The 144179-nt window shown below is 45.7% G+C and overlaps 2 protein-coding genes across 3 annotated transcripts; one reads left to right on the top strand and one right to left on the bottom strand.

Annotated features, from left to right (window-relative positions):
- Positions 1–26460: 26460 nt before the first annotated feature.
- Positions 26461–72970, top strand: Vangl1 (VANGL planar cell polarity protein 1). Of its 2 annotated transcripts, XM_051198841.1 has the most exons (9): positions 26461–26624; positions 34515–34699; positions 42056–42194; positions 47116–47723; positions 65590–65723; positions 66722–66760; positions 67054–67186; positions 68389–68623; positions 72655–72970. In XM_051198841.1, exons 2-9 carry the CDS (start codon positions 34629–34631, stop codon positions 72913–72915), a joined length of 1620 nt encoding a protein of 539 aa, XP_051054798.1. In that variant the 5' UTR covers positions 26461–26624; positions 34515–34628; the 3' UTR covers positions 72916–72970. The 2 variants fall into 2 exon arrangements, with proteins under 2 accessions (XP_051054798.1, XP_051054799.1); XM_051198842.1 differs by lacking the exon at positions 66722–66760 and having other exon boundaries at positions 26462–26624.
- An 11484-nt stretch (positions 72971–84454) lies between these two features.
- Positions 84455–142550, bottom strand: Casq2 (calsequestrin 2). Its single transcript, XM_051198735.1, has 11 exons — positions 142257–142550; positions 122022–122106; positions 119413–119513; positions 115242–115353; positions 110302–110375; positions 105492–105622; positions 104220–104265; positions 97798–97852; positions 88486–88586; positions 86571–86645; positions 84455–85725 (listed from the first exon to the last, which is right to left on the bottom strand). Exons 1-11 carry the CDS (start codon positions 142530–142532, stop codon positions 85501–85503), a joined length of 1281 nt encoding a protein of 426 aa, XP_051054692.1. The 5' UTR covers positions 142533–142550; the 3' UTR covers positions 84455–85500.
- Positions 142551–144179: the final 1629 nt, after the last annotated feature.

The raw sequence follows: 144179 nt of genomic DNA, 5'->3' as shown, positions 1-144179 counted from the left end.
ATATAGATATCTCTAATGGGATAATTGCAGCGATCATCAGATTTTCAGCTACCATCAAGCCAACTGTCTTATTTGGTGTTCTATTGCTATGAAGAGACACGGTAATCACAGCAACTCTTAAAAAGGAAAGCATTTCATTTGAACTTTCTTATGGTTTCAGAGGGTTAGTTCATTATTATCATGGCGGGGAGCATGGCAGCATGCAGGCAGACATGGTTCTGGGGAAGTTCCTGAGAGTTCCAAAATCAGATCCACAGGCAACAGGCAGAGAGAGACTCTGGGCTTGGAATGGGCTTTTGAAACCTCAAAGCCCCACCCCCAACCCATGATATACTTCCTCCAACAAGGCCAAACCTCCTAATCCTTTCAAATAGTACCACTTCCTGGTAACCAAGAATTCAAATCTATGAGCCTATGGAAGCCATTCTCATCCAAACTGTCACACCAACCATCACAGATGCAGACTTGCAGACAACACACAAAAGGACAACATAGAATACTATCATTAACTTAGCATGTATTCTTACATCATAAAAGATCAGTTGGGTCACCAAGATAGCATAGACTCAATGTTCCTGATGCCTACACACACTATAATAGAGATCTCAAAAAAAAAAAAAATCATTCATATTCAAATGCAAGCCACCAGCTTCCAAAGTACCTTTCTTCTGTACCAAAACAACGGGCAGCACCTTGATGACTGCCCAAGAGTCTGACGTGGACAAGGAACCAATGATGATGAAGTAGCCAAGGGGAATCGAAATAGCTTTTACACCTGAGGCAAAGAAATGAAAATTAAACCAAAATAAAAACATGCAACTCCTCAACCAGGCTCTACCAAAAATCAACAGAGTATTCTGCCCAACCATATTTGAACTTCCCAGTCACATGACGCTCCCCCAGGCACTTTGATCCACATCCCTGCTGCCTTAGTTGCTACATACTCTAAAAGAAATTAGGAAGCAGGACTAGGGAGATGGCTCAGTGGTTTAAAGCACTTGCTTCCTTACCAAAGGTTAAGTCTCAGCACCTGCAGCAAGCAGCTCGTGGCCGATACTAACTCCCACTCTAGAGGGTCTGACCCTCTTCTGGCCTTCTTGGGCCAGAATGATACTCACAGTCACATAAGTTTAAAAAAAAAATCTTTTAAAAAAAAATGTAAAAATCAGGCAACAGGAAAATATTCAGTTTGACCAGAACTAATCAGAGAAAAAAAAAAAATCTCAAAGTCTCTCCCTTACTGTAACTGTGTTACACTTGTATGGAAATTGTGACACAAGAGCTACAAGGTATGGCCATGTTGAGGTGTCTGTGAAATCAGCTGTCAGAACTGAGTAAAATCTCTTTCTGAGAGACAAGTTCCTCCTCTGACACCTACACGCTAGCTCTCCCCTCTCCAGCTGGGGTTTTCTGGGGCAACATTAATTCTTTAAAGAGGATGTTTAAGGGTCCCTGTTATACTGTCTCCACCCCACTGCTCTCTGCTGCTTGCTTTGCTCTGGTCATGTTACCAGTTCAAATGCACCACCCTACTAAATGCAGGCAAAGAAAATGTCACCACACAAGAAAAGCGTTTTAATAGGCCCCATGTGGCAATGTTGGAGGCCACAGCACAGGGAAAGAATCAGCCAGCTACTCAGTGATGTAAACAGCCAGCTTATACATCCAGAGGAGTTGCATTTGCACCAATCACTGCTAACTTCACAAAGGTTTGAGTTTGTTCCAATTACTGTAAACCTTTTATGCAAATGAGGGTTTGTGTTTACACCAATCACAGCATCATCTTCCTTGCAGGGTTGTCAACAGTCCCTTTGCTAAGCTATCAGGGGAACTGCTCTCATTCTGACCTAGACAGGCATTATTCTAGGAGATCTATAGTTCACCAAGACTTGTGGTAGCAAGACACCTAGGACAAACTGTTTGGAATAATGCTGTCTAGAGTGTACCTTAAAGAGCCACAGCAAAGAGCTGTGGTCCTTGTTCAGTTTCTTCCAGCTGTGTATGGAGTGTTCAAAACTGCTTGGGTAGTAGTCTCCCTAGATGTTTGATTGACTATCCTGCTCAAGGCAGCCAGGACAGCAGAAGAGTCCTACAGCTGTTAATGAGGGAGTTGAGTTGCACCATCCCTCAAAGTCTCTGTTTATTTGCAGGGAAATGAACATCAGAAGAAATGCTTGCAGTCAGAAGTTATGATAGCTTATTATTATCATGGACAGTGATTTTAGCAGTGCTTTAACACCTGGCTAGTGCCCAAGGAAGAGTCTGGCCCTTTATCTTTCTCACTCCCATCTTATTTCAGCAATCATAGCTTTTCACAGTAATTAGGAACAATCATCCCTAACAATATTGCAACTCCTTTCTTTGTCTGTAGCTCTGCTGTTGTAGCAAATATAGCCTCATAGTCCATAGAGCCCTTGGAGCAGCCCCCGGGGGAGGGATTGGGGGATTGGGGGTGGGAGGGGTAGGAAGTGGGGGTGGGGAGCGGGGGCATGCATATAGCAGCCTTCCCTCTCTATTTTCTCATCAACTAGCCAGATAAGAAAGCATCAGTTTCCCTACATTGCATGTTAAGCATTTCTACCATTTTCTAAATGTGTCATCCTTGGCTGTCTTTGTATCTGACTTGATAGTAAGGGGTCACCCCATGCAGGGGACAGGAGCAGTGCCATTCTACTCTGTTGGCTCCCTTGTCAAATGATCCTCCTTCCTCCCTGATCCCTGCTCTCTCTTTGTAGCCCAAGAAGGATCCTTACTCTCTTTTAGAATGTGTTCAAATTTTTCATCTACTGCTTTCAATTTTAAAACTTCAGCAAAAAACTCAAGACAATCAGGAATATCCAATTCAAAAAAAAAAGTTTTATATGTCTTATCTCACTGAAGTCCTGTAAATGCAATAGCCAAAAAAAAAAAAAAAAAAGGCATGTCTCGTTTGATTTCGTATTGGTAGAAATTATTGAGTGATAACGGCAACTATCTAGAGCAGTTCTTTCTGTAAGAGCTAATGAGGATGTGGTTGTATTCTTTTTTTGTAATGAGGAAAGAATGTTTGTGTACATGGAAAATTTATATTGTGATTCATTTTTAAAAATCTAATATTATGTGTTAATTTTAAAAAGTACTCTTCCATAAACCTTTAAGTTCAAACTACAAATGATCTTATTCTAATTATAAATCTAGCAATTGAAAGGAATTGTAAAGGGTTTAAATTTTATTTTTAGAAACTTAATGTATATGCATATGAGAATGGTGTAAGGGTCAGTGCATGTGAGTGCAGGTGCCTGTGAGGCCAGAAGAGGGCGTTGGATCCCCTAGATCCGTAGTTACAGGTAAATTGTAAGCTGCACAATGTGGGTGCTGAAACCAAACCTGGGTCCTCTGCAGGAGCAAAGCACGATCTTAACTGCTGAGCGATCTTTCTAGTCCTTGAAAAAAAATAAATGAATAAGAAATCATTCTACTGGTTTTTGATCAATATTCAGCTAATTTAAGCCTACTAGATGAATCCCTTTCAGCATTTATCCACTTGCTTTTTAATTAACCACTTTTCTTGAAACATATGAAACTACAATCACAAATTTAACATGTCAGACTCTTGCAGCAATTGAAACCCCTGTTGTGTCAGGTTAACAAGTAAAATCAGTCTCAAAATTATGTGATTTTGTAAATTAATAGAGCAGCTTTTTAGTATGGGAAAGCAAAGTCCCTTACTCTTCTCAAACATCATGAAAAGGGGAAAACAAACAAAGCCTATGCCAGGTGGCAGTGGTGGTTTACTGATTTCAAGGCTTGTAACGGAGCCCACATAACAGCCCACAGGGAAGAATTATGCATCTTTTGTCATAGCTTCTACACTTATTTGGATACCTGTCCAGAGTGATGCATTACTCTCCCAATCAGGGGAGGAAATTACCATCTTGGCAGAATGAGGCTGTCCAAGACCTAGGCTGGGCATGCGCCAACTCTCAAAGCAGTTGTTCCCAGATGTGTCTTTATCCTCTCTACAGGATACACATGTGTCTGGCCTGTTGTCCACTTTTCCTAGGTTCTCTGTTGACATAGACAGAGGTGATGGTCCTGTGTTCATACACACAAATGAGGCCTCCTTAGCTTATTTTATGGTTGTGAAACAATTGTTCTATACTCAAAGGGTACCATAGATAAATTCATGTATCTTCAGCAAACAGTGCTTCTAATCAGGTAGCCATAGTTATAACACTTGCACACACACGTATACCACACACACACACACACACACACACACACACACACACACACACACACCGTGTACCTTAGCAGCAAAGTATGCACTTTTTCTAGGTGGAGTCACCCATACTGTTTGCTCCACTTCTTAGTTCTCCCATGTTCTGCTTGACATTTGGGGGCTTGTGTACATGGACCCAATATTTGCTCAGCACAGGAAGCCTGTCACAGGTTCAGTTAGCAATTGACCTACTGCTACCTTACTGAGCTGCCTACACTGGGATTCAGTCTTGTCTGCCAAACAACTCCCCCAACACTGAAACTCTGTCCTAACCCTCAGCCTCCTTGACTAAGACTTTCTCTGCCATCCCAGCATTTCTTCAGGTGTGGCTCATGATTGTTCAAGCAAAGTCGCCTGAAATACTTGCTCCAAGGCACAATCCCAGACCACATCCAAGATCCAGTGAACCTCAAAGTATAGACGTAGCTAGAAATCTACACAGGCTTCTTTTAATCTTTTGGTTTTTTTATGTGTGTGTGTACATATGTGTGTGTGTGTGTGTGTGTGTGTATGTTCATGGGAGTAATGCACACATGTATATGCCTGCATGTAGAAGCCAGATATGTATCTTCCCCAATCACTCTCCACCTTACTTTTTAAGAGAGTTTCTCACTGAGCCTGAAGTTCACTGGTTCAGCTCAGCTAGTTGGCCAGCAAGTCCAGGTGTCTTCCTGTCTCTGCCTCCTAGTTCTGGGATTACTGGGATGCTAAGCATGCACTGTGCTGGATTTTCTTTTTCTTTTCTTTTCTTTTTTTTTTTTTTTTTTGTTTTGTTTTTTTTGTTTTGTTTTGTTTTTTGTTTTTAATTTGAGTGCTGGGGATCAAACTCAGAGGTCATGCTAGTGCAACAAGCACCTTACCTACTGAGCCACCTCCTAGTCCCTGCAATGTACTTGTAAAAAGATAGCTATTGTGCATTCGATGACTCTTATATCTAAGCCTTTCTTTGAGTCCACAGAGGTGATATCCCTTCCATTGTGAGTAGTTTACAGAGGGGACTCTATTGTAGACATTGCCTCTACACCTGCACAACTTCCAGGGGGCCCTGATTATGTAAAAGTCTTACCCATTTTCCTGTGCTAGTGACTGGACTTATATTCTTATTTAATTTAATATCCTTTGCTTTTATTTAATTATAATGTGCTCCGCAAGTATACCCTTTGGACAGTTCTAAATGCCAATGGCAATGTTTAATTCCTCTTTGCTTGCTTCAAGTTTCTACCTGATTAGACCACTGAATGTTCCAGGGTTCTCTGGACAAACAGAACCAACAGAATATACATAGAAGTGCATGGGGAGGAGTATTGTGCTCTGGACTGGATCCTGGGACTATGAAGGCAATGTAGTCCCACAGTGTGTCACCTGCAAGCTAGAGAATCAGAGGAGCTGGTGTGGTTCTGAACTCAAATGCCTGGGAACTGGGACAGAAGGTTAGGGAGTGGGGAGGGCAGGTGTGGCAAAGGATTGGGGATATGTCTTCGAGTCCAAAGCCCCAAGAATCAAGAAATCTAATGTCTCAGGGAGGAGATGTATGTCCCAAAGAAGAGAGTCATGTCATTCATCTTTCCCTCAGTTAGATAGTGGCACTCATGTGGGTGATAGTGGTCTTTGCTCAGTCTGCTGATTCAAATGCTGACCCCTCCTGGAAACTCCCTATCTGGACATTCCACAGTCCTGACAAGCTGACACATAAAAGTAATCACCATGGGCTCTCTGTCACAGGCTCTGGAGTTCCTGACCCAAGAAAGACTCCGTTCAGTCAGACGGAAGCCTGTGCTGAGTTCTCTAGCTGGTATGTGATGGACTTCCATGTAGGGATACTGTTGCCTTAAGAAACGCTTCAAGCATGCCTCGTGACTCACACCTTTAACCCCAGCAGAGAGAGAGGCAGGCGGATCTCTGTGATTTTGAGGCCAGCCTGGTCTATAAAGCAAGTTCCAGGACAGCCAAGGCTACACAGAGAAGCCCTGTCTCAAAAAACAAACAAACAAAAAAGAAAGGAAGGAAGGAAGGAAAGAAGGAAGGAAGGAAAGAAAGAAGAAAGAAAAAAGAGAAAAGAAAAAAGAAAAAGGAAGAAATAGTTGAAGTTGGATCTTCGGGAGTTGAGCTCCACAGATACTGGCCAATCCCCTGCAGAAACCGCCTAGGAAGCCCATCCACTGTCCCTCCTGCTCTGAAGAGCATGCCCCACCCACTTCCACTTTTGTCCTCACCTACCACTCTGCACTCTCAGGATCTTCCTCTGCTTCCCCAGGAGGACACCTGGTTGACACTAGGTGGATGTCCTGCCTGTTCTTTGGAATCTCTTAATCTTCATGGGCCCCCTTTTAGTTAGGCAACTAGAACATGTCATACCACATTGTCTTATGTAACTCCCCATGGAAAATGAAACACAGAGCATAGGTATCACCAGGAAGGGGTGGAGCCTATTCACAGTCCCACTGTTCTTTTCCAGAGCCTTCTATGCACCTCACCAAATGTATCCGAAATTATTCTCTATTTCACCTGCCCATTTCTAATTCCAGGCCCCCACTTCTGCCTGCATGTCAGATCCCCTATATTTTTCTGTCTGCTTGGCCTTTCTCTTAGACATCAAGCCTAACATCTCAGGCTAATTGATCTCACTCAGGTAAAATGGTCTCTTCGCACCTCATAGCCATCATTTCCTGACATTACAAATGCATCCCGATGAGCTCCCTGGAGTTACACCTGCCCCTCTCTGCAGTTCAACTCTAGGTGTCAACCAGGCCAAAGGTAGTAACAGGCCTATCCCCACTTACACATGCCTATGGCTCCCATCTCAAGGCCAAAGCTGCTACCCTCACCTTACCTAAGACTCATACTGTCTGCAGAGCTTCTCCTGACCCTCAACTCCATCCCTTCATCTCCTTCCACTCCTCATTCCCCACTCTGCCCCTCACCCCCACTCTTCTGCTTACCCAGCATGCTACCAAGTCAAGAACTCCCTTCTTATTCTTCCCTCTTCTGCAGCTTCCCCTAGGACCTCTGATGCTTGCTCCCTTGCTTACTTCAGACCCCAACTGAAACATCATCTCATAAGAGAGGCACACACACACACACACACACACACACACACACACACACACACACACACAATGCGACATTTAGATTAGAAGCTCTTCCCTGATACCCTCTCCTCTCCCTTTGCCACACTATTCTCCAAAGCACTTCAGTTCCTCTGTGCATTTATTTATTTCCTGCTCTAGCATATGAAGTCTATGACAGTGAAAATTTTGGTTTTTTGAAGAACCCCCAGCAAAGTAGCACTTCATAGCCTCTCATTCAATATTTGGAGACTACATAGACAAATTGGTGATTCTGTGGTAGAGATTGCAGGAAGTATTCTATCTTCATTATTTGACTCATCTCCTCAATAGACCTGATGACTAAGTATCATGTTTTCACTTTTCCTGATGAAGAAACGAATGTCCAGGAGGGCTAAAAAATAAAACCAAAAACACCATGGTACTCTTTGCTGATAATTGATGGAGTCAGGATTTTTTTTTTCTGTTTTCTTAACAGATTTAAATCCTACACTGTTAGTGGGAAGGGAATCAAATATGTTACTCTTTTTGGAAAGGTTTTCATTTTAGGAACTAGGGATTTAGCTAAATTGGTAGTGTGCTTTGTTGGGACAAGCCTACCTGTTCAATCATGCCTGAAAGGTGTGAGGATTGAGAAAAGAGAGACAAGAGACAGAAAAAAAAGTCAGGAGGGCACTCAGTGAAGACTGCAGATGCCCTAGGTTTATTACTCATTGCCCTTATATACCCCAATTAAAAGGGGAAGGCAAAAGACTTTCTTACCATGACACAAGGAACAAACAAATGTAATTTCCTCCTTAATGCTCAAAACATCTACTAACTATGCCCTAAGTCAAACACCCTATTATTTGGTCTTGAGGGTCAAGACATCCAGCAGCCACACTTCAGGCTCAATATCCTGTTGTTTAGACTTGAAGAGTAAGAATAGGTTTGAACTCTCTGACCTTAAGTCAAGATGGAATGGAGTCAATAACAATGGGCCCTGACAGTGCTTGCTGGTCATGCTTGAAGCCTGGGTTCTATCCCCAACACTGCATACATTAAGCATAATAGCACATGCCTGTAATCGTAAGTTTAAGTCCATGCCTAGCTCAACAGAAATCTTGGGGCCAGCCTGGCCTCCATGATACCCTGTCTCAAAAATTTGCTTTTTAAAAATGATATAGTGCACAGATATAGTAATATTCAATCCTTAACAGTAGAAATTTCATACACCTCCCACAAACCAAACCTGCAAGCCATTCCATATATGTGCCTCGCCCTCCCTTGGCTCAGCCTGCAGCATGGGTCCCCCTATGATGCTCCCTTCCTATAGTTAGCTTAGAACAGTATTCCTCCCTGGTACCACGCCACAGGTAACATGGGCAATACGAAAAGGATGGGATATGTCCTTGGAGCAGCGGGGATCAAATTCTTCTCAGTCAATTACTCAGTGGGTGACTAGACAAGACATGGTACTGCTCCACGCCTGGTCTTGCCTGGCCCTGGTCATAGGGCAGCTGTGGTGGCCAAGAGAGGATGGCTGAGCAAATGTTATGCAATGTGGTATCCGAGTGTATAGGATGAGTTCTAATAGGTCTTAGTACTAAAAACTCAAAGATAGATATTAGGGTTAATGCTGAAGATCAGAGAGGCAAAGTGGCCAGACTTTACCAATGCTCAGACTGAATGGGAGAGCCTGTCCTCAGACTGAATCCTCAGACTGACTTCCTCCTACACTGCACTGCTCCTCAGACTGCATCTCTCTCTTGTCTCCTTCTGCCTTATATTCCTCCCTCCCCTCAGCCATATCACTCCTGTCTCTACCTCTTTAGTGTTGGGATTAAAGGCATGTGATCCCACACACTGGGCACTGGGATGGCCTTTGTGTGAGCGCTGTTTCTCTTTTAGACAGATTCAATCTCCTGCAGCCCATGATGGCCTGGAACTAACAGAGATCCATCTGCCTCTGTCTCCTGAGTGCTGGATTTAAAGGTGTGTACCACCACCACCTGGCCTCTATGGTTAACTAATGTGGCTAGCTTTGCACTCTGATCTTCAGGTAAGCATTATTTGTTAGATCATAAACAAAATATCAGCACACCAGTGTGTTCTGGCATTAGTAGTGATATCTGTGGAGCTGATCTAACACCTTCAGAAGATCTCAATCCCTCCATGTCTGCCTCCCTTCCCCCATGAGTACCCTCTAAACTATCGCCTACCTTTGCTGGGCACCCAATCCATGCCACAGCCCATCCTTCACACCACACCCACGATACACAAAGTTGCTAATTTTTGGATGGACACACACACATGTGCTTTCTCCCAAGGCTCAGCTTCAGTGGGGCAGAGCTCTATAAGATGGCAGTCATGTGGAAAGCAACTGTTCTGAAACACCACCACCACCACCAAGATGGTTGCAGAAGGGCCCTGCGTGCTGGAGGAATCCCTAGTTGAATTGGCTTGTGCACTGTGGGTCTTGCATGTGGAACGGGATTGGAAGTGATGGCCATGCATAGAGCAGACAGTGGACAGCCAACAGCCGAGAGTGAGTGTCAGCCTCAATTCTGATGCGAAGTGGAGCTGCAGCATGCTTTTCTCACAGTTTTCTTCCTCAGTGTATGAAAGAGTCCAAATCTGGGATGCTCCAGAAAGTGGCCGAAGGCAGCCCTGATACTCCCAGAGACGGAAGCACTCAAGCACGCTCCCCACTCTCCAGCTACCCCTATACAACCATTTCTGTCTTCCCCCTCCCTAGTGGCCCAGCAGCACCAGGCAGGGGTCCTGATGACTGACCGGGGAGCCTCGGTTTTATCATCTGTCCACAGAGGAGCATAACCTCTGAGAACTTAGTTCCTCACATGTGAAATGGGAAATTCAGCCGCCCAGGGGGAGGGAGGCTGGAAAGAATGCTGTTCCCACTCTAACAGTGAGGAAAAGTCAGATAAAATTTTATGGAGCCTCTGAAAAAAGGCTGAGGCCACAAAGCTTGCAAATAAACCAAATTCCAGAGAGGAACCAGGCCTCAGAGGCAGGGCTGGGCACACATGCAGCCTCTCTTCCCACAGAGTAGGGGAGAAAGGCAAGGCCACCAAACAAGCAAGGGAGGAGCATTAGTAACTCCCTAGAGTGCAGGGGCCCGGGGCAGGGATTTGAGGAAGCTGCTCATAGCTTTGGCTCAGGCTGGATATCAAGCCCCTCCTCTCCAGCCCTAAATTAACCAGCTAGTTGGGTCATAGCCCAAAGGTTCCCCAATCTCCAAACAGTGGACCAAGAGTTCAGACTGGCACAGGAGGGGAGAAGGTGATGGATGTTGACCCATGATGGGTAGAAAGCCAGAGTCCCTTCCTGCTATGGAACAAGCTGTAAGCCACTATAGGAGACAAGTGGATCACCTATGTCCTCACTCCTTGCAGAAGATGAGGAAGAAAGCCCCCTCTTCCTTTTGGAAGGTAGAAAGTGCACCCTTAGGGTCACCATCATGGGAACTAAATGGAAGCAAAACTTGTTTCCCTTTGGCTCCAGACTCTCTCCCTGATGTAGAGAAGAGACTGTGGCTGGGAAAAGGTCACTAACTTGAGGGTAGTGACAGGCACAAAGCACAGATCAGCTACCACCATGAGAGAAAGGCAAGAAACTCATAAAGCCTCTCCCCACCCATGCTTCCTGTAAGATGGGGGCCACTCTGGGACACTAGAGGCTACTCCCTGACTACTGCAGCCCTAGCACTGAGCAGCAACACTCCACTGATGGGAGAGGCAAGAGAGGAACACCCTGTGGTGTAAGGATTGAGTGGGGATCAAGAACCCCAAGAAAAACTCAATGGCGCCCCAGTGGTAGCCCACGACTAGAACATGAAGCCTAAAGCAGGCCAGCTCCTGACTAGACAGCCCCCACCTCATAGCTATTGGCTTGACAGGAAAATAGATGGTTCCACTTCCAAGTATGCATTTCCAAGCCCCGATGCCCTGTGATTCCCCATGTCTCTTCAGCTCTTAGGTTAAGACATATCAAGAGTAAGACATTCTAAGAGGAAGACAAGCTGTCTGGGGGAAGCTGGGCTTTGTCCTTATTCCTCCCTCTGGAGATAGGATGCTCCATAGCATTGAAGCTCTGGCCCACATTCCAGACTAGAAAATCCAGTGGAATGCTGGGAGATGGCCACCCTGGACTCCTCAGCTGTGATGCAAAGCAGGGTGCAAGTAGATGAGGCTCCCTCTGCTCTGAGTAGATTTTCTGAGCCTTGGAGGGCTGGCCATGGATCTGAGGTTTCTATTGGTTCTTGGGATTTATCTGTGAATGCCTCATTGTATGGGTGCTGTGCCTCTCCACACTTATATGCTGATGAGCCAGTGACAAACTCCACACAGACTTAAGAAGCTTGATAAAGTATAAATGCTGTTTATCCCAGTCTCTGATATTTGATTAAAAATGAACAAAAAAAATTTGTAAGGATAAACAACCTATTATAGAAAGCATGACCAGTCTTGTTCAGATATTTGAATAGAGAGAAACTTTACTGTAACTGCACAACCTGTTAAAGCCTGAAAGTAAAATATAAAGTCATGAAGGACTGAGTGAGATTTAAAATATTAAATACTAATATTTTATCAATATTATAACCATGATACTAAATATTAAAACCATGATATCAAATATGAACTTTTTCTCCAGTAGGGCTCTGAGAAAACACAGCTGAGAAAAAATATCAAACACACTGACTTTGAGTCAATAGACAGGATTCAAACTAAAATACAAAGAGAAAAATTAGTGTAAGATCAAAGTATTCAAAGCTATGGAACAATATCAAATGGTCTAAGATACATGTAACTATGGCAACTAGAGACAAGGGTCAAAATGGAATAAATATTGAAAGCATTTTTGTGAAATCTTTTTTAAATTATTAAAGACATGAAGCTATGGTCAATGGCTCTAAGGGTCATTGAGAACCCAAATAGAACAAATACTAAAAAAAAAAAAAAAGAAAGAAAGAAAGAAAAAAAGAAAAGAAAAAACAAAACAAAACCTAGATACATGATTGCAAATTGCTAATACCAAAGTAAAAGAAGATATCTTTGAAGCTAGCAGAGAAGAGTGGAGGACAAAGATCAACAACACAACAGTCTTACCAGACACATTACAAGTTGGAAGAAACAGAAAGGTAACTAGGAGTGGGAAGGACTATCTATCTAAATTTCTGTACTCAGGGGAAAAAATGTATCTAAGAAATAGAGGCAAAGTAATCAGTGATTCACATAAATAAAATTGAGGCAAATTAATCTGAGGCAGAACTGTTTTATAAGAAATATTAAAATTTAAATTCCTTTGGGTTAAAAAGAGTGATACCAAATTGGAATCTGAATGCAACCAAGGAAGACATATACACAATAGACAGTGAGGTAATATAAAACAACCCATTCTACTTATCCTGGATTGCAACATGAGATAGTTGATTAGATGGTAACAAACAGAGTGTCTGTACATTTTATAATCTGTAATAAAAAAATTAAGGTGAAATGTCAGAAAAAAAGAGAATGTGCATGTTATTGTAAACGTCTATACCATGTATGACTGGTACAATACACATACAAGATGGACATGTATATTGTCAACCTAGGGTCAACCACTGAAGAAAATTCAGAAGAATAATTAGAGAACCGTTACAAGAAGTTTTTTCTGCCAGCCTGGTCCCACAGGTGTGTCAGCTCCAAATAACGCACAGAGATGCTGTATTAGATAAAGCTGTTGGCCTGTTACTAGTGTTTCTATTGGCTATCTCTATCTTAAATATTTCTAATTATCTAAGTGTTTCCCTGTGGTCATATCTTACTAGAGAGAGGGCCCAGACCTCTTCTCTCATGTGCCTACATCTTGACTCTCCTCTACTACATCTCCCAGAATTCTCCTTGTCTCCTAGTCCCACCTATCTTGCTTTCCTATTTGCCAACAGTGCTTTATTCATTAACCAATAAGAGAAACATATTTACAGAATGACATCTCCCATCAGAGAACAATTACAAGTAAAACTAATCACAAATAAATAATACAAGTAGAGGCAGGAAAAAAGAACAATACTAGTAGAAAGTAACAACTATGTGGAAGACATGAAGCCAACCACAAAATAAATTAAATATGATTTATAATATATAATTAATTTTAAAATAATTAAATATAAATGGTATAGGATTTCTGCTTTAACCAAGGTGAATTAACAGTGAGCAGTTTTATGCTGTTTCCTGAGCCAACAAGTTGTACAAAATATGCAAGATGATGTCTTTCATGATATTGAATAGTAGGCAACTGAGGACCATGTTCACTGAAAGACAGGAAGAAAATATGGTAAGATTTAGGACTGCCCAGACTCACTGCATCAGAAGAGCAAGCTTGGGAAAGCCATGAAAGACCCAAGCCATGAAAGACCATCTGCTGCAGAGATGGTGCTAAGAACCAGGAGAACTAGGATGGAAAATCTCCTAAGCCATGCATAGATGGAACCCATGGTTCTGTTTCCACCCACTCATTATATGACATTATATGAAAAGCCCCCAGAGGCTCCTGTGTTGAATGCCTCTTTCCCAGCCAGTGACAGTTTTGAGAGGTTGTGGAACTTTCAGGAGTTGGGATCTGCCCATCAGACGTAGGTCACTGGGAATGGACCTTAGAAAGGTGTAGCAGAGCCCTCTGTCCTGGCATGGTTAGGGCTTCCTGCCTGCTCTGATGTGAACAGCTGTCCTCTGCCACACTGGCCACTGCCAGGATGTTTTTTGTTCAAGTGCATAGGACCAAGAAAGCATAAACTGTAGCTTCTGAAACAGCAAGCCCCTTAAGTTGTTTCTGTCTGATATTGTGTCACTGTAACACAAAAGTTAACTAATACACACACTTGAAAACAACAAGTCCTTAGATTGTTTCCAAGTATTTTAGTGGTAGAGACACACTTAAATTTTTGTGTAGCATTTTAAACTGGGTTATTTTTTAGATTTATTTATTTTATGTGTATGGGTGTTCTGCCTGCATATATGTATATAATCCTGTGTATGACTAATGCTCACAGAGGTGACAATGGCATCAGATATCTGGAACTGAAGTTATGAATGGTTGTGAGCCACCATGTGGATGCCAGGAATCAAAGCTCGTCCTCTGGAAGGGCAACAACTGCTCTTAACCACTGAGCCATCTTGCAATTCTGCTGAACAATATTTATAGAAATACAAAATATGTCCAGCACACAAGATAAACATCTCAAAGTTTAACATTCATTAGTAATAAAAATAAACTACCAACTAAGTCAAAAATCAGACAAAGAGAACCCAAGTGAAAAGAATACATTAATTGTTTGAAAATGGCATAGAATAGGTATGAATATTAAATCTAGCTGACAAGAACATTAATAGGCATATTTTAACTACAATCCACATTTATAAAACTTTGAGGAGAAACATGTGTGATGCAGAAGAGATCCAAATAAAATTCAAGGATGCAAGCAAGGATGTGGACTCAATAGGACTGGGAACATATCAGATGTTACACGAGAAATGGTTAATGAGCTTAATTTCTCAGACTTTGAAATTAGCTTTTGTCAAATGGTCTGAAGATTTTTTTTGTTACACCTTAGCTTTTTGTTTGTATGTTTGGTTTTATTTGTTTGTTTGTAGACAGAATCTCATGTAGCCCAAGCCGGCCTCAAATTTACTGCATAGCTACAGAGCCAAGAATGAATATGATTTCTGATCCCCCGGCTCCCATCTTCTGGGTGATGAGAGCACAGGCATGTGCCACCATACCCTGCTCTATGCAGTGCTTGACGCCAATCCTAGCGCTTCTCCAATGTTAGACAAGCATCTACCAACTGAGTCCCGGCTCCTCCTCTTAAATTTGGCAAGACATTTTTACTGGTTGAGATGGACATAGAATTGTAACTTATAGAAGTAACTGTAAAACTGTGGCACAAATACAATGTAAAGGAAGAATGGTTTAGTTTTGCTTAGAACTTCAGAGATCTGAAGTTCTATTAGTCAATAGCTCTTGTCTCTGTTGATTCTGGACCTGTAATGCTACAGAAGATGATGGTGATAGGAGCCAGCAGAGGAAGAGGGGGAAGGAAGAAGAGAACAAGGAAGGGGCCAGGAAATAACATAATCTTCAAACCAACTTCCTCCAGCTAGCCCTCAGCACCTCTCAAAATAGTGCTACCAGCTAGGGAGTGCTCAACACTTGGGAGATATTTTGTGTTCAAACCACAAGGATATATTTTTTTTTCCTAAGCTGGAATGACAGCTCAGCAGGTTTTGGTGCATTTACAGAGGACATGAGTTTAAATTCTGGCACACCCAGTGGCTCAAACCTCCTGTAACTCCAGCTCCAGGGGGTTAGATGCTCTTTTGTGGCTTTTGAAGGTACCTGTGAAAATGTGGCATAGACTCACATAGACACAGACAGACATATACATTTTTAAAAAACCCTTTTTTAAAACATGAAGATTTCTGAAGGAAAATTTTGCTACATGGGATCAACAATAAATCAGAAGGTACAACACTGCAGAAGGTTTGTGACTAAGGACCAAGCAACAGACATTATCAAATGAAACACGAAGGAGAAAAGTTAAAAAGCTAAAAGTAAACAGAAGTTCATCTCTAGAAGTTCAGTTTCTGCATCCTTACGATTCCCATGGCTTTACTCGCCGTGCCCAGCCATTCCTATGGTGCTGGGAACATACACGGATGCACCTGAACGACCACTTCACATGTCTACAGATTCCATCATCTGAGTCTGTGCAGGCAGGTTTCCAGGGATGCTTCCCTTCTCCTTAGCTCCTTTTCCACTTCTTCAAAGGTTGGGCTATTTCTCCCAGTATTCTATCCCTTGTACTTTTGCTTTGTTGGATGCTGGGAATTTGTACAATGTTCCATACATACTTTGTTCTGTGATAAGAAGTACTGGGAACAGTATGACACATTTGAACCTTTGAAAGCCTTGTCTGCACAAGCAGAGAAGCATTTAATCCAGAGCTTTTATTATTGTTGCATTTTGTTTGTTTCTTGTTTTTGTTTTTGTCCCACCATCAAGATGAGACTTTCTGTTCTGATTACCCTACCAAACCCTATGGATGCTGAGGGTTTTCAGCCTATCTACTCAAACCTACTTACCCCCCCCCCCACCATGAGTTTTCAGCATTGCTCCCTCTCAGTCATTTGGAGAGTGTTTTCCTCTTACACTGAACTTGTTGGGTTGGGCTGAATACCAGAGGGAACCCTGGAGACTCCTAGGCTCTCCTCCTCAAGGCTATCACCTGAAGTTCTGCTATTCAGATTCCAGTCTCCTTGTCCTCCTTGAGTCCTGGTCCTGCCTCCTAGATGTAAGGAGAGCTGCAGATGCTTGCCCCCTTCCTGTATATAGAGCGCCTGAGCACTCTATAGGCAGAAAGCTGCGAAATGGTAAGGATTGCTTGTTTGCTTCCTGTCTCTCCTAGGCCATTGTCTGCTGTTGTCTCATGCCCAGTTGATTTCTTAGTTCCTGTTGTTTAGCAATGTTTGTGTCCTGGGAATGTGGCTAAGAGGCTTTGTTGTGGTTCCTGTAGGAGGAGGATCAGATGGGACAGGACAGGATCAGCTAGTCTGAATAATTTCTGCAGACTCCGGGATAAAGGTTATCTCTCCTGTCTGGCACCAGGCCCCGAGGTGCTCAGAGTAGACCACAGAGGTCCAGAGTGAAAGAGGCTAATAAAGGAGGCAGAGGGCCAGAGATGTCAAGACATCAGAAATACAGAAATTACAGAGGTGTGACTAGGGCCTGGAGAGATGGCTCAGCAGTTAAGAGCACTTGCTGCTCTTGCAGATGACCTCGGTTTGGTTCCCAGCATCCAAACGACTAACTGCAATGCTCCTCTGGCATCTGTGGTCAATAGGCATGCATGTAGAGCACAAACATTCATTCAGACAAAACCATACACATAAAATAGAGAGAGAGAGAGAGAGAGAGAGGAGAGAGGGGGGGAGAGAGAGAGGGAGGGAGGACTAATACTGTCCGATTGTCCAGATGTGTGTGTTGTCCTACTGTGTCCAGATTCAGCCCACCTCACTTGTACTTCTCCCACACACCATCTGTGACTCAGGCTCAGGGGAGAGAGAATGAGTCTGCTGGGTGCCAGGAAGTCAAGGCCTTCCTTCCCTGCCTGAAGCTTTTACACAGCAGGAGCCTGAGCTGGGCTAATAGTTCCAGAAGCTTGGCCTCACCCTTGGAAAATAATGCCACCTGGTGTTAATCTAAATAATTAGCTTAGCACCATATGTGGTATGTTATTCAAGTTTTTTCTCATAAATAGTTAATGGGCCACTGATGCTATCACAGATTACAAATTAGCATAAAAGAAGAAAGTTCCTAGTTCCACAAAGGATCAAGAGTCTAGCTCAACTCTGCCCATGATTGGTCCATGAGCATAACCTTCTGTACTTTGGAGGCAACTGGGGTCATTTTGGGAACACCCAGCATTCCCAAAGTCATATGCACAGGCTGGTGTCTTTATTGGACCCTCTGCTGTGGGCTTGATTCATATTCTTTGCCCTGATAACAAGCAAGCTCAGGGTTTGCCTGTAGGCCTGGAAGGATCCTGCTTCTGAGAACACATATCTACTCAGCTGGCATCATGTTTCCTCCCTGGGTCTGAGAGCCTATTGGTCTACCTGCCTGGACTTGCAGAGAATCATGGAGGCATCCAAAGGGCTGGCTCTTCTGGGGAGGCAGTATATTTATTTGGTCCATAGATCTTGACTGCATAGGCACCCTGGGACCCAGTGACTTCACCTGAAGTATACACTTGTCCACACCCTGTCAACTTGATGAGATTTAGGATAACCGTGGAACGAGGGTGTTCTCTCTCTACTTCCTGGCTATGCCTGAAATGTGACCAGCTCCTTCGGACTCCTTCCACCATGATTTCCATGATGGACTGCACCTTGGATCTTAACTTGTTTTTAGCTTGTGTTTTGCCACAGCAACGAGAGAAGTGACTAAAGCCACAGGGCAGGGATGTAGCTCAATGGGAGAGCATTTATCCCTCCTTCCACCCACAGTATGGAAGAAAGAACTCTTCAGATGTAAAAGAGACCATATAGCACACTGTGATTTGGGTCCCCAGAAGGGCCTCTAGGTCTAATTCACATTGCTCGCTAAAGATGGGGAGAGGGATTTATTTCTCTGTGATTTCCATCCCAACAGCCATCAGACTCTCAGAAGGAGGTGATCAGACATGCCTCCTCCTGTGGCCTGGCTCCATTCTCAGCCTCCCTGGTTCTATCAGCTCAGAGCTTTGCCTCCTACTACATCTCCCCACTGTCACTGGACCCAAGCCATCTCTCCATTGTTTGCACTGTGCAGGTCTAGGCCCATGCTCTTCATCACATATTTCCTGGAACTATCCCTTCTTTTCTAAACTCTAGCTTCTCTGAATTTACTTCTCCCTGGCTGATAGGAAGGTTTCAGAGCTTCCCATGACGCAACATCACAACAGTGACAGCGGCTTCACCTCTGCGCACTCCCATCTTATCTCTCTGCTTCACACGGCCGGTGGTATTTCTTCACTCACCTCTTTACTGGATGGAAAGTTACATAGACTGTCCCTAAAATGCATTATCACTACATTATGCCTTTGCTTTTTAAAACTTTATTAATTTTACCTGTACCAGTGTTTTGCCTGCACGCCATTAGCATTCCTGGTGCATGTGGAGGTCAGAAGAAGGTGGGAAACTGGAGTCACTGACGGTTGTGAGCCACTCTGTGGGTGCTGGGAACTGAATTCTGGTCCTCTTCAAGGATATCAAGTGCTCTTAATTGCTGAGCCATCCCTTCCAACCCCTCTTCATGACTTTTAAACCCACTGCTGTATGAATTAAAAATGAAGACCTGAGGGTTGGAACAATGGTTCAATGGGTAAGATCTCTCTCTCTCTCTCTTGTTGCTATTGCAGAAGACCAGAGTTCCTTCCCAGCACCCACACTAGGCAGATCATAGCAGCCTATAACTCCAATTTCCAGAGATCAGGTGCACACACACACACACACACACACACACACACACACACACACACGCACACACGCACAAACACTTAAGCAGAGAGAGAGCTCTGTGGTCAGCCAAGCCTGGCCCAGCTCTTAGCAGCTAAGTCATCTCAGGCAAGTTATTTGGCCTTTATGTATCTTTTCTCTGTAGAATGTTATTAGTAAATTTTTCTGTAGTCCCACAATAGTTTCTCCACTGAAACAGTAAGACAGATCAAGCTGAATTGAAAAAGTAAATGAACAGGTTTATTTGAGCAAAGCAATTCCTGGATGAGTTCTCCAGTCCCAGATATCCAGGCTGGAGAAGTGATGTGTCCAAACTAAAGCAGGGAGGTTATACAGCCTATAGGAGAGGGGTGATTACGTGTCTACCACAAGCTGGGTTTGTGCTCAAGTGTGGTCAAAAACTGAACTCTGTAGGCAGAGACTTGTGCTGCTGGCAATTTCAGGGGAGGAGCTTCCACAGCTGCCAAGAATGCAGAACTGGATTTTTTGGCACCTTTTCTTGTTGGAGACTCTCTGAGAGGGCAAGGTTTGGAGAGAGAGAGAGGTGAGCTTCTCAGACCATGCAGGAGTGAGCTGGGGGTTCCAACTGCACAGTTATCATAGGGTGATAATGACCATGATCATAAGCAACATGGGAAGAAAAGGGTTAATTTTGATTACACTCCCATATCACAGTCTATCATCAAAGAAACTAAGGGCAGGAACTCAAGGACCTGTAGGAAGAAACTGAGCAGAGGCCATGGAGAACACTGCTCCTGGGCTTGCTCCTATGGCTTTCTCAAACTGCATTATTATAGCAACAGGAACACCAGCCCAAGGGTGGCATAGCCCAGGGTGGGATGGGCCCTCCAACATCAATTATCAATCAAGAAAGTGAACTGCAGGCTTCTCCACAGGCTAATGGGAGGGGGGTGTTTTTCTTCAACTGAGATTCCCTTTCTGAAATGACTCCAGCTTGTGCCAAGTTGATATAAAACTAGCCGGTACGAATGTGGATGATAGCACCAGTGTCATGGTTAGGATGAGGAATAAACAGAGCCTGTAAAACACTTAGCACAACACCTGACATGTATCAAATGCGCTGTAAATGTGAACTGTCATCCGTGGCTCCTGTGCATTCCACAGGGATCCATGCACTTTGCATGCCTGGATCTGAACTTACCCGTTCCTAATGCACCTGTGGTGACCCCATTCTCTCATGTCCATTTGTCACGGTGGTGAGCTCCTTATTTTCTTACAAGTCATTCTCTCTGCTTCACATGCCCCTCCCACCAAGTCACCCTCCTCTCTGCATCTGCATCCTGCTTGGCAGTTTCCCCCTTTACCACCTAAGTTCACAACCTCTACACCCACCACATACTGTCCCCTGAGCCTTGGTCTCTGTGTTCTCCCTCTCCCATGAATCTCAGAGTCCTCAGAGTCACTTTGTCCCCCAGCCCAGACTGCAGACTGTACCTGCAGCGAGCCATTCCGCTTCAACATTCAGCTTCTCCATTTCCTGTCCAGTTCCACCGCAGCCAGTGTGCCAGGCCCTCACCATCCAGGCCTGTGTGTGGTTCTACAGTAGCACCCCAGCGAACCCCACTGCCCCTGCTGGCCAGTAGCTTGCACTGCACATGGTTGTGAAAGGCACCTTCCCAGATATGTGAGGTCATGCATCACTGCCTTTGCCTGTACCCCCTTCCTTGTTATGTCCCACGCATTTATCCTCCCAGAACTGGGTTCTCGGCCATGCTGCCTCTGTAGGATGAGCTAGGCCCTCAATCTCTGGGCTTCCATGGCATTCACATCCTGCCCCCAGCCCACTCACAGTACTATCACGTCCCATTGTGTTAGTTTACAGGAACCTTTGCCAGTTGTGCCCGATCTCCTCCGGGGGAGGGGGGTGTGTCCTGCACATGCCCCATCTCTTATCTTTCCTGCATTGCTCTCCACCTAACTTATGTTGCTAAGGAGAACATGTTTGTGTCGCTTGTCTGTCCCTCTTCCCCCACTGGAATATAAACTCCATGAGTGCATAAGCTTTTGTCTGTCTTAATGTGTCCTCATAACCTAAATTAGTGACTTGATCGTGATTAATGCTTAATAAATATTTGTTGGATAAATTATTGAATCACTGATTGATATGATACTACCTAGACTTAGATCCCTAGTAACTAACATACACTAAGAATGCACACTTCTCTGGTTACCATGAAGTTATGGTCCTGATAAACCTATTAAGTTGAAAATATCCTAGAAGCATTTAATATTGCTAGCCTATGAAACATCATAGCTTGGCCAGGCTTACCTTAAATCTGAATCTATATCCCTTTGCTGTAGGAGTAAAAAGGCATCAACTATAAGATCTGTTTTATAATTCACAGTCTTGTGTAACTTATTGGGCACATACTTTGAGAAAGCAATGTGCTACATTTGTGTTTTTAAGCCCCCAGGTCACATGGTTGACCTCGACCAGTGGCTCCTTGTGGCTGCCTATTTTTGGTCAGAGTAAAGACCAATACTCTGAATTCAAAGTTGGATTTCTTTTGGACAGGTATTGCTTTTGTAGCACTGTGAAGTGGAAGTGTGTGTGTGTATTCTATGTTTGTATGTGTGTATGTGTGTACATGTGAGCACACATCTGTGAACATGAGTGTGTGGAAACCAGTGGTAGGTGCCTGCTATATTCCTTCATGGTTTTCAACTTTATTTTTTGATGCAAGGTCTCCCACTAAACCTAGAGTTCATTTACCAGGGAAGATTAACTGCCCAGATCTCCAGGGATCCTCCTGTCTCTGCCCCCACCCACCCACACACTAAGATTATAGGTATAGGCTGCTGCTTTTTATGTAGGTATCAGGGACCTGAACTCATGTCCCCATGCATGGCAAGCACTTTACAGACCACCTAACCATCTCCCCAGACTGAAGACTCCCAAGAGGAACCATTGTAATTCGGAAACTTGCATTTATTCTTGGATTAATGAAGGTTTTATCATATAGCTAGCTTGCTTTTAAATGCTCAAATTCTAGTATGCATGCAATGTTCCCTACTTTCTGGTCCTCCCACTGCCTTTTGAATTCCTTATATCTCTGTATACTTCCTTAGCTTCATCCTGTGTACTCCCTGCCTTGACTGTATTCCAGGTGCTGCCCCCCGACACCCATGCCCAGTCAGACAGACACATGCTGGCTGTTTACTCGGCACTTGTGAGAGGCTTTCCTTCTTCCAGCCATCACCCTCCACCTGTGACTATTCTTTTGTCCCTCAAGGTGAAGACAAACTGATCCTCCCTCAGGACCTTCTCAGGTCATCCAGGCTCATCACCAGCATGATCGACAACAACCAAAAAAGATGTCAAACATATGTAGATCTTATATTTTTGCATTAAATGGCTCTTTAAATGATCAGCTCCTTTTACAAGTTTAAATATTTATGGATGTCAATCTTCTGGTCTTTACTTTGCAGCTTCCCTATCCCCCTCTGTGTGCTAGCTATAGTTCCACAGGGTGCTCTTGTGCCAGGAGGAATGCCTAGAGAAGTGAGCTTTGGGCCTCCACACTCCTCAGGGAGAGCCCTTTCTCACTCTTGGGGTCTCTTTGAGGTCTCCAATTGTGGGTAAGAGTGTCCTATGTAAGCCTGTCCTCTTTTAAACTGGGATGTATGGGGCTGGAGAGATGGTGCAGAGGTTAGCAGCATCTGTTCTTGCAAAGGGCCAGGCTTTGATTTGCAGCACACACAAACCGGGATGCTCATGAGCTGCTTCTCATTTAACTACTGTTTTTGTTCTGCTTTGCTTGTTAGCTTCCAAGTTTTGGAGCTGAGATAGTTGACATCTGTAGAAGCATTTTTCCTTCAGTACATTTAACATGCAATCATCATCTCCTGCCGCTGCTAACTAACCAATATGGATTTTTCAGTCAATTGTTCCCTGCTTACCCTATTAACTTCTCAAGAGTAAGAATTCATGATAGTCACACGCTGCTATTTATAGGAAAGCAAGAATTTGGTCTGGAGAGATAGCTGCCCAGCTAAGAGCATACACATACTACTTTCACAGGGGACCAGAGTTAATTTCCCAGCACCCATGTAGGGTGGATCACCACCACCCGTAACTCCAGCTCCAAGGAATCTAACACCCTCTTCTGGAACCCTATGACACCTGCATTCACAGGTGGACATTCCCCCACCCCAGCTGTCACACACACACACACACACACACACACACACACACACACACACTCACACCTGTAATTAAAAGGAATTTCAAAAGTAATAATAAAATTAAACGCAAACTATGTGGGAAGGTCTGTGATGGGGTGGGGAAGGGCTGGCTGTGGTGGCACACACACCTGTAATCCCAGAACCCAGGAGGTGAGGAAAACAAGATCAGGCATTTAAGGGCATCCTGAGCTGACCCTGTCTCCAAAAAACCAACAAATAAAAGAAGCCCGAGTGCTTGAGAAGTGGTAACAGAGAAGAGACTACATGCTGGTTAGAACTAGATAAGGTTTTCTATAGCCAGGGATTTGAGTTGGTGTTAGGTAAGTTTCCTCTGGCATTGAAACATCCCATCCTTTAGGAAATCCCCGTAAGCAGGAAGGTTCATAATTCAAAATAGTTTCAGGAAGTCCCTGAAATCGATCAGATTCACTAGGTCCCTCCCTGTCAGAGTAAGCAATAGAGTTGAGAGTCCTCCTCAGAGGAAGAATGCCAGCTGCAAAGAAGAGACTGAGACCAGACCTGTAGCCTGGAAGAAGAAGAAGTCAGCTGAGCAGCCTGGATGAGGTTTAGATTGGGGCCCCTGGAAAGGACGCTCTCCAGCCTGGTGAGCTGTCTGCAGGCTGTGCAGTGTGATCCAAATGTCCCACCTTTGTGACCTGCCACTCATGCTGGGGTGGGCTTCAGTGATGCAGCTGTCTTCCAGTCATTTCTGCTTCAGTAAGTATCCTCCATCCATACTCCTGTAAGCAACCCCAATACAACCCATTGGCTCAGCAAGCTGGACTTCATGGTATCCATGCTTTGGTCTGTTCCCTGTTTGGGCTGAGTAGACATGTGTTGCATCTCCCTAAAAAAAAGTTTTGTCACTTTACAGGTGGGTTTTGGTTGACAGGTCACAGCAGGTAACAGCACTACAAGCCTTGGGAAGGCAAACATAAGAGAAGAAGAAGGAAATGCAGGTGCTGCATGTATGGAATGTAGTTAGGCTGAAGTTCTGAGAACAACCAATACATAGTGTCTCTCTTCCCCTGTTCAGTTTGGAATAAACAGATTAGCAAGACAAAAGAGTCACAGATGGTGCCCACAGTGTCACCTTCATTATTGATGAAGGTAAAACTGGAGGAGACACCTTCAGATGAAAGGCCAGTGGCACTGAATAGCTCTGCCACAAGTGGCTTGGCTTGCTCGAGGGTTATAGTTGGTCCTGTGAACTGCCACTCAGTGTCTGAGCATCTTCAGACGAGCTTTTCAACTCTGAAACTCAAGGTTGCTGGGCAAAAACAAATGGCACAAGGTGGATTAATTACTTACAATCATTTATTTTGGACTATCCTTCTCACCCCCCACCACAAAGCCTCCTATCATAAGGTTATTCGACCTAATCACCTAAAGTGAACTGGAATTACACTCCATGAAAATTCATCGTGGCTCTTCATACTACAGAGGGCTCCTCTGGAACCTCACACCTGACCTGGGATGCTTTGTCCTGCTTTAATATGGAAGGTTCTAAATGTTAAGATGAATGATATTCAATTTCCAGAGTTCTCTACCTATCTGAGCAGCTATCATGTTGGACAGACAGACAGCTTTACCTGGAATCAGGTTGCTGGGGTCTTGAGCTAGTATCTGGAGTCATTTAGAGGCTGGGGTTCTGGTAAGTGAGACTGGGGACAGTGGAGTCTGGTGTCAATGAGTGGGGAAAATCAGCTGCCTTGACCATCTGGGTGTACTTGGAAGGAGGTGGCATGTATGGTAGGGGAAATGGGGTACAGAGGTATAGGAAAAAGTGGACAGTGAGGAGTAAGGGCTTCTTGAGGCTACAGGTTCCTGAAGAAGGCTGAGGAAGCCTGAATTCCCCAAGCCAAATCACTCCTAGCATTCCTGCAGACAAACTGCAAACTCAGCACTTCCTGCTGTGCATGCCCTCTCACTAGTATTTCGTCATGGCAGCAGTAGATCTGTCATTCTGAGCACGGATTCCATTAAAACTAAGAAAGAAGGGTGCAAATATTCATAAAAACAGTTACCCAACTGCTCAGCACTTTCTAGAATTCTCACTACAACCCTCCAAGGTCAACATTAGCATCCTTACCACTGTCCACACAACACAAGGAGGCTCAGCAAGGGAAGTGGTCTTAATAGCTGGGAACTTTTGGCTCCCTGCCTTTAGAGATGCCAGTTTCCAGTAGACCAGGAGAGTAGAGGCATGCCCGCTCTGGTAGGGGATGGGCAGAGAGGAGCTGTTATAGGGGTGTGGGCGTTTGTGGTTATTGGTTGGGTCATCTCTTGGACTACATTGGAGTTTAAGTGTGTCATGTGAGCTGCAATATGTATGAGTTGGGGGGAGGGGGAGATATTGGTTCTCGGATTGCGTGAATATGTGGATTGAAGCCTTGATGATGGCAAACAACGAGAGGGCTTGACTTTATGCACAATTGTAAGAGAGAGAGAGAGAGAGAGAGAGAGAGAGAGAGAGAGAGAGAGAGAGAGAGAGAGGGAGAGGGAGAGGGAGAGGGAGAGGGAGAGAGAGAGAGAGAGAGAGAGAGAGAGAGAGAGAGAGAGAGAGAGAGAGAGAGACTTGGAGGTATGTTGGATTGTTTGGTGGGCAGACATTAACCCCTGGGTCATGCAATTTTGTGTGTTGAGTGTGTGTGTGTGTGGGGGGGAGAGAACCTTGGAGGTATGTTGGGGTGTTTGGTGGGGAGACAGTAACCCCGGGTCATGCAATTTTGTGTGTGTGAGAGAGAGAGGGAGAGAGAGAGTGAATGAGTGTGTGAGTGTGTGTGTGAGACCTGGGAGACCCGCCCCGCCCTCTGCTGCAGGTGGGCCGGCCTGGCTGTGGGGGCCGCAGCGCTTGCAGCTCTTGGCTGGCCGCCTCTCCAGGCTAGCAGGGCTGGGCTGGGGCTGCGGGGCGGCGCCGGGACAGGAAGCGGAAAGCAGCAGAGAGCGGCGACCGCGGCGGGGCTGTGCCTCCACTGCAGCCCAGCGCAGGCCGCGGAGCCGGGGCGCTGCACCCAAGAGCGCGAGCGTGGAGCGCGGCGGACCGGCGCCTGGGTGAGTCCCGGGAGAGGTGGGCGCGGCGCGGCGGCCGGGGAATGAGTTGGGCGGGAGGTCAGGCCCAACTGCGCTTGTCCCTGCTCCCCGGCACTCCGATCGAGGTTCGTGGCCTCGAGCCGGGAGCCCCCGGGCCCCTTCGGGTCGCGCTTCCTGGCACCCGGGTCGTTCCATCCCTACCCTGGGCTCTCTCCGTCCCATCCAACTGCTCCGAGTTCTGGGGCTGCCTGAGCTACCTTGGAAGCCCCTTTGCCTTGGCTGGCTTTTGGAGTGCGCCCCTGGGTGCGTGTGCCGAGGCGACGATCGGGAATGACGGCTTGTCCGAGGCAGAGGGCGGCAATTTGTGCCGCATTGGGACAGGACGCGATCGGGGTCCACGTCAGGACCCGGGGTCACCTGGCTGGGCTTTGGGCACCGGTACGGAGCTGGCTTGTGTTTTATATTTCGTTTACAAAACCGCAGCCGGGGAGGCCTGGGGGGGCGCGGCCCGCTGCGCATCGCGGAGCGCAACAGGCAGGTAGGAGTTTACTTTCAAAAGCGCCGGGGCGGAGCAGAGGAGTGCAGCCAGTCCCAGCCGGAGGAGGAGTCCCTGTCCCGGGGAACCTCGCCGCGCCCGGGCAGCACCGGTAGGAGCTCATTTCATCCCGCAGCCATTGATCTGCCCCCAAGCAACGCGCCCAGAGAAGTGTGAAGCTTTATAAAAATTTAAAAGCGTCGGTGTTGGAAGCAGGAGTGGGGTGGAGCCGCAGCCTGGCGGCTCGATGATGAGCAGGGGAAACTTGGAGCCTTGGAGCCGGGCAATCTCAGTTTTCACTTCTCCAGACCCGGTGTGATGCCCATACCGGGAAGGTGAGCTCCTTCTGAAGCTCATGGGGAGGTGCCAGGGCTATTTATCTTGATGATTATATGGCTGGAGCGTGCGTTTTGTTAAAAGCCCTTTGAGAGGACTATGGTCAGGATGCATGCGGTCTTACAGGCTAATTCCAAAAGCTAGTAATCTGTGAAGATATGTTTATACATTTTTCAGGGTTTGCTGAAAAATATTATAAGTTGTGTCACCAATCAACAATGCTAATTAGCCTTCTCCTTCCAGTGGGTGTGTTGATTACACAGCTCCTAGGCTCTGTAACTGAGATGGCAGAAACTGTCTGAACCCAGGGAGGCATAATTAGCCATTTTATGTAACCACTAATTAGAGTTTTTAGAATTGAATTAAATCAGTGTGATATAGTAGGGGCTTTGATGTGTGGGAAGAAACTGTTTTATTCTACATTTCAAAGAAATATCCAGGAGCATTTAGCATTTCCAAAGGTTGGCGACTCCCAGAATGATTGGCCAAAACACCCAGTGTGAAATCTTCAGGGTTGCAGTGCTGACTGTGTGACTTGGTGGCTATTTAATTTGTAAGTAAAGTGGGAGAACTGTGAGTGTCATATTTTTAAGACTGCTTGCCAAGTCTCGTTTTTTATTGTCTTATTTATTGAGCAACAGGAAGGAACCATACAGGAAATTGAAGTTTCCTTACCAAGCAACAATTCCATGACACCCTCTGTTGAAGAATTAATGTGTTGAATGTAGCAAATACTCTCTTGTTTGTCCCCCTGACCCTGCTTTGCCTCTGCTGTAGTTTGGGTTGGATGGGCCCTGATCACACTGATTGATAATCAGAGATCTTACCTGGGATGGAGGCTGTTTGAGATTAATTTCCATACTCCTCAAAGTTCCCCTACTCCCTTCTACTGAGCCTATGAGTAGGAGTTGAACTGCAGGATTCTTTGTGAGGTTAAATGTGGTTTGGAACAATTCGCTGTTGTTGTCTTCTCTAAGTAAACAAACAATTCTGGTAATTTGTACATAGCTTTCAGTTTTCCTTGGCTCTCTGAAACCAATCTCCTGAAGTTCAAGCTCCTACTGGGGCACGTGCATGGGGGTGGGGGGGGAGATCTTATTTCCTTAACTACACTAACATTCTGTAACATTCTATTTTTCCCCCTTAAAGGCTTGTTCTGAGGACTGAGATATTTCATACAAGTGACTTCAGTCTTAACACACAGTAAGCACTTGATGTCAGAGTGGAACTGCCATCATTTCTGTGGAGTGAAGTGACTGTGCCCAGAGTCCCTGCTGCACACAGGCATGATTGTTCTGAGGCTTTCCTTAAGGAGGGCAAGATTCAGTGCCTATGGCTAGACTGTTTCTGATAGCTGTCTAGGTCCTCCTGGAGTCAGAAGAAAAGCTGCCCACAACCTCTGCTGCTCAGTCCTACCCATCCCCCACCCCCAAGCCCAATCCCACTTAGAGCCCTGGACCTGGCAGCATGGAATACATGGTGGGCATCAGATCTGTCTCTGGAGCTTCAAAATCTACTAGGGGACAAGTGTTTGCTTGAAAAGATACAGTAACTATTCACAGCTCTTCAGCTATCTGTATCCAGCCGTCAGGAATGTTCCAGAGGTAATTAATGGCTCAATCAATGGCAGTTACTCTGGGGATGTGAGTTGAACTCTGGCAGCCAGGTAACTTGAGGCTGGCATTTCTTTCCTGGTGAACAGTGACCGATAGCCATACATTTTGAAGAGTTCTGTTGCTGGAAGAGGGTCATTGATTTGTCACAGGTGCCATGCAGAACCTCATGTCACAGACTTGGATATTGTTTTATGATTTACAGGTGCAAGTTTAGCAAACTGTCTTATAGGCTTTGTCACACCCCTGTGCACCATCCTTCTGAACCTGAGAGTCTCCAAGTGAACCCACACAGGCTACTCTCTGGACCCCTGTGCAGCAGCTTTCTACATTCACAAGCAGAGCCCCTTTAATTAATCATTCTGGGTAGAGCTGTTGATGTTTTTATAACTTCCTTTTCATAAACGTTGGCTTATATTTACCATGCTCATTATCGTAACCTATTATTTGCCTTATATGATTTTCCCCCCCCCGAGCATTGTCTTTCTTTCAAGTTGGAGTCTTGTATTTTATAGGAGTAAATATGACTTTAGGGGAGATTCTCCTTGAGGTCAGTGACTTTCACCTTATTTTAGTTCAGGGTGGTAGGGGAAGGTCATTACACACTGTAAGATGCTGCTGTCTCCGCAACGTTCCCCAGGCCCATTGGTTTGGAGTATGTACGCTGGCCCAAACTGGAGCAGGATGCTCTTGGATAGTAGCTGAAAACCGCGGTGCTGGTCAAGGAATAGTTCCAGAATCTCCATTTCATCTACTCTCAGCAAACTTTCTTTTATGATGAAGGTGTGCCTCCATGTCCTGAGATAGGCACATCTCAGGAGATTTTCATTCATTTATATTTACTAAATATTTACTAGGTGCCTCTTGTTTGCCAGCAGCAGGGGAGGTGGTAAGGCATGTGGTTCTGGCACCCCAGGAGCCTGATGTTCAGTAGTCACACAGTGTGACTTGGGAGACCTGTAGGAAGAATGCAGGTGGTGGGCTGGCCAGGTGTGGACTGGAGAGTCAACATGATCTCTCCAAAGAAGTGAGAGGGATTAGCCAAAATGGTGCATGTGAAGAGATTGAGTCCTAGTAGATAAACTGGGCTCTACTAAGGTCCCGAGGCTGGGAAGAACCAGGCCCCAGAGGAACTGGAACAGCTGGCAAGACTGTTGATGACCAAGATTCTGTGTTTTAAAGTTTAGGGAACGCCACAGCAAGGGTGAGGTCAGCCTAGCTGCTACCCTGCCTGGACCAAACACAATACCGGTCCTGTCACGGGCCAGTATGATAGACAGATGCAGGTTCAAGGATTTCCTATGTACACGCCTACTTGCTTCTATCCCATTCTGGACATAGCAACCACTCATTGCTACCCAGAGAAAGGGATTTCTTTTCCTTTATTGTCTTTGCTGATAAAGGCTTCTGGCCTTGTCATACATTTTGTTAATTCCTTGTATGTACATCTTTACAGAGATTAGCAGTAGGATTTGTGTCTTTATTAACTCAAATGGGAGCCCCTGCCTGAGGTCAAGCCCTTTTGTGGAAGGAGTTCACTCTGCCTTTTATTAGCTTACTTCCTGACTGCTCACTCAGATCTTAGGTGAGGCAAGAGTTGGTAACCATGGTGAAAGCAGAGACTCAGGAGGGCCAGGCTCATTGTGGGCTGGGTCAGGTGAGAAAACTTGGAGATATTCTCTACGTTAGCTTTCTGCTGCTGGGAGCTGGGAGAGGATGGGGAGGACCTGAGGACAAGCTGGGCTTGGTGGCGGTGGGATGCATGGATGGATTCGAGAGAGCAGCATAGAGTGGTCCATCTACTGGCTAGGATGGCAGCATCACCGACAGGATGGTGGAAAAACTAAGCCAGGACAGCAGAGTGCATCAGTGGGCAAGAGCTGCATGAGCGGGCGGGAAAGGAGCATTTCGTTTATTTTTCTGGAAGTGTTCATAATATTTGGGGAGGCGACCATTGCTTCCGACACTGAGGAGTTTATCTCCAGAGATGGAAAAGAGTATCGGGGTGAGCTTTGAGTGTTAAGGGGAAACCTGATAAGCAGATGGAGGAAGGAGTGTTAGAGGAGAAGGAACAGCATTAGTGCCATCAGGCTAGAAGCTAGACGTCAGAGAAGCTCAGCGAGCGTGGGGCAGGGGTGTGCCCCTATTGAAGCCATCTCTCTATCATTGCTGAGCAGGGTCTGGTGGCTACTCATGAAGTATGAAGGGAAAGCAATGGGGTAAGATGGGCCTGGAGAAAGGGAGCAAGGATGTGACCTTTGGATTTGGCTCAAGGCAGTCTCTGGCCAACTTAGAGTTTCTTCAGTAGAGGGAGAAGAATGAAGGATTTAGTGGCGATGGCAGTGGGGCAGGGGGCGTCTCATACAAGATTCCCCTCTTTGGAGAGAACCTGGGCAAGGGTAGTTGGTAGAGTTAGGAAAAGGCTTTTCCCAGAGGGTTGTTGGTAGCTGTGATTTCCTTTGAGGGACATGCCTGGAGTTGCCTTAATGGATGGTCCACATTTTAATGAGGACAAACAATGATGACCTTTAGCGGAGGGGGAAGGGTTCTATATGCTAGAGATCATTCCTCAGGAGTCTTGATTAAGCCTCCTAATAACCTTGGGAAGGGAATATTAATGATGTCATTTTACTGAGGACTTGGGTGTGGGACAGAACAGAAGTACTTGCCCTGAGGTATAACAGCAGTGCGAACACAGAAAAAGTTGCAGTGTGCTGGTTTAGGGCTAAACCTTCCTCTGCCATGCTCCTTCATAGCTGGTGAGAAATCAGAAGTTAGAGAGAATGGAGAGTCAGGCTGGAAGGCAGAAGAAGCAAGTGTCAGGAAGAGGGGGGTTAATTATGAATCTAAAGAAGAATGGGCAGTTTTCTGACCAAGGTGCCAAACCTTGGAATCTTCAGGTCAACAGAGAGCTGGGCCAGCAGCTATCAAGGAAAGGGGATTGGTTGGTTCATGCTAGGTTCCCCGTCCTGTCCGTGCCTCCTAAGGTCGCTTGTCTGTCATCCAGACAGACAGTGCGAACGGAACATAGCTCAGAGCAGGAAGGAAGGGAGGACTCCAGAGTGCGGAAAGCTTATTGCCCGGCTGGTGAAAACCATGGGAGACAGTAGGGGGAGAAAAGATGGGCCCTCAGCCCAGGAGTCCAGCTAATGTTTTGAGAGATGCCTGATTGATTTCATGTTTAGTCTTTTCAATCACCCCCTTCCTCCCAAGCAGGCTGCTTGACTTCCTTTTACTTGGTAGGAAACCCATAGTCCCGAGGTTAAACTTGCCTTGTTCCAGTACACAGCTGGCGAGAAAGCAGGCAGCCAGAGGGGCAGCCCCTTCTTCCTACAGCAGGTGAGCCTTGGGTGGGTAGCCTAAAGGGAGGTGCTGGCCAGTTGCCCTGCTGCCCTCTGCTCTTGCCGAGAAAGGCAAGGAGATTGTGGAGTTTAGAAACCACGGAAGGGAGCACTCGGGGCCACCCAGTTTTACTTAGCCAGCGCATCTGGTGCCCACGCTGGGCTCTGTCACCACTGTCAGCTCATATAGTCATCAAAGCACTCCTGATGGTCGAATTTTGTAGATGGGACTTCAAAGAGGTTTCATCATTTGAGGTCCTGCAGCTAGGAAGTCTGTGTCTGTTTATAGCTTCGCTCTGGGAGATTGTGGCTGGTTCATTGATCCCTGATTGACAAGTGAGCAGATTGAGAGTCCAGAAGGCAAGGAAGGGGCTGATTGCAGGTGGCTAAGCAAGGGCTGGACTGCATGCTTCCCCATGACTAGGCTGATATGAGGAAAGAGGACCAAGTATTGGGGAAGGAGTGCTACCAGGGGCCTCCATTGGGAGAGCAGCCACCAGCAGGGCCAGGGAAGGCAGTAGGTTCTCTGTCATCCACTCCTGAGCAGGGTCACCAGCCTGCTTATTAATGTGGGTGTGAAATGGATGAGTCAGTGCAGTGAGCAAGGCATGGAGAGGGGGGGGGGGGCGGGCAAGGAGTGGCCCTGGGGTTTGACTCCATGATTACCAGTTCCTACAGATATGTGCTAATTTGGGGTAACTGAACCATGTGCTCCCTACTTGTTCCTTGATTTGGGGGACATTTTTATAATGTTTAGCTTTTAATCGTATTAGACAGTGAGGATATACTTTTTTTCCCCTTGAAATTAGTACTTTGAGATCAATCCCTAGTGAAATGGTGAGTGGAGACCTCTAGGACAAGGCCGGTAACCCCTAGGCATAGGGTCTCTTTAGAAAGAATTTTCCTTCCATCTTGGAAGTAACAGAGTGCCACTTCTAGGCTCTGGGCCAGTGTGACTGTGTGTCGATGTGACTTCCAGGCCCGGTTAATGCTCCCAGTTCGAAATTTCTCCCAGTCTTAGCTGTTGCTGGGGTCTGGGAGCCTGGACCTCCCCCTGCTATGGCCAGGGTGGGGCCTGTACAACTCTGTTGTTTGCTTCAGCTTATCTCACTGGCTGTGTTTGCAGTTTGAGCCTCCAGGACACTGCAGGGTGGGAAGCCCTATTGAGCCTAGACCAGGCCTGGGAGAGGGGTGCTCTAAGAGGCAGAACTTTAGACCCGCCTTTCTAGGAGTGAAGACCGAGCATGTGCAGGCTCAGGAATGTGCTTGGAAGTGTTTCCAATTTATTTTTATTGCAGAGCAATATTTGAGGGAAGTGGGAAAGGACCTAGGACCTTGCAACTAATAAATCAACTTTTCTGATGTCCCCCTGTCTCAGTCCCTGCCGCTCTGTAAGTTATTTCACACCATTGTGACAGTTGTGCAGCTTATCAGCTGCCTGCAATCCCCTTGCTGGCTTATTGAAATCTCCATTCTGCATAAGTGTCATTTTATGCAGATACATGATATTTTCTTTGACTGGCTGGATCGTATTTCCCCCTGGCTATTCCTTGGCTTGGGGAGGCATTTACACTGCTTCTAGCTTTTTATTATCATAGGCAGCAAGGCAGTCGTGGTGGTTGTTGATTTTTAATTACTAAGATAAATTTCTAGGAGTTGGGATTCTCAAAGAGACCAAGAAAAAAACTTTAATTGACTTTTGGAAATGATGGCCAAAGTGCTGAATCAGTGATCTTCCTGGATGTTGTTTTTATGACTGACAGTTGGGGGTGGGGTAGACATTTGTCTGGGGGCTGGTGTGAGAAGAAGTTCCTACAGCCAAAGCCATGAGAAATACATATCTCAATGCCCAGGATTTTCCCAAACCTTCTTCCTTCTGTTGTGATGGGGTCCAGCATGCTCATCGCCCCTTGCCTCTCCGACATCTGCAAAGCTTGTTCCTTGGCGAGTGGCACCTTTGGAGGTTTGAGTTTTATACTGACCCCGTGTTGCATAACAGGGACCTCAGAGGAGAGTTGTCTGTTGTTGTTTTATGTTTTGGCCCTTGATGTTGAGAATTAATCTATTCTTTTTCTCCCCCTCCCAGAGTCCTGTTGAAGAGTAGCAACTCTGAGCCCCACAAGGCTTTAGGAGCTAGTAGGTGAGGCTGCCCGTGGGAAAACAGTGCCTGCTGCATCATCAGAGGAAGCTCACCATTGCTATGGATACCGAATCCACGTATTCTGGATATTCCTACTACTCAAGCCATTCAAAAAAATCTCACAGGCAAGGGTATGTAAGCAAAGAATCTGTGGGAAGACCTGCAGGTGGGTAGGGCTTTCTGTTAGAGAACCAAGTTTTCAACAGACCGCCCGAAGGAACAAGGATGCTGAGGGATCAGTCTACTGGTGCGGAGAAGCCAAGCTGCAAGAATGGTTGATATGCTCGGGGAGTCACTACACTGCCAATTTACATTTTATAGCCGCCATTAGAGTTGATGACCTTAATTCCTCACAATTGGTTTTAAATTAAAGTTTTCCCAGCCATTGGAAATGTTTCTCATTTCTAAGTACTTCTCATCAATGTAAAGTTCTCCCTGAGCTTTACCAATTCTGTAAATGAAAGTTAAAAAGCAGGTGTTAATGTGTTTCTTCACCCGGAGCTGCTGACTCACAGGCCATTAAGCATCTGCCCTGAGGCTATCTGGGGCATGGTGGGGGAGGGGTGCACATCCACCCCACACCCCGACCCACCCAAACCCGCACAGGGGTGCAATTGGTCTGGCATCTGATTTCTCTTTGACTGGTCTTCCAAGTGAACAAGCTCAGGGTTTGCAAACACTGTCCTGAGTGGTGGGGCCACTGATCGCAACAGCCTACACTGATCTTCAGAGGGCCGTATGCATTCTGACCTGCAGAATACTTGCTGAGTGGAGGGATACATAGATGAACAGATAAATGATGAAATGGGTGGTATTGTACCACACCGGGTAAGAATGCAGCTGGTGAGGTGTCTCCTCCTCTGTGAAATGGGAATGGGGATCTCCTCCTAGATAGAATGAGAGCCGAATGGCATACGCATATATGGAAAATGACTAGCTCAGCCCATGGTAGGAGGGCTCTCACTAGTAGCTGTGTCAGTGCTGTTTACAGTCTTGGTATGTCTGCACCCGTGTTCAAAGTGACATCTGACACTAGTGCAGAGGCCCACGGTGGTGGCCGCAGCTGTGTGTGGTATGGAATGGTTACTGTCCCAGTGTTTGCGTCTCTCACCAAACAGATCACTGAATAAGTAACTGTTCCCAGAGTGAGATCTCAGATTAGGATATGTGTTTCACGGGTCCTGTGTGGATGGCCACACCTGGAAAGAAGCCTTCAAGTGTCTTCCAAGCTGCTAGGAGTGGCATCCTCAGGGAGGGGGTTCTTGGCAGGAGTGACTGGTAGGTGGGGAGTTATCCACTTAAACTTTGTTTTTCTGTACAGATTCCTGTTTTTGTAGTTTTTATTAAAAAAAAAAAAAAAGTGAATGGAGGCCAGATAAGGGAGCAGGGGCCTTTAATCCTAGCACTTAGGGGCCAGAGGCAAGCAGATCTATGCGAGTTGGAGGCCAGCCTGTTCTACAAAACAAGTAGCAAGTTCCAGGCCAGGCAGGGCTACTTAGTGAGATCCTGTCAAAGATAGATAGATAAATAGATAAATAAATAAATAAATAAATAAATAAATAAATAAATAAATAAATAGAATAAAAGTATAAAGGAAAGCTTTTCAAAGATGATGCTCACATTATTTTAAGGAAATGGGCTTCTGGGTGGTTCTTCTTTTAAAACTGCTCTACTTTCTAAATATGCCTGCATTGTTTGTGGAGTTCCCTGTGCTGGAGCCCAGCTCTCCTTCCCAGTGAGGAGCAAAGACACTTGATGTGGATGCTTTGGGGGTGACAGTCTACAGCCCAGCTCCTGAGAAAGTCAGAGCCCCCCCCCACACACTGGTTTTAAGAATCGTCACAGATAATGATCAGTGGGTGAACTTAACAGATTTGTTATAAAATACCAGAAAGAGCTGTTTTCAAATATCTGCTTTTTGGACCTAACTGGCAAAAGCAGCTGGGTCCTTGGGGTGTCAGGCTCCCTTCCATATGGTATGGTATTGGGGTTTCTTTGGCGCTTGAGGGTGAGCAGGAGAGGATGGCTTGTGAAATTCTGAATGGAGCCAGCTCTGTTCCTTTTGTCTGCATGCCCACCAAGATGCATACACTTCAAGGCCAGTCCTGCATGCTGCTGCTTCCCCAGGCCTCTTGGGGTCCCAGAAATGGATTCTCTAGTACTGTTATGGGAACTCTAAGAGACTATAACTTCCAATTAAGATGACATGTAGAACACTTAGTTCTTTCTTGATCCCTTGTGGAAAGTACTTGGCAAATGCGAGCTGGAGCTGAGGCTTTTAATCAATTGATCAAGGGACACTGTGGAATGCCTACTGGGAGGGCTGAGCGGAGCTCTGCTTCCCAACAGTCGATCAGGGAATATTGCTGAATGGAGCCCAGTGAGGGGTTTGAATTGCAGGGCTGTGTAAGTACACTTAGTAGGTCTCTGAAGCCCCACCCCCTGTATTGTGTGAGGGAGGACCTCAGAGGTCGTAGGAACCTTGGGGCAAAGTTTATAATTCACAGCCAGGGTGAGGAGAAATGTCTAACAGTGAAGGAGCCCTCCACAGGTATGAGAGCTGGCTGCCGCCGGCATTTCTTGTCCCAGGAGTGTCCTGTAAAAGGTTTCTCTGCTCCATGATTTGTGGGGAGTTTAAATGGAGGAGTAGGAAAAGAAAGGGACTTCGTCTTTTGGTAATTTTAGCGCAGCTCCCACTCAGAAAGGAATAATGAAGTGCCTGATGACACTGATGGTCTTGGAGGATTGGCTGCTGTCCAAGCCCGTTTTCTGACAAAGAGATCACTGATTCCTGCTGTCTCCAGAGACTGTCCAGTTAGCTTGTTGAGGGAGTAGTACAGACTATAGCCAACCTCGTTTAACCTGTGGGGCTCCTGATACCAGCAGCTGCCGGGAACATTAAGCATCATTTTGAGAGGACCTGCAAGATCACCCTCTTCCATGCTTTCAGCAGTCCTAGAATAGTGGGGGTTGGGGAAACTCTTACAGGTGGTGAAGCTGAGCCACAGAGAGGAACATGGTTACCAAATACCGCCAGGCAAGCAGAACCACTTGGCAAGTTCCAGGCATGTTGGTCCTTTGGAAGAGAATGTCAGCTTTGAAAGGAAAGTGTGACTAATGTGTTAAAATGCATTGTTCTAATGGGCTGCCCAGGCAGTGGCAAGGCTCTACCATGCCTGTTTGTTCTCCTCCCACAGCAGGCCTAGCAGTCCATAGGCAGAGGATAGGTAGTGAGTGGGTGGGTGGTGGCAGAGAGGAAAGGGAGGAGTAACCGGTGGGATGGCTTTCCCCATTTAGAAACAGAACAGGAGGAAATAGCCTTCCCAGGAAATACACTGACTGTAAGTAGGGACAGTGTGGGAATTTCAGGCATTCTGGCTAGACTGAGGGGGTTACAGAGCTCCCCAGGACTCAGCTAGCAAATTGCCTAAATGATGATGCATTTGGCTTCACACATGGTTGCCTCTCGCATGCTGCCGCTTGCTCTTCCCACCCGCTCATGCATGTGTACCTACAGTGCATGGATACACTTATCTTTGCACTGACAGACTTATCTTTACTCCTGTGGGCCAAGAAAGCAGGAAGACAGATTTAGAGATAAAGACACAGATTCCTGTGGGTGATGAGGCTGTCCAAGAGCCCTCAGGTGATCCTGACCACTCAGGTAGTTAAATCTCGACTGTGTCTTAATGTTCCATTTATAGGTTTTGTAAACCATTTATCACACACACACACACACACACTTACTCCTATACTCTTTGACTCATCTTCATCATTGGGGAACTGTCTTCCAGGATAATGGGCAGCCACAGATAGATGTCTGTCAAAGTTACAACATCCGTGTTCGCTGGCCTCAAATTCTGTCTGTCACCAAGGGTCACAGGTGTATGCCATTATGTCTGGTTCATGTGGTGCTAGGGATTGAATGCAGGGCTTCAGTAATGCTAGCCTAGCACATCTCCGTTCCTGTCAGTGCCTCTAGGGCTACAGAGATGAGTGTTTAGGTATATTCCGCAGTGAAATGACCTCTGAGAGCTCTGTAGTTTTGCAAACTAGAAAGCGCTGGGTGGATGACCAACTGTGTTTTTCTTGGACATCACTCTTAAGTCCTGGCTTGGCTTGGAGAGCTGCCCAGAGCAGTAACTAGCAGCAGTGATTTCTGTAACTGCCATGTGGTGTGTCTTACTCCCTTCTACGGTGAGACCAATACAAGAAGCAGCTAGCTCACTTGTCCCTAATTCTGGGTAGCCCTTAGTCGGGACTATGTGCTATCCTCACCCATGCAATACCAAAATAAAAAGATTTGTTAGTCTATGTCTGTGTGAGTGTCTTCAGGGGCTCATAGAATTCAGGAGCTGGAGTTACAGGTGTTTGCCAGCCTCTCTATATGGGTGCTGGGAATAGAACTCAGATCCTCTGGGAGAGCAGTAAGTACTCTTAACTGCTGAGCCATCTCTTCAGCCCCACTATTTTAATAAAGATGTACTGTGTGTTATAGCACTACACAACCAAACACCCATGGTTTTGATCCCCTGCCATTCACAAGGCTTTTCACAAATACACAGACTTCTAAGTAGGAATTTCCACAGTCTCTCCAGAAACATAGGGTGGGAAAGTCTTTGGAAATAATCCTTGCATCATCTGCATCCTGATGGCCTGGGGTGCTGGTGAGAAAAATGTAGATTCCTATTGTCTCTCTTGCAGACAGATTCTCTGAGGGCAGGGCCACCCAGTCTCTTGCGCCCATAGCGGCTTGTCTGCACAAGGGGTGTGAGAAATGAGAGATGCTGGTGTAGAGTGGCAGGTGCTGGTGGATGGAGGGCTCCTTGGGCTACTAGACAATAAGTTCTTACCTGGTGCACTCACTTCCTGAGTTATCTAGGGAGTTGTGAGACAGAGTTGCCTAGACACTGGTTGTTCCCATGTCGGTGCCCTTGGGGGCCTTTAAGAGCCCAGCTAGGAGGTCCAGGGAGAGGAGTATGGTATGGTCTTTTTCAGTCCTGGTCAGGTTCCATCAGCCTTCAGCCCTGGTCTTGTTCGAGGACCAGAAGCTAGCAGGAAGTGAACGGGTTTGGTTCCAGAAGAGTCTTTTCTGGCACAGGATTTGACCTGTGAAATTTTTCAATAGAGAGCCAGGTTAGATAAGCATGTGACTGACTGCAGGCCAACAAGAGAGTGATAAACAGAAGAGCAGTAGGGGACCCGAAGGGGATGGAATCACCCTGGGGCCATCCAGCTGGATGCAGGAGTGACCTGGTGGAGTAGCAGCACTAGACCTAGCCTACAGTTCATTCTGAAGACTGACCAAACTAGGAAAGCAGCAATCTCCCACACTGCTCAATGTTGCTCGCAGAGAATGCCTCTTGGAGTGCTGAGATTGGGCAACCCAGAGCACACAACTAAGGCTACTGATGGTCACAGCCAACGGTGACTACCAATGTTAGCTTCAGAGGCCTGCTTCGTAACGCTAGCAGTGTGACTGCAAGGGTGTGTGAACATGAGTGCTAGGAAACATTTACTCCATAAAATTGCCTGATTTTGGATATTTAGGAAAAGGAAGGAGACCAGTGGGGAGGAGGAAAGAAGATAAAAGGGGGTGAACATGATTAAAGTACATTATCTTCATGTATGGAAAGTGTCATAGTAAAATTCTATTGTTTTATATAGTTATATATGCTATTTTTTTTAAAAAAAAAAAAATCTAATTGTTCCTCAAAAGCGGTATAACATAGTGGCTTTGAATAGAAGCAATAGCAGCAGATTTGGCTTCAGTTCCTGTTCTGCTCCTTACTACAACTTCTGGAAGGCATTTAAACTCCGTGAGCCTAGGTTTTCTCATCTGTGAAATGGGTCAGTAATACTGGCCTCAGAGCTATTTGTTAAAATTGTATAGAGCTAATCCAGTCAAGCATTCAGCCAAGTGCTCTGTGAATGGGCCAGAGAAGGGGAAATTGAAATCACTGGCTATAGCTCTGGATGACCAGCTAGATTCTCTGCTTATTTGGCTGCCTGTCTCAAACCACACACAGCTAACCAGAGCACATCTATTGCTATTTAATGGGCTAAGAATGGAGCTGTTGTAACTAAGAAACTGTCTACCATGGGAAACCCTTTGTTCCTTGGAGGAATTATCCACTGCTTATCCAAGGGAGAGGTTCCCAAGATAGGAGTCTGGCAAGAGATCTGCCATTCAGTTGTTTTGTTTTAGAGTTTTGTTGTTGCTAAGTAGTAGGTTGATAAGAGATAGATGTGTAGTGCAGAAGAGTGCTTGGCAGTGTGCTCATGGCTCTTTTACTCCCCTTTCTCCGGGATAACATACACTTCTTCACAAGGTCCAGACAATGTTCTTTGCCGTTAGCTAACGGCTACTGTATATGGGGGGTTCACCGCACATCCCTGTACTGGGCACATACACTTCCCCTTGTCTGTGTGGCATCATCGTGGCCCCCATTTCATTTCCCACATAGGGAAGCTGAGGTCAAGTACCCTGTGCAGGGTCACACATCTAATGTGCAGATAGAGAGATGTCTGGCTCTGCATACAAAATGGGAAACCCTGGCACGAGGACAGCTATGGGAAAGACTTGTCCAATGGCACATGGGGACAGGAGGCCTAAGAAACACAAGGGTGTTTGCCATTACAGGGCTCCTTTTGAGCCACTTTCCTTTACTACTCACTGACCAGCTTGTGACCTCTAGGCTTGGCCACTGGCTGATTCCTTTTGTAGTTTTAAGACTCAGCAGGGGTGTCCGCCCACTGTCTCTGGAAGACCACCCATAAAGTTCCTCTGGAGCCAACGTGTGGAAAGCCTGCTTTTCTTTAGTGTCCTGAAGACACACACACACACCCTCAGGGTCATTTGTTTCACCTTCTTTGTTCGTGTGGACGTCTTTGAGCTCAGCCGAAACCTACCGGAATGGCTTTTCATGTTGAAAGTGTAAGAATGAAAAGCAAATCATTCTCTGTCCTGGTTTAGGACTTCCTTTCTTCTCTCCTTGTCCCAAAGTATAGGGTGACATCGTGTCCCAGATTTTTTTTTTTTTCCAGATCAAAGTTTAGATGTGATGCAGTGTTCTTCCGGTAAAAAGGCATTCCTAATTAGTTTAGGCAAATGGTGACCAGATCAACTGAGCAATTATTATAGTAAAATGTGCCCCAGCCATAGTATTTCTAAAATTAGACTTTGAAAAAAAAATGCAGTTATTGTTGGTGGAGGAGTGGTGGTCTTTGATTTGGGTGTGAAATTCGCAGAAAGAAAATCCTAAATAGGGAGGAGTTCAAGATAATCTTGCTCCTTGCAGGCTGTGGGCATGGGTACGTATGGATGCCATGTGTATGGTTCAGGGTGGGGTATAGGCAAAGGCATAGAATTTTCCTAAAGTCAAAATAAAATGTATGCTTTGGTGAGTTAGAGAGTAATTAACCTGGCATAAAGTTTATCTGATTTTTTGGATCTCCCCCCCCCCCCCCCCCCCCCCCCCGCCCAGGGAAAGAACACGAGAAAGACACAAATCTCCACGAAGTAAAGATGGCAGAGGGTCAGAAAAGTCTGTCACTATCCAGGCCCCCACTGGAGAACCCCTGCTGGCAAATGACTCTGCCCCCACTGGCACAGAGGAAGTTCAGGTAAGGATCAAAGGCTCCATGTGGGCAGGCTGCCACTCAGCCCCGCCTCCTCCACAAACGTTTTCCTAAGTCTTATTGCCATAAGTTCTCTTGGGTTTTTAATCTTTATTTTTCCAGCATCTTAATGAGTTTCTCTACTCCTCTGGTTTTCTTGCTGGTCTAAGGACAACATGTCCTACCATTGGATAGCTGGGGTCCTTCTGAAGTGTCATTGGTTGGCCTTCTTTTTAATGACGTTGGAAAGAAGCCAGCTTTGGCTGATGACAGGTCTGAAAAGGGAAAAGTTACAGGCAAGAGTCCCTGGAGACTCATTCCAAAATGGAATGGGACTGGAGAGGGCAAGAAACTCCCTCGGCAAAAGACACCCTGGGAATGCTTGACATTGATGTGAGGAGACAGCCCAGAAACTGGGTATATGAAAGAAATCAAGGCCCTGGCATTCAGATGGCAAGCATGGAAATCTGAATGAATGAGGTAACTAGGGTCAAAGATCAGGGTCAGAACTATGTCCAGCAAACTTTAGGGTTAGTAGATGTGGTCTTTGGGATACCTTAATGTCAACCTATATGTTGGGGCTGGGGCATACTGGAAAATGCATTTCTTCTGTCAAGAGACAGCAATTTCTCTGCTCCAGACCACTGCCACTCAGGATTGAAGGAATTCAGGGTTAACAGGCCTTGCATGTCTCAGAAATATTAGCATTAGGACTTCATATGAAGTCAATCCATTTTAAGATATCAATACTTTATTACTTGAAAAAATGTATGGGATCTTCATTGAGTCCTTACTGTCTGGCAGCCTAGTTGATCTGAATAAACATCTGAGCTATACACAGAAGTATGTTTGCACACCCCCACATCTGAAATGTTGCATGCCCAGCCTTGCCTCACATAAACAAAGAAATGTACACAACTGTAAAGATACAGAAACAGAGATAAGCATATACCCATGCACACCTGTAGGTACCTACAGATAGGCATTATAATCAGATAGGAACACTGAAACTATAATCGCTTCATGGGTACAGATGTGACTTGGACTCATAACTACGTTTTCCCACTGAATGTGGGGTTTGTTCAGTAGTGAGCAAATTCTTTAATATTGTTGTGTTTCTTGCTTTTATTCTAGGAGTACAAATTGTGTGTGTGTGTGTGTGTGTGTGTATTTATGTATGTATGCATATCTGTATGTATCTATGTATGTTTCGAAGGGTATATGGTCAGTCTTAGAACTGGATCATCCTTCATGGATCGCTTTCCCCCGGAAGTGGATTTGGAGATGCTAGTAACCTCCAGTGAAGCCGTTTCCTTTTTTTGTGCCCTGAGCTCTCTGGCAAGCCATTGATGCTTATAGCAGGATGGTGTGATGGGAAGGACTTTTGGAGGTTGTGTGTGTTTCAGCAGCCATGTTAACTTTGAGAACTACAGCTTTTGTAGTTCCCAAATCTAGGAGATTAGATTGGTGCCGATCAGATGATTTTTTTTTTTTTTTACCTCCCTGAAGACCTCAAATTTGAGAGAAGCCTTTGTACAGCTATACTTTTATTTATTTATTTATTTATTTTTTTTAGACAGAGATGTGCATAGGTTCTTAAAATGAACAGGGATTTAGTTAGCAACTCATTGGCAGGAAGTTGGATTTAGAGCCAAGTCAGAGCAGTGGTATTACACAACAAGATGTCCACATGATATCAGTAATTGTTACCTGAGCAGGGATATCAGTCGCATGCACAGAATCCAGCATTTGTCTTCCCTGAGACATTGCTTACTACAAAGCCAACTGTTTCCTACAGCCTGCGAACCACCTTATATTACAGCAAATTGTATGTCTTTGTGGTTTGTTTTCTCTTGATGATGTATTGTCTTTTAAACTGACCTAAATTTACACACAGAAATCAAATAGTTTCAACAACAGATGAACCCACACCCTTCAGCACAGAAAATTCTCTCAGTTTTTCCTAATTGATCCCAACCTCCATCCCCACCTCTCCAGGGCAACTGCTATTTTGATTTCCATCTCAGTGGATTGGTTTTGCCTGTTTGGAGAGTTGAATATAATTGGAATCATATGAGTTTTTCCCCACTCAGCATGATGATTTTGATATTTGGTCTGTGTGTTTCAACAGTTCACTCTTTATGTTTTTGCTGACCAGTATTCCATTGAATTGACCACAGTTTTGTTATCTGTTCTCCTGGCAAGTGGACTTTTGAGGTACACACATTCTAACTATGATGGATTAAGCTCTTATGAATGTTTTTATAAGTCTCTTATGAACATAGTTCCATTAACTTTTTGTAAAACCTAGGAGTCTAGTTGCTGGATCATATAGTTAAATATGTGCCTAAATCACTGTGAAAGTGTCAGGCCACTTTTCTGGCAGTGTTAAACCATCTTAAACCTCCACGAGCAGTGCCTGAGGGACCTGGCTGCTTCTAGCCATTGTCTATGGTTATTTCTCTCATGCTCCATTATCCATCTGACTTCCCAAATTGATGGCCTATGTGTACCTAGATTGAAGTCTTTACTGCCCACCCCTAATATTGCTTATATGTTCCTAAATGATTTTTTAATGACAAAACATTTCTTAGCCCTGATCTTTTAAGAATTAACAATTTTATTAATTCTTTGAGAATTTTATATGTACATACAATGTATTTAGATCATATTCACTCCTCCTAATGACTTCTCCCAGATCCACTCTCAACTTCTCATGGCCTCCCAACTACAATTCCTCCTTTTATTAATAACTTACCTAGTGAGTGTGTGTTGGCTGTGAGTCATCCTCTGGAGCATTGTCAACCTTCCGTGGGCCAACCTTTAAAGAAAACAAACCAGACTCTCCCTCCTTCACAATCCATTAACTGTCAATAGGTCCTCAGTTAGGAGCGGGGACTCTGTTAGCCCCTTCTCTTCTCTGTGCAAGAATGTTGACTGAATTGCTTTTGTACAGGCAACCACGACCATTGTGTGTTCATAAGTCCAGGGTCCTATCATGTTCCAAAGATACAGTTTTTCCCGTGTCCTCCCTGACTACTGGCTTTTCCAGTCTTCTTCCTCTCTTCTACAGTGCTTCCTACCTCCTACAGAAGGGGTGTGATACAGACGTCCGGTTTGTGACCGAGTCACTTTTTGTTTTTACTCTCGTTCTGAATTTCTGTGTTAATTGCCATCCACTACACAAAGAAAGCTTTTCTGATGATGTCTGAGAGCTACACTATCCTATAGGTAGAGAGATGTAAATGTAGAAGGCGGCTTGATCTTATGTCCCCTTAGCAGATTAACGGAAGTGGTGTGCCTTTGAGATCTCTGATCTCCCCAGCCATGGGTTCTTGGCCAGATTGGCTTTAAACCCAATCAGAAAGAAGTTGGTATCCTCATAACATTCGTGCCACTATTGTGGCCATGGGCATCTCTTCCTACACTGGTCATTATTATAACTCACAGCTGAGTAAGACTATTGATGACTCCCCCTCCCAACTTCCCAGTGGCCTGCAAAGCATCTTCCTGTTCTATGCAAACTAGCCAGTGGGGAGGAAGATTCCTTGTCAGTGCCTACTTGATTTTTCCATTTCCTACCACAAAAGAATGGGATGTCTTCAAAAATAAGGTCTTACCATCAAGTTCTGGTGGGCACAGCCAACACTGGGCTTATTATTTGGTTAGCTGTGGCTACTGTGAGGAGATTTATGCCCCGTGTAGGATGATTATAATTAAACTCTTGTGTGTAAGTATATGTGTATATATTATGAAATATAATATTTTATAAGTATATAAAATAGTAGTTACCCTCCTCCACTTAAACTTCCCTTTCTACCTCCCCCACATCACCTGTCCTTTAGCCCCACCCCTTTAAGATCTTTCTTCTTTCTCCCTACCAATGGTCCCTCTCTAACCTCCCAGATTCTGTGGTACTCCAAAGATTCACTGCTAGGATCCAAATATGAGTTAGAACATGGTTTGTTTGGTTATGAGTGTGGTCTATGCTGCTGTTTCATCATACTAAAACTCTATCTATCATAAGCTAATGTCCTCATTCTACCAATTGACTACTGTATACAACTGGTCTTCCTAGTGAAATCATGACATGTGCAGTTCACATGGTTTCTGGTGCCTCCTGGCTCTTTTGTGCCCTCAGTCCTAATTGTCAATGAAACAGCAGAAGCATTTAACAGACATTGTGACTGAACAGGCTGAGTGCTCCCACTAGCAACTACGTAAACGCTTAAAAGAAGAAAGCAATGGAGTTAAAAATATAATAACCCTACTCTTCCTGTGTCATTGCTGTTCAGTGTATCCTGAAAACATGTTTTAGAAAGAATTTTTGAGCTGATCTGGCCATAGATAGAGTTTTGAATTTTTTTTCCTTAGTCAATGAGAAATGATGTCAAGAAGTTCTTAACACTGCTCTTTAACCTAGGCAAATGCTATAATGTCATATAGATGTTTAGATAATGTGTGATTCAACTCGTGTGATGTGAATCTTTTTTGTGCCCTCAGAGCTGCTAGAGGGTCTAGATGGGCATTGTAAGCTTAGAACTTCACATGGGAGGGGGCTCACTGGTGTAGTAGTGGGTGCTCTCCTGTAGAAGATTCACTGAAGCTTAGTCTAACTACTGTTAGTCAAGTTATAGCAGAAAGGCCAAGCCCCTGGGTTTCTCGGAACACGAGGGATGACACCGTATCATAGTGATGAATGTCCCAAACAAATTCAAAGGTTAGATTGTGTTTTCTGTATTCAAAGGACAAACAGAATACACTTTGAAAATTTTGCTGAACATTACTAAAGTTTAAAACCGCCCCTGTATTAAAAGCTGATTCTATTTCCATTTTCCAGAAGGTTGGATAACTGAATTGTCTTTCTTTATTGTTTGATTTTATTGTGGCTTTTACAAATCACTCTCACTGTCTTCTCTGTCATCAGGATGACAACTGGGGAGAGACCACCACAGCCATCACAGGCACCTCGGAGCACAGTATATCCCAAGAGGACATTGCCAGGATTAGCAAGGACATGGAGGACAGTGTGGGACTGGATTGCAAGCGCTATCTGGGCCTTACTGTTGCCGCATTCCTTGGACTTCTTGTGTTCCTCACCCCCATTGCCTTTATCCTGCTACCCCCGATCCTGTGGAGGGAGGAGTTGAAACCCTGTGGTGCCATCTGTGAGGGACTTCTCATTTCCGTGTCATTCAAACTGCTTATTCTGCTCATCGGAACCTGGGCACTCTTCTTCCGCAAGCAAAGAGCGGATGTGCCACGGGTATTTGTGTTCCGAGCCCTGTTGTTGGTCCTCATCTTTCTTTTCGTGGTTTCTTACTGGCTTTTTTATGGGGTCCGCATTTTGGACTCTAGAGACCAAAATTACAAGGACATTGTGCAATATGCAGTCTCCCTTGTGGATGCACTGCTTTTCATCCACTACCTTGCCATCGTTCTGTTGGAGCTGCGGCAGCTACAACCTATGTTCACACTGCAGGTGGTCCGCTCCACCGATGGAGAGTCCCGGTTCTACAGCTTGGGACACCTGAGGTAAGGGACATGCACACTGAGCAAGCGGAAAGGATGACTTCTAATGCTAGAAGCTGACAGTCCTAGATGCAAATGCTGTGACTGGGTCCTGACTTCAGTAGGGGCTGTGTGAGGTCAGGGGTGTCTGTGCTTTCACAGTGGGGCTCTGGGCTGTGTTCAGGCTTTTGTTAGTCTCTTTTCCTACCTCTCTGGCAATTCACAAAGAAAGGATAGGCATAGTGTAGGCTACCTACATTGACTGCAGACTTGGCTTACGGATGATGGATAGGTGACTGACTACTGATTCCATTTTGTCCAAAATGATGCATCAGATACTCGCTATAGCCAAGTTTTGGAATCATCCTGGCTGTCCTCTGGTAGATGAATGGATTAAAAAAAAAGGTGTGTGTGTGTGTGTGTGTGTGTGTGTGTGTATGTACATATATATGTGTATATATTATATATGGTGTATATATACATATATATGTGTGTGTAGTAGTAGAGTTTTATTTAGTTAGTTATAAAGAAGATTGAAATTATATCATTGGCAGGAAAATGGAGAAAATTAGAGATGATTGTATTAAGCAAAGTGAACTAGACCTACAAGACAGATAATCACATTTTCTCTCATAATAGAATGTAGGTTTTATAGATGTACAACACACACACACACACACACACACACACACACACACACATACACACACACACACACACACACATCCAGCCTTATTTGGATTCCTTCTGATGTCATGGGGGCTGAATTAGTGATCCAGTTATGACAGCTCTCCTTCCACGTAGCAGCTTACTCTTCCATCTGTTTCCTTCCATACATTTTGAGATCCCTGAGAATACAAGCTGTGTCTTATTCCTTCTGGCATCCATGCTGCCTGGCATGGAGCATGGCACACAGTTGGTAGTCCTGTGGTCTCTGGGTGAGTGATCCACTGTGGTGGTTTGGATGAGAACGAGCCCCATAAAAGCTCATACATTTGCATGCTTAGTCCTTAGCTGCTGAAACTGTTTGGGAAGGATTAGGAGGTGTGGCTTTGTTGGAGGAATGTGTCACACATTTCCAGTTCTCTGTTTTCTCTCTGCCTCTGACTGGGCATGATCTGAGCTCCCGGCTGTATGTTCACCCTCTGGAACTGTGAGCCCCAAATCAAATCCCTTCTTTTATAAATTGCCATGGCAGTGGTGTCTCTTCCCAGCAGTAGAACAATAACTAAATCACCCACATTGGATGTCGGGTTTTAAAGGTTCACTGTCTTGAGCAGCAAATGCTGAAGTGTGTCACATGGCAAATCAGCTAGGACCGCTGAGGGCACCTTAATGGCTGCCAGAAGAACTGGCTTTGTCATTGTTTTGGCTATCCAGAGAGGTGACCCAGCTCCAGTGTTGAGTCAGAGCCCACTGCCCAGTCAGTGTCATGTAGCGAGTACCTGCATCCATATCCTGGCTCAGCTCATACTGCCTGAGGACTGGCTGGCTTAGTGTTTAAGGCTGTGGCCACCATGACTGATTCTCAGGGGAGTTCCTATTTGGATGAGTGTGTTATACAGCATGTGTTGGTATTTCAAATCCTTCATAGGTGCAAAAAGAGTTCTGGAAGCAAGTAAGTCCCTGGGACATTGGAACTTGCTTCCCGTTCTTTATACTAGAGAGGGACCCCCATAATGATCCCTTACAGAGCCTAAGCTCGGATTTCCTGGGGGCTCCCTCCCAGGTACTTGGAGAGAGATGGTATATGACTTTGAAGTGGGCAGTTCCTGTGTCAGGCCTGAAGATAGGGGACTAGGGCACAGGAGGACAGGGAATGTTGGGCAGTGGCAGCTATGAAGACTATTGGGGAAGAGTCTGGCTCGGAGGCAACTTTTGCTGAAGTCAACACTGTGCAGAGAAACCTTTGGTCCCAGAGTAGATGAGCAGCATTTGGGACTGTGGCAGCCATAGGCTGTGAGTGTCTCAGCCTTCATTCTGAATTCTGTAATGTCACTTGTCTCCTTACCTTAGGTCAGTCCAGGCTGGTGGGACAAATGGCTCCTCCTGGACTCCTACCCTGCTCTAAGGCAGGTTGACCTCACCTGCACACAAGATGTGGGTATGACTGGGAGGGGTCAACCCATCAGCCCCTAGAAAGCAGGAGAAGAAAAACGCAAAACAAAAACCTAACAGCAGCATTGGTATCTCGCTGCTTAGCTACGTAGGTCAGAGGCAGAACTGGGGATGGGGGCCGGGGGTTGGCAGACTGCTCTGTGGCTTCTAGCTTGCTGCTAAAACAGTCACCTCTGTTCTCCAGGAAAACGGCGGGTGGCATATATCTAACAGTTTTGGAGGGGAGTATTTGAGTGGAACTTCTTCTCTTTGGTTCCTTGCTCTCCCTCCTTTATCAGCCTCCTATGTCCCTTACAGGGTGATTCTGAATTCTGAGGTAGAGCCTGTGCACGGGGCTACGTGACCTGTGACAACCAGGCTGAGAGAGCTGGAGCAGGCTTGGTACCTCCCCTGGCACTGTGCTGGTCCCATCACCTGCTGTCCGAGGGCTAAATCTGGTCCGAACCCAGCAGTGGCTGAAAGAACCACTGGGCCGGAAATATCACTTCTAAGCCCTTTTGTGAATTTCAAGACAGTAGGGGAAGGGGGAGAAGGATGGACAAAGCAAGCCCCACACATCAGATTAGCGGGTCTTCACCAGACCCAAGCAGAACCCCAGGCCCTTCCCCTTTCCCTTTATGCAAAGCTCCGGCTGCTGCAGAGTGACCTATTGCGCTTTGGTGCAGAGCGATGGGGAGTTCTTTCTTCCCGTGTTCAAAGCTGGTTTTCCGAAATGGACTGAGCTATTTTTGAGAGTGTTCAAAAGAATGCCTACTCCTCAGGTTCATAAAGCAAATGGGCTTCTTGTTAGCACTCGAAAAAGGCCCTTGCTGTGGCTTCCCTTGTGGGCAGGGATCATTTGGGGTTTATTTGAAAACCGTCCAAAATGGGAGAGATTATTGTTGTAGGATGTGAAATTCCATAAATAGATGTAAGATGTAACCTTTAACTATTGCCTTAGGAGATATAAGGGCTTTTCACGGTTGGGCTTAATTTACCTCACCCATGGGGGTCAGAGCAGGTGGGATGGTGGCATACATCTTTTCCAACCGAAGACAAGTAAAGGGACCTGCCTGCTCGAGGTCACCAGCAGGCAGCAGCCTGCAGTTCACTCCACACCTGTGCCCTCTGTAGCACCTCAGCTGGGTGTGTGTGTGGGGGGGGGGGGTCCACACACTCCACTTGTCACCTTTTAGCCTAATTCTCACAGCGATGTGCTTAATTTTCTCTAACTTTACTAAAATGTAGTTTTTTTTAAAGCTGACTATGTGAGGGGAGAAACACGGAAGATATGGAAGAATATGGAAAAGAAGTGAAGTTTTAAAATGACATTTAATAATGTCAGTATTTTCTGTGGTTTGAAATCTTTAAAACAAAACACTGGAGCAGCTACCTAGCAGGCTCTCAGCAGGTGCCAGGCTCCTGCCTGCCTGCCTGCCGGCCGGCCTTCTAACTGAGTGCAAAACTCAGTCTTTAGGACAATCTTGCTGGGCAGGCACTGTAGGCAAGGAAATGGAGGTGTGGAGGTGTTAGTCATTATGAGAGACAGGGTTTGAGCCCCGACGGCATGGTTTCAGAATGATCTTAATCACGCACTGTACAGGCCGCAAAGGGAGGTTCTATGTTCATGTTTCCATTCCTGATGTAAGAGCCCATGAGTGACTTGCAAGCAAGCTCACCTGGCAGGTGCTACTGATATTGTGTGTGCAGTATTCCTCTGGCTCTTCCTTTAGAGCTGGGTGGACAGGATGCCATGTCAGGCTGGCTTCTCCCCTCTGCTCCAGTCCTTTAATTCACTGGGTGACAAAGGATGGGCTTTGAGGCTGCAGTAATGCGTTTGAGGCTCTGCTTGGACCGTTTTTGTTTTTGTTTTTTTTTTTTTTTTCCCTTCTCTACTTTACCTGCTTCAAAGATGTCTTTTCCCTAGTGCTGTGTAATAGCTAACCTAAAACAGCCATCGTTTTATTTCTAACGGTTCTGCAGCATGGGTTGGGCTCAGCTGGGTGGTTCTTCTGTAGGTCTTACTGGGATCCCAGTGTAATTATGCACACATAGAGCCAGCATTGTTATGTGTTGTCCCTTTCTACATACTTGCTGCATATCCTGAGATACTCTCCATCCCCACATGGACTCCTTATTGCTCCTACATCAGTATCCAGATGTCGCTGGCAGCTCAGGGCTTCAAGAGACACCCAAGTAGAAGTTCTCAGGTGCTGAGGAGCCCAAGGAGAACTAGAGCTGGCCCAACACCATTCTGATATCTTCTTCCTTGGCTAAACCAAGCCCAGATGTAAAGAGTGTATGTTGGCTCAGTTTATGCATATAGTCAGTCATGGTGGGGAAATCGTGGCTGCAGGAGGCTTGAGGTAAGTGCTCACATGACTGGCCTTGTCCTCTGGGCGGCTCATCCACTCTCTTCCAGGTCTGAGTAGGGGGCTTTGCTAATTCTGTGCTTTTCTACTTAAAATAAGAAAGGAGAGCTGGGCATCCTGGAAAGCCTTTTGTCCCTGACTCAGACTCCAGTAGTATCCATGCTGCCTTTCAGGCTGCACATCAGGCTCAGCTGTGAGGCTGGCCCAGGCCTTCCCTGCCACCCTAGAGACCAGCACCAACGGTCTTGAGAAGCTGCTGAGGGCCCAGAGCCACTGGCTGTGACACCAGGGGTGTTTTTAAATGTTTACTGACGTTTTTGGCTCATGTTACTACTATCATGGTTTCATATATAAACTGTTATTTTTTTAGAAATGGGTGCTCTCCCTTTTAACTACCTCCCGATAAAGATAGTTCACCAGTCCCCATGCCCACCCCCTTAAAAAGCAACGGATGAAAATGAATGTGAGCCTTAAGACTGAGGGGAAAGGGTTTGTTCAGGCTGTGCTGTCGGAGAATTTCAAGGCAGGCTCAGAGCTGCCGTTTGTGGTTTGGTGCTGTGGTGCCTCTTAAAAGTGGCTTTAATGGGAGTGTAAGTTTCTGGACACTGAAACACTGTGTTTATACAGCTGCTCTCTGGCAGCCTCCACAGCCGGGATGGCTCTCTGTGCACATCGTCTGCCCGCAGCCTCATGCTGAGGTGAGAAGACTCACCTCTCATAGGGCACAGTGCCCATGGAAGGGAAGCTGGTTTCCACTCCCTTTTGGGAGGACTGTGGCGGTTGAGAACGCCTTCCGAGGAGGCATACTAGTGTGGAAGGCCTTCCTGGGGATCATATTTGTAAGGAAGCCAATTGGTATTTTCCTAAGATCCAGCATGAACTAAACTACCTTCTTGGGACCCATGCTAGTGTAGATAACCTTCTTGGGGGCCTGCTGGTGTGAGGACCCTTCCTCAGGGCAGTGTCAGTATAGGCAGCATTCCTGGGGAACCATGTTGGTGAAGGTAGCTGTTCCTGAAGAGGATGCCACCCCTTTCCCTCAAGGGCTCCTGTGGGTTGGTCCCACACTCATAAATACAGGTGTGATTGTGCTTGTAGGGACACTGACAAGAAGGAAAGTGGTTACTGGCGCCTCTGTCCTCTGACTCACTGGATGGCACTCAGCTCTGTTCCAAGAACAGCTTGGCCCTGTCTTGCAATCAGAGGTTCCGTTGCATAGCTGTTAACTGTTGGACCCTGGACTTACTACTTCTGCTCCCATAGTCTTCTTAAACCTGGGGTGCTGATGTTGAGGAAGGTGAGGCAGGGAAGAGAGGGCCAGCAGAGCCTCTCAGCTGTGTCTGCAGGCCTTCTTAGTCTCTGCCTAGATAGAGGCTTTCAGACACTAGGCAGGCACTGGTCTCTAATCATTGGGTCTCTGGTGTTATCTTTGTATGATTCACCGCAGTAATGTGTGAAACTATGAAAAGCCAGTTCCCAGATAGGTACTCTGGCCCAGACCGGACTGACAATACAGAGAGGCGAGAGGGCAGTGGAGTTCTATGCTGTACCTGAGGCAGAGCTGCAGCCCTCGGGGAGCTTATGGCAGGACCCTGGCTTTCATCTATGGGAATAGGTCTACTGGGTATCCTATGGGAGAGAGCAGCAGTATCCTTGGCTCTGGCTGTGACTCATCAGAGGCTCGGAAGAAAAATGTGTGTCAGCACCATCACCACACTCAGAGCCCTGCACAGGATTATACATAACGGCCAGGGAGAGCGCACCCTGTGTTGTTCCTTTCCCGAGAGCAGAATAAGCAGGTCTTCCCGCGTGCCACTTTCATTATAAACTTACAGTGAGGGTAGGAAAAGTATGGGGCCATGCTCAAGGTGTCCCCTACCCTGCATTTTGGAGACCATGCCATGGTGACTCAGTCTTGTTGGGTCTATCTTGGGGTACTGTCTGGCATCAGTACCCCAGGCTTCCCATCTCCTCACTTTTCTTCACTAAGGATAAGGATGTGCTATGAATCTTGTCCTATCTGATATTCAGTGTGGAGGTCAGCAACACTTTGCCGCTTGTGATTATTGATTCAAAGTTTCCACCTGCTTGCACTAACAGGCTTGGATGAGGTTACCTGTGAATCTAGAGGGTGATGGACTAGGGCTTCCTGCAGCTTCGCCAGCCAGTCAGAGCCACTGATCTGCTTCTTCCCCATTCAGGACAGGTAGTGTTCTTGATGGTTCAAGATGGCAGGCCATTCAAGATGGCAGGCCAATGTGTCACTAGATGTTTGCTCCAGGAAGTTCAGCCTGTCTCCTGGATTAGTAAACATAAGCCAATTCCAGTTTTTGCCCCTAATGTTCTCTTGAGTTCCAAGGTGTGTGCTGCCGGTTATCTGTGTGAGACTTGATCAAGCTAGCTTCCCAAATGCAAACATCTTAATTAAAAGGCCGTGCGAGGGTCTGGAAATGTAAACACTATTTGTGCCTGGCTGAGACAGCAGCACTAGGGGGTTAATTATATTTGTTTCTCTGGGACTCACACAAATACAGCTTCGAGTAGCCCCAGCTGTGACTCGATAGTGAAGTTTAGGCATGCAGAGTGATTCAGCTCCCATATACTTTGCTGGGGAGAAGTGGCAATTGGCTGAATGGGGAGGGGAGTATTGATGGTTGTCTTAGTTACTTCTCTGGTTGCTGCTGTCAGATACCTACAAAAGCAACCTAAGGAAGAAAGGCTTTGTTTTGGCTCAAGGTACAGCCCAGGATTGTGGGAGCCGTGGCAGCAGGAACATAGGTGGCTGGTCATACTGCATCCCCAGAGGGCAAAGGATGTCCGCTCAGCTACTTTCTCCTCTCTGTGTGGGTCCCATCTCATTTAATCCAGGTCATTTCTCACACCCTTGTCTCCAAAGTGATTTTTAGTACCTTTCAATCTTGTTGTCAATATTAACCATCACAGTGGTAATACCCTGGCTGGGAGTTTTGACAGACAGCTGAATCAACTTGAATTTGAAATCCTACCTATTAGCATTGTTGTAAGAAGATCTGGATCAGCCATTCCTTAAAGAGTAGGGAGCAGGTATACCTTAAAAGATAGGGGACAGGCTGACTGGGGATGCGGGCAGCGTTTCTATTGGTATTGTTGGTGTTGGCACTCTGTTCTCTGTCCAGGGGCCTCTCTTCCCATGGCGCTGTGCAGAACCTCAGCTCCCAGCGAGCGAGCGCCTGCTTTCCTTTGACTAGCTTCCCTTCTTTCTTGATACTTCTTCTTACTAGCTTCCCAGGGCTGCAAAAGTGCTCCCCTCTCCCCTCCCTCCCCCCTCCCTCTCTCTCTCTCTCTCTCTCTCTCTCTCTCTCTCTCTCTCTCCTGGTGCAGTGTGCTCACAGTCCTGGCTCTCCCTAGCTTGAGGGGCATCACTCCCACTTCTGCCTCCCTAGTTCTTATCAGTACACCAGGACGAGTAACCATGACATCTGCAAAGATGCCATTTCCAAATCAGGTCCCACCCTGAGGTTCCGGATAGATGCAGATTTCAGGAGACCATCTGAGAAAGCTACTCTGGGCTTCTCAGAGCCATCCAGTGATGAACAGTGACCCGCTACCCCCACTGCAGATGTCTCTGCTCATACTGTTTCTTCCGCTTGGAATATCTGGAGCCCAGTGTCCACAGAGTGGAACCAGCATTGCCCTGATAATGTTTAGCCGGGGCCCTACATTGCCTGTTGTGTGCACCTCAGCTAAAACTCATCCTCTTCCTTTCCCTATATCTTTACTTCTGCCCGTCTGAGTCTTTGTTTGTTTGTTTGTTTGTCAAGACAGGGTTTCTCTGTGTAGATTTGTAGATCAGGCTGGCCCATCCGAATCTTTTAAGTGTACTCATTGTTTGAGGGGTTGTCACCACCTATTGGAGGAATGAAAATCATTTTAAAAGTCTGGCTTGTTAGAGGGCACAGGCTCATCTTGCGGCCCCACTGGCCCAGAGCAGGCGCCACTACAATGAACAAGAATGTGGTCGAGAGAGATGAGAGAGAAGCAGAGCCTTTCGTGCACAATGAGGAGATGTGGAATGGGAGACTTGACTGCAGCAAGGAACTAACTCATGTGAGGCCTGATGTGAGAGGTGTGTGCTGCCACCTAAGGCCATGGTCATGTCTAGGCCCGTGCTGCCACTGAGGGCCATATCTGGGTCTGTGACCCGTGTTACCACTGAAGGCCGTACACATGTCCATGGTCTGGGCTTCAGTATGAGGACATGTTGATGACTGAGTGTCCTGCTGAGCTGGTCCCCTGGTCAGCCACTGTACAGTGGTGTGCCAATAGTGATGTGGGCATGGGAGAGCTGGCTGTGGCCCTTTCCTGGACAGTTCGGGAGAGCTGGCAGGCTGACCAACTCAACTACTCCTCAAGCCCAGATCCAGGGCTTTGAGTTGGTCTGCCCCAACATATATTCTAGTACCTGAAGGGGCTGGTCCCGCAGAACCAAAGCTGTAGGATCTCTACGACTCAGGACATGGCAGTGAGGGTCCAGTATAGCAGAGGCCTTGGACTGGACCAATGACCCATTGCAATGAATATTAGCAAGTGGAGCCATTTGGACGAAAGGATACACTGTGTGACATACTGTGACACACCTCAGCTTTCAAGGCAAGATTTTATTTGTTTTCTTGAATTTTTATTTTCTTTTGTGGGCACTTATAAGAGTAGAAGCAGATATGGAAGGACTAGGAAGTGAGCAGGATTGGGGTACATGCCATGAAATTCATATATATATATATGAGAGAAGCTAGTTTGGCTTGTAGCTTTGCATCTGGAACATCACAGGTATTCAGGGTTTGCAATTGCTGTGATGGAGATGGGCAGCTGGTTATTCATCCTTTTCTGGATGTCAGTGTAGTTGGGTGGAAGGATGAGTAAATACCCTAAACGGAAGTCTCTCCAGATTTTACTATGATGAGAAAATTGTTTAGTGCCTCATCTGTCAGCACATACCCAGGTAATGAGAATAGTGGCCTGGCACTGATGTGGGGCAGTTGCATGTAAGAAAGGAATTCACATTTTCTACTCATGGAGAAAGCTATTTTGTTGAGCTAGATGGGTCCAGTTAATAATGGAAAAGGCTGAAACTTAAGAGGGCTTTACCTGCTTCATGCTCTGGGCCTGAGAGGAGTTGAGGGTGTAAGGGCTGTAGTCTGGATGCATCCTAAAGACTAGTTTTCATTTGTGAACTTAGTCACGTGTACTAGTTTGGTTGTAGAAGGCACAATCAAGCTAGGGGGGAGCAATGAGCAGCAAATAAAGGAATGTGTGTGGAGGTGCACGTGTATGTATGTGTGAGCTCATATATGTATGTGAGTGCATGCTTTTCTAGACTTCAGTCCCTCTCTCTGGAGCCTAGGGGGCATTAAAAAGAGATGGTTGATGGCCACAGTTGTCATAAGTAAGAGGGACATGTCCCCACAGAAAGCAATAAGGACAATAGCAGACATTCAAGATTACTTTAGCACCATGGAAGAATGACCTTCTTTTCCAAGGTTGGAGTTGCCTGCCGTGTTATCAAATGAATTGTTACATAGATTGGCAGATTGGACTTAAATGAATTCTGATTTCTTTGATTCTTGAATCTCTGGCAGAACATAGATGTCACTTCCATTTCTAGAATTTTGGGAGTATGTTGGTCAGTTTTCTATTGCTGAGACAAAATACCCGAGGTGACCGGTTTTTAAGGAGGAATGACTTATTTGGGCTCACAGTTTCAGGTTTTGTTTGCTTGTTTTATCTATGATCACTTGGCCCCAACGTTCTGAACTTGTAAGAGCATGGTGATGGAGAACATACAGCCCAGTGAAGCTGCTCAACTCATGGCAGCCAGAAAGCAAAGAGAGAACCAATTGGAGATCCCAATGTCCCCTTCAAGAGCACCTACCTCCTAGGATTTTTTTCCACAGTGCCTCACTCTGGCAACTGAGCCTTTAATACATTGTCTTTGAGGGGAACATTTAATATACAAAGCATAAGAAGTCATTCAAGTATAAATAGATGTTGAGCCATCTCATGAGGAGTGACATGAAACAACCAACCCTATTCCCTATTATAAAATGCTTGTGCCCATTATCAATAATATGGTACTATTGTGTGTAATGCTTTAAGATTTATAAACGAAATGAAATCATTCACTGCCATGATTTCAGTTAATCTCAACAGCTTCTTAAGGTAGTTGATTTTATCTCTATCACGGGCCAAGAAGAAACATTCTAGAAAGTAACAAAATGACAAGATCAGGTCTGGAATCTCAACTTTCTGCTTTGGAGGCCATTGCTTTTTCCACCTATGAGTCATGATAAGTAGATTGGCTAGTCAAGAGGCTAAGCATGGTCAGAGGCTGCTGGAACCATGTGTGCTTACAGTTTTTCTCTCCAGGGAAAGCTACTTACTCAGAGGGATCCACTTTGGCTCACTTCCAAAGGCAGTCACTTGGGTGGAAGGGACTGGCACCCGTGTACACAGGGGGCAGATCAGCCTCATGGCCATGGTGGGATCATTTATGAGATATGTGCCTTAGACCAGGCCCTTTAATTATAGTAGCTTACTAAATCTTACCAAGCCTAAACCAAACAAACAAGTCAATATGGAAAGTCAAAAGGCAAAATCCTCAATCTCCAGTATTTTTCCTGGCCTAAATGTTAGCATAAACTCTCAGAAAGTCAGAGCCATGAAGCTTTGAACACAGTTCTTATTGAAGCCAGCCTTAGCTGGCACCCAATAGAGCTGGACCTCAGGGTCTCTCACTGGGATTTTGCATTACACCAACTTTCCCAGTTCATTCCATTCACCCTTCAGTGGTGCACCTCATACCAGTCGTATTTTGCAGCCCATGTACCAGGTATTCTGGCTTGTTAGTCCCATTTTACTCAAGAAAACAAAATGAATGAAATTTGAAGAAATGAATAATTTAAGATGAAATGATCTCTCTCTTATTTTTTTCTTCAGAGGCTAGAGTTGTCTGGGTTATTATCAACAGAATTGGTTCATGGATTGGGATATTGGACTGGATGAATTATGACTTGATTCTTGGATTTGGGGGAGAACAAAGAGATCGATTGCATTCCTACAAGTCTGGGAGTAAAATGGGGTTGTATCCACAGCCTGTGCCCCCAGGTTTTCTGCTTAAAGATGGCTTGGCCAGCTCATTGTCTTTCCTCTCTGAATATTGTACTGACAGCATGATGCCAAGCTCCTCACCAGTTTGATTTTCTTGCCCCCCTTCTCCCCCCAGAGATGATCTTATCTAGAAATCAGGCTTCACTGCAGGATTTGACTTCAGGCCCCCTTTGCCTTTAATGATTTTAGGAAATACTTCTTGGCCAATCTTAAACCTATGGGAATCCTAAGATTTCATAAATGGACAAGTTGAGCCAACAAGGGTTATGTGTGGAGAAAATAAAGGAGATCTCCCTTGTGTGTGAGGGACTTGTGCAAGTTGTTCAAGAGGCAGGGATTGTATGCCTAACTCCTGGCAGAACGTCACTGTTTATTGGGAGTACTCTGAGTCTAGAGACAGGCCATGGGGGCCTAGATAATGTGAAAGGCTTCTTGAAAGAATCCAGGCCTACTCTGGCCCTCTGCAGTAGCTTATAGTTGAAGGATACAGAGGAACAAAGGCAAGGAAGGTTTCTGGACACTGGCTGAAGGAATGGATGCACTGCACATCCTGGTCTTGCAGGGCTATTACTAAGACCAGCCACTGAAATGACTTTGATAACCAACAGCAAGGGAGAATGTTGAAAATGGCATCAATCATAAGAGTTCTGAGCATTAAGATTGTTTCTCTAGCCTGGAAGGAATGTGGGCACAACTGGCCTGTAGCTGCTGACTGGACCCATGTCTTCAGCTGTTATGTACAAAGCACAGCTAAGCTGTGAACACAGGGAATCACCATCCTGGGTCTGGACAAGACTTCAGGCATGTAGCACTTGGTTTATTCTGTAAAAAAGATGAAGCACAATAATGTTGGGTATTAACTCAAATGGTTACAACCCTTTTTAAAGTTGGGGGCACTGGTTGTGTATTGTCTTAGTTCTGTGGGAATTCTCATTCCCTCATATTGTTAGATGTGTTGAGTGCAAGACAAACGGTTCTCTGTAGGCGAGAATGTGCACAGATCTTGGAGGCATTTATAAACTTGGCGTGAGAGTACGTCAGCTCCTGCACTAACTTGTCAGGCTGGGCAGCTGGCCAGGCCTTTTGGCTCTGAGTCACCCTGGTGCTTCTGTGAGATGATGGGGTTGGAGGAGTGGGTTGCCTGCTCTTCTCTTCTGTGGTTCCTGGGAGATGAGTTCCTCTGGCCTTGGGAAGGCTGAGGCCCTGTGAGAAGCACCGAATCATTCTCACAACACTTGCCCTCTCTGGAAAGCTCTTAGGGGATGCCTAGGGATTTGCCCCAAGGCTGGAAGCCAGGGACCTTGCTTCAACCTGTCCTAGGCCATGCTGGAAGGTGGCAGGGTAGGAACTCTGCTAGAGAGAGGCAAGGACAGAAACTACTTCTAAAGATGGCACTTGTGGGATGAAGGCATTGAGCAATAGTTACTGTTTTCTCAGCACATGAGTCCAAGGGATTCTCTGGACTCCTCCTTATAGCCAGGGGGAAAATCAAAACCCAGCAGCTACAAGAAGGTTTGCTTTGAAGATGAGCCTGGGGATAACTTCTGAAACTGCCTTTGGATTTGTATTTTTTTTAAGGACTTATTTATTTATAATGTATATGTACCTGCAAAGTTTATGTCCCCTACATGCATGCAGGGGCCAGAAGAGTGTATTGGATCCCCTGGAATGGCAGTTACCTGGGACCTCTACAGGAGCAGCCAGTGCTTAATGGCTAAGCCATCTTTCAATCCCTCCCTCCAGTTCTTAACTGTTGAGGAGGGAAGAATTTTTGGTTATAATCTGGGCACCTGTAGCGTCGCACTACAATCTGTTCCACTAATTGGGCTAAGACCTGGAGATTTAAATAACAGACAAGAAGCAGGTCATTTGTGCAACAGGACTGCTGGAATGCCGAATGCCGTTTATTGAGGTGAAGGAGCAGGCTTATATACCGACTCACAGCACAGTGGAAAACAAGAATCAAGTGTGCAAGTTCTCGGGCTTAGCAGATGTGTGTTAGCAAATCAAGAAGAGTACCAAGCACTACTCTGGCGCAAGATGTTCCAGCAAACAGCTCAGGCTTTCTGGAGGTGCCTCGGGAGTCCATGCAGGGCCCTACATATCCCCCTTTCATTTAATATAAACTAACACCTGTCTTAGGCAGCAGAGGTTGTCAGTATAATTCCTTACTCATCATGGGAGAGGTCACCCAGGCCTGTAAACTTCCTGTCTTAGGTGGATATTTACCCCCTTCTGCCTTACCTGTCTCTGGTGATTAGTTTATCTGTAAGTTCAGCCATACTTGGGCAGAGGCATTCTCTTGAGCTAAAGACAGTGGAATCTGTCTTGTTTAAAAGTTGGCCTGGGCCTGTCTAATGCTGTGGTGGTGTAGGCAGATCAGGCAGATAGTACCAAGGGCAAGGGCTATGAGCCCCAGTGAGAGAGAGCTTGCCCATTCTCTAATCTACCCGCAAGTTGAAGTCCTTGTAAAAGTCTTCTGAGCTGGCAGGTAGTACTCGGGTTTCATTGTTGTTAATGATCTGCATGGCTAAAGCATGTGTATAATTCAAAAACTAATCACTCCAGGACCCCTGGAGAAACCTAACTACAACTGGTGTATTCTTAACTTTAGCAGGTGTAACACAGACATGTGTGAAAGACAGAGGAACAAGAAGCCACATGGGCCTCTCACAATAAATCCAATTGTTCCTATAGGAGGCCAGTTTGTACATTTAGTTTTAAAATGCCAGTTTGTACTAGATTATCCAGTGTGTTTTGGGTGGCTAAGGCTTCAGCCACTTAACCCGATAGTTGATCCACTGTGCTTGTGTATTTACAGATTGGGAGAGGGCTATCTTTGAAACTGTTGCTGCAGTGGCGGAGGCGGCAATGGCAATAACAATTGCAGCCGTGACCCTGGAATCTCCTTTCCTCTATGCTGCACAAGTTTATGATCTGTAGAGGAGGTCTCCGGCATAGGTACCACCCTGGGTACGAGAACCAGGACAGCTGTTCTTTCATACATCCAGCAGCTAACCAGTAGGCAGACCTGCTAAGAACAATTGAGACTTCCTCCAAAATTAGTAGCATTAGTTACAAGGAAAAAGAAGGGAGCCAGAACACAAATGTCTAAAATGAAGGTGAAATTCTTACCGAAGTGTAATTTTATAGCGGCTTTACCCAAACTATAATTAGTGGTCAGGAAAAAGGACCACACCTGTGAGCATCTGAGAACCTTTTGAGAAAAGGTAATGGCTAGCACCTGGCCCCCACTCAGTGTGGCTCTACAGAGCTGCATCAAATCACTAGGGGTGCAATTTAATGCTACGAAAGACTCAAAAATTGCCTGAGTAAAAGGACATGGAACCCATAAGCAGTGACAACCGCCTTAAGCTGTTTTATATCCTTGAAATTTAGTGGGTTGTGCTCCCTAACCCTGTTACCCTGAGGATCTACTTTCTCAATCACAAGAAAACCTTGTCTTTCCTTTCCTAATGCTTCTACCTTGGTTATTAAATCTTTGACCTCCTCCTCTATCCCTCGCAGTGCAGAGGGCCTACTAAAGGGATCACAAAAGGGGTTGTGTCTTGATGGATGGGATTTGCGCTCATCAGCTTCAGCAATTCTTTGCTTTAATTGTTCAATTTCTGCTTCCAAAGTATCTTCCTCATCAGTTAGGTAGAACTATCATCATCTCCTAGTTGGGATCCCTCTTGTTCCCTGATAGATTTCAGATTCTAAATCTTGTACTTCCTCAAAAGTCTTATTCATCTCTGCCATTTGTCCTTTTACTTTGACATTGTTGCTCAGGAGCACATCTTTAACTAGATACCAAAGGGAAAATGTGGAAATAGGGAAACTATCAGGCTCTTCTCATTTATAAGCCTTTTGGAGATGTCCTTTACCTGTACCCAACCGGTGATGTTTAAACCTCCAGAGTGTATAAACCAGGGACTATGTTTTTCTAATATGGCAATGAGTGTTTTAGCTACCTTAATTTTAATCCTGGTGTCTTGTCTTTTCAATAGGGCCACTAATTGCCCACGGAGAATATCCTTAGAGTTACTGGCACCCACCCTTCAATACATCCTCATTCACTTACTTTGCCAGTGGGCCTCCGAGGGGGATCTTTTAGGTTATCCTTTCTTCCCTATCGCGGTGGGACCTTCACTTGTAGCACCCATGCTACAATCTGTTCCACTAATTGGGCTAAGGTCTAGAGATTTAAATAAAAGACAAGACAGTGGGTCATTTGTGGAATGGGAATGCTGGAATGCTGGAAGGAGCAGGCTCATATGCTGACTCACAGCACAATGGAAAACAATCAGGAGTCAAGCATGCAAGTTCTCGAGCTTAGTTCCTCCCCAGCAGACATGTGTTAGCAAATCAAGAAGAGTACCAAGCACTACTTTGGTACCAGATGTTCCAGCTAAAACTGCAGAATGTTCCAGCCAACAGCTCAGGCTTGCTAGAGGTGCCTCAGGGGTCCATGCAAGGCCCTACAGGCACCTAGAGAAATTCTTCTGCTGGTATAGAACCGTGGGATCAACTAGTATGTATCGGTGTGTCTGAATATAACTGAGGTTTATTTTCATGCTTAGGGGCTTCGTCTGGCCTTAGGCCCAGCAGTTTGGAAAATCAGTATGTGGGCAGAGCCAACAGAGCTGCAGCTATTGCAAGGAAGCGTGTATATGATGGGTATCACGGTTAAATAAGGATCAGGATAAACAAATAGGCCAAATAGATGTTTATTTAGGGAGAAATAACTTACAACCTAGACAGATGAACACCAGGGAATTCCACCAGATGCTATCCTGTCTGAGTCCTGCCAGAAAGAGAGCTTTTCCCGGCTCTCTCTCCAACCTCCTTCCACAGGTTACTTCTGCCCATGGCTCCACCCCCCCAAAGGGCGTGGTCAGTGCCACAGAAGGACTATCTCACTACAGATGGGGGTGGATACACCTTTAGGTACTGTGGGGGTGATGGAACACTCGCCCCTCTCTGGGGACAGTCACAGCAGAGGATAGGATGGGGCAGAGATTGAAGCCACATTAAACAGAGCTCAGAGCAACACAAAGACCTGCCATGAAGCCCTTCCAATCAAGGGTGGCTTGCATCCAATGCTGTCCTAGTACCTACCAGGCCCCCATGTGGTCCAGAGGAAAGCACTCTGCCAGCCCAGCCTGGTTCACAGCCCTGTGTTCAGTTCTTAAAGCAGAGCTCCAAAGGGAGTGTGGGTGGCATGAGGGGGCAGGGCAAGAGCTGCAGCCAGTGGGTTAAGGTCTGCACAGTCATACTGACTGTGCCTCTGTGAGCACTGGGATGCCACATAGTCATCCAGGATCCAAGGCAGTCTCTGCCCTGTAGTTCTGGCTATTGTAAGTAATCCCTGTAAGTCCATCATCTTCAAGTGTCAGGAAGGAGACTCGAAGGCAAGATAAAACAGCCGTGGTATTTAGGACACATAGCACAGGATGAAGAGCTATCATCTAGGCAGTCAAGCCGCACTGAGCTCTAGCCAGACTATAGTGCACACCATGCCATTGTGTGGCTCATGGGTATCTTTCTGTTTCTTCACTTTCTCGCCTGGAGTGATCATGAGGGTCAAATGAGATGGGGTGAATAAAAGCCCTTCCTCTATCATTGCTGGTTGAACTCTTTGAAATAGCTCCCAACATGCACCCATGTCCTGGGTGTGGGTGTTATCACCTGGCTGCAAGATGGAAGCTTAGGGCTATCATCTACCGAGTGTCTAAGACAGCAAGGTCAGGGACTCCAAGGATCTTAAGGACAGATGATCTTAGCTGAATCCTCATTTTAAGCTGACTCTGCCTCATAGGGAGGCAGGCCATCACTGTAATCTGGGAGACAAGCTTCTTAGACCAGGAGCAGCTTAGTTCCTGAAGCCAAGCATTAACGAGGGCCTTAGAAACCATTCATGATCCCTATGACCATCACCAAACCTCCTACCTTTGGGTGGGTGTGGGGCTCCTCAATTTCCCTTTTTTCTTCGTAATGTAAGGACAAACAAGAAAGTTCTGTGCACACCAACCCTAGATCTCAGTTACAAGTTGTATCTTTCTTCTCTTCCAACAACCGGCTGGATGGGCAGTGGGGAATGACAGTCTAGGAGAGGGAAGGAAGCCACTTAACAGTGGCCCATGTGGGGAGTGTAGGAGCCAGCAGACTTCCTTGGGAGGCTACCCTGACTTGCAGTCACTGACACAGAAGGCTTCTCGTTTCAGACCTGCTGTATTCTGTGAAAACCTGCATTAATTCTTGCCCTCACTTCACAGCATCCAGAGAGCAGCGTTGGTGGTTCTAGAAAATTACTACAAGGACTTCACCATCTACAACCCAAACCTTCTAACGGCATCTAAGTTCCGAGCAGCCAAGCACATGGCTGGCCTGAAAGTCTACAATGTAGACGGTATGTGCTTGAAACTGTTGGTCGGATATGACGGCCATAGGCGGCTCTCACCTAAACTCCGTGGTACATTTACCTCTACCTGTACTCCATGCTTGCCTTGTAGACCTCCCTCACTTCAGAACAATTTCTATTTTTATTTTAAATGTAGGCCAACATGTTTTCCAGGGGAATGTCAGTTCACAGCCTACCTATATGGCAAATTCATCCATTTGGGGGTATTGGTGTTGGAAAGTATAGCTGTGTTTACTGTGTCCTGCTGGGAACACCTTAGATTGGAAGCCCTTAGGAATTCCAAAGGTTTTTCAAAATCTGATCGGATTACCCAAATACTGAAAATATTCCTCCAAAGGCATTGGGCCTAGAAATGTCAGTAGTTCCGCCGCCAGGGAGCTCCTCTCGGGCTTCTCAGTCCTGTCGAGGAGCAGGAGTTGAATGGTGCCAGGAAGCTAGAGCCAGTCTAGAGGAGTTGGAGCCCAGTTTCATTCAGGGTGTCAAGTGCTTAAGTGTGAGAAACAGGACTCCATGCCATTTCTTGCTGGGCACCTGGGATAAGGCAAGGGCTTTGCAGACTCCAGGAGAAAATCATGTTGTCAGCCAGTCAGCTGACTTACATCGGTATCAGCTCTGGTCACACAGCCTCTCTCATTTGACTTTTTAAATTTGGCGACATAAGATGTAAGCTTCACCCCATGGGAAAACTTAGTGAAACCAAGTCCACAGCAGCGGGTCACCTACAAGAAACTGAGGTCCTACTGTTTGTTTCCAATAAGCTAAGTGGATCGGTGCTCGGGGTGACACAAGACTCTGAGTCTCTTCAAAGATGGGGCTTTTGTGGTCGCTGGTGTCTGGGGTGATGACTGCAAGGCCGCACCCCGGCTTAACTTGTTTTCCTGTGTGTGCTCACTGTACGCGTCCTTTGACTTTCTTTTTTCTCTGTCTGTCCTTGCCCTCCCATCCTGCTCACTCTCTCTCATTGTCTGCTGCATGTGATGTCCCAGCTGCCCTTATGGCCAAACTGAAACTTTGTGTGGCAGATGGTAAGTGACATACATCTTCGGCACACTCTGGCGGGTGTTGTTCTTGGCCGACATTTTCAGTGGTGAGCCTTCTGCAGCCCTTCGGGGTTCTCTTTCCATGCCCCCGTCAGACTGGGGTTAGATTTCTTGGCTGCTGTGACTATGGATGGAGTGCTGTGGCCAGGGGAAGCTACTTTTAGGACCCGTGTGTGCTTCCTCCATAGGGGCGGGTAGGAGAGTACTGGTAGTGTTTTCCTGTCTCATTTCCTGGCCTTTGGTGTTAAAGCTATTGTACCGTTCTACTTCCATCAAAGGGCCCAGTACCAATGCCGCCGGCCAGTCCCGAGCCATGATTGCTGCAGCTGCTCGGCGCAGAGACTCCAGCCACAATGAGTTGTATTATGAGGAGGCTGAACACGAACGGCGGGTGAAAAAGAGGAGAGCAAGGTTTGTGACCCACCCTCCATGCCTGCCCCCTCTGGTTGGATATTTTATCTTCATTCTTTCTTAACCTCCAGAGCTAATTCTTTGTTTGCAAACAGGATGTGTGTGTGACTGTTTACAGCCCACCGTTTCTCAGACTTGGTGTGTGTGATCATCAGCAGACACACTTCCACCGACGTCACAGGTTCTGGCCCACTCACATAGCTTACTGCACAGTCTGTGGGTCTGGGGTTCAGCCTGGGAGTTTACATCTAAAGCAGACTTCCAGGGGCTTTTCTGCAGCTGCCCCTGGAGGGAGCCAGCCCCACCCACACTGTTTCCCATGTTAATTGAAGGTGGCAAAGGTGGCTTCCTTTATGCTTGCTGTCCCATTCTTCCTTTTCCTGAGCTGCTGGAGGTGGGAGGGAGGATGGATCATGGGGCCAAAGCTCTGGTTTCTTTTCTATTTTTGAATTCTCTGTGTAGCTGAGAATTACATTGAACTTATTTTTGTAAACTTTTTTTAAAACATTTATCTGTGTGTGTGTGTGTGTGTGTGTGTGTGTGTGTGTGTGTGTGTGTGTGTATACATGTGTCTGTGTACATGTGTGCCACAGTGCACAGGTAGCCCCGGACAACTTTGGGGATTGGTTCTTTCCTTCTACCACATGAGTTCCAGGGGTCAAATTCAGGCTGTCAGGCTTGGCCAGGGCCTTTCCCCTGAGCCATCTTGTCAGTGTGACTCCTTACCCTGCCTCCTCCTCCCGAGGGCTAGGTTATAGGAATGCCAGCACGTGTGGTGCTGGGCGTTTCTCCCAGGTCTTCGTGGTACTGGCAAGCGCTCTACCCACCAAAGCTCCCCCGGGCGAGCTCTGGTTCTCCATCAGCTGCTTCTGCCCACCCACTTCCTCTCCCCAGATGGAGCTGAGCAGAAGTCTTCTTATCTCACCTTTTACTGGAGAAACTGAATCACAGGTTAAAGTGAATTTTCTGAGCTCATTATTGGCAGACCTGAGAAGCCCCAGGGACCAACCCTCCATCCCCCACCCCCTCCACCACCACCCCCTTTCCTACCAGGCTAGGGATGAGCAATGCGACAGAACCTTGGGGAAGTTGGTGATAGGCCAGGATGCTGCAGTGGACAAGAGGCCCTCTGGGCCTTAGGGGACCACCCCTAAGCCATGCAGTGGCCACTGCCTTGCTGACCATGCCACATCTCCTTCCAGATTGGTGGTGGCGGTAGAAGAAGCCTTCATCCACATCCAGCGTCTCCAGGCTGAGGAGCAGCAGAAATCCCCTGGTGAGGTGATGGACCCCAGGGAGGCCGCGCAGGCCATCTTCCCCTCCATGGCCAGGGCCCTGCAGAAGTACCTGCGCACCACACGGCAGCAACACTACCACAGCATGGAGAGCATCCTGCAGCACCTGGCCTTCTGCATCACCAACAGCATGACCCCCAAGGTGCGCTGCCAGGGTTGGGGGGCAGACCGGGTCCTGACATTCTGCGTCTCCTCCATCGCTCACCACATTTGTTTGTTTGTTGTTTGTATGCACTTGGGTGTTTCTGTGTGAGTATCCCTCGTGTGTGTTTAAATGCCTCAAAGAAAGGCCAGAAGATAGTGTTAGACCTCCTGGAACCAGAGTCAAAGGTGGCTGTGAGTCTCCTGATGGTACTGGGAACCAAGCTCGAATCCTCTGGAAGAGCAGCAAGATCTCTTGAACTGCTGAGCCGTCTCTGCAAACCCTCTCTCTCATCTTTTGACACAGAACCTCTGACTGTACATAGAACTCAGTGATCTGCTGGACTGGCTGGCCAGTGAGCTCTGGGACCCCTGTCTCTCTGCCTCCCCAGCAGTGGGGTTATAAATGTGCGCTGTCAGGGCCGGCCTTTTTGTGGAGGTGTTAGGGATCTGAACACAGCTCCTCCTATTCCTACAGCAAGCACTTTACCCACTGAGCCAGCAATCCAGCCCAATACAGTTGGTCTTTTGTTTTGTTTTCTAATGTACATTTTAAGGGTCTTTATATTCTATAACAGAGAAAAAAGATTTCACCTTGTGCCAGTACAGCGCAGTGGCTAGGGTGAGCCCTAGAGCTTAACTTACCCATTATAAATTGTATAACCCACCAACTGGCTGGCTGTACAACTTTGGACAAATAGCTTCTGGTGCTGTGCCTGGGTTTCCTAACCTATAAATTGAGTGTGTTCCTTTCATGTCATATACTTAAAATTATGCCTGTCGTTTGAGCCAGCCTAAAGTTAGTAGCTATCTTTTTTTTTTTTTTGGAAATGATGCCAGCATTTCGGATGTTGTAGAATTTGTTTCCTGAGCAGTCTTTTGGATTATGGCATTAGTACACTTTAGGAATGGATCTTACCATCATTATCAATGTTATCTAATAGGGGACTGTGGCCAAGAGAAGGGGTGGGTGCCACCGGTGGGTTCAGATCATCACCCCAATCACTCACTTTTTTTTCTGTACTTGGTTCCTCCCATATAAAGTATGGGTATTGGCTCAGCAGGGTTGTTGTGTACAAAATAATGATAAGCAAGGCTACTTAGCATGTGAATCATATGGAATCATAAGTGACCTTGGCATTGGTACATAGGTAATATTTGATAGCTCTTTTCCTAAGACCATCCTACTCTTACACTTCCCATAGTTGTCAGTACTACTGACTTAGAAAAGCCATGCAGAAATATCCATTTCTTTGACTCAGTAGTCTCTCATCCAGGAAAATTAGCAGTCAGGTCCATAGTCAGTCCTCTGTATCTGTGGGATCAGCCAGCCATGGAGGAACTGTGCACCTCTGCACTGAGCCTATACCCATGCTTTCCTGTCACATTGAGCACATATGCATGCTTTCCTGTCATACTGTGCACACACACACTTTCCTGTCACACACACTTTCCTGTCACACTGAGCACATATGGACACTTTTTGATCACACTGAACATGTACACAGCTTTCCTGTCACTGTCCTGTAAACAACACAGTATAGCAGCTACTTAGCATGCATTATAGTAGATATTGTATGGCACCTAGAGATGATAGATTCTACAATATACAGATGTCTGCAGGTAACTTGCAAATGCTGTACCATTTTATATGAGAGATTTTAACATCAGATTTTAGTATGTGTGTGTGGGGGGGTGTCCTGGAATCAGCTTTTCAGTTACTATCTATATGCATAACTATATATTGAAGATGGATTGTCCCTTACTCAGAATATCCTATATAACTCCAAACTGGAAATCATTTGCAAATATGTCTAATATGCTATGTGGTATATCATCTGTTGGAATGGGGGAAAAACTTGTTTGAGTATTTAGTTACAAAACTCCACATATAACAGAGCATGAACACAGGTTACAAATAGAAAACTGTGCCTGTGTGCAAAGTAATAGATTCTGACAAGAAAAGGGGACAGCTGTTTTCCTTTCTTCAGCATTCTTAAAGTTGTCTGATTTCGTTTTAAAACTTATGCTTTCTTGGATGCTCATTGTTCAAAAAGAAAAGTCCAGTGTAGACAGTTCTGTTTTGAGCCAGCTGTAGTAACTTATGATTATAATCACAGTGCTTGGGAGGCTGAGGCAAAAGGGTCATGAATTCATAGCTACCCTGGGCTATGTAGTGAGTTCTAGTTCAGCCTGGCCTACCTAGCAGAACCCTTTACAGAAACAAAAAACAAACAACAAAAGCAACCAGAGCTGGTGAGATGGCTCTGTGGATAAAAGTGCTTGTCACCAAGCCCAAGTTCAAGCTCCAGAGCCTACAAGCTGGAAGAAGATAACTGACTCCAAGTCATACACATGCTGTGGCACGTATGTGCATGACCATGTACACACATGCACACACACACATAAGCAAATAAGTAGATAAATAAAGTTATTAGAAACCCAAAATTAAAATTAAAAAAAAAATTGAGGAAAGAAAGCACTGTCTCCAGACACCACCACCACCCTCAGCCCACCCCCATCTCCACTCCCCCTACACTTCTTACTGATATGGGCTGGCATATAGTTTCTCCATCGTGTCTGGTGTCTGTGTTCTAGTGTGGAAATGCTTGGATACTACACATGTCTGTATTTTGGACACCCGCTTTCTCCACTCAAGGCTTGTTGGATCTTTCTCTCAATGCACGCTGACCTGACTCACACAGCTCTGACTCGCTCCCTGTGAATACTGATTCCACCAGATCCGCAGATTTGCCTAACTGCTTGTCTGTTGGTGCACATTTGAGTTAAGTTTCATGAGTCAAAGCCAGGGGTTGGCTGTTTCTGTGACTCGGATTTCACTGGAACCCAGCCGCACCTTCTTGTGTACCTATCACCATGGCTACAGCTGCTCACACTTCACAGCACAGTAGAGGAGTTATGAAAGAGGATTGTTTGAAAACTGAAAATAGCTTGACCTCGGCGTAGGACCAGATGGATACATGCCAGTATTTTTCAATTTATATTATTGGCTCATTCTTTCTCTCAACTAAACGGACTTGTGTATTTAATTTTGCACCAGATAAACTAGAAAGTCACACTTTCAAAAGAAGGAAACAATGATGATGTAGTTCTTACCCTCTATGAGCCTGAAGCCGGGAGGAGAGGAGACATAGTTGGTCACAGTTCAGAAAGTAAAATATGACATGAGATCATCCCGGTGGTCTCAGGAGCTTTGACAGGAGAGCGTGGGGGTCCATTTGAGAGCAGCAAGAAGATAGTAAAAGGTGGAAGGGCGAGGAGGAATGGCACATGGAAGGATGTAGAGGAGTCAGAGAATGCTGGCTAGCTTGGTGTCCCTGGAGCAAGAGCTCAGAGAGGGGAGGGGACATTGGTCTGCCCGTCCCTAGAACTGGTTATGTGTGTTCAGTTCTGCATAAAATAACCATCAGTTAGTTTTCCGACTGAGCTCCGTGGGAACTGCTTTGTGAGGGCTGAGCCTTTCTAGCTTGTGGTACCCAGTGAGTGCAGTGGTGTTGTCTCCACCCAGATAGAGGGTAAAGGACTGAGCGGAGTCAGCCAGCAGGTGGTAGAGCATGCAGTTTTGTCCCTGTGGTTGTTCTTATCTGTCTGCCTTGGATTCACTTGACTAGTCCTCTGTGCCAGGCACTTGGCCTGTCCTCGAGGGTCCTTTGCTTTGGTGGTGGAGGTGGCAGAGTGTGTACAGTGGTTCCTGTGTCTACAGGTGGAATGTAACATTAGCGGTGACTTCTGACAAACACTAGTAGCTACTCCATTTCTCTCGGCTCAATCTCTCGTTGCAAATTACCAACAAACAAAAACAAAACAAAAAACTAAAGAAGCCAATGAGGAAGTCTAAGAAGTCTTCCCTCCCCAGAGAGGGTCTCATGGGGCTTCAGCATGAGAAGCTGAACCCTGATCCAAAGTCTCCGTGTAATTGGGTAACATTTCCTGGGGATTAAAAGAATGCCCCCTGGCCTCATAGCATAGCAGCCCTTGTTAACTTCCTTCATGTTTTTCTTTGGCTTTCAGGCTTTCCTTGAAAGATACCTCAGTGCGGGACCCACCTTGCAGTATGACAAGGATCGCTGGCTCTCGACACAGTGGAGACTTATTAGTGACGAAGCCGTGACAAACGGGTTACGGGATGGAATTGTTTTCGTCCTTAAATGCTTGGACTTCAGCCTCGTAGTCAATGTGAAGAAAATCCCATTCATCGTACTCTCTGAAGAGTTCATAGACCCCAAATCTCACAAGTTTGTTCTTCGCTTACAGTCTGAAACATCGGTTTGAATGTCCTATATTTGTGGCTTTATGAAAAACAGAAGAATATATAGAGAGATATATATATATGTCTGGGGGGAATCCTTTTATAAAGATTTTCTTTTTAATTTTTCAATGCTGACTGAAACTGACAGATGATAGACCAGTGTCCTTCAACCATCTGCACTTTATTTGGAAGGAAGCAGGAGATGTCCGCCCTGACAAGTGACTGGTGGCATCTGACTTCAGTAGATGAGACTTCTAAAGAAGCTGTTCCCTGGAGTTTCTGTGACAGCTGTAAACCAAAGTATAGCTGCTGTGTCCTTGGGAGCCTCGCCTTACTGGTCCCTGCCTGTCGCCCAGTACCACATCCCCTGGTACTTCTGGTCGACCCCCCCATAGATTCTGGAGGACTCACTTTATTCTGGTTTAGGAAACCACACACTACACATCCACACATATGTTTGTACATGTAATTAGCCCATATCACCACACCTTCCTGGGGAGTGGTAGGCAGTCCAAGAAATGCCCACCCACCTGCATCTGTTCTTTGTTGCCTTAGATTCCACAGAGAAAGAGCCCAGCAGAAAATGTGTCCTGCCAGGTTACAGCCATTCAGTGAATTGCTTTCCATTTCCCAGAGAGAGAACTTCCTGCCCTGTTTCTGACCTTGTTTCTCTGTTGGTGTGAGGTAGCCCTTCTCTAGCCCTGGGATTGCCCATCTGAATTCCACTGTAGCCCACTTTGAGCACCCAGACCACAGCCCTGCCTGCTGAGGCTACCTCAGCCATCCAGAACTGACAGGAACTTGGCTCTCCAATGTGCCCACAAACTCTTTGCACAGCCTTTCCCAGTCTCTTTCCAAAGTAAGTCATGACCCGGGAGCCATTAGCTGCAGAGCCCTCTGTAGGCAGCAGCAGGAGCCCCATCTACCCAATCTTCCTTAGCTCTGCTTCTCACAAACCAGGGGAGACCAACACTGTGACTCCCAATTAGCAGATGCCCCTTGGAGCCATCCAGTTGCCCAGGGAGACAAGTATTCACACAGCTCATGTGCCAAGCTACCCTACCACGGGAGAGCAAAGAGTGCCCACCAAGCTGGCAGCTACTCTGTCCCATCCCCGCGGTTTGTGCTCACTGTCACTGTACAGCATACTGCAAAAGAAAGGGAAGGGGGTACTGAGGAAAGGGAGGGTAGGGGATCGGTGCTGCAGCCCGCTGGTTTTGTAGCTGGTTTCAGAGGACTATCCCCTTGATGTCCTGTTTAGACATAGGTGCTTCCTGGCAGAGCCCGGTGTAGGAGAGTGCCCAAGGAGCCATGTCCTGAAACCTTTAAGTGGGCTGTCCCGGTCCCTCTTTGCCTGTCTATATCTGAAACAATGATTCCTCAAGTATTCACTCTTTCCTTTCCGGGCTTCAGGGATCTTGTTTCAGGAAAGGAGAGTATTCTCAGCATGCTCCAGGTCCATGCATGTGTAGCCTTCCTATTTATGCATTTCATAAATCAAACTATTTTATCTGTCATTTAAAAAAAATTATAATTCACTTGGGATATTTGTAATACACCCTCACTTGGAAAAGCGAACATTCTTCTTGGGCAGCTTTTAGCTCAGAAAGATGTGTTGGGGAAGGAAGGGGAATCACATGGGCGAGGCACGGAGCCAAGATGCCATGTGTTAATAGCATGGCTCTGTTTGAGACACACCTAGTGGAACCATGGTGCTTTGGTCTTCGTTTTTCCCTTTAGGTCCCTTCTAACTGGAAGTTCCTCATGATGTCTTTCTCAGGAATATTTTAGAAGATAAGGTATGGAATGGGTAGTCTGTGAGAGACTGACTGTGTGGAGGGTGATGTCACAGAGTAGCTGCTCAGCCACAAGTACCTTGAGGTTGTAAGTGCCATAGATGTGAATAATGTGGAGTTAAATGTAACACTGCTCACCAACGCTTTAAAATACTGTGCTTCCAACACTGTCTTAAATTATGGGTCTGCCAGGGGTTAAGTCAGAGTCGTGTATTGGTGTGTGTGATTCCCAGCAGGGTAAGAAAGTTTTAAATTAAGGAATTAATTTATTTTCTCTCCTGCCCCCTCCTCCCTCTATGACTCATTGCATACTAGAATTTCAGGCTTCCTGAAATTATTGTTTTGGTTGTAAATTGAATATTGATTGTTGTTCAAAACACCAAGTTTGTATCGATTCCTTCCTGAAAGTCAAATTGAGCTCTTGGGCTCCCAGCATCCTAACAGCTAGAGTTACTAATGAAGTGGGAACCACATGAATGATGTTTTGAAAAAGAAATGTAAAGTTTCAGAAAGCTGCATCTCAAGGTTGAAGACAATAAATTTTTATTTCATTTCTTGGACCTGGACCCATAGCCTACTCTTACTAATGGATGTAAACTGTGCCCTAAGGCTACTAGGATGTATGATCCTATTAGATTATGCTGGATTCCATTACCTTAAATGTTTATAGATTTTTTTCCCCTATAACTTTCAACCTACGTTAGTAAAATTCTAATATTAAATGTGAAAGAACTCAATGCTGTCTGTATATCCAATATTGCTGTGATTTTCAGAGGTCTACAAAACTAGACAGCTTGTTCAAAAGTGTGTGCTTAAAAAAAGACGAAAAGACAATCTTTAATAGTACATGAATTGGCTTCAATAAGTCTGCACAATGGGAGTTAGAATAGATTTTAAAGTTATAAGGCTCATTCATCCTTAGGTTATCCATGGATTCAAAATCTTCTGGCTAAAGTTCATAAAGTAAAGCACAGAGAAAATGCTTAACCATCATTTCCTCCCAACAATTACTGTCTCCCTTTCTTCCTCTGACTCTTCCTTTTGAGATCTTCAAGAAGACAGATTCTTTAGAGCAGGGAATGTAAAGCCAAGTAGCCTGGGTATGTTTGTCTCATCACAATTCATTGTTAGGAGCATGGGGCTCCTTTCTATGAATGGGGAGAATGGCCATCCTGGAATCTTAAAAGACTTACAGTGCCCACTCTTGCCACCCCTTGAGTTGGAGGTGCAGGTGGCCAATTCTCCTTTCTATGTCCTCTTCTTGAGTGGGAGAATTAAAATGTAGCACTGCATCTTAGGGTAACTATGGCTGTGATGAAATACATGACCAAAGCACGTGGGGAGGAAATGGTTTATTTGGCACATGCTTCCACATCACCATCCATCATTAAATGAAGCCAAGGCAGGAACCTGGAGGCAGGAGCTAAGGCTATGGAGGCCATGGAGAAGTGCTGCTTACTGGTCCTCGTGGCTTGCTCAACCTACTTTCTAACAGAACCCAGGACTACCATCCCAGGGGTGGTCCCACCCACAATGGGACCTCCTCCATGGATCACTAAGAAAATGCCCTATAGGCAGATCTTATGGGGGAATTTCTCAGTTGAGACTCCCTCCTCCCTGATAACTCTAACTTGTGTCAAGTTGACATCAAACTAGCCAGTACAGAGCTCTATCTGTAAGCTACTCTCAACATATAGTCATAGAAGTTAACTGCTCACTCCTCCTCACTGCCAGTCATTGACCCAGTAAAACAACAAAGTCAAGTCTCTGGTTTACTCTCTTCCACCCTGGCCCTGCTGTGCAGACTCTTTATATGTGGATGCGATCAGGGAAGGGGTCAGCTGTTTTCTGCCTGTGTTTCTCCGAGTGTGCACTGTCAGGTAGACATGTTTGCCCATTGGCAGTTGTAACATTCATGTGACCAGTGACGTGTGTGTTGCTGAGCCTGTGAGGGTCTATTATTTCTGTTCAAGAGAGTTCCTGTGCTCCCAGTTTTCAGAAGGGTACTCTAAGCTGGCCGGCCCCTCGTCTGCATTCTCCTCTATCCTTTACACCAGCCTCTCACCAAGGAGACATGGGGGTTACTGCTCAAGTCTCACCACTCTGGAAGCCTCCTGTGCATTTATTAACATAACTTTTAAAAGAAACAAAGAAATTGGCAGGAATGCCTATATGATCATTTAAAGAGTTCTGCAAAGGAACCCCTACTCCGCTATAAAACGGTATAAAGTACTTCTGGGTAGTGTTTGCTCCTTATGGATCTTGTTACATCCCCAAAATGAAATCACTACTGTGAATTTATTACCATGTAACCTTGTCATATCCCATTATAAATAAAACATGCCTGTTTTTAAGCCCGGTGGAGTGCAGTTCGTGACTGGTACTCGGCAAGGTATGAACTGACCCTGATTCAACCCCACTGAAAACATCTTATTGAGCCTGAATCAGATGCTCAGAAAATCAGCTTTGGGATCACATCTTTTCATTAACTTTTGTTTTCAGTTAGTGTATAGAGCGATGGGTTTTATTGTGACATCATTCAAATGAAAATGAATGGAGTACCCATTTTGCAGAACATTGTATTTTGTCACAGAAGTGGGGGCAGGGAAGGGGAAGGGTGCTGATACTCTTCAAGTATAATAAATCAGGCTCTTTTCATTTGCATGTGACAAAGAAAGATGGGGGTACTCCTGCCTGGTAAATGGGATTTCAGACAAGCTCTAGGACTAGGTTCCTCTGCCCACCAGGAAGCATGAGCTCAGTGGTTTGGCATTTCTGGGTGTGGAGGAGGAACCTGAGGCGGAGAATTCCTCCGGAGAAAGGTCATTTCTTTCACTTTGGGTTTTTACTGTTTGGTCCCATGGGAAGCTTCTCTGCCTGGCTGGCCCACTGAGATACATAATGGGAAGAACTGAAGATGTCCCTCCTCCGCTCCCCAGAAAGCCCCAACCTGCTGGGCTTGAACTGCTGCCTGTAGCTCCCTGCAGCCAGGGCCATTGGTCTCCAACCTCTGCCTCTCCTTGCTAGACCACAGCAAGAGGCTCACCAGGGCCTTGGGCACAGGGGCCTGAGCTGGCTTTTGCAGGTGGGAGGGTCTAGTTAGCCCAGAGGAATTGGCTGTAGCCAGCCAGGAGCATGGGGATCTGGGGCTCTCAGTCTGGCCTCTTGATTTTGTGTTCTGAGCTTCTCCACACTTCCCCATAGTTACCCTTTGGACTGTGGGCAGAGTACACACAAAATAGAACCCAGGGGTCAAAAAGAAAGAAAAGAAGGCCCTTTCCTCTCTATCACACTGTCTGTAAGTTACAGTGTGGTTGTGCTGTTTAGTGGAGATGGATGGATGGTGCTCACATGGTCACTGCACTGGGAGTTAAACAGAGAGTGAAAAACTACTGAATGAAATGAGAGCTTAGGTCGTGGAGTCCTCCATCCTGTCCCTTTTGACCTCGGATACCCAATGTGCTTCACCTATGAAATGTACCTCTCTGATGGATTATTGTGGAGTCAAGTTTCTCAACACTGTAGAGATTCTCGGAGCCTGGGGCAGTACAGGCAAGGTGGCTTTCTCAGAAAGTCCAATGACTTGTTCTCATCTAGATGAATAAAGATGCTTTTGTATTAACTCCTGGGGACAAATGTAACAACCTCACAGGCTTTTGTCTTGAGTCTCCGATTCTTTTGGCCCTGAAATGGCATTTGGATTACAGCATTTGAGTATGCAGTTCGGCTGGCTTTGCCTGTGTTCCTGTTTCTCTGAGCGATCAGGCATGGCCAGGTGTGTTCACTGTGAATTTGCTCATCGTGTGGGGAAGCAGTTCTCAACCTTTCTAATGCTGTGACCCTATTTAATACAGTTCTTCATGTTCTGGTGACCCTCAACCATAAAATTGTTTTTGTTACTACTTTGTAGCTGTAACTGTAATTGTAATGTAAATATCTGTGTTTTCCAATGGTCTTAGGTGGCCCCTGTAAGAGGGCAGTTTGACAAGCCCCAAAGGTCTCAACCCACAGGTTGAGAACCTCTGATGTAATAGTTTTCAAAGCCCCAGCCTATGAAAATGTGAAATGACAGACCTTTGCCCAGGGAATTAGTTATGGCATTGAGATACCTGACCCACAGTGACAAGTTCAGTTCAACTTGCATTATAAATAATGGAGCCAGGAAGGGAGATGTGGCCATTGCTTTCAGATGCTATTGCCCCTCAGCTAACCACATAAAAGAATAGTCATTTTGTACTGATCACTGTTCCTTAAAATGTAGCCATAAAAATATCTGGTGTTAATAATAATATCTAACTTTTATGATGGTTATTCCAGGGTTTAAATTGTCAGCTTCTCTGGAACTGCCAAATTATAACCTGCTTAACCAAATTTCTAAGTTGTTACCAATGAGAACAACTATTTCACAGAGTGCAGGAAACCAGTAAGGATGCAATGATGACAGACACTGTCCCCCCCCCCCCCAGGCAAATGGACTGAACTCTAGTGAGGACCAGAGACGTCTGGGCCAGGCTTTAGGAGAGAAGCTATCTGACAGTTGCTTTTGTTAGCAGGGATTTTCATGTCTGAATTTCGAACCCAGCATCTCTCCTTATCTAGTAGAGTAAACAATACAAAATATGTGATCATGAACTATATTCTTTTTGAATAAAATAGTTCATATTGTGCTTTTTTTTTTTCTCTCTCTCCCAAGACAGGGTTTCTCTGTGGTTTTGGAGCCTGTCCTGGAACTAGCTCTTGTAGTCCAGGCTGGTCTCGAATTCACATAGATCTGCCTGCCTCTGCCTTCTGAGTGCTGGGATTAAAGGTGTGTGCCACCACCGCCAGGCTTATATTGTACTTTTTAACCAAGAATGGCAGTTTCTACCTAGCCTGTACTTAGAGTCGCCAGATATCATGTGTATATGACTGGAGTGGTTGGTTTGAAAGAAAGGGAATGGAACTATTAAGAACTGTGGCCTTGTTTGAATAGGTGTGGTTTTCTTGTCGGAGGAAGTCTCAGTTCACTTCCTGTTGCTTGCAAGATATAGAATACTCAGCTACTTCTTGAGTACCATGTCTACCTGCACACCACCATGTTGCATCATAATAATAATGGACTAAACCTCTGAAAATGTAAACCGCCCCCAATTAAATGTTTCTCCTTGCTGTGGTTATAGTGTGCCTTCACAGCAATAGAAACTCTAACTAAGACAATGATGCCTAAATGTATGCTGCCCTATTGATTGAGTCATGTGCTCTAACTGGACATTTCTGAATATGTAAATGAATGGATTACATGACTCATAGCCATGTCCACAAGTCCCTTTGTTTCTGTAATGTTTGTTCTGTGAAATGCCCTCTCATCATGATATTGGTGACAAGGCTGGTGTCTACCATGGATACACTGTACTTAGTAGGTGACGTTATTTGGTTTTCTTTTAGATACTCCATTGATGGCCCCATCCCTTCCTAATTAACTAAAAAATATTTTACATATTACATATGCTATAAACTTGGAAGATAAATTGAAATCCTAAGTTGGATACTGTCTCCGTTTCTGATATGACTATTTTTTGTTTTAAGCTCTGCTTTCTTTTTCCGGGAACATTTTTGATCTTGATTCGATTTTCTGACAACCTCATGTTTCTAGAAAATCAAGTGGGTTATGAGACAAGAGGAAGGGCGATGAAGGGCAATGATCACTGTGATGAAAATCAACAGTCACTGGTCATTTTATGGGGAGGAAAATTCTAAATGAATACATGGCAAAAGATGAAATCTGAGGCAACTCTAAAACCTGGGGAGGAAGCCAACTTTTTTAGTAAACTGAGTAAAACATATTTGAGACAAGGAAAGTGGGAAAAAAAAAAAAAACTGTCGCTCCCTAGATGGGGGTGAGAGATGCACAGTCAATTGTGTTTGGTAATTTATTTTGCCTTAAATGGTTTTAAATTATTGACTTACTGTAGATGAGGGAGCTAGACTGTTTGATGAAGAAATGTTGATGCTTACTGCCTCTACACTCAGCTACCCTTCACTTGCATGGAATGTTGATAGCACACAAATTCTTACCAGTTGCATGGACAGGGTTCAGAGAAAGCAATTGATTTGAAGATACTTATCATGTAGATTAATGATAAGCTGTTTCCTTGGGCCACCAGCCCAGATGTTCACAGTTCATAAGTTCACAAGCAAACCCTGCTGGGACAAAAAATTAAAGCCACATGCAGACAGAAGCCAACGGCTCTTTTCTGTGTAGTTACAGAGTGTGGAGGAGTTTTCAGAATCTCAGATGATAAACTAGTGTGTTAAAGAAGTGAAACGAAGATGTCAGGACAGCAGTAGGTAAGCCCAGAGCAAGAGGCAGGACCTGCTGGCAGCAGAGTGCACAGACAGGGTGTCATTCACCCTTAGTGCCAGGATGTTGTGTGAGCATCCTCCAGTTACCCAGGCTGGTGTTGCTATAGATAATCCAAAATGATAGTTGACTTTTGGCTCTGCTTCCTTGGTCCATATCCAAATGTGTTTTTGTGGTCTCAGACTTCATAATATTTCAGGAAATATGAAGATGCATTTTTCAGAACTGACTTCAAACATGTTTCCTCTATTGTTCCTTTGCTCAGCTGACACATTCACTTCATCATTCTTGCCTAGACTATATGCAAGGAAGTTTAGGAGTCTATTGGCATATAGACTATTAAAACATCTATAACCTTTTAATGACTGAGTGAATGAATGAGAGCACAAAAAATATACTCAACACTAAGCCACTGGCATCAAACTAATCACACCGCATTATTTTATTTTTATTTATTTATTTATTGGTTTATTTATTGGGTTTTTTTTTTTTTTTTTTTTTTTTTTTTTTTTTTTGAGACAGGGTTTCTCTTTGGCTTTGGAGCCTGTCCTGGAACTAGCTCTTGTAGACCAGGCTGGTCTCAAACTCACAGAGATCCGCCTGCCTCTGCCTCCTGAGTGCTGGGATTAAAGGCATGCGCCGCCACCACCAGGCTACACACCGCTTTATTTAGGAGTGTTGGGGGTCAATGCGAGTCCCAGAGTTATCACTCAGACCTGAAGTTATCACTAAAGAGTTCAGACTGTAAAAATATCACATTGATTTTAAAGACTCCTCTGAATACATCTTGCAAATATTTAGGTCTGCTAGGTGGCTGTGGTCGTCCCATTTCCAGACGGCATAACACTTCTGTGCTCATTCCCAGACTGCTGCTCTGTCCCTCACAAAGGAAGGCTGTCTTCCTGAAGGTCTTTAGGAACTGAGAAAAACAGTTATCCTGCACTACAAATGTCCTCGCTGAGCCAAGGAGATTGTACAGTCCTGTTTCTGTAGCAGGTGGCTCTCCTAAGCCAATCCAAGCAACTGATACCGTGCTGCCAAAAGCTTTTTTGTTAAGATCCACTTTCAATAATCGCTAGGTTTGTTCTGTATATTTTTAATAGAGATAATAGCCATTAAGGTCGATTTGTGTTAAGCTTACAAAGTTGTCACAAAATTTATAACTTTCCTACCCAAACTTGGGCGGAGTAGAAATGAGAAGCCAATCTTTCCCCAAACGTTGCTATCAGACCTATAGGTAAAGAACACATGCCAATGAAAGTGAGATTATGTGTAGTCTCCACATGATGCAATAATGACTCCTCGAAGGGTGACAAATATGAAGACTGGTGAGGTCACAATCTTCCTAGAAAAGACAAGCTCTTTTCAAGTTCTGAGATGGCATACACTGAAAGGGATTCTTTGTTCCAGATTACACACTGAATCTTTTTTTTTTTTAAAACAGAATATCAGATCTTGTGTTTTTAATTAGCCCACATTTCTAGTATCATTTGAATTGACTATGAACTCAGAATGGGAAGATAAATGGGTTCAAGCAATAAAATCAGTTATGGGAAATTCACGTGAGTCTGTCTTCAGACATGCTCTGGGGGACAAGGAATGCAGTGTTTTGATCCTTAATGTAAATCCTTTTAAGTAAAAAAATACAGTTGTATTTATGTCCCTTCAAAGTGTTTGTATAATCCTGAGATGTTGCTTGAGCCTTCTGTCTCCTTTAAGGAGACATTAAGGACAATAACCAGATGTATCTTCTAATCTGCTGTGAGGATTAGCTGTGATAACATATGTGAAGCACTTAGCCTCATGCTCTGGCCCTGGAACAAAACACTCTGTACGTATCAGTTCAGAGCTTTCAGATTATTCATCGAATGGCACTGTCCAGGCAGAAACAGCTGGACTCCTGGGGACCCTAATCCAGGAACATAGAGCACAGCTTCAGTTTCATACACGTTTTTGGCCTCTGAGAACACCACACCTTCCTGGGCTGAGAAACAGAGCACTTCCCCAATGGACCCCCACTCCTCGGCTACTTGAAAGTTTAGCATCAGAGACTTCTTGGGACAATCACCTCCCCAAGAGTTTGCTTGAGTTATGACTGGGCTTGGGTGGCTGAAACACAGCACAGTCTGCTTAGTTTTGGGAAGGGAGAAAATTATTCTGAGGTCATGCATTCTAGACTGAATCGGGCATCCCCCAAAGTCATATTGAAGTGTTGGTTCCTTGAAGACAAGGCTCTTTCAAGTGACAATCAAAGTCACCTAAAATCATAATGGTGAGGCCTTAGTTTACAGGACAGATATCCTTCTGTCTGTCTGTCTGTCTATTCATCTATCTATATCTATCTGCTATGAGAAGCCAAGAAAAGAGCCCTCATTAGGAGCCAACATAGTTGGCAACTTGACATTGGACTAACATGTCTGGGAAGGCAGATTTTTGTGGCTTAAGCTACCCAGACTGTGGCATTCTGTTATAATGTGGATACGAATATCTTCAAAGACTGGAAGTGGGATCCTTGATGAGGTGAGGCTCTGAGAGGTGACTGGATCATAAGGGTACTAACCTGTCTTGATCCATTGATGAGTTCATAACTATATGGACTATTAGGAGGTTGGAGGGAGGGGCACTGAAGAATATTTTAGAATCCTGGTCCCTCCCTCTTTCTCTGGGGTTCTCTAATATTGTGAGTTCAAATAAAACCCCTTCTTTTAAGTTGTTTATTTCAATTATTTGTTGCAGCAACAGAAGCTACCCAACACAGTGCATGTGAGGCACCTGGTACACTCTGTAAGCTCTACTACCCAACATGGGTAGGCAGTGCCATCTGCTTGGTTGACCAGTTATTCACATATTGACTCAATAAATACGATCTTCTCTGTGATAGGCAAAGCACCAAGTGCTTGGCATATAAAGATAAGGAAATGTCTTGGCTCTTAAAGCCTGTATTTAGTGGGAGAATGGCTATGCAATGTGTCATCATTTGGATGGTAAGTGCTGTGACTACAAATGTGTTCCCCATGTCATGGGAGCAAAGGTGAACAAGGCACTTTTAGCCCTCCAGACAGTTATGTAGAGAGTAAAAGCACTCATCCAAGCTGGGACTTCATGAAAAGTTCAGAGTTGGGGTGGGTGGTGGATTCAGGCTTTGTTGTGTTGAGTTTGAAGTCCTCAGCTAGCATGCAAGTAGATCAGAGACCAAGGTCAAAGCCCAAAGATCAAGGTTAGAGACCCTCAGTGGAGGTCGCTAACACACAGGTGGTAGTTGATGATAGCATGGGTCATAGTGCCTGGGAATGTGTACATAGTTGAGAGACACTGTGAAATGCTAATCGTGGAGGGGCAGACAGAGGAAGAAAGAGGTAGACTTGGAGCTGGGCAAAATCAAACAAACTCTGAAAGACCAGGGGAGGATTATCAAGACAGCCAGGATCTTTTCAAAACATGAGTTTTATGTCTGTCAGTTTATTACTATTCCATGAAAGGACTGCCCCAGTTTCAAAAACAAAACCACACAGAGTGTTCCCCATGTTAACAGATTTCAAAAACAAATTAGAACACTTACTTAGCAACTAAAACTACCAAGCACAATGTTACTTTCAGACATTCAAAAGGCACTTGGCACTTGGGGAATTTTTTTTTTCTCAGTGCCTCAAGGCATCATGAACTCTAATTATCAGCTGCCCTGGTCAACTGTGGGAGTGCTGATGAATGGAGAGTTAATTGACCATTGGATAAAGCAATTTTAACTCAGAATGGAACATCTCACTAACAGGGACAGAGAAGGGGCATTCAGTTCCCAGATCACACTAGGCAGCCAGCAAACCCATTCAGAGACCTAAACTGTTTCATCCCATAGCCTCCTTCTCTCACTGCTGGTGAATATATACATGGCTGGCCAACTGTTGGGACATTCAGAGAGCTAACTGACTCCACACACAGCATCCTAATATTGTAGAAATGATAGTGATGCCCACACATTTCAAGGATTCCTAGTAGCCATCCAAAGGCTCAGATTCACTGAGATTCTAGGATTGGGAGCTGAATTGAATAATCATATATCCTTCCTGGGCTCTGATTAGAAGTCTGTACCCTGCTTGTGAACTAGTAGCAAGCTGTCAGTTCGGTCACAATCAAAGACAGTAAGTAAACTTGAGTAGAGGTGTCAGGAGATACTATCCCAGGACTCCCAGAATTCCATGACCTGTGATGGTCTAGCAAAGAACAAGAGCTGTTTGTTCCTCAGTGCTTAAAAGAAGTCAGCATGGGAATCTCCCCTCCTGTCCCTGCTGATTGGGACTGCTGGGTTCGGGAAGGCATTCACTGAAATGTACTACTCCTGCCAAGAATCAACTAGAAAAAAATGCTGGAGAAAGGAAAAGAGTGTGGGCACCGCTGCTTGCTGCCCCCTTGGGTTGTCTGTGTGGTAGGGGGTAGTTGTGATGTACTTCTCATCAGATTTTTCAGGTCTGGAGCTATTAATCATCATCATCATCGTCACTATCATCATTATCCTCATCATCAGAATTATCATCATCATCATCATCGTCATCATTGTCATTATCGCCATCATCATCTTCATCTTCATTATCATCATCTTCAGTGTTGATCTTTCCAGAAAGCACATCTTCAATCCAGTCTTCCAGCTCCTCGGCTGTGGGCAGGTCATCATCATCTGGGATCTCCATCCAGACACTGTCAGCCTGCAGGGATGGACAGAAGGAACCAGTGAGTGAGTGGGTGGAGGTTGAGACAGACCAGGGGTTTCCAAGTAGCTGTGTTGTTTGAACCTCTAAGTCTCTCATACCTATCAGGGATCTGTACAGAGAGACAAATGGAAATGCCAAATTGCAGAACAATCTTGTGCAGTATTCTGTCTCAATAACAGTAAAAGAAATATCTATTCTACAACCTAAGAGAATACATATATGCATACACAATTAATTAATAAATTTATCTTTGTTCAAATTTTCAAAATCAATAAATGTAGATATTGACAGAACACTTACATAGGGCAGCAAAAAGACATTGTTAATTGGCCCCTATTCACAAAAGCATCTGCCTGCATTGGACTGCAGTGGGCCCTCTGTTATGGCCCCTCCTCCCCACTGTTCACCTTGTTGAATCTGCCCTACTTCTGTCTTATTATATGTCAGATCCTGGATTGAGTCTATATTTCTTCCCACTCTAGCGGTTCACCTCAGTAGCCTTTCCCACCCTGTGTTCATTTATGTTTCAATTTCTGACATGGGACTTCCCTTCTATCATCAGGATCACCTGGCTACTAGTGGGTGGCTACTGGCATGAGCTTCTGGGCATCAACCTATCCATCTCTCTTGGGCAATGGTAGCTTTAGACATGAGATGTCTGTATAAGAAGGCCTTGTGCTTTAGCTTGGGAAGTGAGTACAAGCAAACTCCTAGAGTTTGGGAAAGACCCAAGAGTTCCTCTTGCTTGTGTAGACTCTCGAACAATCTCATAATTGGGGTTGCATAGCAGCCAACGGGTTGCTGAGACCACCTGGCCAGGCCTTGATGGGGATACTCACGTCTGTTACATTCACCACCCCGATCTGTGGCTTGAACAGGTCAATCTTGAAGGTCTTCTCCCAGTATGCAACAAGCTACAGCAACAAAAAGGCCAGTGGGTGAAGGGCTCTTCCTGTGGTTGTACTCACCTACCACAGTAACTGGATTGTGATTGGTTGAATGCCCTTAAAACAGTTGTAGACACCTAGGAAACTGAAGGCTGGCTCCATCCCTAAAGCACTTTAAGCATTAAATAAAAGATGCCACAACACTAGCTGTGACAACATAGAACATAAATGCTTCTACAGCTCTCAGGAAGGCTATCACAAAGTTGGCCAGAGTCAAACCCCAAAGTATAACTTGCAGATCATCTGTGAGTAATGAAAGAGCTGTTTCTCTCTGCTTCCCTTTAAACACTCCATTCTTAAAAAGCCCTTATCTTGTGCCACTCTGTCATATGAGATGGCTGGGAAAACATTGATATACTGTACTTGGCATAAAATGCAAGCACAAGCCAGGTTTCTTTCTTCAGCCCAATGTGGGCTCTATCTGACAGATCTCTAGCTGGGTCAGTGTAAAGGAGCGAATGGAGTCCATGAAGCTAAGGAAATGGAGATGTTCAGGGACAAAGATCTCCTTAGTAAATTGTGGGTCCTGACATGGACTTGAGTGTTTGTGAATCTACAAGTTAGAAATGCCTGGAAATTGCTTTGCAAGAACCAAGGTAGATGCAGAACTGGCCAAAAGGATGCCAGGTCATTTACATTTACAAGTTTGGATAATGAAACAGTACAGGCAAACTGGAAATACACCCAACAGTAAACAAATCAACAAAGCAATGTTTTATGCTTATATGGCATGGCTTTCTTATGCTTATCCAAAATTATACCACTGGCTCCAAATATCATGGAAGTCTCTGCCTGTGGTTCACCCAACCTCCATGTGTACAGAATTTGATGCCAGTTTTCTCTGTCTAATCAGTTTCATCAGTCATAACCTATGCAACTCATAGCCAGAGAATAACCAAACTTGTATAATTGCCAGCAGTTAGCCATACCAGAAATAGTCAACAGACCAAGCTTTCACTTCACTATGGATCTTGGTGGAGCTTCTACATCTGCTAGGTTTAACATTTAGGTATTGTTCTTTCTCAGTGGGTTAGGGGTTCTAAGATAACTTCAAACAAATCACTGTAATTCAGTGCTTATGTGATAGTCTTCAAGGCTCTTGAAGAGACTCTGGTTCAACCTCATGTAGTTTTGGGGATCCTGGATCTTGGTGCAGCATTGGACTTGGCCAATGAGAATGTTTGTTACAGTAGAGGATGTAGCTTCCTCCATCATTACTATCACTGGGTCTGTGCATGGAATGAATTCTGTGTACTTTGTTCAAAACCAAGAAGTATCAAAGCTTTCTTGCTATTCTTCATTGACAGAGACTAGCACAGGGGTGCTAAAGTTCTTGTGCCTTCCATGTGTGCTACATATGATGCTGAATAGTAGGAAGCCTGTCTACAACCTAGCCAGGCATGGTCTCTGCTCTCAAACAGGTCATTCCTTTGCTTCATGAAATTCTTAACTCTGCAACGTGTTCACTTCTGGCTTTGTCCTCTAATACTTTAGGTTGCCTCTAGAGGCTCAGGGAGGGATGGTGGTGACACAAAGGGGCCATATTGTCAATTAAAGAAGGAAGGCTCCCAGCTCCACTGGTGGGCCTCTCCAAGAGTGGTGTCTCAGAAGTGAGGACCCTGGTAAGTCTGGTCAGTGCAATGACTACACAAAGCCATACACACCCACCAAGATGCAGTGGCCTCTGGGTTTCTTCAAGCACCTTCCACTATTTCAGTTTGTCCCTCATGCTTGAAGACTGTGCTAAACACAAATGTGGATGGTGAAGGCCACCAGGGATGATGGGGCCTTAGCCTGGGCCACTCACCAGTGGAAAGTCATCTGGGTCAATCCACAAGATGCTCAAGTCAGGGTTGTCAGTGTTGTCCCGGGCAACCTGTTTCAGGATCTCCAGGAACTCATAGCCATCTGAATAGGGTTCAAGAAAGTTGAGTCATCCAGCACACACACAGCACTCCTCATGTGAAGTGCAAGAGCATGGTTTTTCCACAGAGCATTCGTGGCCATCTGGTGCATACCCTCAATTACAGAGTAAGGCTATAAAATGAGTCAGACAGTCGCAGACACAAAGGAGCTCACACAGAGAAAGCAATGGCAATTTTAAAGAAAGACATTGAAAGGTCATGGGAAAGTGGCCCCCTTTCTAAATGAAGGCTCACCTTCATTTGTTCACCAAGTAGCCTTGGTGACAAACTCAGTCCCAGAGCAAAGGAAGCTCTCTGCCTGTCCCCAGTGATCCCGTGTGTTCCAAGCATGTTCTATCCCTGGATTCCCTACAACGTATGCTGTATGGACCAAGAACAACCTGGAATTCCCAACACCTTCAAATTGGATTGGCATCCCTGTGTTCCAAGGTCCATTTCTTGCTTCCCCTTACTTCCACACAAACTCTGGTACACCCATCTTTCCCTGTACTCTGTCAGCAATATTCTCTGCCCCAGAGAGGACAGATGAGTCATAGGAAAAGCAGAGGCAAGCCTTCCACACTTTGAGCCTAAGCCCTGAAGCATACAGTTGTTGTTTTTTTCCATAAGCAAAATTTTCAAAACATAAAAACATTCAGTAAATGATACTGTAAACCCTGAACACACTCCCGCTCCCAACTAGAGCAGAGACAAGTGGTCTGACCCTGGCAGGTCCCCTGACAAAAAGCACCCTGAGTGTGAGTGTGTTTGTATACATGCAAGGAACAAAAGTTGCATATGCATATAAGTCCACATGAAGAATCTTCGGAAGTTCAGGGAACCCAGAAGAGAACTCATATTTTGTTAAGCAATTAAATTAAGAAGAATGAACAAAGGGGAAGTTCTTAGCGAACCCCCAGCACTTATACAAGAATGCCCTGCATGAGCCACCAACAGTCAACTTGTCTCAGAACCTGAGCAGAAGTAAGATCATGGTGGCAAATCCGATGAGAGGAGAGGGCCAGTGATGGCCTGCTCAGAGCAAGGATCACAGAGCCAATAGAACAACAGACTTCTCAACAGGTGCTAGTGTGCACGGATGATGGTGATCCCATCCAGCTATGTGTGGGTACCATGATGGCTGGGTAGGGCTAGAGGACCAATTGGCAGGCCAGCTTCTGCCATTCAGTAGTATACAGCTCAAAATAGAAAGGATTTTAGTTCTAAACAACAAAGTTACATGTCTCTGATAGCTGAGTTTGTGGCCTGAGATTCACACTCTATACAAACATGAGCTGTGCTTTAGAGTCCATGTATTTGCTGTTTGGAGGATAGGGAAGGGAAACGCATTTTCTATATCTGCTGCAGGTAGGCATAACTGGGAAAGCCACACTTTCCTCCTTTAGCCTCAAATGTCTTTGCTGCTCTTTGGGTACATGGTGGCTCCTCTTTTGGGCATGTGGCCATGTCTCAGGAGAGGAAAATATTGGAATTCATGGAGATGGAGAGTTGTCTGTGGATTTGTGGATCCAAATGCATAGACCAGAAGAGAGAATTCCCCCTAGACACCAGCAGTTATGACTGCACACCTCAGAGAAGACAAGGACAATAATTGAGGTGACATGGTCAGTTCTCTGGAGGATGAGATACAATTGTGAAAGGGACCTGACAGGTCTGGAATTCACAAAGAGAGTGAGGTTCAGCAATACAAACCATGACCACGTAGAGGAGGAAATGTGACTGTGTCCTCTGAAGGGAGAGCAGAGATTTCCCCGTGCCAAGGGTACAGGAGACCCAGCCTATGACCTACAAGCTCTGCTGTGTTCTGATGGGAAAGCTCATATGATTTTGAGATTTCATAAAAGGAACATTACATACAAGAGCACGCTGTCCCTTCTGTCTCTATCCTAGACAGGTTCAGAGATAGAGAAAAAAAAAAGGTAGAAAGTAAAATGAATTGGCGACAATAATAGCTACTTCTTTTTAAAATTGCTCTTTCATTTACTTATCTATTTTTTGTGGCCTGTGTGGGTGGGTGACATATGCATGCCACATCTTGTGTGTGGAGGCTAATTTGCTGTAGCCAGTTCTCTGCTCTCATAAAGTCACTCCCAAGGACTCAACTTAGGGCCTTTACCCACTGAGCCACCAATCCCAGCAATATCTATTTCATAGGATGGTTGTACATTAAATTAATGTCTGTGAAATACTTAGCACCTGGACCAGGAAGGCTCAGTTAGGCATTTCCCTCAGTCATCTGGGAGTCTGATGCCTGAATGTGAGAGAGCTGAAGACCTCCGTTAACTCCAGCCATTCTTTGTTCATTCATATGTCACTGGGGTCATCTGTCCTAGATGCTCACAAAAGAAAAACTACCTCACAAAACAGACCATCAGGAGGTGGTGGAGCATCAGGAGCATCTGTCTCCAGCTGCTTGTTCTGGGACGGCAGCTGCCGAGGCTGTGAGAACCCTGCCCCCAATGACTGTGTGTAAGCCAAGTTTAACTATTTGTAAAGTATTAGCTTGCTTGCACAGAAATGACTCAGGGCTTGCTGGCCTCTACCTTCTTCAGTCCTCAGCCTTGAACAGACCTATTTCAATAGCTCCTTATCAACGTCTGCGGCTAGGCAGATGGCTCAGGGGTTAAAAGCACTGGTTGCTCTTCCAGAGGGCCCAGGTTCAATTCCCAGCACCCATGGAGCAGCTCACAACAGTCTGTAACTCCAGTTCTGGTCTTTAGCATACCAGGCACACAACACACAGACATATATGAGGCAAAACACCCACACATAAAATTAAGAACAAAACAGTGGGTCACCTGAACAGTGGCAACAGTCACTGTGGGTCTCCCTCTCTGAAGAGGAGGCTTGTGTCATCTTTGTCACACACAGCGATCACATGGTGGGGACGCAGCTGGAGTTAACTGAGCCAGGAAGACCCAAATGAATACGTTCCCTGTATCAGGGACCCAGCTCAGAGGCCTTACTTAGCCTGTGACTGGCTACCTTTCAGAAGAGCAAACCCATGATCTGCAATGAGTAGTACAGAGGGCAGGAGAGGGCTAACTGAAGACTCTGAGCTTGAGGTTATCTAGCACAGCCATTGGAGGACTAGGCTACCAGAGGAGAACCCAAATGGTTCCCAAGGCCAGAGGAGACTCAATGTCCCCAGTAACCAGACTGGTGAAGAGCCCCAGCCGGAATCCTCTGTCTGTCTCTCTGTCTCTGTCTCTGTCTCTGTCTCTGTCTCTCTCTCTCTCTCTCTCTCTGCCCCTCCTAAAGTGTGATCCCAGAACCATCGATCCTAACAACCACAAATCCCCTTTCTTTTCGGCACATGCTCTTCCTTGATGGGCACAGGGTGTCTCTGCCACTGCAGCCTTCCTCTCAGGAGCATTTACATTGAGCACTCCCTGGGTACTGAGGAGGCTTGCATTTCATCTTCCCATTTAGTCTGCATGGAAGGTTGTTATTACATTTAGTTTTCCAGAGAGACTGGGGGAGGCAGCTTGCCCCTTTCAACAATGAATAAGCAGCAGAGCCAGGAGTTGAACTCGGGTCTCCAGTCTGCACATCTACAGCCATTTACTATTCATCCTCCCTCTGAGGTATCAGCATTCCTACCACAGTGCTGCCATCTTCCTTCCTCACTTTTACACCTGAGTCTCCCAAGCCTGCTGTGAAACTTTGTCCTTAAAGGAGGCTCAGGCTAGGTAAGGGAGGAGATGTAGTGTGGCCTCAGTCCTGGTGGTAGTGTGGGGGGGGGGGGCTGCCTCTGCCCTTCTGACAGAATTGTAGCAAAGCTCCTGCCCTGAGCATGTTCCTGAGCCCTGCTCTGCCGGTGGGGTCAATGCAGCGATGACTTGGAGTCTCCAGGATGGCCTAAATTAAGAAGGCTGTGAGAACTGAACTCCTTCCCAGCCCCTAGACTGCAGGTCTGGGAGTTCAGGGCCTAGGGTTGAGGCATGAGTGTGGCCAGGTTTCCCACGACAAGCAAGTGGCCTCTGGGAATCACATCCTTGTCTGAAGGGAACCCAGTCATTATCCTTTCCTGCTTCCCTGGCAGAGGCTGGTGGGAACGAGCCTGTACCAGGCCCTAGGGGACCAGGACTAGTCACTCACAGCCATCTAGGGAAAGGTCCCATTTGCAAATGTAATGATGTCTGAGACCAAGCCATGGCCAAGGAGCAAATAGGCCTATCATGCTGGCCAGTCTTCTCGTTCTTCCCAGCCTCATCCTGGTTGCTGGCTACGCTCAGCCCATTGAGACTGAAGGATACCCTTCCTGACTCCACACTATGGGCAGGTATGGGCTGAGGGGTGCCTGGACTTAGGAAAACTACAGTGGCCTCCTGTCATTGTTCATGTGGCAGTTTGGAGTGTGTCTTGCCAGATCTGCTCTTTCCCTTGGGCATGCTTTTGAGTGCCCACACACTGCAGACCCAGAGCCAAGCCGAGGCACAGAGGCCAATAAAGCAGTTGAGGCCCTGGGCCCTCCCTCAGGAAGCCCCATTGGTCCTCAGCTGTATGGAATTCTCCAGACTCGGTTCTTGTGGGGAGACTGGCTGGGAGCTCCCGTTTCAAAGAACATCTACTGCAGTGAGACAGCCACTCAGAATAATAGAAGACACCACGGGGCCCAGCGGCTTTGACACCACAGGCCCTGCCTCTCCTTACCCAGCATTCTTTCTCCCCTCTGCTTCCTCCTGCTCTTTGGATTCCAGAATCGGTATGAAAAAGTCAAATGATACATTTTCCCAATCCAGAGACACACAGAGACAGGTAGCGAGAGGGGTGGACTGCTGGGCCTTAGTCTCAGTTCTGCCACTCACTGCTCATGGGAGCTGGGGGTGACATTTAACCTCACTGCTTTCACTCCCCCTCTGTATACTGGGGAATGTGGAATAACTGTCACTATCTATAGGGTTGGTATTTGCTGGACATATATGTAACATTCAGCACCCAGCAATAATCAAATAGTGAGCTTGATGTATCAAATTTAAACTATAAAGCTCCCAGAAGCACTTAGTGCTCCTATTTGAGACAATTGAGCTCTAACCCATTTTTGCAAGAACCCCAATGGCAGGAAAAGCTCAAGGGCAGCAGGGCTTGAAGCATCCTTCCAGGGCCTGTTTCTAAATCTGTCCAGGGCTGGCAGACAGCAGTCATCTTTGTGTTTCTAGCTTGTTAGTCTGAATATTCCCAGTGCCCTTGGAGGGTTCCCATCCAGCGTGCACTCATGTAGAAACGCCACTCAGCAAACCTCTCATCAAAGACTATAAAGAAGATGTCAGCCCAACACAGACACATCTGGGAGCAGTAAGGAGGAATCTTTCATTTTCAAGCTTGTCTAGAAGCTCTGCTCTGAGGACAGCAGCCTAAGAGAAGGTGCCGTCAGAGGAGGGTGTGATGCAACAGGCAGCTGGCATGTATAGCGGGCCTGGGAATGTCCTGATGTCCTTCCCAGCCAGGCTGGGAAGCTCACAACAAGAGAAGCCTACAGGTCATGCTATAAGGCCTGAAGGCAGACATGGTTTCCTGCAGAGAGATGTTCTCAGCCTTCCTTCTGCTGAGGGGGAACACAAACTCTGGCTGTAAGGACAGTTCTTGGGGGTCGGCCTACTGAATAGACCAGTGTTGCTGCTGTACTGTAGGTTCAGACTGCATTAGGAACATCAGGAGGACTTAGGAGGATGACTTATTATCAGTGGGGTGCTCAAGCTGCCAAGTGGCTCGGCTGAGGTCTCACTTCCTTGGCATGCTCTTTCGATCTACCCCTTCCCCAACACCCTGCAGCAACACCACACAAGCTTGCAGCCTGCCACCAGCTAGGGTGCTGTTGAGAAGTGCTATCAGAGAGAGGACCATACCCACGAGGAGCCCTCAGCACAGATAAACTCACTTGTCTTCTGTACCTCTAGCCCAGTGATCTTGTGCACACCACTGAACTGTCTGAGTCTTTGTTTTCTTGTGGTTCAAATGTTGGAGGCAGAGGGGTGGAGAAGGGCCATACAGAAAGAGGGAGGTGTGCTGAACCATCACAGGGATGTCGGATGCTGTCTGAGAGCCCAAGAAGTCTGCCTGCCCTGTGGCTTAGAGTGTAGGCTGGGTAGCCAGACAGCCTTCACTTCATTCCTTGCTCCCCAGCCTGGTAACCTCCCTCAGCCTCGGCATCCTCAATTGTAAGATAAGAATAAAAATTAAACCTTCCTCGTTGGATTGTTGTGATAGCAATGATCATCATCACCATCTTCATCATACTCATGACATTTGGATGTCATGAGGGCTGGCTGCAATGTCAATCTTGACTTAGAGACCCTAGGCAATGTGGTCCAATTAGTGAGTACTTTCCCATCCAACACCAGGATAATGAATAATAATGGCCATACACATGTCACAGAGTGACCTCAGGATTAATGTGGCTGTCTCCCCACAGCTCCTCAAAGCAGAAGTTCTCTAAGAAGTGTCTGCCATCTGGACCTACCACCTTTGTCTTTCAGAAATTGGGTGCAGTCTGGTTAGGCTGTAGGCTTTCCAGTGACCTGTTAGTAAGACCGAAGGAATCTGAGTAACTAACTGTCTGCAGGAATGCATGCTCCAGGACCGCAACCCAACCTCGAGGCCCCAGGCAACCTAGCCTTGAGGCCCCAGGCTGCTTATCACTTGCTGCCCAGCAGGTAAATGCTAACAGGATCACAATGTCAAGGAGAGGAACTATCATCAGAACCCCTGCTCCATTAGAGCCCTGAGCACGAAAGCACCCTTGACACTGAAAGGCCATGTTCCTGACCTCCCTTCCAGCATGGCTCTGCTCCCCAGGGACAAGCCCCAGCTTGGGATTTGGAGAGAAGGTTGAGCTTCGGGGCTCAGGGCTATTTGCACAGGGAGGAGGTGGAAGTCAGTTCAGAAGCTTGATTCATTACAGCAGCAATCTCTGTCAAACAGGTTTCTGCAGTTCAGGGAGACCTCTTTGTTCTATTGTTCCAGACAGCCAGACAGGCCTCCCTGCAACCCTGGAAGAGGGCAGTGGGGCGGGAAGGAAGCCCCCTGGTGTCTTGCCAGCAGGCAGCTGCCAGCAGCAACTCTGATCACACAACACCAAGGATCCGATTTTGTCTGATTACAGCCTGTAAACCTGGGGGATGAGGGGTAGCCAGGATCTGTAAAAAGCAGCTGACACTAAAAAAAAAAAAAAAAAAAAAAAAAAAAACCTAGATCCAAGGAATACTTGAGGATTCTCAGCTCTCCAAGTCTATGATATGACAGGAAATCCAGTCCAGCAAAGGACACTTAAAAGACTAGCTCTCAGACAATTTGATTTTGATGCAATAGAATGTTACTTAATCAAGATACTACATAGTGTACATAGGTACTACATAGTGAGAATATTATATATGTGTGCTAAAGATGCCAGATACAAAAAAAAAAAAAAAAAAACAAAAAACAAAACTATACATTATTTGACTCCATTCATATGGACTATCCAGAACAGATAGTTACACAGATAGTAAGCAATTGGTGGTTGTCCTCTGTGGAGAGGACCAATAATGGGAGTGACTATCAATGGTCAAGGTCTGGAGTGACATGGTGTTGATATCTGCACAGCCTTGTGAGTATAACCCCCTCACTCAGCTGTTAGTTTTAAAGAGTGACTGTTACAGTGTGTGGGTTGTCTTGACTTTAAGAATCACGTGATTAAGAAGATCTAACTACTTGCTCCACAAGCATTTGCTGGGCAAGCCACTGTAAGGTAGCAGGCTTACATGGATGGACGAGGCAGGAGGTCCTTTCTTCCCAGTGTCCCTGTTCTCTCCCCGATTAGGTTGAACTTCTGTAAGTCTCCGCTTCTTGGTCTCAAGCTAAGAACTTTTCTGTCAACATTGGTTGGCTGGCTGGTTTGAGGTTTGAGGTTTTATGGTTTTTGTTTACTTGTTTCTTTGATCTGAGGCACGGTTTCATGGAGCCCAGGCTAATCTTCAATTTGACAAATAGCTAAGGGTGGCCTTGAACTTCTACTGAGATTTGTGCTCTGTACCACCACACCCAGCTTTTGCAGAGCTGAGGTGGAGACAGGGCTCCATGCATGCTAGGTTGGCACTCCCCAGTCCTAATCCCTATTGGAGTTTTTCTCTAGATAGTGTGCTATGGAGATGGCTGAGGATCCACATTTTCTGGAACAGTGGTCCCCAGACTCAACGGTCCACTTGGACTTGCCTCAGAACAGAGCCCCATTAAATCCCAGGCTCTGAAGCTATTGTCCAAACCAGCCCAAGGTGGCCTTTGTTCTCTTAGCTGCACACCTGCCAGGTTCAAGAACTTCTGTCCCAACACTTCATGGCCAAAGCCTGGCTGCTTTTCCAGTGATGTGCCTTGACTTCTCTGATGGCATTCTGGATTGTTCTAGGCCTCCTAAACACACTCCTCCTACCTTCACTTTCAGCTTCCCCCAGGAGGCTCTGTCTTGTGGATCACTGTCTTGGGGAACTAGCATTTTGCCTCTGGCAAACTTCATTGTTGTCTCTCTTCTTTCTCCATTGGTCTTGATAAGATGGAAACCAGGGAGAGCTGTGCACAGCTCAAGAAAAGCTAAGTTACCCTTCCACTGGTAGAGAGTCATTTGCACTCTAAACATGAGCTGCTTGCTCTACCCTGTCCTCACTTTTCAGCAGATGTCTCCAGAACATTCCTATGTGCAGATGGTCTTTTACAGAGAACACATAGATGTATGGTTATGTTAAAGAGGATTGATTTATATATAGGTTTGATCATAATCTCTCTCTCTCTCTCTCTCTCTCTCTCTCTCTCTCTCTCTCACACACACACACACACACACACATCCTGTAAGGTTAAGGTGATTTAGTGCTCTCCCCGTGTGCTCATTTCCACTTTGAGTAGCTGAGCACAATGATTGCAAGTTGCCAAAGGTGACCTTGAACTGCTGATTCACCCATCTCCTCTCAAAGCTCCTCTCAAAGGGATTATTTGCCCAGCTGTGTGGCTTTCTTTGAAATTCTACTGTTCTGTTCCCCTGGCTGAGTTTACCTCTGAAGATGTATTCATACCTACCAGGTGCCACTAGAGGGGGGTCGATTTCTTGCAATTGAATTGGTATGAGAGGGCTTGGAAAGGTGAGAAGCCAGTTCCTCCTGTCAGTGGCTAGCAGATTGGTGGGGGGGTGGGGGTGGGAATGGGGTGGGGGTGGGAAGGTTTCCTACCTGGGTCACTCTTCTCTGCAAAGGCCACGATGTGGATCCCGTTCAAGTCATCTTCCTGGAAGAGACAGAATCAAAGGTTCATCTCAAGAGGAGAGAAATACAAATGCATGTGTTAGGGAGGCTGGCATGGAAAGGGGGATGGAAATGAACACTGAGGCACAAATGAGTAGAACAGGCACACATAGAGGTGGCAGATGCTGATGGCAGCACACATGGAACTTTGATAAGAGACTGGGATCATTGCTTTCTAAGACAGGACAACGGGCACAAAGGTCAGCAATAAAAAGTTCTCACTCCTGTGGTCTGGCGAGTCCCGAGAGGAGCGGCAGCAAAGGGGAAATTGGGAAAGGTGTAAGTCTGGCTTATCAGGGACTCCAGCGCAACAAAACTCTGCAACACAGCTCTAGCAAATTTAAGTTTCAAGACAGTTCTGTGAATGTGACAGTTTTGAAGTTCCCCACCAGGAGATATCACCAGTGATGGACCAGGTTACAGGGACTTCTAAGCATGGCTGGAAGATCCTGAACCCCCTCCTAGAGCAGTAACAATCCCTCAGCTCAACTAGGATTTGGGTGTCTGGTGCTCACACAAGAAATGAGGATTCAACCATTGCCTCTGGTTGGAGAAGCAGAGCCCATGGAGTAATTTAGGGCCGCCACCACACGGGTACCTGGCGCCCAAGAAGGCCAGAAGAGGGTATGTGATTCCCCCAAATTAGCAGCTATAAGTAGCCTGATGTAGATGTTGAGAACCAAACTCAGGTTCTCTGCAAGAACAGCAAATGCTCTCAACCCCTGAGCCATCTTCCCATCCCCAACAGGAAGGTTTCTATGAATGTGAGAGGCTCTGAGGAGAGTTTGGAATTTGGGACTATGGTGGTGGTTTTAAGATGTCACTGGGGAGAGATACCAGAGGAGGGAAAGTAAACATGGGAACATATCAGATATTAAGAGCATTTCATAGTTGCACATCTGGAACAGGAAGCCCACCTTCCTGTACCGACTTCCTGTTGATTATTTACTAGAGAAGGAAGAGTGAGGGTTTGGAGCAGTCCCTTGTGTAAAAACCTCTGAAGACTCCACACTATGAGATGGAAAGATAAAGCCAATTGTATCCTGATGTCAGCTGCCATGGAGACAGCTATTCACTGGGAGCCCTTGTGTCATATCAGAGTCATCCTATGGGGGTAGGGGACCCAACCTCTCCACATCCCTGTTTTCCATTTCGATTGCCTTTAATGCTGCTGCAACCCTATCTAAATGCTAATTTTTCCCTTTGAGTTTGGGATGAACAAAACCTCCCAAAAGTCTAAGATAGATTAAGTAGAAAATATTATTATTAAAAGCAAGAGAGTGGGCTTTGTGTTGGCCAGATTCTCTAGGGGAATTGAAAGTTACAGATATATATGTGTCTGCACCAGGTTATTAGGAAAACCTGACAGTGACCAGAAGGAGAATCTCAAGTTCACTGTTGTACATTTGCTATTATTGCCAGACAGACTACCCCGCTCAGGTCTCATTAGGCGGCCCCATGTCTCTGTCGCCTGCCATCAGTTAGAATGGAGCACCCATAACTCTGTGAAGCAGGCTTCATTTCTGCCTCCCCTTCTAGAATGCACTTGGAAATTGGTTTTAGAATTAAGAATCCATATTCATTTTCTGACATGCTGCTCCAAGCAGGCCTGTCACTGCCTTGGACTGAAATGGGCCCTGAGTGAAAGAATACTGTCAGAGGGACAGAGGGACTCTTTAAGCATCTCAGGTATTTGGAGCATGAACCTGTATCGAACACCTGTGGAGATGTGGGCAGGCTGTGCCAGATGTGGGGAATTTTCTTCAATAAACTTGGAGCAAGAATCCATGTGCAAACCATAAGTCAAATGTACTTCATATTCCTATTCAGTACTTAAAGGATCCCAGTGACTTACCTAAAGCTACAGAGGTAGCGGTGATCTAAGTGGGATTGACTGGATCTGTCTAGCCCAAAGACCCTCTGTGCTAGCCAGCTCAGTCTGCTATAACAAGGGGACATAAACTGAGTAACTTATCAACAACAGGAAGCAGGGGGAAACTTACTCCTCACTGTGCTGGGGGGTGGGAAGTCTAAGGTGCTCTCACCAGTGAATTCAGTGAATTCAGTATCAGATGAGGGTCTTTATCCTTTGGTCTTTGGTCCTCCTCTTTTTTTTTTTTTTTTTTTTTTTTTTTTTTTTTTTTAGATAGCAACTCTCCTACATAGCCCCAGCTGACCCTGAACTCCCTATTCACTATGTAGCCCAGGCTGGCCTCAAACTTCTTAGCCTCCTTCTGGGAGTCCATGCATGATTCATATGCCCAACGTGGGGCTTCTTTCATAGTGCAATCCCAACTATGAAGGCTCTGTCATGGTAACCTATCACCTTCCAAAGGCCCCACATTTGACATCAGCTTTTCAAAACATGAGTTTGGATGAGATACAAATATAGACTACAGTACCAACAGTGAATGGCAGAGCAATTTCTATGAAGAAATTCATTGCTGCTGCATGCTATGAATATGCTTAAAGAGGCTAAAAAGGGGGCCTGTATATACAGTGGCCATGTACCAGACCCCAATGAGCAGGGGATGTGGAACCACTAGTCAACACCCTACTGTAGATTCCTCAGCTTTTTGTCTCTTCCTGCCTTACAATGAATGTCCTAGCTTTTGGCTATAAATATTAAAATTATTGTTATTGGTTCATTTATTATTATTGTTGTTGTCGTCGTCGTCATCATCATCATCATCATCATCATCATCAGGTGATGGCAGGCAGGAAGGGAGCCTGCCAAGCATGCCTGTGGAGGTCAGAGAACAACTTTTTGGAGTCAGTTCTCTCCTTCCAATTTCATGTGGGTTCTGGGGGTTGAACACAGGTTTCCAGGCCTGTGCAGCAACTGCCTTAACTAGCTAAGACACGCCCCTTGCCCTGAGGTGTTAAGTTTTGAGGCTATTTTTCCTTTTCAACCCTCAGCATTTAGAGCTGGGGAAGCAGCGTTCTTTTTACTAACTCTCTTCTTAACACAATGTAACAATGTAACACATCATCCACCAACTCAATAGAGAGTCTGTCTGTAAAACTTCTTAGGTGACAAGTGTTAGAAACGTAGCAATGCCAAGAAAAACTAGTGTTACAAAATACTCACAGCTAACTTACCACTGTCTGTATTTTGTTCTGTTTCCTTCACCTCTGTGGAACTTTCTCAGACGAAATGAACAGACTTAAAGAAAACAAAACAAAGCTCCCTAGTGCAATGGCATTACCTTGGGCCTAATCGAAGGCTCTTTAGTCCTATGGTAGAAAGGATTCTGCATTGCAATAGAGCAAAGAATCCTTCAGAAGAAATCACTGAGGCAGGTGAAGTGGCTCCACAGATAAAGGCTCTTGAGTTCAGTTCTGGGGACCCACGTGGTGGAAGATAGAAAAACCAACTCCCACAACTTGTCATTGAACCTCTACGTCATCACACATAGGTGCCATGGCACACATGCACTGGTACTATGGTCTCCATGCAGCCCCTCACACACAAAATAAATAAAATATGAAATAATGTTTTTCGAAATTGCTGACCCCTATACCCTATGGGCAGTTGCCGCAGATTCTGGTTATTGACAAGAACTAGGAGAGCCTCAGAAAACTGTCAAGCCAGCACTAGGTCTGGATAGGTTCTCTGACCTCAAAGTTCTTGGTTTTCCACACAGCAGATACCACTAGCCGCCATTTTCTTCAGTGCAAAGGCATGGTATGACTTTGTGTGGGCTGCTGTCATAAAAACCTGCACAAGAGCAGAGAGCCAAAGGCAAACTGTTCTCAGAACAACTCGCTCTCCTGTGTTGTGCAACTAACTGCTTTGTGATGTCAGCAAAAACGGACTGAAGTGAAGACTTTTAAGTCCCTTGGAGTCGCTGCTCTTTGGAGCAGTGCCCCCTGGCGTGGGCAGAGGGGCCGGGAGAGGTATGGGTGTGACTCCTCAGAAGTCCTTCTGACAAGAGGTGTCTGCTTTTCCTTTTCAAAAATGCAAAGATGGCCCTAGAAGGACCCGTGCTACCCTTTTCCCTATTTGGGCACCTGGATGTGGGCTGGCCAGATCACGTGACTAGCCCAGAATGCAGTATTGGGAAGGAATGAACCCTTCTAGCTTCTTCTCAACTTTGATTAAACTCATTAAGAGTTGAGTGTGTGGCACAGGGCAGTGAACAAGATGGCGGCAGCCTGTCGGTCTGCTGTTGACTGCTAAAAGTAATGCTCTGATCATGACGCTGAATAAACGGAGTTGAGAGTTAGTCCCAGCAGGATCAGGTGAGCACATCCTTCCCACCCTGCCTGTGATGTGTGTGTGTGTGTGTGTGTGTGTGTGTGTGTGTGTGTGTGTGTGTGTGTATGGGGTGGATTTCAGAGGTTCATAGGCTCAGGGGCAGGGAGGGGACACAGCCATGGAGACCCCAGTCTTGGGTGTGATATGGTGTCAGAGAGGAGAGTCTGGGAGTGGGGATGTTTCTGCAGTTGTGTTATCTCCCTTCCCAGAGCCTCCTCAGCAATCAAGAATGGCCTCCGGGATAAAGAAAAGGAGTGAAGACACCACAGATGAGAAAAAGCAGCAAGTGTTCTCCCTTTAAACTGGCATTTCATGTCTGAAAGAAAGATTGGGAACCTGTTCTAGGGTCAAGGGCACTGCAGAAATATAACAACCAAGTGCAATAGTCCAGAGGCACATTAGATGCTGGGCCTGTGTAAAAAGGGCTTTCTCTTTCAATAAAGGATGCTAATGGGACTCCTGGCCAAGACTATACAGTTAGATGAATATTGATTTCTGGGTTTGTTTTTCGAGACTGGGTTTCTCTGTGTAACAGTCCTGTCTGTACTGAAACTCGTTTTGAAAACCAGGCTGGCCTCTAATGATTTCTGGATTTTTATCACCATGGCTATGAGAGAACACTTGAAATATTTTGGGATTTTTATATCAGTTATAGAACTCTCAAATAGCATAGAAATATATTTACACATATGTATTTGCATATAAACATATTTATATATATGAAAAGAGAGAGAAAAAAACCAAGGTGGTAACATTTGAGGACTCTGGGTAAAGAGATAATGGATTTTTTTGGATTGTTTTATAAATCTGAATTTATTTTAAAGTAAAAGCAGTTTTTAAAGGCTGCCTGTCCAACTTACAGCCCACAGGCCATGCAGAAACATGTACAGCTATGCATGAGATCTGAGGGCAAAACCCGTAAACTTACTTAACACATTATAAGATTTATTTGGGTGGGTGTTGCTTTTTTTCGGTTTGTTTTACCTTTTTGTTTTTAATTTGATTAGGTAGTTCTGGAGGCTGATCTTTCTAGATGACATCATGTGGGAATGTCAAAAGTCTGGACAGCAGTACAGACATTTCTATTCCTTTACATTTATTTGGTAACAAGAGTCGGTTTCCTGAATGCTTGCTGCACCTTCAGAAATGGAAGCAAGTCTAATGCTGGGAATGTGACTTACTTCCTGTGCAACCATGACACTAGATTATGAGTTTAAATTTCAAGTAAATAAATGTTTCCATTCTAATGGCCAATACCACAGTGGTAGCCTGTGGGGACATAGTGACTTTAGGAAGGAATACTGGAGAAAACATGAGATCTGGGTCCAGATAGCCTTGCATTCCAAGAACTAATGCTTATTAGTTTTGTGTCCATGAAAAATTAACCTAGAATGATCATTGCTTTTCTCTGTGTAAAATGGGCTAAAATGGTATTTGTCTCATATCAGAGAGCTGGCATTTCTAAGTGGAACACCAGCAATGGCCTAGAAAACATCCCATAGTCTCTGGTTGTTTTTGTCCATAGACTGCTAGAGCTGAGGTGGAGTGGAGTGAGGTGGAGTATCATGGACAGGCCTGTTGATGATACTATTTGAGCCACCTGACATAGACCTAGAGCAGGAGCTGATGTCCCCACTTCCTAGTATCTTCAATTGATGCTTTAAAAGAAAAACAAAACCCCAAAACTATGATTTATTAACCAAGCACCTGCCATGTCTTGAACAACCCATCTCACTTGTCCTCACAAAAAGTCTCCAAATAACTGGAGAAACAAAAGCCAGAAAGACCATGTGGCATGATATAGACACAAGAATACTGAGTGGCAGATACTGGACTTGAATCCAGGTCTCTACGACTTTCTAGACTGGGGTTCTTCCTCTTTGCTGCCTAACACAGCTGGTGGCACACAGGTGGAAGCCGACCACTAAGGGAAATAAGTTTGAGCAATGTTACTGAGAGAATAGTACCCAAGTGGGTCCTACTGTTTCCAATACTGTGCTCTCTAGATGTCACCCCACTCAGTAAGACTTGGTAGTCAGAGGGCAACCTTCTTAAAGGACACACCCACAACTCTTTGCCATTTCCTTACCCATGTTTCAAACATGTCCTCTGGGCGCAATCGACGTAGGGTGGGTCTGAAAAAGAGAGGAGCTTCCTTGAGTAGGTAGAAACTGAGTCTCAGTCCCATCCAAATGAGACACAGGTTCACATTCTTGAGCCCAAGGAGCCCTGAACCCATCTGTGTCTTTCCACCTGGTGTGTCAGGAGAGCACTAGGCCCAAACCATTCAGCCGAGTCACAGACCCGTTAGATCCAAGGCACACCAAGCACATAGTGATGGGTTAGAGGGAACAGAGACAGCACCTTCCCACAGTCCCCTCCTTAAGATGGGGATCACTCTGTCTGTAGGAGAACCCAGAGCCGATCTTGAACAAGGAAATGGGACAGACCACAATTATTCCAATGCAGAATGCCAGTTTTTGTCATTATGGTCATCCATCAAAAACTGCAAAAATAGGTGTCATGTTTACCCTTCCCAGTGTTGAATCCCTGCAGGGACAGACTGTGCAGGTGTAGGGATCATGGCGCTTCAGGAGCAGTGAATACATCTGTCCATGTCAGGAGGGAGGAAAAGTGAGGCACTGGATCCACCACCATGGTCCATGTTCCCAGATGGCTCCTCCCTCCAAAGCAGAGGCAGAGGATTCCAGCTGGTGGGTCAAGGCCTCTTGTTTGTGTAACTAGACCCTGCCCGGGACACTGCCGCACCCACTTGTTTACAACACAAGCAAGGGCTGCTGATCTGCTCCAAGCCCAGAGCCAAACAGCCGTGACAGAGGCCATTTGACCCCAGAATTGTGTAAATGTTTACTGCGGTGGTTCTTCAGTGAAAAATTTTGTAGATGCCTACTAAAGATGCTCTGAGTCCTAGCAAGTATCCCTGTCCCAGAAGTTGTCTGTTGAATTGTTCCTGGTTATATTAGTTAATTACTAATCCCACTGTCTGAGACTAACAGCTCCATAAGGTTGGAGAATAGCCAAAGTTCCTCCCATAAAGCACCAGGAATGTTGCTCCACACATAGGAAGTTGTCGTTATAAGTTCATTCATCTCTTACTCTGGCTTAGGGTGGGGGTGGGAAATGCCAACTAGAAGGAGGTAGTCTAAGCCTACCTGCAAATGCAGAGCCTCATTCAGAAGTTGTAACATCCTGGTCAATGACTGACAAAGCCACACTGGCCAGTTCTGTTCTACTGGGTCTCTTATTCTAGGTTGTTGCTCTTGGTGACTCTGGATTGTCAACACCAAGAGGATCTTATCCATTATCCATCCTCCCATCCCCTACATGCTGTCTTGAATACCTTTGATGTTCCTTCACAAACTCCACAAGCTCCTCTTCTGTGTAAGGTTTGTTAGGGATGACATTGGGCTCATCCATAAATGGCTCATAGAAGCCAACTTCATTCATCTTCAAGGACAACTTCTTTGCCACCTGTAACAGACAGAGATCTGTCACTCATTTGAATGCTAACCTAGAGTAGTAGTGGGCTACCGACCCAAAAGTAGGAGCTTGTGTTCTCTGGTAACAACATGAGAGCTATTTTAACTTAAACATTGAAGTAGCAGGGACTCTATCACTTGTAGTCTCTGCAGGACTTTCTCTTTCTATCAAGGCAGGTTCAATAGAAAAAGACTTGTCTGGAGAAATAATACGACAAGGAGCGGTTGGAATAACAAGTGGTGTATGTAAGTGTATGGTTGTCTTCCTTTTGCTGTGTTTGCCAGGGCTGGAGGAGCGAGCAGATGCTAAGAGAGCATGTTCACAGAGTGGCTTTAACTGAACTAATTTGGATGGAAAAGGCAATTGATGGAAACCATTAAAGTACAGAGGTTCACAGAGTCAAAAGCCAACGCATTCACCTGTCCTTGATCTGCTCATAAACTCTAATTGCTAGTTAAGCTGAAGCATCGGATCTACTCTGAACCATCAGGCCCAGTCTCTGTACCAAGCTTGCTAGATATTTGTTGGCCCTGAGAACTGCCCAGCCACAAGACAACTAATTGTTCTGCTTTGCCCAGGAGAGAAATGCTTCCTGGAACTTAGGAGTTTCATTGCTAAAGTGCTAAACAGAGACAGGATGAGTGACAAAGCACCATGTCTGACAATTTTCATCTCTTGTTTAAGGAGCCACACAGCAGTGTGTTGTCAGGGCAAAATGGTTGCTGTGTTTGCCTGCAAAGCTGCTGAGCTCAGGACCTCTCTTTGTGACATGCTTTGAGTGGCCTGGAATGTGCAAGGCTCAATAGGAGGCCAAATGCCATTCTCCAACTCAGAGCCATGATCCAAGAAAGCACAGGATAGAACAGTGGCTCCCTTTAAAGTGCACAGCATTGCCTAGGAGCTGATACCTTGTGGTGGTAACCAGAGCACAGTGACCCAGTAACCCAGGGATTGGGACTAATGGGGGAAGGGTGAGCATTACATAAGCTCTTACACAAGGAGCTCCATTCTGCAGAAACACTTATGTCCACAAGTATCCAGGTCACTATATTGCAAAAGACAAGCTTCAATCCAACATCCTATGCAGGGTTGAAGCCAACAGGCCACAGAAAGAGCTATAACCCCAGCACTAGGGCCAAGGAAGAGAATCACAGATTCAGCATCAGATTAAACTAGGGTGGGTTCAAAGGCTAGTCTCACGTATGATGATCTTGTCTCAAGATAAAAAGGTACAAAGTAGACTGAGGATGGAGTTAGGGAGTATGGAACTTTGACTAGCACACATGAGGTTCAATCCCCAACACACACACACACACACACACACACACACACACACACACACACACAGAGAGAGAGAGAGAGAGAGAGAGAGAGAGGATGTGTTGAGTTTTTCTTACACTAGATTGTCTCCTGGGGGGGGTGCAGTGTGAGTAATGCAGTAATGAGGCAGGGGTCTGTGGGCGTGGGAGAAGCAAACAAATCAGGGCCTGTATTGACACAATTCTTTGCACACCTGCCTATGGTACAAGAAGGTTGAAAATGCTAGACTCTGCTCTCTGGGCTCACTCACTCACTCACTCACTCACTCACTCACTCACTCACTCACTCACTCACTCACTGCATGTTTTAAGGGCCAGGTTTCCAGAAAATGAGAAGTGATTAGCATGAAAAAAAAAAAAAACTATAATGCTAGCCAGGTGGTTGAGACTCATGCCTTTAATCCCAGCACTAAGGAGGCAGAGGCAGGCAGATCTCTATGAGTTCAAGGCCAGCCTGATCTACAAAGCAGTTCCAGGACAGGCTCCAAAGCGATACAGAGAAACCCTGTCTTGAAAAACCAAAAACCAAACCAAACCAAAACAAAACTGTAATGCTATCAAGCACATAGCCTGCTTACTACATGCTGGCCACAGTTGCAAAGTGCTTTAGGTCGGCTGTGTTATACAGTACTTACTTTGAGCATGGTCGGAGCTACCACTCTGATCTCTTTTACATACAAAGAACAATTTAGGTAAGTGATTCATCAGGATAAGAAGGGCAGGGTCACAATTGTATTCCAACATATTTTCCTTTGAGAATTCCCTTCTCCTTGACCATGCAAAGAAAGAACTCTGTAGATATTCCATAAACACTACATTGACAGCCTACACTCAAATGAGATTGTTCTTTGTCATTTTGTCATTCGTTCTTATTAATTCATCCTACATCAGGGGAAGTAATCATGACCTCCTGAAGGTGAGAGCTGGCCAGAGCCACATGTCACACAGCATGCATATGCCTGTGTGTACATATGTGCCTTTGCACAGGGTCTCTGGTCCCTGGATGCCTCTGTCTGGGTCTGCAATGTTAGGTCTATGAATATAAAATTGGATTGTTGAGACTTTAAGTTTTAGTTTGGAAGAGTCTAAGATTTCCAGCAGTCTCTGGTACTTGTTCCTGTACTTCTCTTTCTTTCAGTCTTGTGTAATTGTATCTTAAATAGCAATGACTGAAGGAGAGTTGACTGGCCGATGAATTCATCAGTTCCGTTTGTCTGTAAGTATTTAGTGGGACCTTCTGTATCCAGGGCAAGACTCTAGCCTGGGTGTTACAACTACATAATGATGTATTATACTCTCAGATATCAGATAGTTCCATAAAAATAAAATTGCCCATGGTTTCTTTTGTCCTTTAGTTGAAATAAGTTTTGGCACTTTCAAGCAAACTAAAAAGGACAATGAACATTTTCCAGGCATTTGCACACAGGGGATTTTGACTCAGGACTTTCCTGCCATTTAACAGGTCAGTCCCATGGTCAGCAAAGAAGAATCATCTGAGCAGGAACTTGGGCCCTGCCTACACCTCTCTCCTCCATCGGTTCCTTCAGGGTTCAGTGTGACTCGGAACAGACCAAGTCTTCATTTCACTGGTCCCCAGGCAGAAGAGAAGGGCAGGCCAGAGCGGTGTGAGATCAGTAGAGCTGCCAGGCTGTCAGGTGCAGAGGTGGACTCTGGCCTCCTTCTCCCACACCTTCCTCACTGGCCCGGAACTTTAGGGTAACCTGATCTATACCACAGGGGACCCTGTAGGGTCCCAAACCTGTGTGGCCTCTAAAGTTCCCTGGGAAGAGTTTGCTTTTGTTTTAAGCTTTAGATTCCTAGGGCTAGAACGATGACTCAGCAGTTAGGAGCATATACTGTTCCCTCAGAGGACTGGATCAGTTCCCAGCCACCTGTAACTCCACCTCCAAGGGGATCTGATACCTCTGATGTCTGTGGGTTCCTGCACCTTCGTATACACACACACACACACACACACACACACACACACACACACACACACGTGTCCTGTCACAACCCTAAAAAAATCCTGGAATAATACCACAGATTAATGTTTTTTATATTTTCTCTTAGCTTGTGTTCCTAACAGCCAATTCTTCCTGACCTCCCTCCCTCCCTCCCTCCCTCCCTCCCTCCCTCCCTCCCTCCCTCCCTCCCTCCCTCCCTCCCTCCCTCCCTCCCTCCCTCCCTCCCTCCCCCTCTCTCTCTCTCTCTCTCTCTTTCCTCTTTCAGCTCAGATGTGCAATCTCCAACCATTTGAGGGCTTTCTCCTTTGTGGTGACCAGATGTCCTTGTGGCAAACTGGTCTGTCTTCCCCCTCCCAGGTTTTATTACTTTTCCTGCTCTTCAGCTCTTTTGCCCCCTGCTGGACAATTGGTGAGGCTGCAGCCATGCCTTCTGGATTTCACCACCTCCCCACTTGGCAACAAGGTCTGCACTTGATGGGTGGCACTAGCCTGGTCCCTATTCCATAGGGAGGGGCAGAAACTGCCTTTCTCTTTTCAAAGAATGTGAACCTCACAAGACTGAGGATGACCTTGAATACCTTGCTTATGCATGCAGTATTGGAGATCAAACCTAGGGCTTGGTGCATGTTAGGCAAGCGCTATTCCAACTAAGCTTACATCCCCAGCACTCAGAGATCTTAACCTACAATCTCTCAGTCACCCCTGTCTCAGGAAAGCCAGTGATAAATATAAATTGGGTTTCTGCCTTCATCCTTGCCCAATACACTACTGTGATCTCCCCTCCTCCTGGGTCTAGGTGTCTTTTTATTAACAGCACTTCTTACAGCTAGCTAACATGTACTGCATGCTTGCAATAGTCAGACTCCAGCCACACTCTCTACCCATGGCTTCCTTCTCTGATCACAGCTGTGTAGAATGGCATCTTTGACATCATGTGAGACTTAGACTTTATCCAGCCTTACCAGTCAGTCACTGACTATGACCAAATCTATTTATTGTTCCCTGCCTTGGTTGTTCCCTCTGTGCAGTGAGAATACTAGCCCCTCTTTCAGGCCTTTGAGAAGATGGAATTGCCCATCCCTGGGTTAAATAATCACTTTAAAATGATCATTGTCACCATCTTGCCATTTTTGCTTAAAAGCTGTCCCAATTGTGAACCTCAATCAATGAGGGCAAACTTTCTTTAAATTTAGACCTCATTGGATTCATTGGTTAACCTTTCCTTTTGGATTATGGGCTTGAATACAAGGACCATATCCTCAGAAGTCGTTTTCCAGTCTCTTAACACTTCTGGACAAAGAGGCAAAGAAGGATGGTGGAGAGTTCCAACTTTAATTGTCTATGCCCCTGAACGTGTTTAAATGGGGTTTTCATAGGTACTTACCCCCTTGTCAAAGGTAGCAAAGAACTTGATATAAGGTTGGAAGTGTTCGGCTGCCTCTTGGAATGCTTTGTAATCTAGGAGGGAAGCCACAGGAGAAAGAACATTTGCTAGAGGCAAACTGCACACTTGGAGGGAACTGTGTTAGATAACTAATACTATCTGAAAAGACAGTTGGAATTTATGGGCTACCTTCCCCCACAGGTTTGTGAACAGAAAGCAAGAAACAGGGGAAACTGAAGAAGAAGAAAAACATACATTGAAAAACCCCAAATCAAAAGAAAAAAATAAAACAAAGAAATCAAAAACAACAATAACAGCAAAAAAACCTCCTTCCACCCAAATGCATAGTGTTATAGTTTCAGCCACTGGAGTTGAGGTTTCTGGATAAAGGAGCCCATAGTAAGAAGGAAACTGACCACACTGTGTTTACAGTTAAAAGAAAGACAGGACCCCATGAATCACTTCAAGCTTCTCCAAAGGAGGGTTCCTAGGTGCATCTTTCATGAATGGTTTTCTTTTTTAAAAGCAGGTTAGTTTTCACAGCCCTCCTCTCCGTCCTCCAGCTCTTTTCCACCATACTCCCTGAGCCTTTGGGGGACAGGGATTGGTAGAGATGCCCCATCTACACTGAACATTCACAGTCTCTGCATTTTAGCCACTGCAGTGAGGAACTTTCTGACCAGGCTTGGGAACTGCACAGATCTTTGGTTATAAAGTTAAGTATTTACTTACTGTTTTCTGAGACAGGGTCTCACTATGTAGCCCTGGCCTCAAACTTAATAGAGATCTACACCCTCTGCCTCCCAAGTGCTGGGATTAAAGGCCTGTGCCACCATGCTTTGTTAAATATAAATATTTAGAAGACAGTTTGATGTAATAGGAGATGTAATAGGAGGGTCCTTGGAGGAATTCAGAGGGGCATCAGGGGTGAATATGATCGAAATACATTGTGTGTGTGCATAAAGTTTTCAAAGACTAAAAAGAGGTTTGTTTTTAAACCCTGACTCTAAGAAGATTATTTTAAACCAAGCCTATACTTGACTCTGGTTTCAAATGTATATCCAAATTTGTCACAGAAGGAAGGAGCCACACCCATGTGAGAACACTGCCATTTACTACATTTGGGCAAAGACTGCATGAGGTGTCTGGGAGTCAGGCCTTGCAGTCAAAGATGGGAATGGTGGCACTTGTTATAAGTCAATTTTATAATCCTCTTCATAAGATTGACATTTTCCATTTCATTGGATTTCATACTCCTGAATTAGGCAGACTTGTATAAGATTTGGTCATAGATTATTTCAAAATAATTCCAGGTAAATATCCAGGTAAAATAGAAAAACACAGAAATGTCAAGGGACTCTTGGCCTGGGGGGGCACTGGCTTTTATGAGCCATAGGGCTGGGGATTCATCTCAGTTAAGTGGCTGCCTGACACACTTAAGGACTCCAGTCTGAGGTTCAGTTCTCAGAACCCATGTAATAAACCCTGGCAGGTGACAGACGCTTGTCAACTCAGTTTTGAGGAGGCAGAGACAAGTGAGTCCCTGATGTTGCTGGTCCCTACTTGGAAAGTCCCAGGCCAGTGAGAGACTCTGTTTCTTAAAAAACAAAAAACTTAAGAAAAAAAATAGTACAGTCTGCTCTTAGTTCCACCCACATCTATATTAACACACTCTTCCGTGCACACAATACACACACATGCAGGCACACATTTGAAGAACCACAACACATGTGAGTTGTTCTAGAAGAGACAATGACAGCATACATTTAAGAGGGGTTTGAAATGTGCAGGAATGCTGATCTGGTATGTATTGCTGATGTACACCAATAAAGATATCCCTGAAGCCATGGGCAGTCAGAAAGATGTCATGAGGTAACTGAGTGTTTTGAGTGGTAGGCAGAAGCATTTGAAAGATCAGAGAAGACCTAAACAGAGGAAGGGCAATGGTGAGATCAATACCAGAGCAGTTGCAGAACCTCAGAATCCCTGTCCATCCCCACCTCCAACATCTCTGTCGAATCCCTTGCTACCTTTATGAACTGTGAATGCCTAGCCCAAGAATGACCAGAACCTGAGTGAGGACCCTCCTTTTTCTCTTAGAAGTCTGACCCATGCTGCTGTCAAGATGAAGGATGGAGAGATGGGCATGATGGCATATTATTCGATGCTAGCACTCAAGAGGCCCGTGGATTTCTGTGAGTTAGAGGCCAGCCTGGTCTACATAGCAAGTTTCAGGCCAGCCAGAGCTACTTAGTGAGATCCTTCCTCAAAGCAAGCAAACAAAAAGATTAAAGATGGAGCTAGGGACTTCCAGATGGGTGACTCAACATTCACAGGACCTTCTTCCAGTCATGTTGCTACAACAGTTGTCCAGATGCCTGGTTTTGTCACTAGCCTGTCTGGTGTTGTAAAATATGAGCATTCAGCCCTCCACCCCCACCCCAGGCCCAGTAAAAACTCCTCATCCCCTTTCTCCATCTCTCAGGAGTCCACATCCATTCCAGTGCCTCAGATTTTAGTGACTGGTTAACAACACAAGTTTGAGCCTGAAGAGACAGTTCCAAAAGGCCATCATCTGCCTTACAAAGAACCAAACCAAGTTGTTGTGGGTGGAGCATTCAAGAGATAACCCTGGAACAGCAGATTTGGGGACACTGCCCAGTCCGTGTGCTAGAGTTGTTGCTACAATGACCACAAGTCATAAAGAACTTCATAGCTTGTGTTTTCCCTGAAAGGTATGAGGTTCAATATCCACAGAAAGACTATCAAGAAGGTTTGCTCATGATTCAGAATTTCACATGAAAAGATGTCATAAATGTGACCCTAATAGCATCTAAACCTAGCCAAATAGCCAAATAATCCCATCTCTTTTAACCTGTGGGTTGGAAATCCTCTTTCCACTGTTTCACACTAACAATAAACTGAGAAGTAAATTAAAAACAAAACCGTGAATTGTAAACACTGAAGAATTTGGGAGGTTATCTGTGAAGTTCAAAAAAAAAATGGTGAATTTAGCTGAACATCTAATGCAATATAACTTTAAATTACAGGCTCTACTGTAGCACAGACTGGCTTTCAACTCATGTTACTCCTGCCTCTACACCCCAAGTGCCCAAGTGCTGGGACTGTAGACACAAGCTACCACCATCAGCTAGTATTTAGATTTTAATAATAACTACAGAACAAAATTGGGCAGTATCTATGTATATATTCCTAAGTGAGAGCATCACTGTAGTTTTCCATACATACCTTGCTATGGAAAGATATAGTTGTGTTTCAATCCTATTAAAGGTCACAAGAAATAAGAAGATTGTAACTGTGACCAAAAAGCAGAGCCAGTTATCTGGATGCAGGGATGCATGGGTCCACCAAGATCAGTGGCCAGACAAGCTACATTGTATCCAATGGTGAGAAAAGAATGTTAGCAGCAACAGAAAAGGCAACGAGTGTGGTCCATTCCTTTGCCACCATCCACTGTGTGAACAAGTCTCTTATCAATGGTGGTTCTCAAGGAATTGAAGAGCCTGCCACTTCAAGCCATCATTGGGAATTGCATGCTGCTATTTTAAGCCTAAAGGCATAAAGCTGTGTTCTGGGAGGTGACTCAAGATTCTCCTTCAAAATCAGAAATGTACTATATGATCTATTCACCATCTCAGGTCTTATTGCTACCATTATATGAGAAAAGTAATAAATCAATAAATACGTAATAAAATCAGGAAGCCCAAATCCCTTACAGGTTACTCTCATCTTATGTGTATGCCCATAATCACATTTGCTGTCCCTGTCCCCTGACAAGGCTTGCAAGCATAGCTCGCTAGTTGGTATTTGAGCACCAAAGCTAGGTTCCTGGAATTTACCTCCTGGCTTCTGCATCCATAAGTGACAAGAGATAGCTAATCAGACCTTTGTATTTCAACCCTTCACCATCATGAAGATGCAGATAACGACCTGGACAGAACAAGATCACATGCCTTTCATGAGACACTCCTTCTAGGCTCAGGCCCTGGCTATCACAAATGGTAATAAAACAGAGCCATTCTGGTTTTTGCCCATGGGGTGGAGAGGAAGGAAGGTACTGGAAAGCACTTTCTATGCTGATCTTGGCCTTGGCCCATTCTGATCTGTCATACCATGGTTAAATGAAGGAGGGGGAAGAGCAGAGAGTAGGAACAAACTGAGAGGGAAGACTAAATAAAAGGAAAACACAGCCTCTGTCTGTTCATGTGTGTGATGGCCCAGGTCAGGTTTGTTTTGTTTCTTAACTACTCAAAAAGTTACCCTCCTTGTTCTCTTCTCCCTGCTCCTCTGGACTCACACTCTCCACACTCTCTTGCCTGGACACCCCATTGCTGCGATGCTGGGAAGGTTCCTTTGCTCAGCCACAGCCTGGCCACAAAGCCTTCATAGGAATGGCCCAAGGGTGTGGTGGCATCATAGGCACAGACTGATGGCAAGCTGTGGACTTGGCCAGCAATTTTCCATGTTCTCTAGCAACTACTGAGCCCATCCCTACCCAAAATTCAATTAATTCTCTCCAGCCTACAGGGAAGCTCTCCAGCTAGTGGCCACAGGAACTAGCAACATGAGGGAGATGGCCACTGGGTGTCCCATCTTACAGGAGAAGAACCTGATGGGGAGGCGGACAGGCGGGAGATGCGAGGGATGGAGAAGAAACTTGTTTATTCTGTAGAACACACACATAATCACACACACACACACACACACCTTCAAGACTAGAGAACACAACCTGCCCTTAGTGTTCTGTCTCACTGCCTATTTTGCAGTTTCTGCCTGTGTCCCTTTGCACAGGAAACAAGAAAAAACTCAGCTTCTACTGCCCCCAGCAAAAGAGATGTTAAAGCCACAACCTCTATTGGGATAGCCTAGCACACCTTGTTAGGGACTAGCCTTCAGGCCTGTGTTGACAGAACACTTACATTCAGAGTCCTCATTCTTGAAAAAGCCAAGGAGCTTGATCTGGTCCTCAATGCGCTCGAAGGCCTGCACTTCCAGCTTGTTATTCACGATCTCCACTGGGTCTTCAATGAGCTGAAATCACACACACACACAGAGGCACAAACATGGACACAGACACACAGACATAAAGATGTTCAAATAAGGGAGACCATCTCTCCCCAGTGGAAGATAGAACACTCTGGAGGTAAGGGACACATGTATACAAACAATGCAAAATAGGTAGTGAGATGGAAAGAACATTAAGGTCAGGCCATTTCTCTAGCCTTGAAGGTGTGTGTGCGTGTGTGTACGTGTGTATACAAAGGCCAAGGTCTCACATCCCATCCTGCTCCAGTGCACATGGCATCATTTCCCCAGGAAGACTTGGTCTTAACTTGGGCATGGTTGTCCTGGGGGGCAATTCTATTCCTCTTTTCAGTTATTTTTTTTTTAAAAACTGTATCTTAAGTTATAAATTGACAATTATAACTATAATATATATGTATATATAGAGAAGAAATGTAGTGAGAAATTTACCTTGTCTGACCACGCCCATTGGGGTTGGGGACCGGGGCAGATGTTACCTGAGGGAACTAGGTCTGAGGAGGGGGCCCTGGGAGCTCTCTTGCTTGCAGCTCGGGGACAGGAGAGTATCCGGAGGTATCCTTTGGATCAGGAACCTGCTGGTGTTCATCTGTCTATGTTGTAAGTTATTTCTCCCTGAACAAACATCTCTTCAGCCTATTTATTTCTCCTGATCCTTATTAAATCTCATTAGAATGTGTGTGTATGTAAGAGAGAAAATGTGAAAGAGAGAGAGAGACTGTATAGTGTGCACATGTGAATGTGTGAGATCTGTATGCTCAAACATAGAGATCGGCGTCACCTACATCTTTCTCTTGCTTAGAGACAGGATATCTCACTGAACTGGGAACTCACTTTTCTGGCGAGGCTGGCTGGACACCCATCTCTCTGGACTACCTGTCTCTTTCTACAGGGTTTGCAGGCACAAGAAGATATGCCAGGTGTTTTACATGGGCGCTGGGGATGAAAACACAGGCCTTCAGATCATTGTTCTTGTACAGAGAGCACTTCAGCCCACTGAGCCATCTCCCCAGCCCTTAAGTGTTTGTATGCCTCGAACGAAAGTGCTAGGAGATATGAATAAACAGTGAAATAACTAGCTAATTAACATCCATCACCTCGAACACTTATCATTTGTGTGATGGGAACATTTGTGTGCCCCTTAGCAATTCTGAAATGTATGCTTTTATTTGCTCTGCTGACCACACTGTGCACTGTCTCAAAGGAAGGAAACCCTACTTAGTTTTCTTGCCCACTGAGATTCTACCCCATAGATCACAAGCTCCTCGTGTTCGACCCCATTCCTGACTCTTGTAACTGGCGTTATACAGACTCTCTGCTTCTGTTCCTTTTCAAAAGACACTCAATTATCTTACATTGTACATGTCCGTAAAAACATGCGCTGTCTTTTGAATATGAAGTGTCTCTCCCAAGCCTTAAGCGTGGAAGGCTTGGCCCACACCTTGAGGTTTCACTCACTGAGATGTGATTAGATCAGGACGTCTCTGACCCCACTGATGGGTGAGTGAATCCACTCACAGCATTAAAATCTTGGATTCTGATAAGAATTAGGAGGGGAGAAAGTAGATCATGGAGGATATGCCTTTGTAGGCATAATCTGAGCCTCAGAGCCTTCCTCTTTCTCTCTCTCTCCTTTCTGGCCAGCAAGAAGTGCACTATCTGCCCTTCTCATGAGTGCCCAAACTCATGAGTGTGATGCTCTCCAATTTCACCCCTTTTGTTTTGGAAACATGTCTATTTTTTCTCTTTCACCAGTTTGACTTGTGTTAATTCTATAAGATCTCCTGACACTTGAGTCGAGAATGGAAAAGCGGGCTGGGTTCTGGCTTTGTGAGGACTAGTTTGCTAGCAGTCTTGAGAAAATGATTCTTTCCTTCCTTCCTTTCTTCCTTCCTTCCTTCCTTCCTTCCTTCCTTCCTTCCTTCCTTCCTTCCTTCCTTTGTTTTTCAAGACAGGGTTCTCTGCATTGTTTTGGAACCTGTCCTGGAACTAGCTCTGTAAATCAGGCTGGCCTCAAACTCACAGAGATTCACCTGCCTCTGCCTCCCGAGTGCTGGGACTAAAGGTGTGTGCTACCAATGCCTGGCAATTCTTTCTTTTTAAGAAAATGATGGGGGAAGGTTTTCTTCTCTCCCTGGATATGAATAAGGATGTGTGATAAATGGAGTTCTGATATGGCCCATCTCATCATTAACCTCATAACCCCCACCTTGAAGACGAAGGCCATGTGCTGGCTAGTTATATGTCAACTTGAGCAAGCTATGACCATCTGAGAGGAGGGAACCTCAAATGAGAAAATGTCTCTGTAAGATCAGTTGTGGGCAAGCCTGCAGGGTATTTTCTTAATTCATGATCCATGTGGGAAGGACTAGCCTATTGTGGGTAGTACTACACAGGCTGTGGACCTGAGTGCTATCAGAAAGCAGGCTGAGCAAGCCAGGATCAAGCCGGTTAGCAGCATCCCTCCATGGCCTCTGCATCAGCTCCTGCTTCCGGATTCCTGCTCCCCTTGGTTCCTCCTTTGGCTTCCCTCAGTGGACTATGCAGGATATGTAAGCCAAATCAACCCTTTCCTCCCCAGATTGCTTTTGGTCATTGTGTTTCACCATCTAAGACAGACCACATACTGAGGACAGAATTATCTAGGGCTTACAGAGATAAAGCCCCAAGTTGGTAAATCTAAACACTGATTCTGGTTGGCTGCTTTTTGGGGCCAATCACACCATCCAGACTTACAATGTTGCTTTTCTTGAAATTCCCTAGGACTTCTACCTTAATGAGATAGCCCAGCAGAGACTTAGACACTATATTTGGCAGCCTCTTTCTGCCCTTCTCTGGCTTCTGAGAGTGTAGAGAAAAAGCAATAGACTGCTGGGTGTCTGCTGGAAAATTGCTAGGGTGGACGATCAGTTTAGAGTTCTTTGCATTATTATTGCTGTTTGTTCTAAGGACAGAGTTGCCCCACAGAACTCAGGCTAGCTCCACAGAGTCCAGGCTGTCTTCTCATGCACAGTTCTCCTGGCTCAGCCTCTCCAGCGCCAGGATTACAGGTGGATCACCACTCACAACAGAAATGGGTTCTTAACCCGTGCAGAGCATAGGTTCCAAAGCTGATAGCCTCGTAGCTACGACTGGCAGTGTAACTTTTATGCATGGCCAACATACTCTGTTGTGTTTTCCTCTCTGTTGGAACTAATGGATTTGAGGATGTGATACTTCCATGGCTGAAAGTAAATGTGGTTGTTTTTATTTTTTGTTGTTGTTGTTGGTGGTGGTGGTAGTTTGTGTGTGTGTGTGTGTGTGTGTGTGTGTGCATGAGAGAGAGGAGAGAGAGAAGAGAGTTTGAGAGGTGTGTTCCTTAGCTCTATCTTTCCTTTAAAACACTTTTTTTTTCCATTTACTTATTTTGTGTGGGGCGGTGTGTGTGGGGTTGTGTGTGTGGGGCGGTGTGTAGGGGGTGTTAGAAGACATCTTGTGAAAGCTTGTTCTCTCCTTTTACTCTGTGGGTCTGGGGGATTGAATTCAGGTCACCAGGCACGGCAGTAAGTGCCTTTACCTTCTGAACCACCTCACCAACTTACCGCCTCTCCTTTATACAGCTCAGAAGACTTAGGGAGGCTAGGCCTGTGGTTCCCACTTCCATCTCAGATGACTGGTCCATGCCCCTCTCCCCCCACTTTCTATTGCTGCCCCCCCAGTGTCACTGTAGCAAAGCCAATAAAATGCCAGTGAGCATCAGCTTGTAACTGGGAAGAGAATAGCACTTCATGTCTAACACACACACACACACACACACACACACACACACACACACACACACAGAGAGAGAGAGAGAGAGAGAGAGAGAGAGAGAGAGAGAGAGAGAGAGAGAGACTACCCTTGGGTGACTTAAGGGCCAATGCAGGAATGCAGGCATCCCTTGCTGTTTTGTGAAACCTAAGAAAGGCCTTATGCCATGCCAGGATCTTCAGCTCCATTGTTCTTGCATCAAGGGTGTACCTCTCCTCTTTGGGACAGCTGCACACAAGGCCACCTGCTACTACTTACATCCAAGAGAAACTCTACCAAGACATCTGCTGCAAACTCCCCATCGAACTCAATCGTGCGGTCACCCTTCAGAACATACAGGCTTCCTTCTTCATTGAAACCTGGAAGGAACAGAGGCCCAAGGCCAAGGTCATTCGGGTGCAGAAAAACCTTCGAGGTCCTGAGCAGCAGTGGGTCAGGGTGAGTAGAACAAACATTTACACGGACAGATGGGCCCGTCAGGGTCAGCCTTGAATTCGAAAGCTCTCTTTGTCCCACCCCTGCTTTAGTTCCCACGAATACTGTTGAACCCCACCATTCTTAGCAGAACTTTTATAGCCACTGCTTCCTGTCACCTTAGTGTGGCTTAAAGTCCTCAATCACCTAATGCCAGTCTTACCTCTCCAACCACCATGGTCAGACCTGAGGTCCTCATCCCGCACATCCCCCACGCTTCTCTTGTTACTTCTGCATTGTGTGCTGTTATGAAAGTGTGTGTCCAGTACGAGACAGAGCAGGGCTTTACTTCTCTTTCCCTCTTCCCTAAATCTAGAATGACCTCCATCCCTGACTCCATCCTGGTTGCTCCTTCAGGTTCTGGCTTAGGGCCCATTTTCCACTAAGGACTCTGCAACCATCTGAGTCCCCCATTGTTCCTGATGTCCCTTCCTCTCTCACTACTTGTAGGGGCTCGCTCTACTAGGACAGTCTCTATTCTCCAGATCCCAGCCTCTTGCACAGAGCCTGGATGTGTGTGTGTACAGACAGTTCTGAGACACAGGCCTCTTCACTGGGGCCCCTGGTTGATGCTGGGAGGGAGGATAGCGGATAACAGCTTCACCTTTGCCCCACCCTTGGTACAGCGAGGTATACTTTTATTTATTTATTTATTTATTTATTTATTTATTTATTTATTTATTTTCTGAGGCAGGGTTTCTCTGTATTGCTTTGGAACCTGTCCTGGAACTAGATCTGCAGACCAGGCTGGGATTAAGTGCCCAGCTCAGTGAGATGTACTTTAACAAATCCTTGCTGGGACACTGTATCCTTTCCCCCAGAATATTAAACAGCCAAGACTGACATTGCCACTCCACAATATCTTTAATTGTTCAGATTAGTTGTTTTCAACTCCTTTATCCAGGAAATGCTTTCTCCTAATGTGCCTGGGATGATGCGCCTGCATGTGCCTGGGATGAAGAACCTGAGTGTCCCTGGGATGATGCACCTGTGTGTGCCTGGGATGATGCACCTGTGTGTGCCTGGGATGATGCACCTGTGTGTGCCTGGGATGATGCACCTGTGTGTGCCTGGGATGATGCACCTGTGTGTGCCTGGGATGATGCACCTGTGTGTGCCTGGGATGATGCACCTGTGTGTCCCCGGGTTGATGCATCTGTGTGTCCCTGGGATGATGCACCTGTGTGTGCCTGGGATGATGCATCTGTTTGTCCCTGGGATGATGCACCTGTGTGTGCCTGGGATGATGCATCTGTTTGTCCCTGGGATGATGCACCTGTGTGTGCCTGGGATGATGCACCTGTGTATCCCTGGGATGATGCATCTGTGTGTGCCTGGGATGATGCACCTGTGTGTCTCTGGGATGAAGAACCTGAGTGTCCCTGGGATGATGCACCTGTGTGTGCCTGGGATGATGCATCTGTGTGTGCCTGGGATGATGCACCTGTGTGTCCCCGGGTTGATGCATCTGTGTGTCCCTGGGATGATGCACCTGTGTGTGCCTGGGATGATGCATCTGTTTGTCCCTGGGATGATGCACCTGTGTGTGCTTGGGATGATGCATCTGTGTGTGCCTGGGATGATGCACCTGCATGTCCCTGGGATGATGCACCACCTGTATGTGCCTGGGATGATGTACCTGCATGTGCCTGGCACAATGCACCCGCATGTACCCGAAGATGTCCATTGAACCACCACTAAGCTTTTTTTCTTCTTCTGTGCTTACTACTCCAAACACAATTAACCTTTCTTCAAAGGTCCTGTTTCATAACCTCCTGCTATTTTTAATAGCCATTCTCTACTGGTCATGCAGAAAAAGCTAAAAGGACAGTGTTGGGGGTGGTATTTGAAAACCAGAGGGGTTCCCTGTGCCCTTTCTCCTTGGGATTATGGAGTAGGAATCTTAAAGGGCACTTGATCATGACATATTGACATGAGAGATTACAGCCTCCACCCATTGTCACTTAACTATTCCTCACCTAAATCCCCATCCAGGCTGAAATTTTCCAGCTGGGTTTCAGTCTTAACTTTGGGACTTCCAGAGACCTTGCTGTAAATGAATCATGTGCAGGCTGCTGCTGGAATGTTCCCAGAGTGGCCCAGAGAAGCCACTGAGGCACAAAGATGCAGAAGCTAGGCTTCTAGATGTCAGGGGAGCTGTCGGTTTCTCTCTGCCTGATACTGGTACAAAGAAAAACTTAAATGATTGCTGCCAAACTGATAGATTGAGGCTTAGGTTTACTTTTATCAGGCTCTTCTCTGACCCAGAATGATGTATATACTCATTATATGTGTTTGAAAATAATCCAGTTACCATGCAAGATAAATATAACTGCTTTTTTCCCCCAAGACACGTTTGTTTCTTCCTAACAAATTTGAAATATCAAACTTACCCAGTCTTTTGGCAAGCTTGGCTTCTTTCTTGGAATCTACCATCACAAAGCCTATGTTTTTATGTTCCAGTACCTGGGCCACGAGCTGAAGAGACAAATAGGTAGAGGAAGTGAGTAAAGTGAAGAATATCAGGGCCAGCATAGTTCGTACGTCCTGCTACTCTGACCTCTGATTAGTCACTAGAATGCTGAGAACCTGAGGAATAGGCTAAAAGGAAAGATACACCCAGGGGCCCAACCCCCTTTCTGCCTTTGTGAATACAAAATTGAGGCTCAAAGAATCCAAAGGGAACCGAGGGTGGTTAAACACGAAGTGGGCACCTGGCATGGGGCCTTTAGTCCTTCTGAAGTTGTCAAATAAGCCTGTGAGGGACACACCTTTCAGTAAAGAAGTCCTAAGGGCAGGAGGCCTCCTGCCCCTTCCCCAGGGCTGGGGCAATGCAGGTGCCCTTTGGCATCTGTGGGTTTCCTACAGCCCATAGTGAAGAAGAACTATAGGAAGTGCCTGAGGATGGAGGTACCATTGACCCTAAACTCCAGGAGGATGCATCAGTGCCTTGGACAGGAAGGTGGCTAAAAACCACTGTAGCAGACAGCAGCATAGGAGATGAGTCCATGTGTAAGACTGGTGTCCAACTAAGCTTCCTGAAACTATCAAAAAAAATGACAGAGCATTGTCTCTGTCATCTTGACATCTCACGAAAAAGGGGCTTGACAGAAATGGGGAGGCCATGAAATACAAAATATCTGGCTGGGGATTGAATCTGGGACCTTACAAATGCTGGACTCACTGAGACATTGTGCTACACTTTGAACCCTAATACTACTTTAAACACATATATTCATATGCAGTTGTTAAGAAATACAAAAGTGAGATCTCTTAAACATGTTCTTGGATTCCTACAGAAGCGAGGTCTTGTGAAACTGGGGCACAATATCATGAGCTGGATAGTGCCAACAATAGTTAAAACACTGACCATGTCCATCACCACAGAGGGCTCTCTGTTGTCCTTTATAGTCATAGCAACTGTGTGCCGTCCCATCCCCACTTCAGCCCTTGGAATCATGTAGCAGGTAACTTTTTCAGACAACCCTTTCACTTTGTATAATTACCCAGGGTCTGTCAGGTTGCTACATGTACCACCAGGTGTGTTCTTTTCCACTGTTGAGTAGAGTTCCATGGTGTGGATAGACCACAGTTTCCTTTGTCATTCACCTACTGTAGGGCATATGAGTTGTTTCCAGCTGTTGCTTATTATGAGCAAAAGTCCTGTGTGTGATTTTGCTTTAAATATTAGTCTTTATCCCTGAGAGAGGATGACTAGGAGAATAATTCTGAGTCATGGGGGAGTTTCAGATTTAGTTTTTGCTGAAACCACCAAACTGTTTTCCAGAATGACTGAACTGTTTTACATCCTTGTGAATAGTGTATGAGTTCGTCTACAACCTTGGGGGGCCTCTGATGTTATCATTATTTTAATTTTTAGTCATTCTCATAGGTATGTAGCAATGTTCCCTTAGGGTTTTCATTTGGACTTTGTGATAGTTTATTTGAACAGTATTCCATGTTTCCTTCTGTGAAATGTCTCTTCATGTGTTTTCCCATTTTTATGGTGATATAGTGAACATTAGTTTCTTCCTTCCTTCCTCCCTTCCTTCCTCCTTCCCTTCCTCCCTCCCTCCCTCCCTCCCTCCCTCCCTCCCTCCTTCCCTCCCTCCCTTCCTTCCTTCTTTCCTTTTTGGATCCACAGCATCCACATACTAAGTTGGGCATAGTAATGTGTGCCTGCAACCCCAGCTCTGGGGATAGAGACAGTTGGATCCCTGAGGCTTCCTGGCCAGTTAGCCTGTGAATCCATGAACCCCAGATTCAGCAAGAGACCTTGTCTCAAAAAATCAAGCAGGGAAGCTAACCCAACACACATGTGAAAACATGCACAATACCCCAACACACAAATGGAAATTTTAATTTCAGTGAAGTCTAATTCATCAGTTTCTTTATCTATGAATCTTTATTATGAATAGGACTTTGTTGTTATTGTTGTTTAGACAGGGTCTTACTATATAGTTCTGACTGATCTCAGTGTGTCGATCAGGCCGTCCTTGAGCTCACAGAGATCCACCTGCCTCTGTCTCTGAGTGCTAGGATTAAAGGCAAGTGCTACGATGCTTGGCTCTGAGTGGGATTTTAATGTTAAGTTCAACTGCTAAATTCTGAACAGTTCTATCATTTATCTGAAAGTTTTACAGATTAATATTTTGTTCTATAGGGCACAGACTATTTTGACAAAATTCTGTGGAAACTGTGACACACTCTGGCATTTTTCCTTTTGGGCTGGTTGACCCCAGCAACACTTATAGATGACCTTCTGTAACCTGAACTTTGCCCATACCTTTAAGACTCAGTTGACACATCTGTGGGGTCTAGCTCTGCTGTCTCCATTCTGTCCCACTGATCTATGTGTGCCCCTCTGTCCATACCACACAGCCTGGACTGTAGCCTCTGTGTAGTGAATCCCTCAAACAGAGGCAAGTGTTGTGTTTTTTCTCAATTCTCTTTGTGAGTTATTTTAACTAATTATTTTTCTCTTGCATACAAGTTTTGGAATAATCTTTTTATACACAAAAAAGAATCCTACCAGGGTTGGACAATGATACTATTATTATATGATGGGAGATGTTATTCTGTAAATATGTTTTTCATACTGGTTAATGAATAAAACACTGTTGGCCAATAGGAAAGGAAGATAGGGACTAGGAGACAAGGAGGAAAGAGGAAGTAGGAAGGAGGAGTCAAGATGGAGAGACTAGAGAGAACAGAACCGCCAGCCCCCTCTCCGGTAAGATAAGACCATGTGGAAATACATAGAAATGGGTTAATACTTAAGACAGAGCTAGCCAATAAGAAACAAGTAACTGGCATTATAGCAAATACAGCATCTCTGTGCATTATTTGGGGCTGGCACAGCAGCGGGACAAGACCAGTGGTGGGTGGAAAAAACCTTACTCCATACAATTATAGTGTAGTGTATGTGTGTGAGTGAGAGTTAATTATATTAACTCTTCTATTAAGTTGGGGAGAGTGATGTAGTTAGAATGTTAAGCTTGTCAATGAGAGAAGATGCTGTGTCTCTCCATCTATTTCCTGATGAAAAGGTCAGCTCTGAGCACATAAGCCTTTTGCTTTTTTCTTTTTTGAAGTAGGGTTCCATGTAGCCCAGGCTAGCCTTGAACATCTTATCCCCCTGTCTCTACCACCCAAGTGCTGGGGTTACTGACATGTACCACCACACAGCTTAGCATGAGGTCTAGTACAAGTTTTGTTAAATTTACAACTAAATATTTGGATTATTTCGCACTACAGTGGTGTGTTTTCAAGCTTTGCATCTGTGTTCTTGCTAGTACAGAATGTACAATTGTATTTTTATGTTTTTTTCTTGTAGCTTGGCACCTCGAACTCATTTATTATTTCTAAGAATTTTTTTCTTTCTTTGGAATTCTTGGGAATTTTCTGTGTGGATGATCATGCCACCTGTGAAAACGTTATCCCTTTCCCATTTGTCTGACTTTTCATTTCCTTGTGTCTCCTCATTCTGCTGAGGAGAACTCTAGTCCTGTACTGAAGACAGTATCTTGCTTTCTTACGTGGTGTTTTTGTTTCATTTTGTTTGTTTGCATCTCAGTCTTCTGGATGCATCTGTCCTTTCAATCTGCTACGTAATTTATAGGTTGCTCCTGTGTATTCTACTATCTTTTGGGGATTTCTTGTCTCCCCCAGTAACTTGGGGACTATTTGGCTCTGAGGTTAGTGCTCTTAGTCTGGCTATGTTTCATTCTACCCTCCATTCCTCTGTCTACCCTGATTGTATTCCCAATGTCTTCTTGCTTCCATTGCCTTTCTAGTTAGACTTACTAGGTCATTCCTGGCCTAGTCAGCTTCCTTCTCATCTGTTCTTAGTCTATCTCTTTTTCTCTGGCCCAGAACCAGCTCCCTTCCTATACAACTAAAGGCACCTGGACAGAATGTCCATCTGATCACTGCTCCTTGAATGCCCCAGTGTCTGCAGTGGAGGAAGGACCACTGCCACCCTGCCCACCCCAGAGGTTTTCTCTTTTCTTGGATGTCTGGGCCTGGGCAGGCTGAGAATGTGTCATCACCACTAATAGCAATGCTATGACTCACCCTAAGATTTCATGAGGTCCCCCATGCCAGTCTTTCTGCAAAATTGCTTGGGTGTAGGCTATTGCATGTAATCCATCAGACCATGTAGTGTATTCTTTTCCTAACACATCTTTTTTTTTTTCATTGCAAGCCACCCTGTCCTATTTATAGAAGTCAAAATCTTAGGTGAATGTTCCCTTGTCAATCATCCAAAGTCACAACACCCAGCTTTATAGTACAGTAAATTCTCCCCTCTTCTGCAGCATGAGCTGCAGTCCTTAAACTCCAGTATGCACAAGAATGACCTGGGGCTCTGTTTAAATGGGGCTTCTTGGTCCTCTTCGACTGAAAAGAGAAAATAGAGCTGGGTGGGGCTCAGGAATCCACATTCTCATACACCCACTGCACAGCCACACCCTGTGGTTCTTCTGATGCTTCAGCTCTCAAGTCAGTCACTGTCTGGATAGCACAACTATTAATGGCTGTCGCTTCTTCTGAAAGCTACACTGCAATGTTCCAGCTGTGGATTCAAGTTGCCTTTTTTGATCTCTCTCCATTTAGTGTAAGAGGTGAGCATTAATAATGATAATAAAGGGAAGCCATAGAAACGGTTCACAGACCACTGAGGCCCTTGTCACAAAAGTCTCACATCTTGCATTCTATTCCTGGAACCCATGTAAAGGTGTAAGAAGAGAACTGGCTACACAAGGTTGTCCTCTGACCGCCATCGGCATGCCACGTCATGTCACGTTCACTGTGACAAGCACATACCACATTCCCACATCTCCCCCCCCTCCAGTGCCCATGCACGTGTGCGCACACAGACACACACACACACACACACACACACACACACAGAGAGAGAGAGAGAGAGAGAGAGAGATCAGAAAAGAATGAAAAATTAACTTGGAGAATTAAACAAGAGTGTTTGATTCAGACTTCTCTGCACTCACCATCATTTTATATATTTATTTGCTTGCTTGCTTATTTATTTATTTTGAGTAAGCACAAATGTGTTCCTCTCTTGGGCTTGTGAAGCATAATCTTTCCTATCTTGAAATCTACATGGGACTTTTGAATATACTCAATGGTAGGTAGCTATCACTGTCCCATGCCACAGATGGATAGACAAAGCAGACTGTCACAGATGAGCCAGAAAGCCCTACTACCTGAGATGTGCCTTCCTCCTCCTATTTGTTCCTCTTTCTCCTTAGTATCCTGACTCCAAATTCCTGCAGCTCCTGAATCACTGTCAACTTCCATCCTGTCTTGACCCAAAGCCTGCCCCGCTGAGATTCATCATCACCATCACCAGCTCTTGTAAGCAGCCTTCACAAGCTTACACCTGGGCCATCAGACACCTACGATTACTATGGGACTGGATGCTGAGGGTGGCTATGGTGAAGATCTGGGACCTCTGGGCTAACTCTTGATGTGACTGGGTCCCTGAGGGCCAGTAATCTTTGGAGAGGCTGCAGTAGGCAAATGGGTCACTGAAGGTCTCTAAGCCTCAGTAAACCTTGGGTTCCCAGAGCAGGCCCAAGCTCATCTTTTACTCTCCTTTCCCTTCTAGAATGCCAGTGGCCCATCCCCAGGAGCAAGCTGTGGCACCTATTCAGTAATCACCAGTTGGGTTCACATCCCTTCTGTATTGTGACTCTTTCCTCAGTACAGATGTCTCCTGTGTCTTCTGTATTCTGTGCAGTTCCATGGAGACAATGGGTGCACGAGTGGACTGGTTGGAATATATCACACGTTCAAGGAGCATGTGAGCCAGGGAGGCAGGAGGCAATTATCACCAAATACCGTGAGTCCTGGGTGAGGAAAAAAGTCGTCTCCACGTTTCTTAAATGCCCAGAAAACATTAATACTCTTTATACATGACTGGGGTTTTCTCCTACTAGTTTGTAGTCATTCCCAACTGACATGAGCAAGGTGGCAGATTGATGGGTTTCTTCATTAGTCTTACCTGAAAGTCTATCCTAGCTGATCATGTACGGCTCCTGGGATGGAAACATTGCTCACTCTCTCAGAAACATTGGGATTTGGTTTGACCATTGCTGAGTCTTTTTACCACAGATAACATGATAAATAGACAATACAGTAATTCCATAGCCGACAAGTGTATGTTTCTAGTGTATCTTTCTCTTTCTGGCATTATATTATACAGACACTACACTACCATTGCTGCTGGAATGATGAGGTCTACGTGCATGTCACCTTTAAATGAGTAAGTGACCTACACTTGCTAGACCCCAGTGATGAAGAACATGGCACTTGGTGTCAATTCCTGGATTGCTGACTTTGTCTCCAGTCTGTGCTGTGACTTCATTGTACCACGTAGGCAGTAACAATAGACACACCACCCAGAAATAATGAATATGAAGTGCTCGGTGTGGGTCTTTACATACAGTAGGTGCTTAATAAATGGTAGATCTCCTCCTTAATAGTATGACAGCTGAATAGGGTTCTGGATTGTGTACTGATCCCCAAATACCAAAGCCTAGGTTATCAGAATGGAAAAGAGAAGTAACAATTGTTGGCTAATGATAAATTAATGAGGGAGGCAGCAAAAACAGCAGGGCAGATTTAAAGGCTGTGACGTCTCATAAGAGAGAGCTGTTGGCAGAAATGGCGGTGGGGGGGGACCTACAGAGCCTGACAGGCCATGATAAGTGCTGTGGGTTTGGCTTCCATGCACTTTGGGTGTGTCTAAACATCCCTCCATAGCCACATAACCCTGCATGGTTATGTGGCCCACTGCCTCTTCAATGTAATTGGAGCCTGCATCTTCATATGTCCTTAGCTCCATCTAGAAGACCGCCTTCACCATTCTTCACCAACTCTGCTATCTATGTAGTGTACCTGGGCATGTTAGTTCCCCAGAAGGTAACCCCAGACCCCCACTCCCAGTTCAGTGCTTGCTCAAGAGCCCTAGATTTTCCTCTGCAATGTTTCCCTGTTTGTATATGATTATTATGATTATTCCCTCTCTCTTGCTGGTGTTAAACCCAGAAGGCCATGTGTCTGTCTGCCTTTCTCCCCACGCTTCCTCTAGAAGCCAGGAGAGTAGCTGACCCCCAAATTAGTGCCTCAAGTTAAATGAACCAATCAAAAGGGAGATTGTTTGTGAGAGCAGAGGCCAATGAGACAATGGGCCAGGACAGCAGAAGGAGTGAGTACATCCACAGGGAAGAAATAGTGTCAGCACAGGTTTGAAGGTGGACACGTCAAGGGTTGGGCCAGAACAAGCTAGCTTAGTGGAGCAAATTATATTTGGAGGGGGTTAAAAGGAGTCCCGTGTGCCACCCACATTCACGGCAGGTCTTTCTTCTTTGTGGGTCTGTTTAAGATTACTAAGATGTTTAAGATGTCTAAGGAAAAGAGTGAAGTTTTGGACACCATGGTTGGAAGTTATGATTCAGAGTTGAGTAGAACAAAGAGACTGATCTGAGTTCAGAGAGGATAGATCTGACGATGCAGAACAGACAGAGAAAGGGTATGGAAAGGGAAGACAGCCAGGTGGCAGGCAGGTGTGTGGTCTGATTGGGAGATGGCTCTGGTCTCAGGCAAAGGTTGGGACCATGAAGAAGCGGCAGCCTATATGGTGGATGGTGTGAGTGGGGTCCCAGTGAGACCCAGCAGCTTTTATTTGGCCTTTGGGAGAGAACAAAGGAGAGGGACCACGAGGTGACTCAGGGTCCCCAGCCAGGAAACAGAATAAAGGACAAATGATAACAACGGGAGAATGTCCCAGAGGTGGGGTCAGCTTCTCAGAACAGACGGAACAGAAGGTGTTCAAGCTACCCAAAGGAGCTGAGGGTGTGAGAGGTGGGATCCTTTGGGGGTCTGGGGCATGAGAAGACCTTGGGCCAGAGCTGGCCATGTTGGCGGCGTGTGATGCAGGTGCATGGAGACAGGTGCCTGAAGAAGCTCCTACCCTGTGTAAGGAGAAACTGCTCAGAAGCTGAAAGCCATGAAAGGCGTACTGTGGTGTTCAAAGTCACTGAGACCCAGTGTCACAGGAAGTCTAGGAGGGGCAGGACCCCAACAGGTCTCCATTCTGGACTGGTAAGTCATGGATGACCTTGCAAAGGCAAACTGGGACAGAAGCCAGTGCAGGGAACTAGACAGTCGAGTGGGTGGCAAGGACAGGCTGGAGCAGGTGTGGCTTGCTTGTTCCAGAAGTTTGTCCATGAAAGGAAGTCAGTGCACAAGCAAGTCCCCCCTGCCGCCTGACTGTTGCCCTGGGCCTCAGGGGACAGAGCATCTGATACGTCTGTGTGTGCCTCCCAGTCCCTGTATAGAATGTATCACAGTGGGAGAGGTAAAGACACTGTGAGGAGAGGCTGGAGTTTCCTTTCTGGTTGGAGGGAGGATGGGAGGCGTCAGGACACTTGAAAGGAGGCGGCTGTGCTTTTCTGCAAACTCAAGAATCTGCAAACATCAAACTAAGGAGCTTGAGGGGAATCCTGAAGCTCTCCGCCCAAAGACAATACCCCTCAGGTCAGCCACCAATACACCCTGGCTGCACTGCTGTTCTTTCCGAGCGAGCCAGGAGCCAAAGAGATCCGCTCTCCCTGTCCCTCCCTGATACCATCTGGCAACATGTCAAACTATTCAAAACTGTGTTCCCTGAAACCCGAGAGCCCGCGTTTATCTCTGGTATCTCCTGTCACTTTTGGCCACTCTCAAGCAAGGCCTGGGCTATGTATAGCCTGGCAGTTGGCACACATTATGCTCACCGAGGAGGCTGGCTGGGGACGAGGGTAGCTATTTATGAGAATCAAGCAGTTACTGAAGCCTTTGAGGCTGGTGCTGGGTAGCCCTTGAAAGTGCTGGGGGTGGGGGTGGGGGCTACTGATTTATTTTATTGGCACTTTGGGGACTATGACTCCACTCAGTGCTAAAGCAAGGGTCCTAAGGATGGTGTGTGCACTGTACCCCTCCAGGATAAAAAGTCTATAAAACTACTGCAATAAAACACCAATTAGGGGGACAGTGTAATGGCTCAGTGGCAAAGCACTTGCCACTAAACTTGACAACCTGAATTTGATCACCAGTACCCACATAGTAGAAGGGGACAACTGATTCCTCAAAGTTGTCCTCTGACCTTCATACATGCCATGAACACAAACACACACACACACACACACACACACACACACACACACACTTAAATGAAAATATTAAAAGACAGTGCTAAGTAGGTATTTGCTATGTCAACTATAACACTGACTGCCTCATGTGAATTACCTTTTGGAATCTTCATGAAGGTCTCCCAAGAACGAGCTTTGCAGATGAGAAAATGGAGTAACAAAGAGGCTAAGCAATTTGTCCACATCTATGGTTTTTAAACAACCCTACTGAGAACCCAACCTTGACACTGCTCCGGAATCTAAGCCTCCTCCACTTCAACCTACTTCTGCAGAGGAAATCAGAGGGACCTGAGGCTACACCCTGGCTCTGCTGATGACCAGCTGTGAGCTGAGAAAGATACAGCTTCCTTGATCTCCGAGTTTCCATTCAAAAGAGAAGCAAGAGCCAATTGTTGCCGGCACAACCTGTATGCAACAGTTTAGTGAAGATTTATTTCCTGCAAAAGCCAGTACAGGGCAAACCCTATTCTAAAGATTGCCCTGACCACAAGCATACATGTGCCTCTCTTGCAGGGAAAACTGGTGCTAACATAGCCCAAGGAGCCCACCCACAGCTTCTCATGTAGCAGGTCTGGGATGGAACCCTGAGTGGGCATTTCTGATCAGATCCCACGCAGGTGGCCCTGGGCCCACATACAGTGAGAACCTTTGCTCCACACATCTTCTAGCACATAAACACAGTCTCATTGAGCAGCTTTGGGTGATATCCAAGATGACAGAATGAGGGAGGCTGTCTCTGGAGGTCAGGGCTTTTGTTTATCCATTTTACACTAACAAGAGCCTTTCATGGAATAAAAAACAAGTGGATTTAATTCCCAGTAACACACACACACACACACACACACACACACACACACACACACACACACAGAGTCCTAAAAACAAAAATTTGGGGCAGGAAGCACAGTAATAGAACATTTGCCTAGTGCAAGCAGGGCTCTGGTTCAATCACCAGTACCATATAACTAACTAAATAAATAAATAGATTAATTAATTATTTAATAACATGGGACTAGGTCATGTCCTTTCCTAATGTTCTTAGCAGAGTTCTGTTCTGTTCTCAAGGGCTTGTGGAGATGCAGTGTGGCAGGAGGGCCCCCTGCAGCCCATACACACACACACACACACACACACACACACACACACACAGAGAGAGAGAGAGAGACAGAGACAGAGAGAGAGAGAGAGAGAGAGAGAGCACCCCAAAGTGCCCTGATCCCTTTGGGGGGGGCACTTTCTCTTGGTTTCACTTTCTCTTGGTTGGTATCATCCTTCATTAGAACAGGGAGGAGCGGGTCCCCTGCCCATGGAGAGACCTCCCAGATGGAAATGATGGACTTGGACTTCTCTGTCCTATGGTGCGCATCGAAAAGCAGAAGTCTGTTTCTGCTTGGCTGAACTTTATGAGATACCCGAGCCTGACTGGGTCCTGGAACTCAGGAAGCTGGGGCAGATGGAGCTGCATCGTAAATTCAAGGCCAGTCTGGTGACATAGTGAGACCCTGTCCCCCAAAACAAAACAACAACAAATTCTGACTAGAATTTTTTTTTGATAGCATCTACTAAGGACAGCAGATGCCATGGAAAACTAGCTTGTGTGGAGGGAGGGAGGTTTTATGGGATGTCACATATGGGTGAGTTCAAAAGCAGTCCTTAACTGTGCACCAAACATATGTGGGTCACTTTGTATGTGTCTTGTGTCTGTTTAACCATTATAAGATGCCCTGGAAAGAAAGTGCATATTATGGCCATTGGAATATTTCACAAAACAAGCACTCAGCCTTGGGGAATCCCATCCCTCTTGCAGCCACATTGCTAAAACACAGACTCAAACTCAGTTTGCTTCATAGGTAAATCGGGGTTGTGTGGCCAGCTGATAACTTGATATTCTGAGCTAGGATGGCTGTGGGGAAGGGGTCCATCCCAGCACACAGCAGATGTTGGAGAGGAGAGGGTGCCTGGCTTGGTACGCAGCAGCAGGAGGGAGCTCCTGGAACCGAGCACCTTGGGCACTCGGATGCCTCGCCAGCCTACTGCATGGCAAGATGGTGTGCTGGATCCCTTCCTGAGAGGCTTTCCAAACAGAAACAGCTTGGGTGGATAACTCTTGCCTGCTGCATGTAGTGTAGATCCCACAGAACCTTCTGAGGCATCTTCAAACATGCCAATACTTCGTGCTGAACTGGCTTTCTAGGGAGAGCAAGTCATATTAGGTGTGCACTGAGACTGTCCCATGCCATGTGACATGTCCCATGCCAACCTGCAAAGCGCAAACTGCAAGAGAGCATACCTGGTGATGGGAATAAAAAGCGTCCCAATTTCTCCAGGAGATCCCACGTCTTTTTTGCTTTTGCTGCTAAGACTCTAAGAGTCCTCACCATATTTCCATGGTGCTGGCTGTCATGGTAGCTCATGGCCCCATTTAAAAATGTGTGCCCATGGGAGTGTGTCTATCCCAAGTGGAGATGCTTCGAGATGAACTGGCTCTGATGTACAGGGTAGGACTATTTTTATTACTGCACGTGCACAATGTATGTTTGGGTACATGTGCCATGTGATTCCTATGTCATGGTATGAGTGTGGAGGTCAGAGAGTTCCAGGGATCAAACTCAGATTATTCGGTTTATGAGATAAGCACCCTTACCCACTGAGCCATCTTGCCAGCCAGCCCTGCATCTGTAAAATCTTCACTTCTTGGTTAATTCTGTACAGAGAAGGCTTAACTACTGTCAACCGAACCCATACTCCCCTGATAGCACTTCTTGTTTCTTTCCTCATCCAAGATCACCTGCAATACATAAAGTGCCTAGCAAAGGCCCATTCTCCAGTTCCACAGGAGCCGGGGGTGAGGGGGGATGCTTCTCCTGGAACAGCACAGGCTCTGTGTGAGGACTCCTTCTCAAAGCCAAACCAAAATAAGGCTGACCTCATCTGGGTTTTTCAGAGTGGAGCAGGTGTGAGGCTGAAGAGGGCTGTCTTTGGGCGGGGAGCAGTTGGAGAAAATCCCTGAGTCCTTCGTGTGTTGCTATTCTCTGTCCAGTAGTCCCACATCAGTCCATCTGTAGATTCACTTGACTCCAGCAACTTCATTCTGCCTTGGGGTTTGGAAGAGCAACCACCGGGACCGCTGCCAGTGCTAAGTAGGCTCGGAATGCAGGGTCAGCCTTAAAAAGCATGGGGCTTTCTGTCTGTGTGCACAGATACACGTGGGACTGAGAGTCCCTCGGTTTGGGGAAACAAACAAACAAACAAAAGCATGTTTTACCCTTAGTTCAGTATTTCAGCGTGAGAAAGCAAAGGAGAATGCACAGATCCCTGGATCTTACAAATTCAACCTCTTCCTCTATCCTGGTCTTAAAAAACAAAACAAGCAAGCAAACAAAAAGCCTTGAGCTGAAGAGATGGCTCAGGTTGTAAAGATACTTGCCACCAAACCTGATTAATGACCTGAGTTTGATCCCTATGACATACATGGTAGAAAGAAAAAAATAATCTTTAAAAACTTGCTCCCTGGCCTATGCATCATGACATAAAATACAAGCCCCCCATTCGCCAAACAAATTGGGTAATTTTAAAAAGAAATAAAGAAAAAAATGTATTTCCAATAGAGACAATGTTTGTACAAGTCCTTTCCTTTTCAATTTTTCCCTCTCTCCACCTATCCATCCATTCACCCATCATCGTTTATTCATTAAAGTCTAGCTGGGTGTTAAGCTTGCGCCCATTTAAACACAGTAGCTGCTTAGGAGCCACACAGAGTGCAGATGTACAATTTAGCATTGCTAAGTGTGGGTGAAAATCCAGAGCATGTGTTTTCATAACTCAGTACTGCTTACAAACCTGAAACTATCCCTTTCAGCCAGTCACTTGTATAGTGGGAGGAACATGCCACCAGAACCAAGTAGGTATGGGTTCAAATCCTGCTTCATTCTGTATTGTCATTTCATAGCTTTGTGATTTCGACAATTTTTTCCCAAACTCTCCAACTTACTTCTCTGCATTTGTGGGATTACCAGAATTATATAAACTAGTATATCCAGGGCCTCTGCAAAGGGACTGGCTCACAATATATTCATTAGTACCTACTATTTCCCTTCTCATTCTTCTCAATATTTTTTTTCAAAAATATTGCAGAGTACCCAAGTGTCAGACCCTATCTACATGCTGGAACCTGTAGACTAGGACAAAGTCCTGAACTTTGTAGATTTCACGTTCTATATGTAGAAAGTATCACACAACGTGCAAGATGTCACCAAGTGCTATGGAAAAAATAAGAAGGGTAGAAAAAGTAGAAGGGTCTTGGAGGTGATATAGATATAGATATAGATAGATAGAGATAGAGATAGAGATGGGCAGGGAGATGACTTCTTTGATAAGATGATTGTGGTTTGAAAATGAATAACCCCCTTAGGCTTATATATTTGAGTGCTTGGCCATCAGGGAGGGGCACTACTTGAAAGGGATTAGGAGGTGTGGCCTTGTTGGAGGAAGTGTGTCACTGGGAGTGGGGTTTGAGGTTTCAGATGCTCAAGCCACGCCCAGTGGTACTGTTTTCCTGCTGCCTGTAGATTCCGACATAAAACCATCAGCTACTTCTTCATCATCATGTCTGCTTGCATGCTGCCATGTTTTCTACCATAATATTAGATCAAACCTCTAAAACTGTAAGCAAGCCTCAATGAAATACTTTTTAAAATGAGTTGCTATGGTTATGATGTCTCATCACAATAGGACATTGACTAAGTCAGTGACACATAAACATAGATCTAAAGGCCATGTGTTATCTGTCTCTGAAGGTAAGATGACTACCTGATGCATAAATGGAAGGACAACTTAGCTTCACATTACAGAACATTCTCCAATGTGCTCTGAGCTACTTCTGCATGATTCCCATTGGCTATCATAGCATCTTCATACCCCACGTCCATATGCCCCCCACTGTCCTCACATGGTTCATGGTACATCTCTCTTAGAAAAGGAATTGTAAGGCGTAGCAGCCAAACAGGTTTGTGTCATCTCTTCTCAGCTAATATCTGAGTCCTCCCTAAGTGTACTTTGAAGGTAACCCTCTGATTTGGTCTCAGAAATCCAGGCAATTCTAGGAAAAACATCTCAAAAGGGGCAACACTCCTTAGACTTGCATATTATTCTCTTTGGGGAAAACCTTTACAACCATGAGGTAGGGGGTCAATGGGAGATACCAAGGATATCTGGTTGAGTCCCACAGAAGTCTTGAATTAATATATCACAAGACCCATCTTGCTCTAAAATAGGCTATTTCTAAGAATCTAGATAGTATACTATTTAATGTCCATTTATTCTCATGAGAGATCCCATGGAGTGATGGGAGGTGTCATTCTGTAAATATGTTTCTCTTATTGGTTAATGAATAAAGCACTGTTGGCCAATAGGAAAGCCAGATAGATGGGACTAGGAGAGGAGGAGGAGAGAGGAAATAGTATGGAGGAGATCCAAGATGGAGGATGGAGAGAACAGAATGCCAGCCCCTCTCTCTGGTAAGGTAAGACCACATGGAAGTACTTAGATTAATAGAAATGGGTTAATATTTAAGACAGAGCCAGTCAATAAGAAACTAGTAACTGGCCAACAGAATTATATCTAATACAGCATCTCCGTGTGTCATTTGGGGCTGGTGTGGCAGTGGGCCCAGACCAAGTGGTGGAAAAACTTACTCATAACAATGGAGACACTGGGGGAGATGGCAAACATAGCTTCTCAAAAGGCAACTTCTTAAGCAATCAGCGCAAGTATGTTCCTAGAAGGAATGCTGAAAAGCAGCCCCAAACCTTAGACCCCTGAGACAGCCTCTTAGGAAGCCACCAAAGCAACTGGTCAACCCAGTGCTTGACTACTTAAATGATGAGGTCTTTGTACCAAAACCTGAGGTTGCTTGCCCATCCAAGAGACCCAGTTCACCCAAAACAGATGGACCAGTCCTGACTGCTCATGATGAGAAAGACATTGGTCTTTCGTCACCCACATACCTACCCCCACACTCATTTTATCACACAAAAGATAACAGTGTCTGCTGAGAGCAATACATACTTGCGAATGGATGGATATGTCTATCCATAGATCTACAATGTTCATTTTCATGTTTGAAAGCATTAGTTTGCCTGCGAAATCCCTGAGACATCCCACCACTTAACAACTCAATTGTGGGTTGGTCTATTGTTGCTCTCCACCTGCTATTCCTACCCCACAGGACAGAGACAGCACACAAAGCCACCACTCTCGCAGTTTATGTTGACAACACAAAAGAAAAATGGAGGAAGGGCATACATCATTATGGAAGAAAAAAATATGTGAATGGCAAAAAAATGTATTTAAAAATTCAATGCTCTTATGAATTTTCAAACTGGGCATGATGGCACAAGCCTTTAATCCCAGCACTCAGGAGGTAGAAGCAGGCAGATCTCTGTTAGTTTGGGGCCAGCCTGGTCTGCATAGTGAGTTCCAGGACAGCCAGAGCTATAAAGTGAGGTCTTGTCTCAAACAAACAAACAAGGCACCAAAAATGTTTATCAAAAGTTTGAAAATCTAAGCAGGCCAATTTTAAAAAACACTTTAAAAAATTGTGCCAGGCTCTGAAAATAGGAAAATGATTTTTTGAACTGTGTATAGCTATATGATGGAATACTATGCTGGTGCTGATATGTTTACAAACATGAAACTATTTAGTGATGTAGAATAAGTTAGAAAATTGTAAATGCTGTAATCCTGACTGAAAATGCATGTTTAGGCATAGGGAAAATACCGAAAGCATGTCAGAATACTAACCATGCTCACTTGGCTATGATGGTTTTTAATGGCACCCTTCATCCACTATATATATACATACTATCTATATTCTATATATACACTTTCATATATATATATATTTCTATAGATTCAATATATATATTTAATTCTAAAGAAGCTTGTGCTACATGGTTGATAAGGGGACCCAGCCGGGAAGTGAGCTTACCATCTACTTAATGGAGGGACATGTAACCATGCTCCGAAGAGAACCTGCTGCTCTTCTATTTGGCTGCCAGGAAATTGAAACAACTGGCCCCAGGAAACTGGAATTCCCCCAGGGGCCTCAGGCTGGAAAAGGGAAAACACTGAAGTCTGGCACCAGTCATAGGAAAGTCCTCTGTCTCAGGAAGAGATTTCACAGAGTTCTAACAACTGCAGGCAGCCCAGGCTGGGTCTCAGTCAGTGATGAGGGTGGGACCCCGGGTGCTCAACTATGCATACCTCTTACCTCTTGCCTTCTATTTAAACCTAAACCTCATGCCAGGACCCAAAGATGGACTTTGGGGTCACTGAATCCCTTTGTTCCTCTTCCTAACGTGGCCACAATGAATAGATCTCCCTTTTCCTTTTTTCATTATTGCCTGTCGCTTTCAGTGGACTAGTGAGAATAGGTGGTTGTGCCTAGGTTGTTAGGGCTTTCAGGGCCAAGCCTCTGACCCTAACAACCCCAGTAACAGCCACATCTATGAAACGAGGTCTTCAGGACAACCCAGAAGATTGCCGGGGCTCTCTCCAGTGCTAGCTTTTCTTCTGCCCAACAAGCATGTATAGAATGCCCACGCAGCACTGTGCACACATGTGCTCTGACCCAAGGCCTGGGCACTTAGACTCAGACTGGAAAGCAACATTCAAGCTTCAAGCCCCTGGTGGCAGTTCACTTGCTTTTTCCTGTTAACCCTTAAATGACCACATTGTCTCTCGGGTCAAAACTTCATTCTCTCCACCAAGTTCAGACTCTGCCATGGTGGGGGTGTGGGGGGGGAGGGTGCATGCTGCTAAGGCCTTTGAAGGACTGCCTCTTCCAGAGGAACGTCACCAAGGAGGAATAAAAACCCATTCTAAGGTAGCCAGGCCCCATGGACAACCTTGAGTGAAAAGCTCACAGAAGATATTTAAGAGCTGTCAGGTGCTCCCCTCCTCTCTCTGCCCCTTTCCCCCTTATTGTTCGGCCTGGGAAATTCCTACTCGTTGCATGAACCAGTTCTGCCCGGTCATACTTTCCATGTACCCACACAAAGGCAGTGGGGCTTTTTCCTCTTTCCTGGCCACGCCAGAATGAGATGGCCCTTGTGTGATAAGCTCCTCATTCCTGTCCTTCAGTCCTTGCGTCCCCAGCGGTTTCCGCCTGGGAATGGGAAGGTGTGATCAGTTTGATAGGTGGGGATTGGCTTTTAAAACTAAGGCAACAATCTGAAAAGGGTAATGGATAGCTTAAAAAATCCAAGCATCCCCCCCCCAAAGGATTGCAATATAGAACTTGTGTTTTGTTGCTGCGAATGTCTGTGTGCTCTAAGTCACCCAGGGTTACTTCCCTAAACCACTAACTAGAAGGGCAGGAATCTGGGCTCCTCAGAGCTGTGTGTCATGGCTGAGACAGTACTGTCCCATGGAACCAAATAGCCACAGCCCTGGGGCCGGAAGGACCTCTCTCTAAGTTTAATTTTGAGGTCCATGAGGAAAGCAAGAACAAACTAGTGGTTTTGACCAAGAAGAAAACTTGGGGGCCTCACATCTACTCCTCTTGGCACCCTTGGACTTCTGAGGCCATACTTTTGTCCTGTATTTTGAAAGTCTGACAGCTGTCTCAACAGAAGTGCACCCCTTGCCGGCCTTCCCAGGGGGTCCAGGCCGATTGCTACTCCTGAGACCTGCCTCCTAGACCCAGCACTCCTCAGCCTCAGTGTCACTCAGCTGGGACCCCAAGGCCTGGCCTGGGGCTGGATGGCTCTGTTCATGGAGGGTACTTGACAGGACCTTGCATAGTGCAGCCAGCAGCATGCTTCACACCACCTGACTTCAGGAGAAATGCTATGGAGGGGCTGTAGGATCTCAGACAGCCTCACTAAAATGAGTGGTGCGCCATTGGGTAATGTGGCCTCTAAGGGTTTCCGTCTCCCATGTGGATTGGAGAGAGTACCCATACCCACTTCACACTGTGACTGAGGATTAAGTTAGCTAACATATACAAAGTGCTTTCAACAGTCACTCCCCAGCAAGTGTTCCATAAGCCACCATCTTTATCGACTCCCCCGTAACCTGTGGGTTTTCTTTATCTTCACATATGTATGGATAAGTCACTGGAGCTCTAAGAAACAGTTATCAGCCCTGGCTCACATGCCCAGTAGGGGCAGAGCTAGAACTTACATCAGAGTTCCTGGTAGCCATTCCTATATTCCCTTTCCTTTAATTTTCCCTGAGAAGCATCAGGCTAGACCCTGTGCTCAGCTTCCCTTCATCAATCTCCGCTAGCTCAGCACCCTCACAGGAGCAGTGTCTGGAAGGGTGGGAGCCCAAGGCAGTCCCTTCTTAGGATTTTTCTTGGGGCCCCAGAACTAAATCTTCACAGGGGATATCCTTGCAGTATTGTATGCAAATGTGCTATTTAATAAGACAGGTATTTAAAACTGGTTGTCACTGTATCCTGGCCATGTAAGGTTCTTCTAAGTCTGGTTTTAACTAGTCAGCGATGCACTTACTCAATAGAAAGAATCTTTATGATTTCAGTTAACGTAGTTCCTGAGATGGCCTCCAGGTAGCTGAGAATGGCAGTTGGCAATGGAAATGATAATGTTCCCATTTAATGGGCTAAGCAGCAGGTGTGCTCTGGTCCAGTTCTTTTTCCAACCTGTGGCTTTTCCCATTTCTATAGCTTCAGCCCCCCCCCCCCGACCCCTTTCCCTCCACATGCTGCCAACAGAAGGGGCAAAACCACCACTCTCCCCTGAGGGTGGATGGTGTCTGGGAAGAACATAATGGCTGTGGAGGTATTTTTAAACACCAGCACTCTCGGCTGATCAGGAGGCCCTTTCAATCCTGAAATGCTTTGTTCATCTTTTAATGTCATTTTGATGTTTTCAGGTGGTTTTGCTGGATTTTTATTATAGTCTTTTTTTGAGACTTTAAATCTCCTTGATTTTTATGTGGTAAATTTGTTAATACTATTATTCGATTAGCCTGAGTGTCCTGGAAGTCCTGCCTGGTTGATTCTCAAGCAGCCCTCCCTGAAGCTGTGTGCGGACCTGGCCATGGGGACTAAGAAGGACTCTTGGCAGCATGGGCATTCTTGAAGTGTCAGTGGCCTTTAGCTGTCCAGGAGGAGCTGCAGAGAAACTTTCTGTGGTGCTTGCAAAGGATTAGAAATGCCACCTGCCCCATGCTAGGTGACCAACAGGTCATGTAATACAGATAAAATAAGAAATGACTTCAGCATCGGCCCCAAGCTCAACTCACACCAAGAACTTTCTGAGAAAAGAAACTGCCTGTTAATGAATACTCAGCCCAGAGAAGCACATATCCAAGCAAGTGACAGTGTCACTGTCCTTCTGGACAAGGTCAGAGGACCCTGGCTTCTCTGGATCCAGGGGAGAGCATGGAGACAAGCATGGGGAATGAGCTCACTGAACAAACTCGTAAGAATCCCCCCCACTTTCCTTTAAGCCAATGGTTAGCAATAGAACATTCTGAAAGCAGACAGGTGGGACTAGAACCCCTGACACCTCAGGACATGTGAAGGAAGAACTTCAGATCAGTTTCCTGGAGCTTGTCCTCTGGGGCCCCCATCTTCCTGCCCTACTCTGATTCCACACGCCAGTGTGAGTGAGCCTCTGCTATTTATCCTAAGCAATGATCACACAGCTCCCTGGATAAAGAAGGGTCCATGTGTAACCCCTTCCTTCCCTTTCACTTTAAGAGTCTGTTCACTTCTGCAGCCAAAACAACAAGAAAGAAAACTTTTCATTTATGTGAGACTACAACACAGGAGACCTCTGGATGTGGTCTCCATTCTCCGTGCCCTTGTTCCCACATCCCTGTCAAATGCCACACGGGCTCTCTCGCTCACTCAGACAGGTGGCTGCTGACTCACTCACTCACCTCCAGCACTATCTCCTTCAGCTGGAACTGTTTCTGTGCGACCTTGTCTGAAGACACCGGCTCATGGTAATAGAGGCACAGCAGTTCATATCTCTTCAACATCTGCTTGAAGCTCTTCTCCGAAAGGCTGACCACTCGGTCCTTCCCGTCATACGTGGGGAAGTTCAGCCCCTCTTCTGCCCTGCTGAAGGACAGCAGATAAACCCCCAGCAGGAGCAGGGGAGCTCGCTTCATTTGGGAAAAATCTTGTTTCTCGGTCCCCAGAATAGACATCATGGGCGACAGGATGGGACACTCTTGGAGGCTTCACTGAGACCAGCAGAGAGCAAAGAGGCTGAGCTCACCTCCTCAGGTCCTGCAGTGTAGTCTCAGGCTCAGGACAGTCTGTGGAGGCTTAACGCACACATGCGCAAAGAGCGAGAGCCAGGCAGGAGGCTGGGAGGCCAAGCCCTAGATACCTTGCATAGCTCTCCCAGCCTCTGTCTCATTAAGAACTCCATTTTTAGGATGCAGTTGTTTCAGGCTAAAAATAAATCATGCAATGAATAATAATAAAAAAAAAAGTCAGATATGACACTGTTGAGGGATTTGTCCACACAGTGTTACAGTATGTCAGTGGTGGGCAGGGTGAGAATGAAGATACTGTACCACAGTGAAATAAGGAGGGGCCAAAGGTCAAGGAAGAGAGGGAAACTCATGCAGGGGTGGGGGCCGGTGAGAAGAGAGAGCAAGAGGCGGTGATGGAGAGGTTAGGGCATCAAAAATGCCGCTTTTGGACATTGTGCTGCTCAGTTCCGGGCAACCATGCTGGCTTTGCTGATCCGCTGAGACCAGCACACTCTCTGCATGCCTTTCTAAGTCCTCTTGGAAGCCCAGTCCTGGCAACACCATGCCCACATGTCCTTGCCAGTCAGGGACACAGAGACTCACTTTCCCACTAACCCAGGACACAAAGGACCATAGCAGTCCCTGCTCATTTTCCTTTCCAGGTCCCAGGTTGAGGGCTACCAGAGTCAGGAGAACCAGTGATCATTTTCAAGTCAGTTTCTTTTTAAGTTTTCCAGTTCCTACAGGAACATTTTGAGTTTCCTACCAGTGTCCTGCCATTTTTCTTTCTCTTTTCTTCTCCCCTCCCTCACTGACCCCTCCTCCCCACCTTCATTAACTCTAAGGCTTCGTTTTTTGCCCCTTTCTTCATCAGCCACAGACTGATACGGAGTTTGTCCAAGCTGGGATGGAGCAGAGTCGAGATCTCCACTCTGCCTTCTTTGTGGCTGGTAGATGCTGGAGCATCCTTCCTGAATCTCAGGTCCCCATTATTTAAAATGAAGAAGACTACAACTTTGGTGCTTAGGATACACAAAACAAGCCCTTGAAAACAGTAGCCGCTGTATGGGATTCCTTCTCGCTGCAGTGGAGCTTGTCCGGTCCATCCTCACAATGAGCTCAGCTGGCCACAGTGTCGGCCTGCTCCCTGCAGATGAGCTGACTGGGGCTGAGCACTGTACCATGGGTGGGTCTGAGATTCAAGGTTCTCAAAGGACCCACACAGCTGATGTCAGGACTCTGGGCTATGTGACTTCTCATTCAGCAATCTCTTTGCCCATACCCTTTAGGTGGCTCTTTGGTACTATCTTCTGGTCCTATAAAAGTTCTGTTATGCTCTTCACAGAGGTTGGTGGTGCTTAGAAATCTGGCCAGTGTTTATCTTCTTTGTGCTAGAAAGCCAGTCACCGGCACCTTTCCCAGCAGCTGGAAGAAAAAGCTAATCCCACTGCTGTCTGACTGTATTGAGGCCCTCTGCTGCCATGAGAGCTCTGATGACTCCTCACTTTCATGTCCAGGAGGGTGGGGCCTTGGGGAGCCCAGCACTGATAACCCTGACCGATTGCAGTCCTCCCCAGGGGCTAGTCCTCCCCAGGG

Source organism: Phodopus roborovskii, unplaced genomic scaffold (assembly GCF_943737965.1).
Source record: "Phodopus roborovskii unplaced genomic scaffold, PHOROB, whole genome shotgun sequence".
Taxonomy (NCBI): Eukaryota; Metazoa; Chordata; class Mammalia; order Rodentia; family Cricetidae; genus Phodopus; species Phodopus roborovskii.
Note: the sequence above shows the minus strand (reverse complement) of the source record. Positions and strands in the feature narration are given on the sequence as shown.

Excerpts from the sequence above, each read along its gene's own strand:
- Vangl1 (XM_051198841.1), top strand. The coding sequence starts at position 34,629 with ATGGATACCGAATCCACGTATTCTGGATATTCCTACTACTCAAGCCAT. Across the intron at positions 66,761-67,053 it reads GAAACTTTGTGTGGCAGATG|GGCCCAGTACCAATGCCGCC; the intron begins GTAAGTGACATA and ends CTTCCATCAAAG. Across the intron at positions 67,187-68,388 it reads GTGAAAAAGAGGAGAGCAAG|ATTGGTGGTGGCGGTAGAAG; the intron begins GTTTGTGACCCA and ends ATCTCCTTCCAG.
- Casq2 (XM_051198735.1), bottom strand. The coding sequence starts at position 142,532 with ATGATGTCTATTCTGGGGACCGAGAAACAAGATTTTTCCCAAATGAAG. Across the intron at positions 119,514-122,021 it reads CAAGCTTGCCAAAAGACTGG|GTTTCAATGAAGAAGGAAGC; the intron begins GTAAGTTTGATA and ends TGTTCCTTCCAG. Across the intron at positions 110,376-115,241 it reads CAAGAATGAGGACTCTGAAT|ATTACAAAGCATTCCAAGAG; the intron begins GTAAGTGTTCTG and ends CTTCCCTCCTAG.